Consider the following 140,552-nt stretch of genomic DNA (forward strand, 5'->3'; position numbering starts at 1 on the left):
GAGCACCGGCCACCTTCCAGCGCCTGGTGGATCAGCAACTGAGGGGGATGTAGAGTTTTGCCGTGGCGTATATTGACGACATCTGCGTCTTCAGCCAGACCTGGGAGGACCACGTGTCCCAGGTTAAACATGTGCTGGACCAACTCCGAGAGGCTGGGCTAACCGTAAAGGCTGAGAAGTGCAAGGTGGGGATGGCTGAAGTATCTTACCTGGGCCATTGGGTGGGGAACGGCTGCCTAAAGCCGGAACCAGCCAAGGTGGAGGTGATCAGAGACTGGCCCGCTCCCCAAACCAAGAAGCAGGTCCAGGCCTTTATTGGGATGGCAAGGTACTATTGTTGAGTCTGAACTCTTTATGAGTTTAAACTTAACCCAGACTTGATGTCTCTATCTGAAACTTTTAATCAAAGCTTTGACCTGCGAACTACTCATGACACCCCCCCTCCCAATAAGTAGCCATCTCTTCCTTTGTCTTTTTCTAATTTACATTTTAACCTGTTTTATCCTGTAGAATCTTGATTGATTATGCATGACCATTATGATCTGTTAATCACTTTGTTTACTTCTGTGTATAAACATTGATGCTCACCCCTAATAAACTTGCCACACTTACTCCAAAGCTTGGCTCTTAAGCTAAGGATGGTGTGAGCCCGTTGATCAACGAATTGTTGTCTGGTCTCTGACAGATCTCTGAGCCTTATACCAACTCCGCACAAACTCGGGTGCTGGAGAGGTGAGTAGGACTTGCTTTTTACCTAACAATTTGGGGGCTTGTCCGGGATTCCTTCTGGTGCGGTGCCTCTGTCCAGTGGTCAGACCACTCATATACGAATTGGTAGGCGCCACGGGAGATTTCTCCCAGCCAATTCAATATTGAGGGGTCGTGTACTGGACAGCAGGATAAACGCCAGTTGGAGGGCTCCTGTCAGACACCATGGGTCAAGGGACTAGCGTGCCTCTTGAGAGTCCGCTGGGGATTGTAAATAAGTTATGGAATGAAGGGAAACTCCCAGTACAGACAGGAATGTCTAGGAGGAAGTTGTACACACTGTGTGTAAGGAATTGGACTGGGTATACCGCGGTATTGGCCGACTCGGAGATGAGGTGGCCTTCGTATGGCTCTTTCGAACAGGCTGCCTTAAGAGGAGTAAGGAGCCAGATCGAAAAAGACCATCCGGGACAGTTATGTTACTGGTTTTGTTGGGACACAGCAGCAGAGCTGTGGAAATCTTTAAAGATTATGGCAGTCAGGTATTCTTCCGAGAGTGAACCCCCTCCATGTTATTTCGATGAAGGGTGTAAACCACGGCGTGTTTTAACTCGTCAGTTGGTCCCCACTGCACCTGCCCCTATTCCTCAGCGAGGGGACTCTCTCCAGGGCGCAGAGGGGAATCTGCAGGACTCCAAATTGGAATCTCTGCAGGGTGATAAGGAGGAAATGGAGGAGCACACCCCGGGAGGAGTAGTTACTAGGCAAAAGATCAAGCAGATGCAGCAGGGTGCACACCCCTCCTGAGGATAGTCAAGAGGCTGCCCTGCCAAAACTTTTGTGAGTAGAGAAAGGCCTTGACAGGTGCACGACCAACCTTTGGTGAACAATAATGGTGAGATACAACATACCAATATTGTGGAATATAAAGGATGGCTAGAATGGGACTTGAAAGAATGGGGACGGTTGTCAGGGTCCTTTGGGGAAAATCCCCGAAAGATCATTGAACTTTTAGAAAGATTGTTTTTAAGTCATAATCCTACTTATACGGATGTAGATCAGTTGTTAAGCAGAGTTTTGACCGGAGAGGAACGTAGTAGATTGTGGATGGCAGAAAGGACATGGGGGGATAGCAATGTGGTTAATACCACTTGGATGGATAGGCGGGATCAAGCCGCTGGCTGGAATCCCCTAGACTGGAATCAGCCAAGGCTGAATCAGCTGCGGATAGATCGAGAGCGATTGTTAGAGAGACTCAAAGAAATGGCTCGCCGCTCGCCTAATCAGGCTAAGTTCATGCAGATTCGGCAGGAATCTGATGAGCCACCCAGAAAGTTCTGGTCGAGGCTATTGGAGGGGGCCCGAATGTTCACTCAGATGGATCCTGAGAGAGAAGCAGACCACCCTACTCTTATTTCGTTTTTTGTGAATCAGTCAGTAACCCCTGTAAGGGATTATTTCTTACAGTTTCGCCCTGGTTGGGGAGGTGAGTCAGTCACTTCAGTGTTGGATGTAGCTGATTTTGCATGGGAGAAAGGAAGGGAAAGCAGCAGAAAGAAAGAGAAAAAGGAAGAATATAAGTTGATGGCTTTAGCTTTTCGCGGTGGTATTCGAGGCAGAAGCCGTGGCCGTGGCAGGGGATCTCAGGGTGCTCGGGGGAGAGGGTCCTGGCAACCCCAGCCACCAGGAAATTGTTTTCAGTGCGGACAACCCGGTCACTTTAAACGTGAATGCCCCTGGGGACGCCCAGAGGGTCCGGTCGCATCCGCAGATACTTACACCAGGGACGAATACACTCCTGCACCACCAGCCCAGCCCGTTCCTCAGGCCTGGATCAACTACGGGCAACAGCAGCAGCTGCAGCGAACTCAGCCTTCTCAATGACGGTACCCCGGGGGCGAAGGCAAACAATGTGATGGTCTTATTTCCTTAATGTCTTTAGCCGGCTCTTTCCTCACTTTCTCCTCCCAGCAAAGAGCCTCATCTAACCCTTTCAGTCCAGGGACTGCCTGTCTGTTTCCTCATTGATACTGGAGCTACTTTCTCTCTTTTAAATCATGCCCCCTCTCCCTGGCTATCCTCTGAGGTTAAAACTGCAACTGGGGTGGAAGGCAATCCACAGTCTCTGGGACTCACTTTGCCTCTAAATGTTATTTATGCTGATAAATGTTTTTCTCACCGTTTTCTTTTTTCCCCAGCTTGTCCGATCCCTTTGATGGGCCGGGATTTACTCTGTAAGCTTGAGGCTACTTTAACCTGCACTCCTGAAGGGGTAGGATTATTGATGACAGTGTTAGGAGATTCGGCCCCAGCTCAGGGTAATTGGGAAACCCCCCCCTCTCTCTCCCCTGACCTCACTGACTTGCCTTCAACCCTCTGGGGAATTTCTGACACTGATGTTGGCCTGCTCCTTTCAGCAGAGCCAGTAAGGATTCAAGTGAAGCCCTCCTTAGACCCCCCGTCAGTCCCCCAATACCCCCTTCTTTCACCAGGATCGGCCCAGCACCTGGCCTGGCCCAGACCCCCCTTCCTCAGCGCCAGCAGCTGCCCATTGTGGGGAGTGGAGCGGCCCGGGGGTGGGGGCCTCTCAAGCCCCCCCCCGGGGAGCAGGGCCGGGCACTGGGGGGCAGGGGCTGCAATGGGGGGAGGTGGGTTGGAGAGATGTCGGGGGGTGAAGCTGGGACTCAGGGGAATGGGGCAGGCTGCAGGGAGGAAGTGGGGGCCACCGGAGGGGAGCTGGGGGGCTGGGAAGCTGCGGGGGGGGGACACAGCCGGGGGGGATAGTGGTGACACCGCAGGGGGGGCTGCTCAAGAGGCAGTGGGCTGGGGGGCAGGGCGGGAGCTCGGACAGGGGTGGGGGGTCAGGCTATTGCGGGTCTCCCTGTGACTGGCACCAGACTGCAGGGAACCCCCCGGCCGGCAGCCCCCCTGCTGGGGGGTCTGGTCAGTGCAGACACCCCCCCCGCTGCACCCTGCTGGGGGCTCTGGTCACTGAAGCCCCCCCCCCGATGCACCCTGCTGGGGGGTCTGGTCACTGCAGCCCCCCCCCCGCTGAACCCTGCTGGGGGGTCTGGTCACTGCAGCCCCCCCCGATGCACCCTGCTGGGTGGACACCTGACCGGCACAGCCCCCTGCAGCCCAGAACTCCTGAGCTCAAGCGATCCACCAGCCTCAGCCTCCCCAGGCGCTGGGAATCACAGACACCAGCCACAGAGCCCAGCTTGTTTTGCTGTCTGGCAGCTCGAACTTTAAACTCTGCTTGTGAGCTCTGTGCCTTGGCCAGACGGGGACAGCCTGGAACTGGGAAATGCTCCTGCTCCCCTTGCCCCCGTCTCATGTCGAGCTGCAGGCGCCGCTGTCCTCTGATGTAAGATCCCGGATGTTTCAGTGCCCCCCATCCCCTGTCCAGGAGCCCAGGTGTCCGGGTACCTCTGCCCCCCATACAGAATCCTGGATGTGTGGGTGTCCATCCCTCTGCAGAGGATACCGGAGCGTGGATGCCCTTGTCCCCCCCTACAACATCCTGAGTGTGTGGGGGCCACTCTCCCCCCCTAGAAGATCTCAGGTGCGTGGGTGGGTGCCCCTGTTCGCCCTTACAGCATCCCTGGTGCACGGGGGCCTCCCTCCGTCCCAACTCAGGGGCCCCAGGGTGTGGGCGCTCCCATCCCCCGATACAGGCTGGGGCGGGGGAGGGGTATAACTGGGTCTCCCTGTCCTGCCCATGCGGTGCTACAGCAGCTGTTCACAGGGGCAGCAACCTCACTGTCAACCTGCAGCTTTAACCTGCTCCAGGGGTGACCCATGCGGGTCGGGAGTGAGGGGCACCAGCAGAGCTGAGAGTCTGCAGGTCAGGACTGGGATAGCAGGGGCTGCGGGTCGGGAGTGAGGGGCACCGTCAGAGCTGGTTGACGCCTAAGGGGCTGCGGGTCGGGAGTGAGGGGCACCAGCAGAGCTCTGGGTGTGGAGATCAGGATTGGGATAGCAGGGGCTGCGGGTCAGGAGTGAGGGGCACCACTAGAGCTGGGGGGAACCCAGGGGGCTGCGGGTCGGGAGTGAGGGGCACCGGTAGAGCTGAAGGAAGCCCAGGGGTCTGTGGGTCAGGAGTGAGGGGCACCAGCAGAGCTGTGAGTCTGGAGGTCAGGACTGGGATAGTAGGGGCTGCGGGTCGGGAGTGAGGGGCACCGGCAGCACAGTGACTGGGGAGCTCTGCGGGAAGCCCAGTCGCTGCAAGTCGGGAGTGAGGGGCACCAGCAGAGCTGTGGATCTGGAGATCAGGATTGGGATAGGAGGGGCTGCGAGTTGGGAGTGAGGGGCACCGGCAGAGCAGGAAGGAGACCAGGGGGCTGCGGGTCGGGAGTGAGGGGCACCGTCAGAGCTGTGAGTCTGGAGGTCAGGACTGGAATGGCAGGGGCTGCGGGTCGGGAGTGAGGGGCACCGTCAGAGATGGAGGGAGCGCAGGGCGCTGCGGGTCGGGAGTGAGGGGCACCAGCAGAGCTGAGAGTCTGGAGGTCAGGACTGGGATAGCAGGGGCTGCGTGTCGGGAGTGAGGGGCACCGGCAGAACTGGTGGACGCCTAAGGGCCTGCGGGTCGGGAGTGAGGGGCACCAGCAGAGCTGTGGGTGTGGAGATCAGGATTGGGATAGGAGGGGCTGCGGGTCGGGAGTGAGGGGCACCAGCAGAGCTGTGGGTGTGGAGGTCAGGACTGGGATAGCAGGGGCTGCGGGTCGGGAGTGAGGGGCACCGGCAGAGCTGTGGGTGTGGAGATCAGGATTGGGATAGGAGGGGCTGCGGGTCGGGAGTGAGGGGCATGTGAAAGTAGAATGAATTATATTGTAAAAATAAGAATGGATTAAAGAAATGTTGTATGTACCTTTAAGCAGAAATAAGAAATGTTGAAATACAGGTGCCAGGAAAAGAAACATTAGGTATAAACAATGGTGCTAATGGCAAAACATTAACAGAAGATGGGTAGTAATTAGTAAGGAAATAAAATATGCATGCCTAGCCCAGGTAAACTTATCTGATTGTTAGTCTTTAAGGTGCCACAAGTACTCCTGTTTTTTTTTTTGCGGATACAGACTAACACGGCTGCTACTCTGAAACTTATCTGATTCTGCTCCCTTTGTTATCTTGTTAAGTTCTCATCCTTTTATCTGTATAAATAAGATAGTTTGTGTCTTGCATGGGGCTCACATTATCTGGGTATTATTAGCAGAAGCGCTGTGCTAATAAAACAGAGTGGTCTGACAAACTGTGAGTCCTGAGTCTAACTTTGACAGGCACCAGCAGAGCTGTGGGTGTGGAGATCAGGACTGGGATAGGAGGGGCTGCGGGTCGGGAGTGAGGGGCACCGGTAGCACAGTGACTGGGGAGCTCCGCGGGAAGCCCAGTCGCTGCAGGTCGGGAGTGAGGGGCACCAGCAGAACTGTGGGTCTGGAGCAGGGGCGGCTCTAGGCACCAGCAAAACAAGCTGGTGCCTAGGGCGGCAAAATCTAGGGGGCGTCCCCTGCGGCCGTGGGGGGCGGAAGGCTGGTCCAGCGGACCTGCCGCAGTCATGCCTGCGGGAGGTCCCCAGAGCCCCGGGAGGACAGGACCTGCCGCAGGCATGACTGCGGAGGGGGCGCTCGTCCCGCGGCTCGGCTGGACCTCCCGCAGGCATGACTGCGGCAGCTCAAGCGGAGCCACCGGACCCGCGAGCCACCCGCAGCTGCAGGAGGTCCAGCCGAGCCACGCGGGACCAGCGGTCCCTCCGCAGTCATGCCCGCGGGAGGTCCGCTGCTCCCGCGGCTCCGGGCGCCTCCCGCGCATGACTGCTTGGGGCGGCCAAAAACGTAGAGCCGCCCCTGGTCTGGAGATCAGGATTGGGATAGCAGGGGCTGCGGGTCGGGAGTGAGGGGCACCGTCAGTGCTGGGGGGAACCAAGGGGCTGCGGGTCGGGAGTGAGGGGCACCAGCAGAGCTGTGGGGCTGGAGGTCAGCACTGGGATACTATCCAGCCTGATGGTAAGCGATGCCCAGCTGTGCCCATGGCCAGTACGTCCTGCTCCACCCACAGCCGGGCTGGGAGCCAGGACTCCTGGTTCTTCTCCCCAGCTGTGGCAGGGCAGTGCAGGCTAGTGGTTAGAGTGGGGGTTGGGAGCCAGGGTATCTGGGTCCCACCGCTGGCTCTGGGAAGGGAGTTGGGGCCAGTCGTGGTGCCCCCCCCCGGGCTTGAAGTGGTTTCCATCCTGTGCAGGGTTTACAGGTTTGTTCACTGGCTCTCAGCACCTCCCACTATACAAATTGTCCCAGTGCCGCTGGGTCTAGTGGTTAGAGCCGGGGAGGCCGGGAGCCAGGCAGGGCGGTGGGTATAAGGGGCCCGGGGAGGCACCTGGCCTGTGCTCCACCCAGAGGCCCTGCTCCCACTCGTCCTCTCCCCCGCAAGGCCCCATCCTCACTTCGCCCTTCCCCAAGCTCCATCCGGCCACATGGGGCCGTGGGGGGAGAGGCCGGGGGTGCAAACGGCAGAGAGGCAGGCGGGGGCTTGGGGTGGGGCGAAGAGGCACAAGTGGCAGGGCCTCGGGGTAAGAGGCGTGAGAGGTGGGCGGGGGTCAGGGAGTGGAACAAAGGGGTCCTGAGGGGCGGGTGGGCGGGGCTGAAGGGGCGTGTGGCCGGGGTGGATGGGGCGTGTGGGCGGGGCTTTGGCAGGAGGAGGCTGAGTGGCAGCAGGCCTTGGGGCAGGGCCACAGTCCGGGCCCGCCCAGCCTCCCAAGTGGAGGAGTCCCAAGCTGCCCATGGAGCCAGGACTCCTGGGTTCTATTCCTGGCTCTCCCACAGACTCCCAATCTGAGCTGGTGCAGCCCATCTCGCCCTCCCTGGTGCCTCAGTTTCCCCCATGTGAGACGGGTCCCAGTGTGAACGGCTGCAGCGCCGTGGAGAATCTCGTCCCTTCTCCTGGCGGCTCCTTGGGAGCCCTGGGGAAGCAGCCAACTGCTGCAGCCCCTGGCTCCCGTCTGGGCAGCCCGGGGTGGGGTGGGATCTGGGCAATGGGAAGAAGGAATCCCCCCTTCCCCCACCCCACCCCGGGGACATGGGGGGAGGCTGGTGCTGCGGGGGCAGGGAGTCCTGCAGCCCTCGCAGGGGAGAAGGGGCAGGTTCCCGGCTTGGCTGCTGATGGGGGCGGGGTGGGGGGCACTGCTGGACTGGGGGCTCCTCCCAGCGGGGTGGAGATGGAGCACGGCCTGCGGGGCGCGGCCGTCTCCCCTGGATGGGGGAGGGTGACACTGGCCAAATTGTGAGAGCCCCTGTCCCCCCCCCAGACAAGGGAGGGGCTTCTCAGCCTTGCCGGCTCGTCTCTCTTTCACCAGGATCTGCCCAGCACCTGGCCTGGCCCAGACCCCTTCCTCAGCGCCAGCAGCTTCCCATTGTGGGGAGTGGAGCGGCCGGGGTGGGGGCCTCTCAAGCCCGCCGGGAGCAGGGCCGGGGCACTGGGGGCAGAGGCTGCGATGGGGAGGTGGGTTGGAGAGATGTCGGGGTGAAGCTGGGACTCAGGGGAATGGGGCAGGCTGCAGGGAGGAAGTGTGGGGCCACCGGAGGGGAGCTGGGGGCTGGGAAGCTGCGGGGACACAGACGGGGGTAGTGGTGACACCGCAGGGGGGGCTGCTCAAGAGGCAGTGGGCTGGGGGGGCAGGGCGGGAGCTCGGACAGGGGTGCGGGGGTCAGGCTATTGCGGGTCTCCCTGTGACTGGCACCAGGCTGCAGGGAACCCCCGGCCGGCAGCGCCACTGCTGGGGGGTCTGGTCAGTGCAGCCCCGCGGCACACTGCTGGGGGCTCTGATCTCTGCAGCCCCCCCCCCCGATGCACCCTGCTGGGGGCTCTGGTCACTGCAGCCCCCCCCCCACTGCACCCTGCTGGGGGCTCTGGTCACTGCAGCCCCCAACCTCACACTGGACCGGGGCGGGGAAGGTTTCTTCTCGCGCTCCCATTGGTCAGGGCTCTGCCTCCTCTTCCTATTGGCTGTCTCGGAGAGGCGGAGTTTCGAGAGGGCGTCACGTGGCCTTGAAGCGTTCGCGAGGTGGCTCCTGATCAGCCCACACCCCCCCCCGAGGTCCCCTCCCACCCTGCCGCCCCTGCCCCTCCCTGCCCCGCCCCCAACCCCCGAGCTCCTCCCCACTGCCGCCCATCCCCTCTCTGCCCCGCCCCAAACACCCCCGAGCTCCCCTCCCCAGTGCCGCCCCTCCCCTCTCTGCCCCGCCCCCAACCCCGAGCTCCCCTCCCCACTGCCGCCCATCCCCTCCCTGCCCCGCCCCCAACCCCGAGCTCCCTCCCCAGTGCCGCCCCTCCCTCTCTGCCCCGCCCCAACCCCCGAGCTCCCCTCCCACAATGCCGCCCCTCCCCTCTCTGCCCCGCCCCCAACCCCCAGCTCCCCCTCCCCAGTGCCGCCCATCCCCTCTGCTCCCGCCCCAAACACCCCCGAGCTCCCCTCCCCAGTGCCGCCCATCCCCTCTCTGCCCCCGCCCCAACACCCCCGAGCTCCTCGATGCCGCCCATCCCCTCTTCTGCTCCCGCACTCAAACACCCCAGCTCCCCTCCCCAGTGCCGCCCATCCCCGTCTCTGCCCCTGCCCCAAACACCCCCGAGCTCCCCTCCGCAGTGCCGCCCATCCCCTCTCTGCCCCCGCCCCTAACACCCCCAGCTCCCCTCCCCAGTGCCGCCCATCCCCTCTTCTGCCCCCACCCCAAACACCCCCGAGCTCCCTCCCCAGTGCCGCCCATCTCCTCTCTGCCCCGCCCCAACACCCCAGCTCCCCTCCCCACTGCCGCCCATACCCCTCTCTGCCCCGCCCCCAACCCCCTCCCCAGTGCCGCCCATCCCCTCTGCCCCGCCCCCAACACCCCCAGGCTCCCCCTCCCCAGTGCCGCCCATCCCCTCTCTGACCCCGCCCCAAACACCCCCAGCTCCCCCTCCCCAGTGCCGCCCATCCCCGTCTCTGCCCCGTCCCCTAACACCCCCAAGCTCCCCTCCCCAGTGCCGCCCATCCCCCTCTTCTGCCCCCGCCCCAAACACACCCCGACACTGCTCCTGGTTTTGGAAGGGGAACAGGAGAAAGGACAAAAGAAGCAAGAGACGAAGAGAAAGGAGGGAGGGATGGATGGAGGAAAAGGTGAAACAAAAAGAACAAACCCTAATGTCCTCAGTGATTTTAAGGGAAAAAATCCCAGGTACGGAATAAAATTCTGCCTCCTTAAGCTCGTGTTTTCCATGCCTAGAATTCAACTGTCACCAGATGGATCAGACTGAACAGGTTTCAAACCTCGAGGAGGCTCTTACCTTCTAAACAGGGACGGCTGTTTTCTAGTAAAATCAGGAAAAGGGAAGGAGAAAACTCAAAAGAGGTTCCTCCTGGCGCTCACGTCCGTGAACCCGAATACTCTCTCAGTCCTCAAAGAGAGACCTGGAGAAGGAGACTTGCTGAAGCAAAGCCACAGGGGTCTCTGAGGTTTCCCTGGCCCCTCGCCCCTGTCCTGCCTGGCTGATGTCAGCATCTCTCTGTGAGGTCACCACCTCCCCACCACCTTTGACCAATAGTCTGAGGTCCTGCAAAAGGCCTTTGTGATGTCACTGCCACACCCCTCCCTTGCTGTGCTAATGTCCTGCCCCTGGCCAGGCACTTTGGAGGTTTGAGCTACTCCCTGTGGATCACCCCACTCAAGGAGCGTTCGTTCTAGGAAGCAAGCCGGCTAGACAGGCCAAGCTGTTCTGAAGGAGGCAACTCAAACATTTTCTCCCTGCTTCCCTTGGCAACGTCTGACTGGGAAAAAAAATTCCCCAAACTGAAAAACCAGTACTAATCTGTTTGGGGACTTTGGTTTGAAAGTATTATTGTTATTATTCTCTTCTGAATCAGTTCAGTTGAGTCTTTGTCCTCCTCAGCTCTTAACACCCAAACTTTCAGTAACTCTATTATCAGTGCCTGCGAGTGTAATTTAAACCATAGGTTCATCTAGCTCTGAATCTTGTCTTCTGACAGTAGCCAATACCAGGTGCTCCAAAAGCCAGTCTTTAAGGTACCACCGGGAGTTGAACCCAGGATCTCTTGTTTACAAAACAGGTGCTTTAACCAGCCAAGCCATGGTACCTGCTGTTACTTAAAGCAGCGTGTTTGCTCACACCTGACTCTCTGCCAATCCCCACTGGGCCCTTACAAGTGTTGCTCGTGTTTGGCTTCTGTAAAGCAGAGGAGCAGGTGAAGTTTTGCTCCCAAGGTGTGTGTGCGATTCTTTGGACAGGTCTACACTATGAAATTAGGTTGGTGTAATTACATTACTTAGGCTGGCAATGCAGTTCTATCAACCTAATCCCGGTGTAGATAGCAGCTCAGCTGTCAGAACTTTCTGGAGCTATGAAAGGAGAGAGGTCCGGCCTCTGTAGCAGGAATGCAGGGCAGGCGAGTTCATGGTGGGATACTGGTGGAGACCGGTTATGGTGATATAATGACCAGCAGCATTTACACTGACAATTTGGCACAAAGCTCTAGGCCTCTTGTCGAGGTGGTTTTATTTTGTCGCCAGACGTGGCATTGCAGTGTGTGCACCAGCCAAAAGCTGCTGACCGAGGGAGCATAGTGTGTTTTTCACACAGCTGAGCAATATAATGATGCTGAAATAACTTTGTAGTGCAGACCTGGCCAAAGATTCACACACACACACAGCTTGCAAGGAAAACCTCACCTGCTCCTCTGCTTTGCAGAATCCAACACAAGCAAAGCTTTTCAGGCCCCAGTGGGGATGGCAGGGAGTCAGGTGTGGGCAGAGAGTGTCCCTGAGCCACAGGCAGGCACCATGGCTTAGCTGGCTAAAGCACCTGTCTTGTAAACAAGAGATCCTGGGTTCAACTCCAAGTGGTGCCTTGTTGAGTACCTCTTGGAGCACCTGGTATTGGCAGCTGTCAGAGAACTAAATGGGCCTTTGGTCCAGCCCAGTATGGCTGTTTCAATTACACTCACAGGCACTGATAACGGAATTACTGAGAGTTAAGAGCTGATAGGTCAGTGGTCCAGCCTGTCACAGCTGACCCCCCTCCCTCTGGGACAGGGGCAGGTCTGGGCTCTCACACTAAATGCTCATTGTGGCTGCCAGAACCTGTGGGCAGCTCGTTTACTTTGCACTGAGGGTTGAGTCCTGCTTCATGCACCGTGTGTGAGAATGAAAATCCTAAACCGCCCTTTGAAATAACAGATGCAGCAGGATGTGTTATTGTCCCTGCCCCAAAGCACACAGACCAATGGAGAAATGCTGTCAAGTCCAGGGTAATACTCCACTGCCAGTTTATCTTTTTTGCTTGCTAAACTCCCTTCCAACCTTGAGGGCTCCCAGCGCCCAATATTGAGCTTGAGCTGAGATGTCTACAGTGCAAATTTACCACCCCATGGCCCTAGCCTGGGAGCCTGCACTGGCACAGGAAAGCCATGAGTGTTTCATTGCAGTATGGACATAGCCCCAACCCACTCAGCTTTGGAACCCATGTCCCCTGCCTAGCAAGTGCTATTGAACTGAGGATGAGTCCCTCAATCAGGGTCTGCCAAGCCCAGTTGTGCTGCCCTTGGTTCACACAACAAGGATAACAACCCTTTATTTCTCCTGCCCCTATAACATGGAGACTCGGAATCCAACACCAGCCACAAGTGATCATTTCGGCAACCCAACATATTTCCAACATACTGTAAAATCCACATGCAGACTCATACACGAAACCTTGCAAGAAAATCTTCCTGAGGGCGTCTGAAGCACCTGCTGCTGGAGGGAAGGAGGGAGCCGTGGGTTGGGATTGAGGAGCAGCGTGAGGAGGGGGGGCCTGTGGATTGGGATTGAGGGGCACTGGGAATAGGAGGGGGCTGTGGGTTGGTTCTGAGGGGCACTGGGAATAGGAGGGGGCTGTGGGCTGGGACAGAGGAGAAGGGTGAAGAGGAGCAGGCTCTGGTTGGGAGTGAGGAGCAGTGAGCATAGGAGGGACTGAGGGTTGGGACTGAGGGGCACTGGGAAAAGAGGGGACATGGGTTTAGGCTGAAGAGCATCTTCATTTGAGGATCCAGCAGGACGGGGAAGGCAGCAGGTGATTCTAATTCCTTAGGGATATTCTGTGTGTGTGTGTGCAGGGGAGGAACATGCTATATGCCCAGAGGCCTTTATTTCTCCAGCCTGTGAGGACAGAGGGGCTGTCAGGAAGTTGCCCCTTCAAACCCACACACAAAAAGGCCCTTCTGAGGAAAGAGAAAATCCTGAAGAGAAAAAGTAACATCAAAGAGGACATGGGAAAGACAGTGTAAGATCTTGGTGAGTAGTTTATCACCTGACCAGGGACTTGAACCCTGGACCTTCAGATTAAAAGTCTGATGCTCTACTAACTGAAAGCAGCAAAGAGTCCTGTGGCACCTTATAAACTAACAGATGTTTTGAAGTATGAGCTTTCCTGGGTGAATACCCACTTCAGCTAGCCAGGCTCATGAAGAAAAAGAGCAAGTTGGTGCATTGGAGAAACTAGTAAAGAAAACAAGAGCGGGAAACAATAGGGGAAACCTGCTGCTCTCTCTGGCCCGGTCAACACTGTGAGTTTATATCAAATTTAGCAGCGTTAAAGGGCATTAACCCTGCACCCGTCCACACAATGAAGCCCTTTATATCGATATAAAGGGCTCTTAATACCAATATCTGTACTCCTCCCCGACGAGGGGAGTAGCGCTGAAATCGGTATTGCCATGTCGGAGTAGGGTTAGTGTGGCCGCACTGATGGTATTGGCCTCCAGGCCATCCCACAGTGCACCATTGTGACTGCTCTGGACAGCAATCTGAACTCGGATGCACTGTAAAATCGGAATAATCCCGTAGTGTAGACATACCCTGTGATTAACAACATTGGTGGCTAATTGAAAGGCTGATGGTTGAAACCCAAGTGAAGATGGAGGTGGTTTTTTTTAGTCATGAGGGTTTTTTTTAGTGATGAGAATCCAGTACATTTTAACAGGCAGAAAAATCTCTTCAACGCTGGTCTAACCTCAGTAGGCAAGCATAAGTGACACTTTTGCCAGATCCATTGGTGGTATAGTGGTGAGCATAGCTACCTTCCAAGCTAGTTGACCTGGGTTCAATTCCCAGCTAATGCAATGATGTGATGTTTTCTCTGCTGGGAAGTGATTTAATTTCAGTCACATTGTATCAGTTTATCAATGGAATGAGAGAATCCATGTGCTGCAGGTCATTCAACACACAATGGAGGAAGAAAGGGGCAGGACTATACAATGAGCTGTTGGAGTTATCCTGGTATTACAATGTTTGGTTTATTTTTTAAAAAACTTCCTTTACTTCCATCTCCCTTTTAGACTCAGAGGCTTTAAGGTCAGAAGGGACCAGTGTGATCATCTAGTCCGACCTGCTGCACCTTGCAGGCCAAAAGACATACCCCCATATACCCCCATGACATCTATATAGGCAAGTCAGTGATCTTAAGGATTTTGAAGGACAGGTTCTGCCTTAGAGAGTTCCTTTTCGAGTCCCAGACCATAGGGGTTTTAAAAATGGGGTTTGATTAAACTTTATATACACATGTAGACACCACAGCTTGCACACACACCAACATAGCTTCTCCCAGTGACATAGCTACCACCTCTTGGGGAGATGGGTTAACTACACGGACAGGACAGCTCTCTCCTCCACTTTGAGCAGCTTCATTATTTATGAATAGGTGGGAAATAACCTCCGGAATGGACAGGAACCAATCTATCAAATATTGCTGTGTCTGCATTCAATATGGGTAACTGGTCATATTGGGCTGGATTAGTAGGAGCGTTGCCAGCAGATCGAGGGAAGTGATTATTCCCCTCTATTCAACACTGGTGAGGCCACATCTGGAGCATTGCATCCAGTTCTCTTTCCCCCCCCCCCAGAAACAAATTGGAGAGAGTCTAGGGGAGGGCAACAAACATGATTAGGGGGCAGGGGACTTACAAGGAGAGGCTGAGGGCAGGGCCACCCAGAAGGGGGGCAGGGGGAGCAATTTGCTCCAGACCCTGCAGGGCCCCCATGAGGATACAGGATTCTATAATATTGCAACTTTTTTTATGGAAGGGGCCCCTGAAATTGTTTTGCCCCAGGCCCCCTGAATCCTGTGGGCGGCCCCTGCCCAGATCGTGGTGCTGTCCCCCCACTCCACCCCCTTCCCTCGTTGTCCTCCCTCCGAGGCCCCACCTGTGCTCTGCCCTCACTCCCATTTGGCCACTTCCCACCCCTGCTCTTTGGCTGAGGCCTGCTGGTCCCCCTTCCGCTCGCTCCTCTCCTCCCCCAGGGCCTCCTCGCGCCTCTCCACCCCCTACCCCAAGGTCTGCCTGCTGCCCCACCTCTCTGCCCCTCCCTGAGACTCACCCTGTCCATCGCCCACCCCTCTCTGCCCCTCCCCTGAGACCCCCTGCCCACCCCTCTCTGCCCCTCTCCTGAGACCCACCCTGTCCATCGCCCACCCCTCTCTGCCCCCTCCCCTGAGACCCCCTGCCCACCCCTCTCTGCCCCTCCCTGAGACCCACCCTGCCCATCACCCACACCTCTGCCCCCTCCTGAGACCAGCCCTGCCCATCGCCCACACCTCTCTGCCCCTCCCCTGAGACCCCCGCTACCCATTGCCCACACCTCTCTGCCCCCTCCCTGAGACCTGCCCTGCCCATCGCCCCCACCTCTCTGCCCTCCCCTGAGACTCACCCTGCCCATCGCCCATACCTCTCTGAGTCCTCCCCTGAGACCCCGCCCATCGCCCACACCTCTCTGCCCCCTCCCCTGAGACCTGCTCTGCCCACCCCTCTCTGAGCCCTCCCGAGACCCACCGTGCCCACCTCTCTCTGCCCCTCCCCTGACTCACCCTGCCCATTGCCCACACCTCTCTGCCACCTCCCCTTAGACCTGCCCTGCCCATCGCCCACACCTCTCTGTGCCCTCCCCTGAGACCTGACCTGCCCACACCTCTCTGCCCCCTCCCCTGAGACTCACCCTGCCCACAGCTCTCTTAGCCCTCCCCTGAGAACTGCCCTGCTCAGCACCCACACCTCTCTGCCCCTCCCCTGCCCTGCCCACCTCTCGAACCTCTCTTCCCCTCCCCAGAGACCCACCCAGTCCACCACTTTCTTTGGTGATCAGTTGTTATTCCATGAAACACCCATGATGGAATAAAAATCTGAGTTTACTCCAGGGTGAGGAAAGAAAGGAGTCACCAACCCCTGGCAAAGCTCAGTGCCCCAGAGAAACCTGCCCCCTGCTATCGCAATCACTGATGTACTGGGGATATGACGAGAAAGGGACTGTCTGAATGATCAAGGCAGGAAATGGACAACAATCTACAGCAATGTCATTAGCCACAAACACACTCTCCTCATGCTCCCGCCAGAAGGGAAAGGAGCAGGAATTTTTGCTGTTCAGCCATGGACACACTTACACAAGGGCACAGCAGTGTGGGTCTAGTGGAAGCTGGTCTGAAGAAACAACTGGAATTGATCACTCAATGGAAACAGAACTAGAGTGTAGTGAGAACTCAACATCAAGCAAGTAGTTGTGGCCGAGTGGTTAAGGCAATGGACTAGAAATCCATTGGGGTCTCCCTGCGCAGGTTCAAATCCTGCCAACTACGGAGCAAGTTGTGGTTCTTTAGTTTCAGTGGAGCTGGGTCTTGTCTCACTTTTAAGCTAGGCCTATACTAAAGGAAAATGTGGCTTTAGTTAAGGTGTTTTAATTGAACAACTGTTGCACGTCCACCCTATGTCACCAGAGCACATCCATGCTAGCATCTCTTGGATTGCCACAGAGAGCAGTGCACTGTGGGTAGCTATCCCACTGTGCAACTGGCTGCAGGGTTGTCATAAACAGATAGTTAAGGGTTAAGGTCTCTTTTACCTGTAAAGGGTTAACAAGCTCAGTAACCTGACGGACACCTGACCAGAGGACCAATCAAGCGACAAGATAATTTCAAATCTCTGTGGAGGGAAGTCTTTGTGTTCTTTGTTGGGTTTTGTTCTCTCTTTGGATCTAAGAGGGGCCAGATGTATATCCAGGCTCTCCAAGCTTCCTGAAGTATTTTCTTCTATTCAGTATAGTGAGTATTAGAAAGGCGGATTAGTCTTATAATTAATTTCTGTATTTGCAAATGTGTGTTTGCTGGAGAAATCTCTTTATTTCTGTTTGCTGTTACTTTTAATTATTCTGAGAAGGCGGGGGGAAGACCCTCTGGTTTATAAGCTAGACCCTGTAATATTTTTCGCCCTGGTGTTACAGAGATAGTGTACTTTCTTTCTTCCTTTTAATAAAATCTTCTCTTTTTAGAATCTGATTGATTTCTTCCCTTGTTTGGAATCTCAGGGGAAGAGGAGAGGGGAAAGGGAATCTCTCTTTGTTTGATTCAAGGGGTTTGAATCAAGATGATCTCTCCCGACGGCTAAGGGAGGGGGAGGTGGGGGAATGGGCTATTTCCCTTTGTGTTAAGATCCAAGGAGTTTGGATCTGTGTTCCCCAGGGAAAATTTTGGGGGAACAGGGAGTGTGCTAGACACTGGAATTTCTAGCTGGTGGCAGCATAACCAGATCTAAACTAGGATTTAAGTTTAGAGGAGTCCATGCAGGTCCCCATCTTGTGGACGCTAAAGTTCAAAGTGGGGAATAAACCTATGACATGGTAGGCAGCGGTGGAGATTTTTTTTAGAAACCAAAACAGAGAAGTTTTTTCCTTTTTGGCTGTTTGGAAAAACAGCTTGGGGCAGAGGTATTAGGTTTTTCTAACAAAGCATGGTTAGAAAGAGATTCCCACTGAGAGTGCATTAGCAAGTTTGAGAGAGACAGGACAAACCAGTTTTTCTGGTCCTTTCTCAGCCAGCAGCCACAGCAAAAACATTTGCAAATGAAAAGTTTTGTTTTCTTTTTATTCAGTCGGGAATAGAAAGGTTAGGAAACTGTAAACCAAGCAACCTGAGCTGAAGCAACATAGTCAATTCACTGACTGCAGAGGGTGTGGCCAGCACCAGAAAGCACACAAACATGAGTACCAGTGAAACAGCTGACAAACTCGAACTGGCTAGGCTGCAAGCAGCAGAGAAAGACAAAGAACATCAGAGACAGATGGAACTAATTAATGCACAAATGGCCAGGAAGAGGCTGACCACAAGAGAGAGATGGAGAAGCAAGAGGCCGAACACAGGAGACAAATAGAGTTAAAAGAGAAAGAACTAGAAATCCAGAAGCAGGCTCTGGAATTAGAAAAGGCTAAGCAGAATGTTCCTGCCAACCCCAACAACCCTTCTCCAGGCACTGTTCCCCATCCCAGGAAATTTCCCACCTACGAGGCAGGTGATGACACTGAGGCCTTCTTGGAAAATTTTGAAAGGACCTGCCATGGGTACAACATCCCTACAGACCATACATGATAGAGCTGAGGCCACAGCTCAGTGGACCCTTAGCAGAGGTGGCAGCTGAAATGCCTAAGGAAAACATGAACAATTATAAACTGTTTCAAACAAAGGCCAGAATCAGAATGGGGCTAACACCTGAGCATGCCCGTCGGCAGTTCAGAGCCCTAAAGTGGAAACCAGATGGGTCATTCCCCAGACACGCCTACTACATTGATAAAAATTGGAATGCAGGGATATCAGGAACAAAGGTTCAAAATTTTGAAGAGCTGTCCCTTCTGATGAGAATGGAACAGTTCTTAGATGGTGTTCCTGAGGAAATAGAATGGTACATCATAGATAGGAAACCCAAAGCTATAACCGAGGCAGGGGAGATTGGAGCCAGATGGGTGGAAATAGCAGAAAAGAAAAAAGCTACTATCAAGGGGAGTGAATATAACCAGGGGGCACCCAAGACCCCAGCTACAACCCAAGGAAAGCCCCAGACTACCCATGGTCCCACCTCACCAGTCTCCAGCAACCCACCTCGGCCCAGTGACCCGTCAGCCGGGCGATGTTTTAAATGTAATGAACTGGGAGATATAAAGGCCAACTGCCCCAAGAACCCCAGTCGAGTACAGTCCATTACACCATCATCACACCAAGGATCCCCAGGCCCAGATATCTCTCAAATACCCCCGGAGCACAGGGAAACCTTGAGAGTGGGTGGGAAGAAGGTTACCGCGTGGAGAGACACCGGGGCACACGTGTCAGTTATCCACCAGTCCTTAGTGGACCCGAAATTCATCAACCCAGAGGTCCAAATCACAATTTCTCCATTCATATCAAAATCTGTAACCTTACCTACAGCTCAATTGCCTGTCCAGTACAAGGGCTGGTCAGGAAAGTGGTCTATGACAATTATCCCATCCCCATGCTAGTGGGGCAAGACTTGGCCAACCATGTGAAGCTGGCCAAGATGGGGGGAGTGATCACCCGCAGCCAGGCCAAACAAGCTTCCACTCCCAGCCCTGTTCCTGAGCCGTCCACCAGGGCCCTGTCTGTGTTACCAGAGACCCAGACAGAGGTGGTGGAACCGGATCCCATGCCACCTACTGAAACCGCCATAGTGCATCCAGCCCCAGAACCGGAACTGGAAGAGCAACCAGCGGCAGAACCATTGCCAGCACTGATGCCAGTGCTTCCAAACCTGTTTCCAACCTCATCGCCAGAGGGCGCCAGCAGGCCTGAAATGGCAGAAGCAGCAGACAACCCTACCCAAGATATTTCTCCAGCAAACACACATTTGCAAATACAGAAATTAATTATAAGACTAATCCGCCTTTCTAATACTCACTATACTGAATAGAAGAGAATACTTCAGGAAGCTTGGAGAGCCTGGATATACGTCTGGCCCCTCTTAGATCCAAAGAGAGAACAACCCCCAAACAAAGAACACAAACAAAGACTTCCCTCCACAGTGATTTGAAATTATCTTGTCCCTTGATTGGTCCTCTGGTCAGGTGTCCGTCAGGTTACTGAGCTTGTTAACTCTTTACAGGTAAAAGAGACCTTAACCCTTAACTATCTGTTTATGACACTAGCAAAGGCCAGTTCCTGGACCCTTGGTCCAGACATCCTCATTCACATCAGGCTGGGGTGACCAGATGTCAAAGATGAAATATCGGGATGTGGGGGGCGGAGCCAAAACAAAAAAAGCCGGAGGCTCCCCCGCACCACCAGGCGGCAGTGGCACAGCCCCGTCTCCACCCAACTCTCGGCTCTGACCCCCGATACACCCCCAGCTCCCCCATTCCCTCGCTCCTGGGCCCAGCCTGGGCTCCGAGCTCTGCAGCCGAGCTGTGCTCCAGGTCCCTCCTGCAGCTCCCGGGCAAGGGGAGAACCAGGCAGCCGGGCCCGGGCCCTCCCGGCAGGAGCGTGTCTGCCCCATGTGTGTCTCCGCCCCTCACCCACCTGGGTCCTGCCCGCTCCGCACTGCCCCCAGCCCCACTGCGCTGCCCCGCAGGCTCCAGGGATGGAGCAGCCTCCATGCTGTGCTCCCGGCCATGGCCATGGCCCGTGTGCAAACCTGGGAGGGAGGAGGATGCCACCTGCTTGGGGAAGAGGCAGGGCCAGGGCGAGGATTTGGGGAGGGATCCGATGGGGCAGTGAGGGGGTGGGGCTGGGGGCAGGGCCAGGGTGGGGATTTGGGGAGGGATCCAATGGGGGAAGGAGGGGGCGGAGTCGAGGGGCGACTGTCCCTCCGGGCTCTGCCTGTGTGCCGGAGCAGAGGACCAAATTGTTTGTTCGTCCAGCGTCCCGACCAAACATCGGTCGGGACGCGGGATAAACAAGCAAATATTAGGACAGTCCCAATAAAATCGGGACGTCTGGTCACCCTACATCAGGCTTCAAGTTGAGAATCATTTCCCCTTCCCGCTCTGTGGGAGGGGAGACTTTTAAACGCGCTCTCTGTACGACTGCACACGGCTAAGCAAAGAGAACAAACCCCCAATCCCCCTTGTGCTTTGGGAGCCAGGTTTGCGGTGGGAATTCTGTAGTTCAGATGACTTCACGCCTGGGCATTGTGATTCTTTACCAGTTTCTCTGGCATTGGGGGCAGTTTTGTTCTCACAGCTGTGATGGCTGAGTGGTTAAGATGCTGGAGTTGAAATCCAATAGGATTCACCTGCACAGGTTTGAATCCTGCTAACAGCAAGGCCTGTGTTTTAGCCAGTCCCTCACCCGGGCAATACCTCTGTACAACCCCCTGAGACACTCTCAATTCTCTCCCCACCGCAAGTTCTGCTCCATTCATAGAGATCCCTGGGACGCCCCCTCACACTGTGTCCCTGAGGGGTCAGGCAAACTCTCAGCGCCTGAAGCCTCTGCCACTCACCTAGTGCCCCATAGATCAGCCATAGCCCTGGTTCTGCTCCTCTCTCTAGCGTGTGAAAGGAGCTGAGTCAGCGACTCCATGGGAGCTATGGGGCTGCAGAACCAACAGAGAAAAAATAGGTGCTCAGCACCCACTGGCAGCCAGCTCCCCCGACCCCACTACAGGCCTTGCTGACAAGCTCCTCCTCTTCCCCTTCAGCGCCTCCCACCTGCCAGTGATCAGCTGTTCAGTGGGGTGCAGGAGGCACTGGGCGGGGAGGGGGAGGAGCAGAGACAGAAAGAGGTGGGGGATGGAGAGGAATGGGGCAGGAAGGTGCAGGGTGGGAAGAGATGGGACAGGGGTGGGGGCTTGGGGGAAGGGGTGGCGTGGGGGCAGGGCCTGGGGAGGAAATGGGGGAAGCACTGACTATCACAGTGACAATACAACTGACCAGCATTGCGGGGGAGATTGAGGGAGATCCACGCTCACCCAGTCTCTTCTCTCCCCCACGGTGAGCCAGACACTGCTCTCTCCTGGCTCTCACTCTAGCAGCTGGACGCCAAGGAGCCATTTCCCCACAGGAAGTGCATCGAGTGCCCCTGTGGTGCTGGGGGGCTGGCGCTGCTGCTGCCTGTGGGGCTGGCAGGGGGGCTGATGTCTGCACAGACTCTCAGCTGCCAGGCCGGAGGGGGCACTTGGGACCTTACCAGACTGGCTCAGTGAAGACGGGGGGTTGACAGAGCAATACAGATGCTCTCCAGAGCACGGAGCAGCAGCCGCCCATGCAGCCAGGCAATGAGCATTTCCCACAGCCTGGAGCCGAGGGGGAGGCGGCAGCTGCTGTTCCAGCTCCTCGGGGACAGGCCCTGTCAGCCAACAGCCACTTCTTACTCCCCACAGCTCAGGGTGTCGGGTTCCTCCGGTGGGGGTGTGGAGCAGCCGTTCGTTTTCCTGTCCTTTTTCTGTGCAACTGCTGACAAAAACATCCCAGACAGAGAAGCAACAGGCCAAAACACTTCCATGCATCTGCCAAAGTAGCTCAGTTGGGAGAGCATTAGACTGAAGATCTAAAGGTCCCTGGTTCAATCCCAGGCTTTGGCAGGCTCTGTCATCCTTTTTGTGCAGTGGTGGCTTGTTTTGTGGGAGCACAGCAGTGCCTGCACCCAAGGTGAGCCCCTGAGCTTGGGCTCTGCAGTAGGAAAACATAGAATGGGCTTCTGCCCCTAGTTGGCCCACCTGACCTTTAACAAGGAGAGATGGGAGCTGTCTTTCCCAACATGGCAGGAAGAGAGCAAGGCAGGGTGACCCTCAGGAATGATGCCAGAGGGCTGCTGGGCAGTGACAGGCAGGGATTGGGGATGGAAGCTCCTCTGCGCAGCTGAGCAAGGGCAGTACCAGGGAAGGGGCATCTGTAAAAGTGACCCAGCAACACCTCTCCTCCTCTGGACACCTAGAGCAGAGGCAGCTGGGAAGGGAAGGCTTAAAAGCCACAGAGCAACTGAGGTCACGGCTAGAGGACAGCAGGACCATGCCTATGTGTGGCCTTCAGACAGGCACAAAAACTCCCAGCCAGGCTGCTCCCTGCCATGCCAAACACCCACTTTCTTTGGCAAGTCAGGAAGGGCAAAGCCTAGACTGGAAGCACCTGGGGCTCATGTCCCAGCCTTTGTGACGCCCAACCCCCAACTCCTTCCCGGGGCTCTAGCTGAAGCCGGAGCATTGGCTGGAGCAGCCAAGAAGAGGTTCCAGTCCTGCAAGGAGCAGGACATTCAGCACAACAGTAAAATTGCAGAAACACAACCACCAAAGGATTTAAACCCTCAATTTTCTGATCCACACTCAGAAGCCTTATCCATTAGGCCACATGGAAACATGAGAAAAACCTCTCCAAGCACTTCTTTGGAAAAGGCGACATTGTGTTTCTCAGGTCATCTGCTGAGGGGGGCTGAGACTCTCTGGGCACAAGAAGTCGAGTTCCCAGTGACACGTGAGACTTAATTCTATGGGTCTAGGTGAAGGGTTTTGGCAGGGAGGCTCAGGCATGGGGGATTGGGGTGCAGCGGACGGACCGGCTGTCTAGGTGTGGAGATTCAGTTGCACTGAGGCACAGGAGGGAGGAGGAGGAGGAATCCTGCTGACAGGCAGTGGCTGTGAAGAAATAGAGGAGGGGTTCCTGGAACTTTTTTTGCCTTTCTTTTGCCTGCCTGCTCGCTCTTGTGCTGAACTGTGAAGATATTGTTCAACAAGCCCAGGTAGCTCAGCTGGTAGTACATCAGGCTCTTAATCTGAGGGTCCGGGGTTCAAACCCCTGTCTGGGCGCTCAGCTTTTAAGTTGCCTTGTGTGCCAGGAGCCAAATGATTCCTGGTGCTGTCCACCAGCCACGTGCGGATTCCCAGAAGCTGTGGCCATTTCCTGGAAAGGTTCCTTTCCTCAGGAATCAGGAGAGAGGCCACATCCACAGGAGCAGGCCTAGAACAGGCAGTCTCTGGCTGCCAGGAAGGGCTGTGGGGCCAGGTGCTGAGAAAGCCCAGAGGGGGAGCAGCAGAGATGGGGGAAGAGAGACAGAGAAGCAATGAGGACAGAGCACAAGTGTACAGGGGGTTCAGGTCTGGCTATTGTGGGGAACTTCCCTGGTTTATACATGACCCTGGTGCAATTGGCTGGTGGAAGGATCTGAGTCCCCACCCCCCTACCCAGAGGCTGCCTGACCCCAAGGAGGCTCTTTCTACTCTCCTGTGTGGCAGAGACCTCGTAACCCCAACAAGGCTGGGCCCAGGAATCCTGGGGGGTTTGATGACCCCCAATCTTGTCATGATCACTTGAACAGGGCTACAGTGTCCCCACTCTGGGCACTTCCCTGACCCACTCCTCATTGCATGTGCTTCAAGCGAACACCATTTATTACCCAGCAATCAATGTAAAACATAAGGGAAGATGGGAAAGGAAAACACGTCACCCTGTTCTGTGGCGCAGGGAGATCACAACCAGCGTCTCTGGAGGGTCAGGGCAGGTCACAGTCTCTCCCTCACATGTCCCAGGCCTCCTCCCCAGGCCCTGGCTGTGCTGCAGGGACACCACGGGCTGGACACTTGCTCTGGCAGTGGCCACGTGCTCTAGGTGACAGGCCCCTTGTTCCCAGTGTCAGCCCCCATGTAGGGGATATGATTCCCCCACCCCCAAAAGTCTGGCCTGCAAGATCTCTTGACGGGTGGCATCTCCTTGCACTGGGCCTTCTGCCCAGGGTCCCCCTCGCTCTCCCACGCTGCTCACTGCACCCACCTCCAGCCCCAGTGCTGCTGCGGCTCTGCCTCCAGCTCCCTGGGCTGCTCCTCTGGCTCCGCTTGCTGCAGCTCTTCTCCCAGCACAGATCTGCTCCCTGGGCAGCTTCTACAGCTCGTGCTGCTGCGGCTCGGCTCGCAGCACAGATCTGCTCTGGTTCTCCCTGGCTGGTGCAGCTCTGCTCCCCGGCTCTTCTCCGGGCTCCTGCTCTCTCCTTAGCTCTGCCCCACTCTGGCCCAGGCAGTTCCAGCTCCCACGGAGGATGGGACCCCCTGGCCTGGTGACTCCCTCATTACACTGCTTGGCCTGTCAGTCCGGCTAACATGGAGCTTTGGCCTCTCCCCATTGCCCCTGGGGACTGTCAGTCTCAGGGTCCTGATTTCCCATTGGCCCTTCCCCCTTCTATTGGTGCTGGGAACTAGCCCACCCCACACACACACACACTAAGTTTTAGTAAGGGGCCAACAGTCCCTTACACAAGCCAGCTCCGTGAGGGTCACTGATGTGCAGAGAAGGCAATATGAGCTGGTCCCATGGTGTAAAGGGCAGTACTCAGGACTCTGAATCCTGCAATCTGAGTTCAAATCTCAGTGGGACCTTGTGGTGAAGCCCTGGAGCTCCCAGTGCTCAACTTTCCTGTCTCCAGCTGTGCAAGAGCCAGTCTCCCCCCTCCAGCTGGGTGACTCACCCACTGGAGCCAGGTCTTGGGTTGTGATGGCCACAATGGGTTGGGGCTCTAGAACATGTTACCCTGATGCCTGTGGTTTGACCAGGTGGTTGGGGTTCTTGCTGCTTCACATGAGGCCCACAAGTTTGGCCATTTCACTTGCAGCGACACGTTACCTCTTGCCCACATGGCATTTAAAGGAAGGAGGGCCAGGGCCAGGCTTCATAGTCAGGGCTAGGCAGGAGGGAGGCAGAGTCCCAGGCTGGAGCCCAACACACTTCTCCTCCTCTGGGCACCTGGAGCAGAGGCGGCTGGTGCTGACAGCTCCAAGGGAAGGCTTAAAAGCTACAGAGCAAATGAGGGCAGGGCCAGAGGAGGAGAGGACCATGGCCAGCAGACAGCCACAAAGACACCCGGCCAGCCTGCTCCCTGCCCAGGGGTGGCAAAGGGATAGACAGGTGGGGTGCATGGATAGAAGAGGCAGCGAGCCTAAAATCTCGCTGCCTCTTCTATCCATGTGGGGTCTAGTAGTCAGAGCAGGGGAGGGGGGTTGGTGGTCAGAATTCCTGGGTTCTATCTCCAGCCCTGGGAGGGGAGTGGGGGCCAGTGGTTAGAGTGTGTGTCGGGGGGAGAGCAAATATTGGGACAGTCCCGATAAAATCAGGATGTCTGGTCACCCTACGTCAGGCTTCAAGTTAAGAATCATTTCCCCTTCCCGCTCTGTGGGAGGGGAGACTTTTAAACGCGCTCTCTGTGCGACTGCACATGGATAAGCAAAGAGAACAAACCCCCAATCCCCCCTGTGCTTTGGGAGCCAGGTTTGTGGTGGGAATCCTGTAGTTCAGATGACTTCACGCCTGGGCATTGGGATTCTTTACCAGTTTCTCTGGCATTGGGGCAGTTTTGTGTTTGCAGCTGTGATGGCCGAGTGGTTAAGGCGTTGGAGTTGAAATCCAATAGGGTTCCCCTACGCAGGTTCAAACCCTGCTCTCAGTAAGGCCTGTGTTTTAGCCAGTCTCTCACCCGGGCAACACCTCTGTACAACCCCCTGAGACACTCTCAATTCTCTCCACACCCCAAGTAAATTCTGTTCTGCTCCTTTCATCGAGATGCCTGGGATACCACCTCACACTGTGTTGTTGAGGGGTTGGGCAAATTCTCAGCACCTGAAGCCTCTGCCACTCACCTGGTGCCCCATAGATCAGCCATAGCCCTGGTTCTGCTCCTCTCTCTAGGGTGTGAAAGGAGCCAAGTCAGCGACTACATGGGAGCTACGGGGCTGCAGAACCAACAGAGAGAAAAAAAGGTGCTCAGTGCCCACTGGCAGCCAGCTCCCCCCCACCCACTACAGGCCTTGCTGACAAGCTCCTCACACTTGCCAGTGATCAGCTGTTCAGTGGGGTGCAGGAGGCGCTGGGGGGCGAGGGGAAGGAGCAGGGAGAGTGGGAGAGGGAGAGGAATGGGGCAGGAAGGTGCAGGGCGGGAAGAGATGGGACAGGGGTGGGGGCTTGGGGGAAGGGGTGGCGGGGGGGGCAGGGCCGGGGGAGGAAAGGGGGGATTTGTCCCATACCCTGGATCCCTCTAGGGCCGGCCCTGAAGGGAAGCACCGACTATCACAGTGACAATACAACTGACCAGCCTTGCGGGGGAGGCTGAGGGAGATCCGCACTCACCAGGTCTCTTCTCTCCCCCATGGTGAGCCAGACACTGCTCTCTCCTGGCTCTCACTCTAGCAGCTGGACGCCAAGGAGCTATTTCCCCACAGGAAGTGCATCGAGTGCCCCTGTGGTGCTGGGGGGGGCTGGCGCTGCTTCTGCCTGTGGGGCTGGCAGGGGGGCTGATGTCTGCACAGACTCTCAGCTGCCAGGCCGGAGGGGGCACTTGGGACCTTACCAGACTGGCTCAGTGAAGACGGGGGGTTGACAGAGCAATACAGACGCTCTCCAGAGCACGGAGCAGCAGCCGCCCATGCAGCCAGGCAATGAGCATTTCCCACAGCCTGGAGCCGAGGGGGAGGCGGCAGCTGCTGTTCCAGCTCCTCGGGGACAGGCCCTGTCAGCCAACAGCCACTTCTTACTCCCCACAGCTAAGGGCGTCGGGTTCCTCCGGTGGGGGTGTGGAGCAGCCGTTCGTTTTCCTGTTCGCACTCCTCTGCGGTGTGAAAATCGGGGAGGGGAGGCAGAAGCCCCACTTCCCTCCCGAAATGATGCCCAGTGGGGGAAGCCAGGACAACAGGGTGGGGCGGCAAGTGGTGGCCAGACTCTCACCGCCAGGGTCTAGTCTAGCTCAGGGTCCAGCTCAACTTCCTCCCCGCGCCACTGGCCCCCAGTCCCCTTCCACCACCAGGTCAACCCGGCCACTAGGGCAGGAATGGGGTGAGGCAGCAAGTCAAGCTGAGCAAGGCAGGCAAAAGCGAGTCTTGTCTTCATGGGCCGCTCCCAATGACGTCCTTTTTGTGTGCAACTGCTGCAAAAACCTCCCAGGCAGAGAAGCAACAGGCCAAAATACTGCTATACAGCTGCCAAAGTAGCTTAGTTGGGAGAGCGTTAGACTGAAGATCTAAAGGTTCCTGCTTCAATCCCAGGCTTTGACAGGTTCTTTCATTCTCTTTGTACAGGGGGGCAGCTTGTTCTCTGGCAGCCCAGTGGTATTTGCACCCAACGTGAGCAGAGCTGCTGTGGGACAAAGCAATTTTGGGGGCCCCTTCCATTAAAAAAAGTTGCAATGTATTCTCATGGGGCCCCTGTGGGGCCTGGAACAAACTTCCCCACTTGCCTCCCCTCTGGGTGGCACTGAAAGCGTGTCTCTGATCTTGGGCTCTGCAGTAGGAAAACATAGAATGGGCTTCTGCCCCTAGTTGGCCCACCTGACCTTTAACAAGGAGAGATGTGAGCTGTCTTTCCCAACATGGCAGGAAGAGAGCGAGGCAGGGGGACCCTCAGGAATGGTGCCAGAGGGGCTGCTGAGCAGTGACAGGCAGGGATTGGGGATGAAAACTCCTCTGCACAGCTGAGCGAGGGCAGTACCAGGGAAGGGGCATCTGTGAAAGTGGCCATGTGCAAGGTGGCAGGGATTTGGGGGCCCAGGAGGAGGCACTTGATGTTCAGTGTCTTGGAGCAGCTGGACTTAGCCATGGTGGGTGTTCAGGAAATGCACATTAACAACTCTAGGGTAGCTCAATAGGCAGAGGGTGATTGGAGGAAGGGCCTCCTGGCCAGGGAAGAACGATGGGGCTGGAGTCTTGTTTTTCACATTCGCAGTGCAAGTACAGAAGGTGGTGGAGCTCCAACCAGGGAGGGCATTGCTGGTGGGCTTTGTGCTCTGTGGCACTGGTTACTGCTATATTAGTGTGTATGGTCCCCAGTTAAGGCATGAGAGGGAAGATCAAAGGCTCCCTTCCTCTGGACTGCATGATGTTTGGTGTTGGGGGGGGCAGATTTTAATTATGTCAGCCGGCCTGAGCACCGCTGGTCCCGTTTTCCCAACCATCAGAGGAAACATTTTTACAATGAGCACTACCTGGCGCAGGTCTGTAGTGAGGTCGGCTTAGAGGAGCTCACTCCAGCCACAGAGGGGGTTCACCTTTCTGCGGGGACAGACCAGGACTCGCACTGACCGGATTTATGCTCAGCTTTTGTGTCTTTAGCATGTTGCTTCTCAGATTCTTTCTTGGCCTGACTTGTTACACTTTGGCACTTAACAGGCCAGAGTTTGTGCACCTTCCTATTATCCTCACTAGGATCTGATTTACAAATTTTGAGGAATGACTTTTTGCCTCTAATGGCCTCCATTACTCTGCCGTTTACCTAGAGTGGTGTTCTGCTGGTCCTCCTATTGTCGTTTCTGATTTAGGGCAAACGTTTCATCTGAGCCTCTAATTGCAGTGTTTTTAAACGGTCTGCATGCTGCTTGCAGGCACCTAACAGTTGTGACAGCAGCTCCTTTTAATTCCATTCTAACCATCTGTACTTATGCCGATAGGTCGACTTTAGGTCTTTAACTTTGAGCGGTAGCTGAGAAAATGGTAAATCGGGCAGAAACCCATTTGACAAACCTCTTCATTTACTTGTTATTTCCTGACTTAGTCATTCATTGCCTTTTCCTTATTTCCTGGGTGAGGCGGCGGCCTGCCAGGGAGCTCCCCGGCACCTCTGGCTGCCTGGGCTGAAGGCAAGAGGCAGGCCTGGGGGTGGTGAGGGCCTCCTGTCCCGGAATGAGGCTGCAGTGCTTCCTGGTCCCCTTTTCCCACCACCCCGGCAGGCGGCTGCTGCGGGAGAACACGAGGGAGGCTCTCGGGGCGCTAGGCAGCGCTGTGTGTGTGGCTGTCAGGGGAAAGAGCCGAGGCTCCCGACTCGACCTGCCATTGACTCGCGTGGCTCTGCGCGCCGTCAGACGGGGCGGGGCGGGCCAGGCTGCGGACGTGACTCAGGCTTGGGCCGCATGGCCGCGCTTTCCTGACGAGGCATGAGGCAGGCCAAGAGCTTTGCACAGCCTACAGGGAAGTGGGAGGGAGGCGTCTTTGAGCCGGCATGTCTCCTCCGCTTCTCCCTTGCCGCTTGGGCGGAGGCGGGAAGGGAGCGAAATGTTCCCGGCTGAAGGTTTTGCGCTCGGCCTTGAGGATTAAACCTGAGGCTCTGGCATGGCTGCTGGGAGATGCGCTTTTGCAGCGCGGCCCCGACACTCTTGTAGGCAGCAGGTGAATCCACTGTGTCCAGGAGGGAGCCTTCAACGTGGCAAAAGGGGGACATCACGGCTCCCAGCAGACCTTGAGGAGCCCACAAGGAGCCTTCAGTGGCAGCCCTGGGGGAGCATAACCCCCCCTCCTTTCCATTAACAGCTGCACTCACTGACCCATGATACCAGAGAGACACCTACCAGCAGCTGGTTTGCCAGGGCCGCTGCCCAGCACCCTGCAGTGCTTCCTGCCAGTGCCAGAGCTGACCAGGCACTAGCCTGGAGCCAGGGCCGCTAGGCGCTGCTGAAGAAAAGCCAGCAGAGGGACACAGTGGAAGCGTCCTGTGCCCATCACACAGAGGTTGATTAATCAAAACCCTCTTCTGCCAGCACCAGGCCTCCTGCTTCTTACACTGGGCCTGCAAGCGAGGGGGCGGCTGGCACGGTGCCAAGAGTCTAACCTGTGAGGCAGGAGGCGGCTGACGCCCGCAGCCTGCTGGGGAGCTCCCAGAAGCTTTAAGGGACAGAGACTCCTCAATGCCCTTAGTAACAAGGGTTTGAGGGTCACCGAGGCCAGTAAGGGGGTCACTGTGTCGGCCTTATAACCCTGGGTGTCAGGTCACTGTGCAGCTTTGATCTAGAGCTCGGATCCCAACAACTGACCAGCAGCCCACAGCCCTCCCCTGGGTCTGCCCCACCTGGTTACTCTTTACAGGCCGACCTTACCCCCCTTCCAGCCCCGGATTCGCCCCCTAATCATCCTACTGCCACTCAGAGCCACAGCCGTGGAGGTGCTGAAGGAGGGAGGGGTGACGCTAGGGTGGGGTTCTTCTCTAAAGATGGCTGGCAGAAAGGTGGTGCTCAGCTCTGTCAGCCACCTGCCCAGTTGCCTCGCTGCCAGGGGATGCAGACATTTCTCGAAGGCACATAAAGGGGCTATTTAGTGTTGAAGCAAATGCGAGGAATGTGCATTTATGAGAGGAAATTTCCATCTCTTCAACAGCTGTACATCAGGGCTCCAGTGGCCTAATGGATAAGGCATTGGCTTCCGAAGCCAGAGATTGTGGGTTCAAGTCCCATCTGGGGTGAAGATCTACTTCTTTCCTCTATATTGCAAGGAAAGGGCCTTATTTTCAACCAGGAAGCTGGGAGATGTTTCTTTGTTTGAGCACAAAGTCCTGGATCTTGGGAACAATCACCAAGGATATTAGAAGGCTCAGTCTGGTGACCTAATGGATGCAACCACACACCCCCATCCCAGGGCAGCCCCATCTGAGAACCAGGATCCATGGAGCAACATTCCCCTCCTGCCCTGACAGGTGGGCTGTGCAGATGATGGTGGAGGGCAGCAGGAGGGGAGGTTGCACTAGCGCTGCCTGGGCTGTATCTGCACCAAGGATAAATGGGAGGGGTCATGCAGCCTGTGCCTGACACTCCACAGTGCTACATTCACTCCAGGAACAAGTCAAATCCTGCACCAAGGGTGGTGAATTCCCATGTGAGCACACAGTGCCCCTGTGCACCACACATGCTGCACACACATCAACTACAGCAAAAGAGACACAAACTGCACACTGAGGAGACAGCTGGTTTGTTTCCAGGTTGCTTTTATTTCCAAAAGTACTGAGGTGTGATCTCTCTTCTTTGTCCATAGGCAGAAACGCAATGGAGGAGAATCTCACATCCCTGAGCTGCCAGGTGACAGTGGCAGGAAGAAAACGCACTGCAATGAAATTTAAAAAACACTCATAAATAATTTAACAATGAGAAGTAATTAAATAAAAAAAAATCCAATGGACACACATGCTGGTGGCTTGTTCCCACCCCAGAGAGCGAGGGGCAGGGAGTGTGTGAAAGGCAGGTAGTTAAGTCTGAGGGAGCATATTCATATTTCATACAAGTTAAAGAAATTATAGCAGACAGCTACAAAATACTCCATTTGGTAACATCACTACAGAATATATAAATCTACAAGCAATACAGCCATACACAGGGTGTCCACTTAATACCAGAGTTCCCACGGCCAAATAGCTGGAAGTGCCTTCACAGTCACTGCTAAACGAAACAACATTGTGCAGAACCAAGAGCAGCCCTGCTGTGCTGTTAGGAAGCCTGCAGGAGACTCAGCAAATCAATCTATGATTCTGTGCTTCTGCTTAGTAGTTACCAAGTGTGATCAATGGAAGCGGGGGGGAGGGTTGCTCCCTGTTTTGGACACCCAGCCAGCCAGTAGCTATAAAATCTCTCAGAGGCCTGGTCTACACTATGACTTTAGGTTGAATTCAGCAGCGTTACCTCGATTTAACCCTGGACCCATCCACACGACAAAGCCCTTTTTTTCAAATTAAAGGGCTCTTTAAATCGATTTCTTTACTCCACCTCCGACGAGGGGATTAGCACTGAAATCGGCCTTGCTGGGTCAAATTTAGGGTAGTGTGGACACAATTCAATGGTCTTGGCCTCCGGGAGCTATCCCAGAGTGCTCCATTGTGACCGCTCTGGACAGCATTCTCAACTCAGATGCACTGGCCAGGTAGACAGGAAAAGGGTCGCAAACTTTTTAATTTCATTTCCTGTTTGGCCAGCGTGGCGAGCTGATCAGCACAGGTGACCCTGCAGAGCTCATGAGGAGCATATCAGCATGATGTGCACATTGCCCGGCCCGTACTTTGTGAGAAGTCTATGACCATGTCTATGTCCTCATCACTCTCGTCACCGCACTGCTGTTGCCTCCTTGCCTGGTTTTGCTTTTGCAGCTTCTGGTTCTGCACTGAGAAAAGGTGTGAAACAATTGTCTGCTGTTGCTCTGATGGAGGAAGGGGCGACTGACAACATAGCTTACAGGGAATTAAAATCAACAAAAGGGGTGGCTTTGTATCAAGGAGAAACACAAACAACTGTCATACAGAATGGCCCCCTCAAGGATTGAACTCAAAACCCTGGGCTTAGCAGGCCATTGATTTCACAAAACAAATCAGGTCAATTTCTTGTTTTGATCCATCTAGCTTTTACATCTTAGGCTGGTAGCAAATGGTGCAGTATAACTGTTAGTCATCATCATCTCCTAGGTGCTTGGCAGAAGATGGGAATGACCTGGCTGAGTCACTCCTTTGTCTGCCCAGGTGCCCCAACTGATTTCACTGAGATCAGCAAAAAGAGCACCTAGGATGATTATGGCTACTAATCATAACACACACCTTCTGCTGCCAAAAGGCAATGAGCTGCTGCGGTGTAGCAATGCAGTCCCATGTCTGCCAGAATCCAGGAGACGTACGTTGATGGTGAGCTGAGCGGGCTCCATGCTTGCCGGGGTATGGCGTCTGCTCAGGTAACCCAGGAAAAAAGGTGTGAAATGATTGTCTGCTGTTGCTTTCATGGAGGGAGGGAGAGAGAGGGGGATCTGATGACATGTACCCAGAATCACCCACGACACTGTTTTTGCCCCATCAGGCATTGGGATCTCAACCCAGAATCCCAATGGCGGAGACTGCAGGAACTGTGGGGTAGCTACCCACACCTACCCAAATTGCAACGCTCCGGAAGTCGACGCTCGCCTCGGTACTGTGGACGCAGTCCACTGACTTAATGCACTTAGAGTCCTTTGTGTTGGGACACAAACAATCAACTGTATAAAAACAATTTCTAAAAAACTAACTTCTATAAATGTGACCTAATTTCATAGTGTAGATAGACCCCAAGACACTTGATCACAGCCTTGGATAGGCTAAGAGACTACTTACACTTTGGACTGGTCTACACTGGGGCAGGGGGGTGTCAATGTAAAATACACAACTTCAGCTACAGGAACAGTGTAGCTGAAGTTGATATATCTTATTTTGGATTATCTCCTGTTGTCACAGCACAGGATTGACAGCTGTGGCTCCCCCATCCACTCCACTTCCACCTCTTACCCTAGTAAAGTTTCAGAGTCAACAAAAGCACATTTGGGGATTGATTTATTACATCCAGACAAAACACAACAAACCCAAGCCCAAGCAATCAATTGTCACCCACCAACCCAGGGGATAGTGTGAATATACCCTTTGATCAAGGATCAACTGAAACATATTTGGGTATTGATTTATTATAGCTAAACAAGACACAATAAATCAAAGCCCAATGGACCAATACCCCTAAGTCAGTGGGAATATATCCTTTGATCTGAGCTCTAAAGAGCCAAGCATCAATGCTGACACCCTTGGATGTTACACAGCACCTCTGCCCCCACCACTTTTTACCTTGCCATGACGAGCTCCCGGACACGCACCAAACACCATTCACATGACTTTGAGAACTAGGTAACTCTAAGTGAGGATCACTTCACAGAAATGACGCCAATGGAGAACTTCAAAGCAAGAACTATTAAGGCACAATTCTGTTCAAAGCCAGAGAAGTCTTTCAGCCTCCTTCCTCTTGCTGGTTTCTCTACACTCCTAGTTTGCACAAACCCACCCACTGACCTGCGACTAGCAATCTCTCACTGCTAACTCTTATAGGAAAACAGGCCAAAGAAAGTGTATGCAAGCGCTATACCGCAGCCCCACTGCTCTTTTCGGTTCCTTCCCACAGAACTTTTGCTCCATACCAGTCCAGTTCCTTGCTGTTGCTTGTCTAACCGCTGAATGCATGTGCTATACCGTACCCTGAGCTGATTCCTGACTTTTGTGCTCAATACAGTTTTGCCTGTCTATGTCTTCGTGGTGCAATGGGTCAGTGCGTTCGGCTGTTAATTGAAAGGCTGGTGGTTCGAGCCCACCCAGGGACTATGATAAGCCTGTCTTGCTTCCCTGATGCCTATGGGGAGCCTCAAAAGTCCTGTTTTGCTGCCTCTTGGCCTCAGTGCTTTCAGCTGGTGGTCCGAAGAGCAGGCTGGATGCCATTCAGAAACCCATCTCCCAGCAGCCACGCCAGAGACTCAGGCTTAATTCTCAAGGCCGAGCACAGAAACTTTCAGCCGGGATCATTTCGCTCCCTTCCCGCCTCCGCCCAAGTGGCAAGGGAGAAGCGGAGGAGACAGGCCGGCTCAAAGACGCCTCCCTCCCACTTCCCTGTATGCTGTGCAAAGCTCTTGGCCTGCCTCATGCCTCGTCAGGAAAGCACGGCCATGCGGCCCAAGCCTGAGTCACGTCCGCAGCCTGGCCCGTCCCGGCTGATGGCGCGCAGTTGGGAGCCTCGGCTCTTTCCCCTGACAGCCACACACACAGCGCTGCCTGGCATCCCGAGAGCCTCCTACACCAGCAACCGCCTGCTGGTGTGGGTGGGAAAAGGGGACCAGGAAGCACTGCAGCCTCATTCCGGGACAGGAGGCCCTGGCCACGCCCAGGCCTGCCTCTTGCCTTCAGCCCAGGCAGCCAGAGGTGCCGGGGAGCTCCCTGGCAGGCCACTGCCTCAGCCACCTCATGGCCCAGGCTCTTGGTGCTCTGCTGGTCATCGCCTCACTTGAAGGCCCAGAGGGAAAAGAAACAAGCCCATGCATAGCAGAGGATGGTTTTGAGCCATCAACTTCTGGGTTATGGGCCCAGCACGCTCCTGCTGCGCCACTCTGCTGGCTTTTAACTTGCTTGCTACCCAGCTGCCACTGTCCGGATTAGTGCCTTACAAGCTCTCGCACTGGCAGGCAGCTGTGCAGGCTGCAAGGCAGCTGCCCTGTAACAGGATTTTACAGCTTATAGAGGGTAAAAGGGATCTATTTGGGGTTTGGACCCCATTGGGAGCTGGGCAGCCGGTTTAAGATCGGGTGGCGTAAGGAATACATAATCTGCAATAGCCCCGACTGGGGGTAAAGAGCTTCGGTGTGTGGAAGGGTGCAGGGTTAATTCGGTTTAACACTGCTAAATTTGGTATAAACGCATAGTGTAGAGCAGGCCTAATGGGGATCTCTGGGGAACAGACGTCATTGCTTTAAGAGCGGATTGCTTACTGTGTACATCTCTTCTGAAGCACGTCAGCACCTTCAGCTCTTGCAATGCCTCCTGCTTGTGCATAACTGTTCTGATGCATCATTCCTATGTAGCCAGTTCCAGTTTGTTAGTCCTGCCTCTATGAGTATGAGCTATGGAAGAAATATCTGATTGGCTGAAGGGGCGTTCCTCTGTTAGTTAGAGGAAGTGACTGGTGAAATTCGGGAAGACGTTTATTTGTAACAGAAGCTAACTTGGGCATTTAAAAAGTTTCTTCATACGTTAGGTGCAACAATGAGACATGCATACAGTGTGCTGTTTGTCAGTCTCGCTGTCTCTGTGATCATAGTGAGATTTGATGTATTAAATTACACACTGTAACCACTAAATATAGGCGCTTTAGACGTTAGACTAGCCGTGGGAGGTTGTTTTAACACAAAGTGATTGGTCTCCCTAACTGCAAAGATGAGTTAAAGTGCTCTTTCCTGATTGTAAAGTGAGTAAGCAGTAGTGCTTTGATGCAGTTGTTGTCTGTTATTGATGATTTTTCTTTCTTCCCTCTGGGGGTTGTAGAAGGGAAAGAACACAGACTGAGTGGTTAGTCTGTATAAACTACATTAAAAAACATTTTTTTGAAGTTGGTGTTTAACTTTTGTTTCTGATGTGTATATTTAGAGAAGGGATGTAGTGATTGTAACTAATATTATTGCTTCTGTATTGTGGGAGGATGTGGGTGTTTTTCAGCGAGTTTTGTAATAGCATGAGAGAAGAAAATGCAGTGTAAAATACAACAGTTTTTATGTAAACAGTTGCTTAGTTGAACCTCTAATTGCTTGAACTTCTAAGTCCACCTTTTTATGCAGTATCCCTCTCTTTTGTCCTCCCTCGTTCTAGTTTAAAGTTACAGGCTCATGGATATTAATTCTGCAAGTTCTCTCCACATTTTCTTCTTTTCTCCACCCTCTCCCTCGTTTCGAGTAGCCCCTATTTCTACCCCTAATGCTCTGCCAGTTCGTTGGTATGCAACTTTCTCGGAGCCTCTCTGAGCCCTTAGTACAGGCCGTAAGGCGGAAGTGGGGGAGGAGAAAATGGGACCCACAGAACCCCTGGCAGGTAAGGGGACTGGGAGAGCTTGACTTGGGAAGGAGAGAGGACTGGGGGAGAAGAGGCAAATAGGGGTGCACACAATCCCTACAGTGGTGGAGAGAATGGGGGCCCTGAAATGAAGCGAGGGGTTAAGTGGAGGTACACAGAACCCCTAGTCCTATGGAGATTGGAAGAACCTGGCATGGGGGGAAGGGAGGGTACACAAAGTACCCCGGCATGGGGGAATAGAGGGAACACAGAGTCCCTGCCATGGGGAAGTGGGAATGGGGGTGAGAACAGAGCCATTGGTGTGGGAAGAAGTGTGGGGAACTTGGTATGGGGAGAATAAGGGTGAGGAGATTCTCTGGTAAGGTCTGAGATTGGGGGAATTTCAGGGAGTCCCTAAAAAGAGTGGGATGGGAGAGGGCACATAGGGAGCTTGCGGGAGGGAATTGAGGGGTGCTGGGAGCCTCGGGGGTGGGCAATAAACTCGACCTGTACAAACTACAAAGTGTGCTCCCCCCACTGCTGTGAAGAACGTGGCCATCTGCTGACAAAAAGGCTGTTTGCAAAAGGTCCGATCCATTTTCTTTCGTGACCCCTTGTTTTTAAAAACGAGTCATTACGACGTTAATCAGGGTAGCCGGGGATTGGCAGTAGGGAGGGTGTCTTTGCAGGAGAAATGGCCGGCGCTTAGCTAGAGACGTGCTTTCCAAAGGGATTGTTGGAGGACGATTTTTACCATGTTTTCTTCCAATCCGGCACCGAATAGGCGGGATTGCTTGAATGCAGCTGCTGTCTGGCGCTGATGCCCGCTGCTTCTTCCCGCTGGAGAAGCAGGAGGGAGACAGCGTAGACTGGGGCGGGGTTTGTATTAAATGAATGAATGAAAAAGCTTTGAAATATAACTTTTTAAATTATGCTTTGGGAAGTTTATAACAGCTGGTTTTGTTTCTCAATCTATAGAATACTTAGTTTTCCTAGGCGTTGTTGTGAGGGGTTTGTTCATCAGCCTTTTTTTATTTGTTTGAGATGTGGGATTTTGAAAACCAGTTCAGAAATCAGTGGGAATTGAGTGCCCAGATCAGTTGTATGGCTTTGAAAATTCTCCTACAGGCAGCTTTAAGCCTTTGCCTTTTCCCGCTTTTCAGGAGAAAGAGACTGTAGTTAAATGCCTGTTACACCTCTACAGATGGTTACCGAACACGCTCCAGGGAGACGAACGTGTCCAGCACCTGACTCCGATGCCAGCTCTCTCTAGCTTCCATTCCAGACTAGTTGGCTGGGCTCACTAACAGTTATGGATATTTAGATCGCTATGAATTATGGGTGCTGCTGTTTCAAGGGGGGAAATCGTGGCGATAGACTTGCAAAACTCGAGACTTGCTGTCTCCTGGATACACCGTGCAGGGCGCTGGGGAATTGTGCTGAGAGCAGCAATTGAACCAAATCCCGCTGCTCGGCCTCCGCTTTGCAGCATGTAAATGGTTGCGGTTGCACTAGTACGATGTAGGGGCGCCGAGTTTCCACTATGCTGGGGGGCTGCCCCCCTCGGGCTCCTCCCAGGCCCTGCCCCCCCCTTTCCCCAAGGCCCCACTCCCGCATTCAACTCCTCTCCCTCCCCCCCTGTCAGCGGGCGGGAGGCGCTGGGGGAGCGCGAGGAGGGAAGGGGGCGGGGGCTGCTGCTGCTGGGCACTAATGACCCATCTGGTTCCCCCCCCCCCATGCTCCAGTCTCGGAGCAGCCAGAGGCGGCGCCTGCCCCCGGTCACGTGACACGCGGAGTCTCTAGTGCCGGGAACCGGAGGGAACCAGCTGCAGCCCCGGGCGGGCAGAGCTGCGCCGGGCCGGGCTCCGCCTGCGGGGAAACGGGCGCGGCGCCGGCACGTGGCAGAGCAGAGCCGGTGAGAGGCGGGGCCGGTTCGGGCAGTAACAGCAGGAGGGTTTGATTGGTCGGTAGGAGCTCCGCATGCTAATCAGGAGGCGTGTTTCTGTAAATAGCGACATAAACCTCTTCTAATGGCCAGTGGGCTAAAGCTGCCTCGAGTGTGCTTCATGGCATGGGGACCTGGCTTTAGATTAGTGTCCTTTAGTTCGCTGGGGGTGAAACCCGGTGTATGAAAAGACTCACCGTGGGGTAAAGCGTGTGCGTATTAGCCTGGGTTTGTAGCCGGGGGGCTTTGAAACTGTAATTTTAGGGATCATTTCTATAGTTTGTAAGTAGGAAATGATGGTTGAACGCGTCTGATTTCGCTAAGCAGAAGAGGAATTACCATGTTTCTTCTAAGCGCGAAACGAGCAGCGTGTGTTGTTTTAATGTAGCTGCTGTTTACTATTGATAAACATTCCCGCTTTTTTTCGCGAGCCGTGAGGGAGAAAACGGGGACTGAGTGAGTGGAACTTACCAAGCAAGCTTAAAAATATGTTTTGGTATTTGTTACATTAATCTATTTATAGTTTTTGCTGATAAGTCTGTTAAATGACAAAACTTAATTTGTTTTGGTAGGATTTGGAAAAGAAGTAAATTTAGTGTGAACATGGTGTTTTAAAGGTTTCTAGTTCGGTACTTACTGAAAATTTTTTAAAATTCCTTTGTGCTGTTCCATCTCTTTTTCTCTTGTAATCTATTTCAGAATTTAGGTGGGTTCCTGTGTCTGCACGTTCTCTTCCTTTTCCACTTTCTTCTCTGCTTTTCTTTTCTTCCCTTCCCATTTTTCTGGAAGCCCCTATTTTTACTCCTACTGCTCTGGCAGGGGATATGCAGTTTTCTCTTGGCCCCAAGCCCATCAGACAATCCACACAGGATCTGAGAGTTGCTGTCTGCTGGCCGTATAGTGGGTAGAGGGTGGAATGGGGAGAAAAGCGGCTCACACAGAGCCCCTGCCATTGGGGAGAATGGGGGACCTTGCTATGGGTGGAATCAAACACACAGAACCCCCTGCCATGGAGAAAGACTGGGGAACCCTGGAATGGGTAGAGGAGACAATGAAGGGCATGGGGGGGAGGGGTTTACATGAGGGATTTGCATATGTCAACATCTCCCATGCCCCACTGGGTGTTTTCCTTCCCATCTTATTTCTTCTCTTTTCTGTTACTCTCTTTTTTTCTGTCTGAGGTAAATTAAAAATCCACACCCCAGAGAGACGTAGCTGAGCTGACCTAAACCCTCCTACAGTAACTCCTCACTCAAAGTCGGCCTGGTTAACGTTTCGTTATGTTGCTGATCAATTAGGGAAAATGTTTATTTAAAGTTGTGTAATGCTCCCTTCTGTTGGGGACTTTAACCCCAACAGCGAAATTCGTTGTCTGATTCCAGAGAGACAGGCAACACCAGCAAGGTCCGATTAAAAGCCATTTATTGACAAGTGCACGCATCAATAAAGGGCAGCTTGTTTTTAGTGAGAACCAGCCAGCACTTTACAGCTTAGTATTAGCCTATATAGACAGTTTTATTACATTATACATTACTTACTTGAGCAAAACCCACCCCCCTTTGTTTAACAACTTAAAACTAGACACTTTTAATATACACACATGCCTAGACTTTATGTTTACAACTTTAGATTATTAATTATATTTTAACAACACCCAAAAGTTAGAAATACAGGGGAGTTTTAAACAAACCTATAACTTAACCAAAGAGTTAGAATTTGAACCGTGGGATGCTAGAGTTTTTTATTAGTTCTTCAAACACTGTCCTTAGCACAGCTAATGGTATGCCAGGAATGCAATCCCTGGCTTATTTTAGGCTTATCTCACGTTTTCCAGGGCTCTGTAAAACAATGCTGCTTTTTAGTACTTTTTCACTTTGGGATTACCCAGAAACCTCTGTTAGCCTGACTTCAGTCAGGTTGGCATAACTGGCTTTGTGCTACATTTTTATTTAGGCCTAACACTTCTAATGTTGTTTGGCAGCTGCCTGCTTTGTCTACTGCTTGCAGGAAGAGCAGCCCGTTGCAGCTAGCTGAGGGGGGCTTGGGACCAGGATGGACCGGCAGCCCCCTATCAGCTCCCCACTCCCTTAACTTCCCTGTGCTGCAGCTGTCTCCAGTTCAGCTGTGCCCCTCCCCCCACTGCCATGTGCTGCTCCTGCCCTCTGCCTTGGAGCTGCTCCCCCAGACTCCTGTTTGCTGTGCCGGGGGGAGGGAAGGAAGAGGGGGGGCTAATGTCAGGGTGCCCCCTACCTCCTGCTCCTGTACCCCACTTACCCCATCTTCCATAGAGCAGGGCTCAGGAGGGAGACAGCTTGCAGCAGCTGGGGTCTCAGCAAGCTGATCTAATTAACAAGGCAGTGTACTTAAGGGAAATGTGCATATCTCCCTCCATTCCTGCTGCCTTGCAGAGTGAGAGAGTTAACCCTTGAGGGCTCAGCCAATTGCTAGTTCATCATTTAGCAGCAAGGGAAATATCCCACCTTCTGACTCCTCTACCTCAACCAAGCTTCACAATCATCATCACTGTGTATCAGTATTAAATTGTTTGTTTAAAACTTATACTCTTTTGTCTGGTGAAAAAAAATTCCCTGGAACCTAACCTAATAGTCTGGTTTCTTTCATAATCTGAAGTGGATTAAGCATCTAAATCCTTCTACTCCTCTCTCCTCCCCCTCAAATGTGAAGGGGAACAGCCTCAACCTTTTGTCTTATTCTGCTTTGTAGGAGAAAGATGCTCTATGTAAATAGTCATGATCCATGCAGGTTAATTCTTATGCTGAATGGCGGGTAGGAGAGGGTATAAATCATTGGAGACTCTTGCCCCACTCCCTGTGTGGCCTGTGTTTTTCTTTGTTTTAAAATGAGACTGTCTAGTTTTTATGTAAATATATTTGGGGGGTTTCACTCATATTTATATTGCTATGAATTTCATGTGCTCTTGTCTCACAGCAGACAGGGGGGAAAAGCCTGTGGCAATGGACTTTGCAAAATTATAGACTAGTGATTCTCAACCTGTGGCCCAATCAACAGCTGCGGCCGATGTGGCATCCTCAGGGCCATACAGGTAGAATATAGTGTGTGGATTCTGCTCACGTAACACAGAGAAAGTTGCCTATGCAGCTCACAATAGTAAATAGGGTCAGACCAGAAGATATCTTCTTTCCAAGTGGGAATTGTGCAGGGAGAAACAACAGACCTAGTGCAGCTGTGTTGCCACTGTCTACTAGCACTGAAATGGTTCACAATGCCTTGGTTCAAGCGGCACCAGTTCTAAAAGTAAGGGTGATTTAGTGCTGTGGTTCTCAAACAGGGGTATCCAATGGTTTTCCAGGGGGTACATCAACTCATCTAGATATTTGCCTAGTTTTACAACAGGCTACATAGAAAGCACTAGCAAATTCATAACAAATTAAAATTCATACATTGATTTGTTTCTACTGTTCTCTATAATATACACTGAAATGTAAGTACAATACTTATATTCAAGTGATTTATTTTTATAAATATTGCATCTGATTATGTAAGCCAGTAGTTTTTAAGTGAGGTAAAACTTGGGGGTATGCAAGAGAAATCAGACTCCTGAAAGGGGTACAGGTGTCTCGAAAGGTTGAGAGCCACTGATTTAGTGCAGGTACCACCGGTAACATAGAACCCTGCAAAAACTTCTAGTGCAGATGAATTTGAGAGCAAGCCAGAGAGAAACAGCTGCGGAGCATGCTAGAAAGGGCTGACCTGTCCGCATTGTCTGTGCCTGACAGGCGGTCATGTGGTACGGAGGAGCCTGTGAGAGGTATCCCAAAGCAAGAGGGTTTGATTAGTTGCTAGGAGCTCCACATGCTAATCAGGAGGTGTGTGTCTGTAAATAGCGACATAAACATCTTCTAATGGACAGTGTTCTAAAGCTGTCTCAATTGTGCTTAATGAAATGGGAACCTGGTTTTAGATTTTTGGTCTTTAATTCTCTGGGGGTGAAACCTGTTGTATGAAAACATTCACCGTGGGAAGAAAGCTTGCGCACATTAGCCTGGGTGTGTAGCCGAGCACAGGTTTGTTAAGACTGTACTTTCAGGGATCATTTCTATAGTTTGTAACTAGAGAAGTATGGTTGAAAGTGTCTGACCTTGCTAACCACGATGAGGAGTTAAAGTGTTCTCTTCTGAGCATGAAGTGAGTGGATAGTGGTGCTTTAATGCATCTGCTATCTGCTATTGATGAGTGTTCTTGTGTTCCTTTTGGGAAATTGAGAGGAAAAAAAACACAGACTGAGTGGTTAGTCCTTATAAAACAAGTTTAAAAATAAATGTTTTGGGTTTTTTTTCTGTTATCTGAATTTATTTAAAGCTTTTGTGCAGTTCTGTTTAGTAGCAAGTCTTAATTTGATTTGGTAGAATTTGGAAAAAAAGTAAAGGTAGTGTGAAAATGGTATTTTAAAGGTTTCTAATTCAGTACTTACTGAAAGTTTTTTTTAAATTTCTTTATGCTGCTCTCTCTCTTTTTTTCTTGTAATCTATTTAAGAATTTAGGTAGGGTCCTGTGTCTGCACGTTCTCTTCCTTTTCCACTTGCTTCTCCGCTTCTCTCTTCTTCCCTTCCCATTTTTCAGGAAGCCCCTATTTTTTACTTCTCCTGCTCTGGCAGGGGGTATGCAGTTTGCTCTTGGCCCCAAGCCCATCAGACAATCCACACAGGATCTGAGAGTAGCTGTCTCTTGGCCGTATAGTGGGTAGAGGGTTCTAAAGCTGTCTCAGGGTATGTCTACACTATGGGATTATTCCGATTTTACAGAAACCGGTTTTTGGAAACAGATTATATAAAGTCAAGTGAACGTGGCCACACTAAACACATTAATTTGGCAGTGTGCGTCCATGTACCGAGGCTAGTATCAATTTCCGGAGCATTGCACTGTGGGTAGCTATCCCATAATTCCTGCAGTCTCCCCTGCCCATTGGAATTCTGGGTTGAGATACCAGTGCATGATGGGGCAAAAACAGTGTCGTGGGTGATTCTGAGTAAATGTCGTCAGTCAATCCTCCCTCCGTGAAATCAACGGCAGACAATCATTTTGCGCCCTTTTCCCTGGATTGCCTGGGCAGACGCCATAGCACGGCAATCATGGAGCCCGTTCAGCCTTTTTTCACCGTCACTGTATGTCTACTGGATGGTGCTGACAGACATGGTACTGCAGTGCTACACAGTAGTATCCCCTTGCCTTTTGCAAATTAGCAAAGATAGTTGCCAGCCACAGTGTACTGTCTGCTGCTTTGCAAATTGACAATGACAGTTACAAGTTATACTGTACTATCAGCTGCTGTCATGGGTGCTCTTGGCCAGCCTCAGTGAGATCAGCTGGGGGTGCATGGACAAAAATGGGAATGACTCCCCAGGTCATTCCCTTCTTTAAGTTTTGTCTAATGGAAAGTCAGTCCTGTCTAGACTATCAGGAAAGCCAATTAAAGACCCAGACAGGTAAATGGTGGCTCCAGGTCAGAGCCCCAGACATCCAGCAGAAATGATGAGCTGCATGCCATTCTAGGGGGTGCCCCTGCAACAACCCCACCCATTGCTTCTCTTCTCTCCCACCTCTCCTGGTCTACCGTTTGTGACGGAGCGGTTCTGGCGGGACCCAACTGAGAGTGCCAAATCAGGACCAATTGCTTAAACAGGGCAGTTACAGCCCTAGGCTGGGGTTTTTCCACCTCTAAGGCAAACCAAACCAGCCAGACAAAAAGGACTTTGGTCTTACCCCACTGGCTAACCACAAGTCACACAAGCAATTTCCTTAGACACTCCAGTCTCCCAGCATCACCACCAGTGCACTCGTCCTGGGGATGAATGGTTATGAAAACCAACACCCCAATAAAAGAAAAAGGTTCTCTCGATCCCAAAAGACCAAGCCCCAGACCCAGGTCAATATACACATCAGATCTTACCCACAAATCACGCTGTTGCCAATCCTTTAGAATCTAGAATCTAAAGGTTTATTTACAAAGGGAAAAAGGTAGAGAAGAGAGGTAGAATTGGTTAAATGGAATCAATCACATACAGTAATGGCAAAGTTCTTAGTTCAGGCTTGCAGCAATGCTGGAGTAAACTGCAGGTTCAAATCAAGTCTCTGGAACATCCCCTGCTGGGATGGGTCAACAGTCCTTCGTGCAGAGCTTCAGTTTGTAGCAAAGTCCTTCCAGAGGTTAGAAGCAGGATTGAAGACAAGATGGAGATGAGGCATTAGCCTTATATAGACTTTTCCAGGTGTAAGAATCCCTTTGTCTTCACTGTGGAAATTTACAGCAAAATGGAGCCTGGAGTCACATGGGCCAGTCCCTGCATACTTTGCTGAGTCACAAGGCGTGTCTGCCTTCTCTCCATGGGTTCATTGTGTAGCCGATGGCCCTTAATGGGCCATCAAGCCAGCTATGCAGGGCTGACATCAGCTTGTCTGGGACACTTCCCAGAGGCAGAGCATAAAACAAAATATAGACATTACAGAGCCAATACTTATAACTTCAACTACAAAATGATACACAGACATACAGACAGCATAATCATAACCAGCAACCCAGAACCTGGTCTTAGACACCTTATATGACCCCCTTTACTTAGGATTTGGTGCCACTACAGGACCTTGGTTGCAACCCATGTTCTATATGGTCCCCATTTATATCAATAACGTCACACCGTTATCCCCCATTTGTGTGATGAAGTAATAAAGAATGCATGAATTTGAAACAACACTGACTTTATTGCCTCTGCAAGTAGAGCTCAAAGGGGGGAAGGGAGGGCAGTCTCCAGCTACTATGATATTCCAGGCAGGACTGAATCTCCAGGAGACAAAGCTTAAAGAAGAGAATGACCTGGGAGTCATTCCCATTTTTGCCCAGGCACCCCCGGCCGACCTCACCGAGGCCAGCCAGGAGCACTCACGGGACGACGATGACAGATACCAGTCCTACTGTACCGTCTGCCGTCCAGAAGGGAAGGGGATGCTGCTGCACCGCGTCTGCCAGCAGCGTCCAGTAGACATACGTTGACATTGAAAAAAGGTGAGAAACAATTTTTTTCCATTTGCTTTTGGGTGGGGGGGGGGGGGCGACATATACCCAGAACCACCCGCGACAATATTTTTGACCCTTCAGGCTTTGGGAACTCAGCCAAGAATTCAAATGGTTTTCGGAGAGTGCGGGAAGTGTGGGACAGCTACAGACATCAGTCGCCCCTCCCTCCATGAGCATACATTTCATTCTTTGGCTTTCTGGTACGCTTGTCTCAGCTCCTTAAGTTTCAGCACTGTGTTGAGTCCCTGTTGTGGCTTCTGTCTATCATGGCCTTGGAGATTTTTTCAAATGCTTTGGCATTTTGTCTTTTGTAACGGAGTTCTGATAGAACAGATTCATCTCCCCATACAGAGATCAGCTTCAGTATCTCCCATACGGTCCATGCTGGAGCTCATATTGATTCTGGGACTGCATGCTCACCTGTGCTGATCAGCGCTCCATGCTGGGCAAACAGGAAATGAAATTCAAAAGTAAATTCCAGTAAACCTGGCCAATGCATCTGAGTTCAGATTGCTGTCCAGAGCGGTCACAATGGTGCACTGTGGGATGGCGCCTGGAGGCCAATACCATTGAATTGTGGCCACACTAACCCTAATCCGACATGGCAATACCGATTTCAGTGCTACTCCCCTCGTCGGGGAGGAGTACAGATACCGGTATTAAGAGCCCTTTATATCGATATAAAGGGCTTCGTTGTGTGGATTGGTGCGATTTAACGCTGCTAAATTTGATATAAACTCATAGTGTTTACTGGGCCAGAGAGAGCAGCAGGTTTCCACTGTTATTTACCGCTCTTGTTTTCTTGACTAGTTTCTCCTCTGCACCAACTTGGTGTTGTTCTTTGTTAGCCTGGCTAGCTCAGTTGGCAGAGCATCAGACTTTTAATCTGAGGGTCCAGGGTTCAAGTCCCTGGTCAGGTGATAAACTACTCACCAAGATTGTAAACTGTCTTTCTCAGGTCCTCTTTGATGTTACTTTTTCTCTGCAGGATTTTCCCTTTCCTCAGAAGGCCCTTTTGGGGGGGGGGGGGGGGTTTGAAGGGGCAACTTCCTGACAGCCCCTCTGTCCTTGCAGCCTGGAGGAATAAAGGCCTCTGGGCATAGAGCATGTTCCTTTCCTGCACACACACACACACACACACACATACAAACACACAGAATATCCCTAAGGAATTAGAATCACCTGCTGCCTTCCCCTGTCCTGCTGGATCCCCAAATGAAGATGCTCTTCAGCCCAAACCCATGTCCCCTCTTTTCCCAGTGCCCCTCAGACCCAACCCTCAGTCCCTCCTATGCTCACTGCTCCTCACTCCCAACCAGAGCCTGCTCCTCTTCACCCTTCTCCTCTGTCCCAACCCACAGCCCCCTCCTATTCCCAGTGCCCCTCAATCCCAACCCACAGGTCCTCCCTCCTCATGCTGCTCCTCAATCCCAACCCACAGCTCCCTCCTTCCCTCCAGCAGCAGGTGCTTCAGGCCCCCTCAGGAACATTTTCTTGCAAGGTTTCGTGTATGAGTCTGCATGTGGATTTTACAGTGTGTTGGAAATAGGTTGGGTTGCTTGCCAAAATGATCACTTTTGTCTGGTGTTGGATTCCCAGTCTCCATGTTACAGGAGCAGGAGAAATAAAGGGTTGTTATCCTTGTTGTGTGAATCGAGGTTGTGTGAATCTGCTACTGTGCTTGGCAGACCCCGATTGAGGGACTCACCCTCAATTCAATAGCACTTGCTAGGCAGGGGACAGGGGTTCCAAAGTCAAGTGGGCTAGGGTCTGGGTTTCAACACTAAAATTTAGCAAAAAGAACAGGAGTACTTGTGGTAACTTAAAGACTAACAAATTTATTTTAGCATAAGCTTTTGTGAACTACAGTTCACTTCTTTGGATGCATAGAATGGAACATACAGACAGGAGATATTTATACATACAGAGAACATGAAAAGGTGGAAGTATGCATACCAACAGGAAAAGTCTAATCAATTGAGATGAGCTATCATCAGCAGGAGGAAAAAAAACTTTTTGAAGTGATAATAAGATGGCCCGTAGAAGGTGTGAGGAGAACTTAACATAGGGAAATAGATTCAATTAGTGTAATGACCCAACCATTCCCAGTCTCTGTTTAGGCCAGTGTTAATTGTATCTAATTTGCATATTAATTCAAGTTCAGCAGTTTCTCTTTGGAGTCTGTTTTTGAAGTTTTTTTGTTGCAAAACCGCCACCTTCAAGTCTGTCACTGAGTGGTTAGAGAGGTTGAAGTGTTCTCCCACTGGTTTTTTAATGTTATGATTCCTGATGTCAGATTTGTGTCCATTTATTCTTTTGCATAGAGACTATCCGGTTTGGCCAATGTACATGGCAGAGGGGCATTGCTGGCACATGATGGCATATATCACGTTGGTAGATGTGCAGGTGTACGAGCCCGATGGCGTGTCTGATGTGATTAGGTCCTATGAGAAACACCCACTGAAGGTCCCCAGCATGCAGGGTGGCTGCTGATGCTCTGTGGCCAACATCACAAGATGGTAGGAAAGCAGGGCCAGCCCCCATGGTGGGGCCTCTGACCGTTCCCACTCAAGGTGCTCACTTTTGCAGTGGGGCAGGAGATTTAACCCCAAGAGGCTTTTCCGAGCTGGCGAGAAGCAGAGAAACACCCAGGCTCCGACGACGCTATGTAGCAAGTACACTCCAGCACAGGGACAGGCGCACATGCTAGCCCGGCAGCCGCCCATTTTCTTTGGCAAGTCAGGAAGGGCAAAGGCGAGACTGAAGCACCTGGGGCTCATGCCCCAGCCTTTGTGACGCCCACCCCCCAACTCCTTCCCGGGGCTCTAGCTGAAGCCAGAGCATTGGCCTGAGTGGCCAAGAAGAGGTTCCAGCCCTGAAGGGAGCAGGACGTTCAGCACAACAGTGAAACTGCAGAAACACAACCACCAAGGGACTCGAAACCTCAGTCTTCTGATCCACACTCAGACACCTTATCCATTAGGCCACATGGTAACATGAGAAAAACCCCTCCAAGCCCTTCTTTGGAAAAGATGGACATTGTGTTTCTCAGGTCATCTGCTGAGGGGGGCCGAGACTCTCTGGGCACAAGAAGTCAAGTTCCCAGCGACACGTGAGACTTAATTCTCTGGAGCCAGGTGCAGGGCTTTGGCAGGGAGGCTGAAGCCTGCGGGATTGGGGTGCAGCGGAGGGACTGGCTGTCTAGGTGTGGAGATTTAGTCGCACTGAGGCACAGGAGGGAGGAGGAGGAGGAATCCTGCTGACAGGCAGTGGCTGTGCAGAAAAAGAAGAGGGGTTCTGGGGACTTTTTTTGCCTCTCATTTGCCGGCCTCCTCGCTCTTGTGCTGAACAGTGAAGGTGATCTCAACAAGCCCAGGTAGCTCAGTTGGTAGAGCATCAGGCTCTTAATCTGAGGGTCCAGGGTTCAAGCCCCTGTTTGGGTGCTCAGCTTTTAAGTTGCCTTGTGTGCCAGGAGCCAAATGATTCCTGGTGCTGTCCACCAGCCACATGCAGATTCCCAGAAGCCGTGGCCATTTCCTGGAAAGGTTCCTTTCCTCAGGAATCAGGAGAGAGGCCACATCCACAGGAGCAGGCCTAGAACACAGTGTCTCTGGCTGGCAGGAAGTGCTGTGGGGCCAGGTGCTGAGAAAGCCCAGAGGGGGAGCAGCAGAGATGGGGGAAGAGAGACAGAGAAGCAATGAGGACAGAGCACAAGTGTACAGGGGGTTCAGGTCTGGCTATTGTGTGGAACTTCCCTGGTTTATACATGACCCTGGTGCAATTGGCGGGAGAAAGGATCTGAGTCCCCACCCCCTTACCCAGAGGCTGCCTGACCCCAAGGACACTCTTTCTACTCTCCTGTGTGGCAGAGACCTCGTAACCCCAACAAGGCTGGGCCCAGGAATCCTGGGGGCTTTGATGACCCCCAGTCTTGTCATGATCACTTGAACAGGGCTACAGTGTCTCCACTCTGGGCACTTCCCTGACCCACTCCTCATTGCATGTGCTTCAAGCAAACACCATTTATTACCCAGCAATCAATGTAAAACACAAGGAAAGATGGGAAAGGAAAACACGTCACCCTGTTCTGTGGCGCAGGGAGATCACAACCAGCGTCTCTGGAGGGTCAGGGCAGGTCACAGTCTCTCCCTCACATGTCCCAGGCCTCCTCCCCAGGCCCTGGCTGTGCTGCAGGGACACCACGGGCTGGACACTTGCTCTGGCAGTGGCCACGTGCTCTAGGTGACAGGTCCCTTGTTCCCAGTGTCAGCCCCCATGTAGGGATATGATCCCCACCCCAAAAGTCTGGCCTGCAAGATCTCTTGACGGGTGGCATCTGCTTTCACTGGGGCTTCTGCCCAGGGTCCCCCTCGCTGTCCCACTCTGCTCACTGCACCCACCTCCAGCCCCAGTGCTGCTGCGGCTCTGCCTCCAGCTCCCTGGGCTGCTCCTCTGGCTCCGCTTGCTGCAGCTCTTCTCCCAGCACAGATCTGCTCCCTGGGCAGCTTCTACAGCTCGTGCTGCTGCGGCTCAGCTCCCAGCACAGATCTGCTCTGGTTCTCCCCGGCTGGTGCAGCTCTGCTCCCCGGCTCTTCTCGGGCTCCTGCTCTCTCCTTAGCTCCGCCCCACTCTGGCCCAGGCAGTTCCAGCTCCCACGGAGGATGGGACCCCCTGGCCTGTTGACTCCCTCATTACACTGCCTGGCCTGTCAGTGCGGCTAACTTGGAGCTTTGGCCTCTCCCCATTGCCCCTGGGGACTGTCAGTCTCAGGGTCCTGATTTCCCATTGGCCCTTCCCCTTCTATTGCTGCTGGGAACTAGCCAACCAAAACCCCACTAAGTTTTAGTAAGGGGCCAACAGTCCCCTACTCGAGCCAGTCCCGTGAGGGTCACCGATGTGCAGAGAAAGCAGCACAAGCTGGTACCATGGTGTAACGGGCAGCACTCAGGACTCTGAATCCTGCAGTCTGAGTCCAAATCTCAGTGGGACCTTGTGGTAAAGACCTGAGCTCCCAGTGCTCAACTTCCTGTCTCCAGTTGTGCAAGAGCCAATCTTTCCTCCTGCTGGGTGACTCACACCTCCTAGAGCCAGGTCTCTGGCTGGGGTGGCCACAATGGGTTGGAGCTCTAGAACTTGCTACCCTGGTGGTTGGGATTCTTGCTGCTTCACCTGATGCCCATGAGTTTGGCCCTGGTGCTTCCTGCCACACTTTTCCTCTGGCCCACATGGCGCTTGAAGAAAGGAGGGTCAGGGCCGGGATTGATAGTCAGGGCTTGGCAGGAGGGAGGAAGATTCCCAGGCTGGAGCCCCACACACCTTCCTTCCTCCTCTGGGCACCTAGAGCAGAGGCGGCCCAGCTCTGTCTGCTGGACACCTCGGCAGAGTAGGTGAGTTCATGTAAATACAGTCTGGTCCCAAAGCCTCCCCCAACCCTGGCTCGTCACTAGCTGTCAAGGGAGAGCTCATTCACACCTTGCTTCCAAATCATCATTTGAAATTCTGAGGTTGGCCAACATTGCCGAAGCCAATGCACCGACATTGTCAGCAAACACAACAGCTGGGGGAGGAAACCCGGCTTTGTCCAGACTTTTCAAACCTATTTTACTTTCTCAGGTACAAGTATTTTTCATACGTTGGATCTGCTTTTAAAGTGTGTGTTAACGTTGCAATTTCCATTCAAATTTGCAACCAGTGACAACATTGGCAGCGCTGCATGTAACTACCTGACCACTAGGGGGGTGTTGGGGAAATTCGGGGAAGGGGTGCACAGCCCCCTGGCTGGGGGGCGTATAGGGAATGCCGGTTTCACTGAATTGAGTCTCCTACTGCAGCACCTCAGTAGGTCACATCAGAGAGGAGCTGCAGTGTCTAGGCAGTGGGATGCCTGTGCCTTTAAGAGCCCAGCCCTGGGAAGCCCATGCTGAGAGGTGCTGCCTGTGGGAGGGGAAATAGAAAAGCCCCTCTGCTCCCCCCTGCATCTTTGCAAACACTGGAGTCTCAGCCCCCCGAACTGTTACCCCTCTGCCCCTGCCTGTGCCGGGGTTTAACCCTCTGGCAGCGCCTCCCCCTGGGCTGAACTCCGGCTCCTTCCCCCGTCCCTGACTTTGCCCTTCAGCCCCTCTCCTAACTCTGCCTCCAGCTGCTTGACCCCGACCAGTCAATTTCCACCCCTGCTCGGACCCTGGCCACCCTCCTCTGATTTGCCCCTTTAATTCCTGTAAAAAGTAGGGGGGGCTGGGTCCCATTCTCTGGGGGTGGGAACGGGGCACCTGGCCCCTGCCTGCCCAATGCTCAAAGTGCCTCCCACGATCTTGCGGATGTTTGCTGAGTGCTGCAGGGTCACCTGCAGGGAGAGAGACACGCGGTTAGGAGGTGATGCAGCCAAGGGTGCCTCACCCAACACTGAGATGCAGCCACCTCTGGGGTGAGTTACACAAGTCAGCAAATGAATTTGGAACAGGAAACGCACTGAAAGGACCGAGGCAGCTTCAGGAGGTGGAGAAAACCAGAAAAAGCAGGAGCCCTAGATCCCAGCCCTGCCCCTCCCCCCCTCTACCTCCGAACTTACACGCCCCGCCCACAATTTAGGGGAGAACCCAGGAGTCCTGGTCCCCAGCCTTGCCCACCCCCATATTTCGATATGGCTCCATCCACAGCTGCCCCCCCAATTCCAGGGCAGTGCCATGGGGCACACCGGGGCCTTCCTGTTTGCACAGGACAGGTGACGCCAGTGCCCCAGGATGGGGAGAGCTGATGCTAAGGGAGAAGAAGGCAGCAGACACCTCCACGACAGACAAAGAAGTGCTAGGGGGCGCCGTGCTGCAAGGAGTGAGGGGGGTTGGCAGGGAATGGGAGGATCTCCCCTCACAGCGGGTGCATCTGTCTCCCCCACAATTCCTCCCCAGCCCTACCCCGGCCCAGGCTAATCCCGGCCCAGCTACCAGGGTTACATTTGGCCTGGATTCCCCAGCTGCTGCGGGAGGGACGTGGGGCTGGGGAGCATGAGCCTCTACTCCCCTTCCCCGACATAGTTGCATGGGAACTGACCAAAGGAGCCTGCAGCACTGCTGCCTAGAGGAAACTGAAGCACCAGCCCGTGACAGGCCTTGACGACAGATCACCAACAGATGGCAGGGTAGACGTCATTCTGACCCTGCTTCAAGTAGATTGTGGCAAAGATTCAAAAACAATGAACGTTAAAACTCACCAAATATGGGTCAATCCATCCTCATCGTGGTGTCCGCTCATTATATTCCACACCCCAACGTAGCCCTCAGATGGACAACATACCCTCCTAACTCAGTGTCTGTACATTAAACTTTTACCCCCAGTCAGGGCTACTGCAGATTACGTATTCCTTACGCCACCTGATCTTAAACCAAACTTCGCACCCCTTGGGTAAGCCATACGTTGTTCCCTGAGCACCAGAAACTTCTACGCCTAAACGCTGTGCCATACACTTTTTTTTATCTTTGAGCATCATCTTAATAAAATGTTGATATATGTTCGAGATCCCGGCTCCTGTTCCTTTGCAAGGCGTGTGCGTTTGCTCCGGGTTTTAGTCTGCTAATACAGCGGCGGGGCAGGGATCGTGCCAGACGCGCTTGCCTGCTGCAGACACGGATCCAAGGTTGAAACTCGTCCCCCCACAAGCTGAAGGCTTAACTGAAAACAGTTTAAGAAGTGCTCCCGTCTCTGGCACTCAGCTACCCAGCTCCCAATGGGGTCCAAACCCCAAACAGATCCCTTTTACCCTGCAGAAGCTTTAAAATCAGCAGCCTGCGCATCTGCCTGCCAGAGCAAGAGCGTATAAGGCACTAATCCGGATAGCAGCAGCTGGGTGGCAAGCAGCACCAAGCACTAGCAGAGTGGCGCAGCGGGAGCGTGCTGGGCCCATAACCCAGAGGTTGATGGGTCAAAGCCATCTTCCGCTAGGCATGTGCTTGTTTCTTTTCCCTCTGGGCCTTCAAGCGAGCCGGTGACCAGCAGAGCACCAAGAGCCTAGGCCATGAGGCAAGAGGTGGCTGAGGCGAAGCGGCCTGCCAGGGAGCTCCCCGGCACCTCTGGCTGCCTGGGCTGAAGGCAAGAGGCAGGCCTGGGCGTGGCGAGGGCCTCCTGTCCCGGAATGAGGCTGCAGTGCTTCCTGGTCCCCTTTTCCCACCCACCCCGGCAGGCGGCTGCTGCGGGAGAACACGAGGGAGGCTCTGGGGGCGCTAGGCAGCGCTGTGTGTGTGGCTGTCAGGGGAAAGAGCCGAGGCCCCCGACTCGACCTGCCATTGACTCGCGTGGCTCTGCGCGGCCGTCAGCCGGGGCGGGCCAGGCCGCGGATGTGACTCAGGCTTGGGCCGCATGGCCGTGCTTTCCTGACGAGGCATGAGGCAGGCCAAGAGCTTTGCACAGCGTACAGGGAAGTGGGAGGGAGGCGTCTTTGAGCCGGCCTGTCTCCTCCGCTTCTCCCTTGCCGCTTGGGCGGAGGCGGGAAGGGAGCGAAATGTTCCCGGCTGAAAGTTTTTGTGCTCGGCCTTGAGGATTAAGCCTGAGCCTCCGGCACGGCTGCTGGCAGATGGGTTTCTGAATAACATCCAGCCTGCTCTTTGGACCACCAGCTGAAAGCACTGAGGCCAAGAGGCAGCAAAATGGGACCTTTGAGGCTCCCCCTAGCCCTCGAGGAAGTAGCACAGGCTTAGCGCCATCCCTGGGTGGGCTTAAACCACCATTCTTTCAGTTAACAGCCAAACGCGCTGATCCATTGTGCCACAGAGACACAGATGGGTGAGGCTGTATTGAGCACAAAAGCCGGGAATCAGCTCAGGGTACGGTATAGCACACGCATGCAGTGGTTAGCCAAGCAACAGCAAGGAACTGGACTGGTATGGAGCGAAAGTTCTGTGGGAAGGAACCGAAAAGAGCACCGGGGCTGTGGTACAGCGCTCGCATACACTTTCTTTGGTCCGTTTTGCTGGAAGAGTTAACAGTGAGAGACTGCTAGTCACAGGTCAGTGGGTGGGTTTGTGCAAAGTAGGAGTGTACAGGGAACTGTCTTTGAACAGAAGGAAGGAGAGGAACCAGCGAGAGGAGGGAGGCTGAAAGACTTCTCTCTCTTTGAACAGCATTCTGTGTTAATGGTTCTTGCTTTGAATTCTTCAATTGGAGTCATTTCAGGGAAGTGATCCTCACTTAGTTACCTAATTTTCAAAGTCATGTGAATGGGGTTTGGTGCATGTCTGGGAGCTCATCATGGCGAGGTAGAAAGCAGTGGGGAAATAAGGAAATAAGGAAAAGGCGATGAATGACTAAGTCAGGAAATAACAAGGAAATGAAGAGGTTTGTCGAATGGGTTTCTGCCCGATTTAACATCTTCTCAGCTACTGCTCAAAGTTAAAGACCTAAAGTCGACCTATCGGCATAAGTACAGATGGTTGGATGGGAATTAAAAGGAGCTGCTGTCACAAGTGTTAGGTGCCTGCAAGCAGCATGCAGAGCATTTAAAACCACCGCAGTTAGAGGCTCAGATGAAACGTTTGCCCTAAATCAGAAACGACAATAGGAGGACCAGCAGAACGCCACTCTAGGTAAACGTCAGAGTAATGGAGGCCGTTAGAGGCAAAAAGTCATTCCTTAAAATTTGGAAATCAGATCCTAGTGAGGATAATAGGGAGGTGCACAAACTCTGGCCTGTTAAGTGTCAAAGTGTTACAAGTCGGGCCAAGAAAGAATCTGAGAAGCAACACGCTAAAGACACAAAAGCTAAGCATAAATCCGGTCAGTGCGAGTCCTGGTCTGTCCCTGCAGAAAGGTGAACCCCCTCTGTGGCTGGAGTGAGTTCCTCTAAGCCGACCTCACTACAGACCTGTGCCAGGTAGTGCTCATTGTAAAAATGTTTCCTCTGAAGGTTGGGAAAACAGGACCAGCGGTGCTCAGGCCAGCTGACACAATTAAAATCCCCCCCAACACCAAACATCATGGAGTCCAGAGGAAGGGAGCCTTTGATCTTCCCTCTCATGCCTTAACTGGGGACCATACACACTAATATAGCAGTAATCAGTGCCACAGAGCACAAAGCCACCAGCAATGCCCTCCCTGGTCTAAGCTCCACCACCTTCTGTACTAGCACCGTGAATGTGAAGAACAAGACTCCAGCCCCATCATTCTTCCCTGGCCAGGAGGCCTTTCCTCCAATCACCCTCTGCCTATTGAGCTACCCTAGAGTTGTTAATGTGCATTTCCTGAACACCCACCATGGCCAAGTCCAGCTGCTCCAAGGCACTGAACAGCAAGCACCTCCTCCTGGGCCCCAAATCCCTGCCACCTTCCACATGGCCACTTTCACAGATGCCCCTTCCCTGGTACTGCCCTTGCTCAACTGCGCAGAGGAGTTTTCATCCCCAATGCCTGCCTGCCACTGCCCAGCAGCCCTCTGGCACCATTCCTGAGGGCCACCACGTTCGGAAAGACAGCTCTCATCTCTCAGGGGCCCCATGAGAATACAGTATTGCAACTTTTTTAATGGAAAGGGCCCCCAAAATTGCTTTGCCCTAGGCCAGCTCTGCTCACCTTGAGTACAGGCACCGCTGTGCTTCCAGAGAACAAGCTGCCAAAGGACTTGCCAAAGGCTGGGGTTAAACCAGGGACCTTTAGATCTTCAGTCTAACACTCTCCCAACTGAGCTACTTTGGCAGCTGCTTAAAAGTGTTTTGGCCTGCTGCTTCTCTGCTCAGGATGTTTTTGCAGCAGTTGAAAAGCAGGTAGGCAAGCAGGGCCAGCCCCCGAGTGGGGCCTCTGACCGTTCCCACTCAAGGGGCTCCTTTTGGCAGTGGGGCACGAGATATTTCCCACAAGAGGCTCCTACGCTGCCTCATCCCCCAAGACCCCTCCTCCCGCTCACTGCTCTCCGTCCCCTCCCACCCTCACTCGCCTTTATGGTCATTAGAAAGTGGCAAGGCAGAGCCCTCCCATTTTTAAAAGCCCTGGGGTGTTGTTCCCCCCTGTTCAGGCACCCCTGGGGCCCTGCACTTCACACAGCTCTCCCTGATTTCAGCTGTTAGTGAGGGAGCCTCCCTGCTAGCGCAGACTGGGCAGTTCCTTGCAGGAGAGACACTGTCCCAAAGCAGGACTAATGCTTAGAGCTGGTTCTCAGTGATTTCAGACCTGTTGGGCTGCAGCAAGACTCTCCATTGAGTCTTAACCAGCTCTGCTATTACACAGGGAAGAACAAAAGGGTGAAATGGGGCCTGGAAGCCTTAAGAAGAATCCACCCCACCAAGTACAACACTTGTCGCTACCTGCTCTCAGCTCCACTGAGAATGTTTTGGGGTCACGCCTTGGCTTTATCAGCCTAGGGGGGTTTCAGAAAATACTATCCAGCAGGTGCTCCAGTGGCGCAATTAGTTAGCGCACAGTACTTATAGGGCAGTGCTGAAAGGAGCTATGCTGAGGTTGTGAGTTCAAATCTCACCTGGAGCAGTGGTTTTCATTAACCACATGGCATCACCCCCTCATTTGGCCCTGTGGAATGTAGAATTCCAGCCCTGGGACACTGAGGAGGGGAGGAGTGGGAAATGCCCCCTTCAATTATTACCTCCTCTCCAGAGTGCAGGTGAGAATCTACAATCCTTTCTCCTCCCTCAGCCCTGTGCCAGGATCCCTCAAGCAGAGCCTGGAGTCCTGCCCCTGGTGTCTGTACTATTGACAAAGACTAAGTGACAAAGACAAAACACTCAAATCCCGCCTGGTGCGGGGAGCCAGGTTTGCTCTTCAAATTCTGTCGTTGGTACATTTCCAGGCCTGGGAATGTCCCCCAACAGCATTTAATGGGAAGCTGCCTGCAGAACAGTTACACTGCACAGAGCTCCTGTGGAGGAGGGGTGGGAATTAGTAACATTTTGAGGATAGTTTGGGAAATGAGCCTTTGCTGACAAGGTTTGTCTCTGTTCATATTTCACCTTCAGGTGTTATGTTGAGGGATCTTTAGTATATTTTTGTGAGGTTAATAACTATCGCCTCAACTTTATTTACTCAACTTAAAAATTGGTCACTTGATTTTTGCATCTCCCTGTGAAAATACAACTGACACGTGTGGCTTTCTACACAGGGTCATGATGTTAAAGTTGGGGAATTCAGTCTCTACTTCTGGCCGGGGGGGTGTTGCTTTTTTACAGCTGCCTCACGGCCAGGCACACCGGGCTGTTAGCTGCACCCACGGTCCTTGCCAGGGGCCCCTGCTGAACCCTGGGCAGCTGCACTGCAGTGCTGGGGTGACTCTGCAGGTGGAGAAGCTGCTGTGGAGCAATGTAGAGCAGGTGCAGGAAGGAGATGGGGTCACTATTCACATTCTGAGCTGCACAATTTTCCAAATTTGGGAATAGATTCATCGATTCATAGACTTAAGGTCAGAAGGGACCATTATGATCATCTAGTCTGACCTCCTGCGCAATGCAGGCCACAGAATCTCACCCACCCACTCCTGTAACAAACCCCTAACCTATGTCTGAGTTATCGAAGTCCTCAAATCGTGGTTTAAAGACTTCAACGTGCAGGGAATCCTCCAGCAAGTGACCCGTGCCCCATGCTGCAGAGGAAGGCGAATGTCGGAGAACAATTCTAAGGGGAAGGTGAATGCAGAGCTATGACATTGGAGATGCCCAGACCTCCAATGGGGGCAGCGTGGAAATTAATAATGGGAAGATCATTTGCAAAATTAGTCATCACTGACAAGCTTTGTCTCTGTTCCTATTTCACGCTGTGGTGTTAGTTAGAGGAATCAGTACAGATTTTTACTATATTAATTAAACACTTAATTTTATTTAACCAAGACAAAAACTTAGTGTCACTTATTTTTGTCTGTCCTAGCAAGAATGAATTGAATTTTGTGACTTTCTGGAAAGTGCAGCGAGATTAAATGCGGGGAATTCAGTCTCTGTGTTTGTGAGCTGATGTTTTCCTCTCACAGGTCAGTGCCTGCATTGAAATACCAAAAGGGATCTAAGGGCTGGTGTACGCTGGGCACTTCACTGGCAGAGCGATGTCTCTCAGGGTATGAAACCCCCCGTCCACCCATAGAGTTACAGTGACCTAAGCCCTGGTTAGATAGTGCTAAAGAAAAGGAAGAATTGTTCTGTCAATGCAGCTATTACAGGGATGGGAAAACCTCTCCACTGATTGTCTACTCCAGAGTGCTATAGCAGGTGCCACAGCAGCATTTTAAGTGCAGACAGAGTGAAACTAGATTTAGCTCCAGTTTGCACTGTGAATGCTCAGGCACTAAAACTAGAGTAATCATAACAACAGTGCAGAGCTTGCGTAGTTGGCAGGATTTGAACCTGCGCGGGGCAACCCCAATGGATTTCTAGTCCATCGCCTTAACCACTCAGCCACAACTACTTGATGTATAATTGCTTTACTACACGATAATTCAGTTCTCACTGAATTGTCTCTTCAAATTGTTTGCTCAGACCAGCTTCCCCATCACATTCATGGCTGTGCATCAGTGTAAGTGTGTCCTTGGGTGAACAGCGAGAATTCCTGCCCATTTCCCTTCCGGCTGGAGCAGGATGAGTGTGTTTGTGTTAATGACATTGCTGTAGATTGTTGTTCATTCCCCACTCTGACAATTCAGACAGTCCCTTTCCTAGTCAAATCTCCAGCACATCATTCCAATATCAGGTGGCAGGATTTCTCTGGGGCACTGAAATTTTTCAGGGGGCTGTTGCATGAACTGAGCCTTGCATTCCACCCTTGATGTTTCATGGACTAACAACAGCAGCAGAAAGAAAGAGCCGAGCCAATATCTCCCTGGCAGGGATGCAGGTGCCACGTCCCCTCTGTCTGACCATCGCATTGCAGGAGAGAAGATTTCACTGAAATCGAATGCCCTGGCTCAGACCAGAGACACAGGGAGGTTTTGCTGTTCATGGATCTGTGCAAAGGAAATTGTGTCTCTGTGGGAAATGGAGGCAGGAAATGAAACACCCAATGCCCTAAGGAATGTGGGTGAAGGACTCGGGCTGAGCAATGATTTAACAGGGGTTTGTTTCAATTTATTGGCCTGATTAAAACTATGGCTAAAAGCCCCCTGTAACAGGGGCTGCGGGACAGGACAGGCAGTTCTGCGCATAGTGTTCAGAGCTGCCCCGTATCTGCCCTTTCTCTGCCCCGCCCCTGCTCCCAGAATGCACCAGGCCCTGGACTGAACTCTTCCCCTGTGGGCCAAGCTGGTTTCGTTTGCTGTGATCCTGTTGGCTTGGCAGGGGGGGAAGTGACAGTCCCACCCCAGAGCCAACGCCCCCCTGTCACCCAGCCCCCTGACCCCCAGCAGGGCAGGTCAGCCAGGAGCTGGGCCCTGCCAGGCACTCAGGGGCGTCTCCCCTGCAGCTGGGGGCTCTCCCCAGCGTGGTCTGTGGGAGCTCGCGCACTAACGGGGCAGCGGCAGCAGCCACGTGGTGGGTTGGGCTGGTGACCCGGGTCCATCTCCTGGGGTTGGCTGGGTTCATGCTCAGGCGACTGGCCCCAGCCACCGGCCGAGCCCCACGGCCACGCTGCTGCTGTTACCGCACTAGCCCCTCACGCCCCCATTCCCTCACTGAAGCCAGGAGAAGCTTTGCAGGGAGGAGGTGGGAAGGGTTTGACCCCAATATCCCAGAGCTGATTCTCCCCACAAAGGGGTGTGTGGATGTGGTGGGTGCCGTGTGCAGCGCCCTGTGCCCATGAGGAGGGGACCGGAGCTCTGCCGGCAGGAAGATTTATCCTGCAGGAGCCCTGCCTCCCTCCCCCAGGGGTTCCCCTGGAGCAGAGAAGCTTTGAATCCTCGCCGGAGACTAGAGACGCCCGAGCAGCACGAGCTGCCTGGCAGAGGTTCTGGATCAGGGCCTCACGGGCACATTGGGTTCATTCCCTCAGGGCTGCCCTGCCCAGTGCCAGGGCTGCTCTCACTCCCCAGCACAGAGGGGGCTGCAGGCTCTTTGCCAAGCTGGGTCTCAGCTCAAGGCAGATTTAACACTAGCAGGGGGCCCAGGTATGTGCTGGTGCCGCTCAGGGAGGGAATCTGGGCCAAAGACTGATTAGAAATTGGGTAACACTGAAGTGGAACTAGAAAGACCCTTGATGGGACGTGGCGGGTAGGTAGCCCCCATTGTGTACCGTGCCCTCGCCGAGAAGTCTCTGGGAGTGTGGGTTCTTCCTGATGCGCCACCAACACGACTCGTTGGTCCTGATGTCGGCTGCTCCTTTCTTGATACTGACAAGCTAGTTGTGGGCGTTTCCCACTCACCCCATAGCTCCGGGATGCACAGACAGCAACACGGGTGAGGAAGAAACGAACTCCACTCTCAGGTTTCAAGATCCTTGAGATCACTGACTTGCCAATGTAATTGTCAGGGGGTATAGCTCAGTGGTAGAGTGTTTGACTGCAGATCAAACGGGCCTTGGTTCAAATCCAAGTACTCCCTTAAAAGCCTGGCCCTTCAACAAAAAGTAATTGCATATCCATTTCCATTATGTTCAGGAGCTCCACTGACTAGGGATGAATGGAAACACTCAACATTTTCCTGTGCAAATGCATAAAAATCTAGCAAATATGTCCCCCAGCTGAAATCAGTTCCAATCCTCTAAGAGTCTAGTTTATGTTTTCATCAATGAAACAAAGGCACATGAAGACACATTTGCAGGTCCTTGGCCTCCATGGGCTACAATGTGCAGAAGAAAAAGAACCACATCCACTTGGGAGGCATGGACTAGTCTGTATTACATTTGGTAAGTAAGTTGCCATTGGGACTGAAAATTCTACTGGAGGTGGACAGGAGCCTGTTGAAAAAATAAAATAACCAAGATTTACCAAACTCCCTGTTACACATTCAGTCCTCTCTTTTTTCTATTTTATTAACCTGGGAGCAAGTTACCAGTGACCCAGGGCTGGGGTGGAAGTAGGTGCACGGGGGGGGAGGACCCCCGGGGTGGGGCTGCTGGGGGTGTGGGGGGGGGGGAGCACTGGTTGGGGGGAAGGGGAGAGTCGAGAGCTGGGGCAGCACAGGGTGTGTGTGGGGGAGAGCCCAGGGCTGGGTTGGCAGGGGAGTGAAAGTGGTGGGAGGCCCAGAGCTGGGGAGGCAAGGGGTGCAGGTGTAGGGAGGGGAGAACCCAGGGCTCGGGCAGCAGGGGGATGGGAGGGCAGACAAATTTTTTTTTTGCTTGGGGAGGCAAAAAACCTAGAGCCAGCCCTGTCTCCACATACCGTAAGGTAGGTAGGAGCGGATCATTATTATCCCTACTTGAAAGAGCGAGAAGCTCAGGCTGAGACAGGAGAATTGACTTGTCTTAGGTCACACGGCCAGCCAGTGGCAGAGCTGGGAATAGGACCCAAGACCCCTGATTTTCAAACTAACCATTGGATCTTGAATTTCATCCATTGAATGACCTGAATAAAGTGCTCTCAGATGAGCTCCAGACCAACAGTGCACAGTAATTATTCAGCAAGTATTTGAGGAGAACTGCAATGTTAGAGAGAATCATGAACTGCTCAGAGACCATTAATGCAGAGAAGCAGCAAAATTCAAACATATGACTGGTTATGACTTATTTCCTTGGTCTTAAAAGAGAACAACAAGGACCTGAGTCTCCTCCCTGTCAATAACCCCCTGCTCAGCCAATCAGGGTAGAGGCTGAGGACGGGAGGCTGAGGGTTCTCAGCAGGGAGCCCAAAGGATGGTTCAGGTCACTGGTGGGGATCACTGCCCGAGCACTATTTCAGCCCCCCAGTTTTGGTGGACCTCCCACAGTGGGAGCTGCCAAACACTCCCCCGCAACACATACACACACCCCGTTCTTGGTGTTGGGAGGGAAACAGGTGAAAGGACAAAAGAAGCAAGAGAAGAGAAAGGAGGAAGGGATGGAGGAAAAGATGAAACACAAAGGATAAACCCTAATGTCTCCAGTAATTCTAGGGGACAAAATCCCTGGTGCGGAATAAAATTCTGCCTCCTTAAGCTCGTGTTTTCCATGCTTAGATTTCATCACCAGATGGATCAGACTGAACAGGTTTCAAACCTCAAGGAGGCTCTTAGCTTCTAAACAGGGACGGCTGGTCTCTAGTAAACTCCCTAAAAGGGAAGGAGAAAAGTCGAAAGAGGTTCCTCCTGGCGCTCAAGTACGTGAACCCGAATACTCCCTCAGTCCTCAAAGAGAGACCTGGAGAAGGAGACTTGCTGAAGCAAAGCCACAGGGGTCTCTGAGGTTTCCCTGGCCCCTCGCTCCTGTCCTGCCTGGCTGATGTCAGCATCTCTCTGTGAGGTCACCACCTCCCCACCACCTTTGACCAACAGTCTTTGTGCAAAAGGCCTTTGTGATGTCACTGCCACACCCCTCCCTTCCTGTGCTAATGTCCTGCCCCTGGCCAGGCACTTTGGGGGTTTGAGCTACTCCCTGTAGATCACCCCACTCAAGGAGCGTTCGTTCTAGGAAGCAAGCCGGCTAGACAGGAAAACATCAGATGCTGCTCCCAATGCTACACTCAGTTTTTCAGAAATTAATTGACTTTATGGCCAGAAGAGACCATTAGAGCATCTAATCTGACCCCCTGCATATCACAGGCCTCCTGTATGACACAAGAGCTACTTTTGGGGCAAACATATTCCAGAAAGGCATCTAGTCTTTATCAAATGACATCAGGAGATGGAGAATCCACCACTTTCCTTGGTAGCTTGTTCCTGTGGTGAATCATCCTCGCTGTTGAATATTTGTGCCTTAGTTGTAATATGAATTTGTCTCTTTTCACCGTCCAGCCATTGGGGCTTGTTATGCCTTTCTCTGCTTTAATACCCAATCTTTTCTCTCGATTAAGGCCCTTCTACACCCCCCAGAGCCCAGACCCCACAGCCGGGGCCCCAGACACCCCCACAGCCCCAGCCAGGGTCCTGCCAGATCTTCCCTGGCCCCCAGTCCCCAGAGCCCTGGCCAGGGCCCCAGACACCCCAGAGCCCCACCAGCCCCAGGGAGAGCTGGGCACTGGGGAAGGGGAGAGAAAATGGGGCACAATCGGGGGCAGGGAACTTCTCAGGGGTTGGGGAGGGGGTCACCCTGGGGCTGCTCGTGGCTCTAGGGAGAAAGGGGCAGGGCGGGGCGGGGTCCCCACGGGGGCAGCGGTAAATCCGAGGATCTCAGCCCCCTTTCTCTCCCCGCTCCTCGGGGTCACTGGCTCCCGGCCATGTCCGGGCTGCACCGACACTTCCCCCCCCCGCCCCTTTCCCACGGAGTGGCCGGGCCCGGGGGGGTTAATGAAGGTCTCTCTCGCCGCGATCTGCGCATGCCCAGAGCCCCAGCGGCACAAACCCTTCTCCGGCTCCCTCGCCAACGTCACTTCCGCTCCAGGGAGAGTCCGGAACTACATCTCCCAGCCTGCCCCGGGGCCGCGTCCGCCCTCCCCAGCCCGGGTAAGGGAGGGGTCAGCAGCTGGAACTGCGCATGCTCCGTACGAGCCCCGCTGGGGGCGGGAGAACAAAGCTGCTGCTGCCGCCTCCGTGTGAGCCGGTGAGTGAGAGACCCCGGGGGGGGGGGCGGGCACGTGACTCTGCCCCGGGGAACCTGGGAGAAGCCTCGGAGCCGCCTCGGCCCCGGGAGCCGCAGCAGGATCCGCCCCCCCCCATCCGCTGGGATGCGGGGGGAGAAGCCGGAGTTGTGGGGGGGGGCGGGGAGTCTCTCCGGTTCTGCCCCGTTTCTCTCGGGGTCTCGCTCGGGCTGTAACATCCGGGGTGATTCGCCCCCCCCCGATCCGCTCGCTCGGCTCCCCGTCCCCCCCCCCCCGGTCTCTCCACGAGTCTCCAATGTCCATTTAAATCTCTCCCATGGGGTCCCCCGTTTTACCTGCAGCGATTTGTCCTTGTCCGGGTGGGAACTTGTTGCCCCGGGTCAGTCCCCCGCACGTGGCTGCCCCGGGCGGGGGGGGGGTGCGATGCCGGTTCTCTGCCAGGGCGGGGGCGGGAGGGCACGTGTCCCCCGTGGGGGCTGCCCGGACCCTGGTTTCCCAGTTACTGCCCCCAACTACCACCTGCCCATCCCCCACTGCTGCCCCCTTCCCTCCTCCAGGGACCTGCCAGCTCCCCCCCCCCCCTTTGCCCTCTTAAAGCAGCTCCTCACAGGGCTCCCTGCTGCCCGTGGGAATGGTGGGGGGAGCCATCACTTTGTGTATATGTATTGGACTGTAATATAAAATCCAGTCCAACAGTCCTGCTTTTCCCTCTAGCTATTTAGCAGTAATATAAAATCCCCTCAGATCTCGACGGTGTTCATAGACTATCAGGGTTGGAAGGGACCTCAGGAGGTATCTAGTCCAACCCCCTGCTCAAAGCAAGAACAATCCCCAGATTTTTACCCCAATTCCCTAAATGGCCCCCTCAAGGATTGAGCTCACAACCCCGGGTTTAGCAGGGCAGTGCTCCAACCACTGAGCTATGCCTCCCCCTTCTCATGTTATCACTTGCGTAGTTTCTGATATGTAGTCTCTGCAAATCTAAAAATTATCCTAAGCCCCACTTTTTCTCTAATTGTCTATTTCTAAATGACTATGGCCTGAGATTTTTCCCTGTCTCTTTTTAATTATAAAATACTAAGAAAATCTCAGATTTACACCTTTTCTCAGATTCCTGAACATGGATATAAAATATTGGCAAATGTTGCCCATTTTCTCTCTATTCAGTTATCAGATATTGATGTGAAACACTCAGATTTTACCTCGTATCAACAACTGATATAAAATCCCTCTGATTTTCCACTTTCCTCTCTAAATGTATTTAATACCCATCAAATCCAGAGGCCTCCCCCTGTTTGGGGGATCAGTGGTTCCCAGCTGGTAACAGGAGAGTTGGCTGGACCCCTGTCTTTTCTCCAGCTGGCACTGGGTGAGGAGGTCACTCTGAGTGCAGCGTGGGTCCAGAAGTGTCCCAAAGCCCATGACAAATGGTCTCTGGGAGGGGTTGCTTCCCGCAGTGCGAAGATGTAGCTAGTGACAGGGCATGGACCTTTCTTGCCCTCCAGGCCTTCCATTCTCCTGTTAAAGCAGCACCGCCCAGGGATCCCTCTGCCCGGGTGACTGGCCAGCAGGAGGCAGTGATAACTTTCTATCCACTTAGCAGACACAGTGAGGTAACTGTTGCTAGGGTAGGGGATGGGGTGTCTGTGTGGGGAGATTGCAGCTGGAGCTGAAGGGGCATTGTGGGAGGGGGAGGCCTCTGGGTGACTGGGCAGAGGGTTCTGGAGGTTTGGGGTGGGGGGGGTTCTGATGTGCCCAGCCCTGAGGCTGTGGGTCCTGGAGGTGGGTAGCACTGGGGACTTGTTGGTGCAGAACAGTGAGGGTGGGCGTCTCTTGGGGAGGCGGGGCTGGGGGCTGGAGGGAGCCTGGTGCTGTGCCAGGGGCTCAGTCATGCCCAATGCACAGAGCTGGGTGGGGGAGTGCCAGGAGCTAGGTCGGGATGCCAGGCAAGCAGAGGGAGGGGTCCCATTGTAAAGCATCAGGGGGTCCCAGGCAAACGGCCTGGCAGGTCCTGCTGGAGGGCAGGTGGGGTCCTAGGCAGGCAGTAGGGGAATCCTGGGCAGGCAGTGAGGGACTGAATTCCCAGTGAGGGGTCCTCTGGGGGGGGTGTCCCTGGTTGTTGGGGGCTCTTGGTGGGGGGAACCTTTAGGATTCCCAGCCTGCCAGTGATGGTCTGGTGGGGGTTCTCTGGCCAGTGGGGTGCTGAGGGGTATCTGGAGTCCCTGTTTAGGGATTTTGGGGGTTGGGTCCCAGGGAATATCTGGTGGGACTCTGGCTGCGGGGTCTGGGCTCTGGGTACTGGGGGTGTCTGGGGGGCCCTGGATGGAGGCTCTGGGGGCTGCTACTAACCATGCTCCTTCTCTCTGATCAGCTTGTGCCAGAATCCTGACTCCAAGCACATCCCAGCATTCCCCAGCCAGGCCCAGTCACCATGATAACTTTCTAGCCACTTATCAAACATCTTGAAAGTCCAGGACCTTCCAGTTCCATTGGGAAAATTTGTGCCCCGAGTCCTTACACTAGATCTTGGGGGTGCGGCAGGTGGGAAGGGGGCTAGAAATGCCACACGATGGTCTCTTCCACAACATTCTGGACTCATTCATTCTGAAATCTGGTTTCATTGAGACCATTGTTAATCCAGAGTCACTGCATGGAAAGACAAGGAGTGACTCCAGATGGACAGTGGGGCAAATGAGATCAGCAGTTCTCCCTGTGAGGAGGGGCTCTCATTAGCTGCTCTCCCCAGAGAGCTAAAGGACGGAAGCTGCTCAAACGCTCTGTCCCTCTCTGCCCAGGATATTGGGGTTCAGCTTCCTGGGTCAGACGCTGCAGCCTCCATTGTGATCTGGGAGACCAGGCTTAGCAGCTGCTGCTCCCCCAGCGGGGCTCTGTGCTGGGATGTGACCTTAACTAAAGCTGCTTCTCTGCCTAGCCCAGGGGATGACTTTCTCCAGCTGGTCCTAGCCCCTTGGGGCAGCCCTGGGCCCTGTTAATACAAATTCTACCACAGACTCCAGGTAACTGAAAGTCCTCTGAGAAAGTGCTGGGGACTGGCAAGAAAGTGACTCTACACAAACAGCCTCTCCTCCCATTAGCAATTGCCAGGAGCAAATCCAGCCGTGGGAGAGCAAAGCCCCCAGGAATGGGACTGTCCCAGCCAGAGGGGGAGGGAGAGTGGACAGGGGAAGGAGAGACTGAAAGGGGCAGTGGGAGAAATGAGTGGGGGGGAGAGATTTCCAGCTCTCTAGTCCACCCAGACACATGTATTGCAGCATCCCTGGGCAGAACCACTTTCCAGTGATCAAGAAAAGGCTCAGACAGAGGAAAAGCTGGTTCTTGACTCCATATTCCCCCTGCCGGGGGGTCAGTGTCCGAGGGAATCCCCCACAGTGACTCCTTGGGTTCTGCTCTTTTCTAGCCTTGTGTTCAGAGACTTTGTTATCCGATTGGGGGAGGGAGAAGGGAGGTTAAAAATCTCTCTGTGGGCTTAGCCTGGCAGGAGGGCCCAGGTCTACACTGTAATACAGAGATTGAGCATTTTCCCAGGATGGCAGAATCTAGGATGTCTGTCTGCAGGGAAAGGGCCTGGGGGAATCATCCTGTGACATTAACTAAAGCCTGTTCTGTAACCCCCACAACTGCCCTTCTCACCCTCCCAGGCTGCAGAATGACGTCCATGTTTCACTCCAGCTCATCCCATCCTGCCATGGGACAGGGGAGAGAAATGGCTGCAGAGGAGCCTGTTCAGGTAGGGATTATCGGGGGGTTGCTGGTGGGTTCCTGCAGGAGGGAGAGGGACACCAAATACACCGGAGATGGGAAGATTTGCACAGTCTGGTTTGGAGCCGGGCAGGAAATGCACAAGGTGGGGAAGGGAGGAGGACAGCTTGTGACATTCCTGCTGGGGGGAGTTTAATGAATGGCCCAGATTCTAGGAACAGACCCATGAGATTAGGAGGTGGAAATACCCTAATTTGTGAAACAGAAAATAACCCTCCTACCTGGGGCTAGGAAAACTGACCAGACTCCCAGTGCTGGAGCCTGACCTGACTAGCCAGTGGCTGCTGTGAGATATGAAGGGGGCACCCACTAGTGAGGTTTAGGGGAGATTCCCCTCCCTTCATATCCAGCTCCTCACAATGGGGAGGGTGTTGGGCTTCATACCAGGGAGCTCTCCCTGGTCCCTGCTAGGGGCTCCCTCTCCTCTATCAGTCTGTGGCTAGTAGGAGTGTGATGGATCTGCTGGGAGAGAAAAGGGACTCTCTATTCGTCCCCTTAACCTGGTGTTTCCAGGATGCTCTGAGTGGGGTGGAGGTGGGACTCTGACTGTGATACACCCAAAGCTTGCATTTGATTGGCTTCTCTCCCCCACAAATAGTGGGGCTCTGAGTGGGGCAGCAGGTACTGAGTGTTGGACTCTTGCTCTTTCAGATGCCAGTGACCTTCGAGGAGGTGGCTGTGTATTTCACCAGGGAAGAGTGGGCTCTGCTGGACCCTGCTCAGAGAGCCCTCTACAGAGACGTCATGCAGGAGAACTATGAGAATGTGACCTTGCTGGGTAAGGATTCCTGTCCCCTCAGTTCTTGGAAGGGGAAATGAAGAGAAAAGGTTCACGCCAGCCCCACAATGCCATCTCTGCTCTGTCCTGTCTCTGCATCACCCCAGTATGCCAGTGACCCACACACTGCCACAGACCCTCCCCTGCTTCAGAACAGTTTGGGAACAGAGCACAGGAGCAGTGTCACACAGTGTCAAATATCTCCTGTTTGCACAAGTAAACTTCTTTGAGATGGGGCGACCACATCTGCACGCAGTGTTATGCTCCTACAAAGCACATGGGATCTTTGTAGAGGAAGGTAAATACACCGCATTTATTGAGAATACAACAGTTAGCATATGCTTTTTAGTCACCCACCCGTGATGTTCATAGTTACCAGTCTCTTGTAGCTCGCGTCAATCTAATGGCCAGTTAGATTGAGCATGAGTGTGGGGCTGGGCTCTTGTCGGTCACGATCCAGTGCTCCTGGAGTGTGGCAAGACAAACCCAAAGTCCCATGGCCAAGCACCCTGGTTCTTATAGGCTTTTTTCCTTTGTTGAACTCTATGGATTTTGCTGTATCAGTTAGTGATCGGTTACTTCTTAACTGGTGTAAACATTCCAGTGCACCTCCGAGAGGGTCAGCCTGTCCTTTGTTCTGATTTAATCAATTGTCCTCAGGGGTGCCAGCCTTTACCTCAGGGTCATCAATCTGCCCTTCGTTATGGATGCGCGTCGATGATTCTTTGATGTCCTTTAAGTCTCTTGACTCCTTCTTCCTTGACTCTGGCTGTAACAATGGCCTTTACACCTTCTCTTTTCCTGATGCATACATCCTCATTCACACAGACCACTGAGAATACAAACAGTAGTGTTTTATATCGAGCAAAAAGGCATTGCAAATGAAACCTTGCCTTCAATGTTTCTCTAATCTACTTAACATAGACACAATAGTGAATCCTGTCTCTTACTTACTAAACCTTAAAACAAAGAAATGTAGATTTAACTAGAGTGCCTAATTTGTAATACATAGAGGAAACCATAGTAGACAGTGTAACTTATCCTAAAACAAAAGGTGACCATAATCAGTCAGAAGGATTGTTCTGGTCTGTCATTCCTTTCTGCTATTCAAACAGGGTGGCTGACAGGATGAAATCAAATCATACATTAATTCTCCCAGTACATTATAAAATCCAGCTCCTACAGCCGTATTCGAGATGTGGGCGTACCATAGATTTATATAGAGGCAATATGATATTTTCTGTCTTTTCTATCCCTTGCTTAATGATTCCCAGCATTCCATTCGCTTTTTGACTGCTGCTGCTGCACATTGAGTGGATGTTTTCAGAGAACTATCCATGACTCCAAGATCTCTCTCTTGAGTGGAAACAGCTAATTTAGACCTCATCATTTTATATGTCTAGTTGGGATTATGTTTTCCAATGGGCTGCACTATGTGCTATCCTGACATCTAGTACTGCTGAGATCCTGCATTCAGTACTATCCCTGCCCTTCCTGTTCCCTTTCTCCACTGAACCCCACCAGCCCATGCTTCCTGTTCCCAGCTTCCCCAGGACTCTCTCATTGTCTCTGGACCTCTCCGTCAGCAAGAAGCAGAGCCAGGGAGACTTGCCCTCTCTCTGGAGTCTTGGATTTCTGGGACATGGATTTACTTTCTCTGTGTTTTGGGAGCCTCTTTGAAATTGAGTATCTGTGACGTTAACCACAGTGCAACCTGGAGTGTTGAACAGCTGTGTCCCCTCAGTTTCCCAAGCTGGGGTGACTTTTACACTGTTTTACTGTGAGAGCAGCCGCTCCTGGGCAGTTAACACACAGTCTCCAGCATGTAACTTGCTCCCAGCTACACAGTATTGAGTGCTGCTAGTCAGCAACTCATGAGTTACAGTGCAGCATAGAAAACCCCCAGAAAAGTCTCTGTTCCCAGACTTCCCCCAGAAATATGAATCTTTCCCTGTCCAGCACACCACTGAACAAGGCAAGCTCATAGGAAGTCTGTCATTTCATCAGTGGAAACTGACATGCACCAGCCTTGTTATCCCATGTAGATGAGGGGACTCATCCCTGCAGCACCCCCTGCTGGTGACTTCTGGGAATTAGCTCATTCCAGCTCCAGCGCACCCTCTGCAGGCTGGTGATCCGCCTGTCCTCTGGCCCCCCATGTCCCTCCCTGGATCTGGTGCCCCTTTTACCTGGGGTGCTGCCCTCTGGCAGTAACCCCTCAGTCTTGGGGTCTCCCCTCCCCAGGGAACTCCCACCCACTATTCCCACCTCGGCTCAGTATAAGGCCAGTCATCGTCTAGCCCCACACCCTGGGGCAGGCTGCAGTATCAGCCACTCATCACTGGTAAGGAGGGTTTGGACCTGCTGCCTTTGCCTACCGCTGGGCTGCCCTCTGCAACCCCCCAGTACCTATTGCCTTCTGCTAGGCCGCAGCCTGGGGCTTTCCAGGCTGGAGCTCCCCAGCTCCTCTGCCTTTCCCCAGCCCTGCTCCACTCAGGTACCCTGTGTCCAGCTCCCTGCAGCCAGGCCCATCTCCCTCTGCAAACAGAGAGAGACTCTATCTGCCCCTGGCTTCTCTGCCTTTATAGGCCAGCTGAGTCTGTTTGGGGCGTGGCCCCAGCTGCAGCCACTTCCCCCAAGCAGCCCAGCCTAAAAGCTGCTTTCTCCAGCCACAGCCCCCTCCCAGGGCTGTTTTTAACCCTTCAGAGCAGGAGCGGACGTCCACCCCGCTACATCCCAAATGCAGTTTCCAACACACTTTAATCCAAACACGCTAGTTGGATAAAACAATAAAACAAGATTGTTAATTACCAAAAAAAAAGATTTTAAGTGACTACAGGTAACAAGTCATAAAAGTCAGAATTGTTTACAAAAGAAATGCAGATAAACCACAAATAAATGTGTTAGTCTCTAAGGTGCCACAAGTACTCCTGTTCTTTTTACAAACTAACGTGTCAGTCAGGGGTGGGTAACCACGCCCGCAGGCCACATCCGGCCCCTGAGCTCCCGGTCGGGGAGGCTCCCCCATCCCCTCTCCTCCCCTCCTCTCCCCTGTTGTCCCCTCGCCCCCGCTGTCCCCCTGCAGCCTCAACATGCCGCGCCACCAGCGCTCTGGCCCACCGCTCCTGGGCAGTGCTGCAGTGGTGGGGCTGCGAGCTCCTACTGCTCTGAGTGGCATGGTAAGGGGGCTGGTCTGCGCGCTCCTGAGGGACCCCGTGTCTAGCTGCAGCAGGCCGCGTGGCTGTGGTAAGGGGGCCAGGGCCAGGGGGTTGGATAAGGGGCAGAGAGCCCTGGGGGGCAGTCAGGGGACAGGGAGCAGGGGACGGTTGGGAGGGCGGTCAGGGGATGGGGAACAGGGGGGTTGGATAGGCGTAGGAGTCCCGGGGTCTGTCGGGGGTGGGGGTGTGGATATGGGTTCATATCCAGGACCCCACCCCCTACCCAACCCCGCTGCTACCTGTCCCTTGACTGCCCTGACCTCTATCCACCCCCCTGCCCACTGACAGACCCTTGGGACTCCCACACCTATCCAGCCCCCGTCCTCCCAGAACCTCCGCCCCATCCAACTGTCCCCTGACTGTCCCCCGGGACTCCCTGCCCCTTATCCAACGCCCCCACCTCCTTACCATGCCGCTCAAAGCAGCGTGTCTGGCAGCCACGTGGACCACGCAGAGCCAGACACACTGCCCAGCAGGAGCGCACAGCCCCGCCCCACAGGAGCGCTGCCCGCACGGTGGTGTGGCTGTGGGGGAGGGGCTAGCCTCCCCAGCCAGGAGCTCAGGCACTGGGCAGGATGGTCCTGTCGGCTGGATGTGGCCCGTGGGCCGTAATTTGCCCATCCCTGATCAAGGGCATAAACCTATTGAGTCAGCAAGACATGCAGGGGTATGTCTGTGTGCTGAGACTTCCGAGGCTTTTCCATGCCCTGTGCTGTGAAGCTTGTGTTTGGGACACAGGTAGTACAAGCCACATGGCAAAAGGAATATAAAGGGCAGCTGCATCATCTCCATTTTGTCTTCAATCCCTCTTCCTAACTCTGGAGCAACTTCTCTACAAACTGAAGCCTGGAACAAAGGACTGAAAGACCCATCGAACTTGTGGATGTGTTCCAGACGGACTTTCAAGCCAGCAGCTCAGCAATACTGCTAATAACCTGATATATAGATTTTGGAATGCATCTCACTGCTTTCCCATTTAACAACTTTTTTTGTGTCGTGTCCTGTCTTGTCTTTCCATGCTAAAGGATTGGCTGGCAGTGTGGTCTTTTGGGTAAGATCCAAACCTATAGTGATCTTGTAATGTGGCTGACCTTTTGGGGTCAGAAAAACATTTTGTATATGAGCAGAGTTTTTAAATAACCTCTCACTGTACTGGACCTAGGTGCTGATTGGGAGTCGGAGAACTGGAATGCAATAAAGGGGGCCGTGTGATTTCTTTTTTCAGCTTCTCGATAACCCGTGTGTGGGATCAGAAGCACAGTTTGTGACTGGTCAGTGAGTTTAACTTCAGTGTTAACCATCAGTTTTAGGAGCATCTGCTCTCCCTTTTTCATCCTGCCCTGACCCTGGCATTTTCAGTGTGGACTGCCCCAGGCACACCCGTCACACTAAGCACTGAGGTTAAATTAATAGAATGTTTTTTATGACAAAGTTCTGAAATCAAGTGACCTCCTTTGTTTTCTTTCATCTGAGCAGGGTTTCCAATTTCCCAACCTGATGTGATCTCCCAGCTGGAACAAGGGGAAGAGCCATGGGTCCCAGACCTCCAGGGTTCAGAGGAAAGAGAGATCCTGAGAGCTCCCTGCACAGGTGAGGCAATATTAAACCAACTCAGAATCTGTAAGTGCCTGAAGGAAACATCTGGGATGCCCTACAATGCCCTTGGAAGGTCTCTCAGTTCAATATTGTCCCTAGCAGGGGTCGTATCCTTAGGGTAAATATAGCTCATGGCTTCCTGTAGACACTAGCAGACACCAGGAAGTAGCTTCCTCCCTTCCCCCTGTGAATTTGGATGGGATGTGAAGCCTGAATTGATCCTCCTCTCTCCTGTTTGGGGAAGAACTTGGGGGAGTTCAGTTCCTGATTTTTATTTGACCTCTCTCCAGTACTTGTATTGGTTTGGCCTTCCCCTTTCCATCCCTGTTTGAGGTTTCTGTCTCTATCACAGCAGGTGACGCAAGGGTTTGTGAGAAAGAGGAGCAGAATTCTCAGCAGGAAAATGTTGAGCAAGTGGATAAACACAGAGCATTATCACAAAGATCGAAAAGGACTGTGTCCTGGAGTCATGAGCAGGAACACTCCCATGACATTCAGCACAGACCAGAAGGAGAGCAGGTAAAGCAGCCAGGGGATAAAGTGGGTAAAAGTATTTCCTGTCAGGAAACTCAGAAGGACCTCAAGGAAACCACAACACAACAGGAAATCCTCAGCAGAAAGAGAAAAATACATGCAGTGAGTTTGGGGAAAACGTATGTGATTACTCCATCCTTATAAAGCATCACAGAATCCACACAGGGAAGAGGCCCTATGAATGCACTGAGTGTGGAAAATGCTTCACTAGCAGCTCAGGCCTTTCTAAACATCAGAGAATCCACACAGGGGAGAGGCCCTATGAATGCAGTGAGTGTGGTAAATGCTTCACTAGCAGCTCAGGCCTTTATCAACATCAGAGAATCCACAAAGGGGAGAGGCCCAATGCATGCATTGAGTGTGGAAAATGCTTCACTAACAGCTCAGCCCTTTCTCAACATCAGAGAATCCACACAGGGGAGAGGCCTTATGAATGCAGTGAGTGTGGGAAAACCTTCAGTCGCAGTTCACACCTTCTTACCCATCAGAGAATCCACACAGGGAAGAGGCCCTATGAATGCAGTGAGTGTGGGAAAACCTTCAATCGCAGCTCAAACCTTCTTACCCATAAGAGAATCCACACAGGGGAGAGGCCCTATGAATGCAGTGAGTGTGGAAAATGCTTCACTCACAGATCACACCTTCTTACCCATCAGAGAATCCACACAGGGGAGAGGCCCTATGAATGCAGTGAATGTGGGGGAAAATTCAGTCGCAGCTCAGACCTTATTATACATCAGAGAATCCACACAGGGGAGAGGCCCTATGAATGCAGTGAGTGTGGAAAATGCTTCACTAACAGCTCAGCCCTTTCTCAACATCAGAGAATCCACACAGGGGAGAGGCCCTATGAATGCAGTGAGTGTGGGAAAACCTTTATTACCAGCTCAGACCTTATTAAGCATCAGAGAATACACACAGGGGAGAGGCCCTATGAATGCAGTGAGTGTGGAAAATGCTTCACTAGAAGCTCAGTCCTTTCTAAACATCAGAGAATCCACACTGGTGGGAGACCCTATAAATGCAGTGAGTGCGGGAAAACCTTCTGTGGGCACTTAGCCCATGTTAGTCATCAGAGAATCTGCAAGGGAGATCAACAACATAAACACCTCTAGGGATATCAATACTTTTTTTTTCTCTAATAATTTTCCTGATTCCCACATAGTAACTTTTAAAGCTGTTTGAACTGTTTGCAGCATGGTTATCCCTCAGTTTGGCCAGATGAGGGGCCCATTTTTGCCTTTTGCAGTTTGCCCTATTTTGAGGTGGACCCATTTGTCCTTTCTATCAACTCCATTATCCCATGAGTAATTCTAGTGTGCCCTTCCTATCAGGAACCAGGGAGCATCACGTTTATACTATTCTTCCTATTTCAAAGTTATTGTTAGTCACCAGTGATACAGATTGTATCATTGCCAGTTGTTCTCAGGTTGCTCTGGGTTGTGCTGAAGAGCAGATATAATGGGAATTTTTCAAATTATAGTTAAATGAAGAGGAGCAGGGGCAGGGAAAAAAAGTGTAATTTCAGCCTCTGTGACACTGGAAGGAGATGGGGAGACGCAGAGATTCCCTCCTTCCCCATCACTGCAGAACTGTTACCTTTTGTCTGAGCCATGCAGAGGTTATCATCATCACATTCTATCCATTCACTTCTCAAAGTGTCCTGTGAGGAACAGTTCTCAGCTGTCTGTGCTTGGAGATGATGCTTTGACTTCTTTAATCTTATCTCAGAGTCGCTCTGACTGGAGATGAAAGTGTCAAAGACCTGGAAGGGGAATTCAAATGGATCCCAAACACAGTGTGATCATTGGGAGTTTAAATCCCAGGTTCCATCTATTGGTAAAGCCACTTCTGGCAAGGTGTGAGTGGTTTTGTCCCAAATTATAGCAATGCTTGGATACTAAAAATTTTGTAAATAACATAACTGGCTATTGAGACAGTGCTGAGTGAAGTATGTTTTAATGGATCAGAGGAGAATGTGATGGGAGAATCTCTTGTCCTGATTCTGAATAATCAGATGTAACCTGCTCTGGAATTTCACTTCACACTTTCATTGCCATGTATTCTAGCTCTCTGTGATGTGGGTTTCTATCTTTCCTGAAGGCTGTTTGGTCACTCAATTGGATAGTAGTTCAGTTTGATAGGATGTAGTGCAGATTTATTGGAGAATTTAAGACAAATGACTATTTGCTAAAGTCATCATTTCTCACTTCAGCTTTGCTTTTTCCCCATCCCTGCATGATGTCATGGAGAAAGGTTGAAGTGCAGTTCTGTCAGCATTAGAGAACTCTCCAATTTACTGGATAGGCTAACAAAGAAACAGCAGTGATTTAAAATCTCTACTCAGGAATTGTGAACAACAGCAGAACCCCAACTAACTGAAGGAAGTGCATATGATCACAGTGTAGTTCAATTGTTTAAGTCAATATTGTCCCAGATGTTCTGGGGAGAAAATTCCATGCTAAGTGATTTTTGAACTAGGCACAATGCCCATATATTTGGTTCCAAAGCCTTTGTAACCCAGGCCCTACAGAAGTTCTTTCCTAGCTAATCTTATTGTATCGGAGATGCTGCCCTTCATGATGCAGATGTTGAGGAAATAGAAGTGGAGTTTTGTTGAATTTATCCTTTGTAGGTGCTAAAAATGTATATCGAATCAAATCAGTTTTGGAAATCTAATAGCTGCAGAAAAATAACTATTTTTGAATAGAAACTCCAGCTCTGGTCACTAATGAAGATTGTGATCCAGCCCTTTATCCAGTCCCTTGCCTGGAACTGTGCCACCAAATTAAAGAAAAGCTTGGCATGTTTTGGTAAGCCTCACTAACACTGCTGAGATTTGGAGAGGTTTTGTAAAGGATTCTACTTCGGAGAAGTGTAAATTTACCCTACCCAAGGCCAAGGATTTGGAAAGAGCTGGGGCTGAAAGAGTCCACACCCAGTTCTTGGTTTCCACCCCAGTAAAGGAAGCTATGGTGACCAATGACCCAAGGAAAATTGTTTGTACAACTCCATTTCCTAGTTCAGTGTCACTGATTACAGTTCCAAAGGATGCCAGGTTACTTGAGAACAATCATCCTTCACCATTTGGATCCAAAGAGAGAGTGCTTCAAGGGACATTCCTTCCCCGTGGATCCCACACTGGCTGCCTGATTGGGTAACAAGGACTTCAAGGCTGTAGAAATGAGGCAATGAATGTATCAGGCTCCAATTTCAGACTTCCGGATACTCGCATGTTGAGTTCTGATTCTATGGTTTTGTGTCTGATGCTCTGGCTACACAATAAAGCTGATGTTGGTGCAGCTGCACCAATGTAGCTGCGCTGCTGTAGCGCTGCTATTACAGACGCTTTCAGCCAATGGGAGAGATTTCTCTCATCGGACTTGATTAGTCCAACCCTCGCAAGCGGCAGTGGCTCTTTTGGCAGGAGAAGTTCTGCTGCTGATGTATAGCTATCTACACAGGGGGTTAGGGCTGTGTAACTACATTGCTCAGTGGTGTGGATTTTTCACACATCGGAGTAATATAGTTAACCGATAAATGTCTTTAGTGTAGACCAGACAGTTCTCTCTTGTGTTTTATGCATTTACATCACTTCTCCTCTATCTTCTCTCACTTTGAAAGTTTAAAAGTGTGACACGAGAGGTATTTTTCCTCATGATGCAAAGATTCCCACATAGGAGATCCCTTACACCAACACATACTGCAGAAGATCCTGAGATATCTGAACTCACAGAAGTGGTTGGGACAAACCACAGCTTGAGCCAAGGTTCAGTTGTTGGCAATGGGCATTAGAAGAAAACTAACATATATGATAAGAATTTGTGATCTTTGAATATGTTTTTGTTACCTATTAAAATGAGATTATTGGTGAAGTTATTAGTTAAAGAAGAAGAGCCTAAATGTGTGATAATCTGAAGTATTTTGGAAAACTGAAAGTTGTCTTTTTTTGTTTTGTTTTGTTAGTCGTACAGGAAATGATGGCTAATCTTGAAAAGTTAATTTGATTTAATTTACCCCCTGTAGTGTAAGGAGTTCTGGTCAAAAACCTCACTCCAAAGGTTGGGGTGGGAGAATGTGTGTGAGAGAGTGTGTATAAGAGAATATTGGCCAAGTATCGAATTTAATATTTTGTGTTTTCAAATAGAATTTTTTTGCTTAGTTTCAAAGTCAATTTCTATTCAAAGGAAAGCTACTCGAGGAGATAAGTTGTATAAGTTTTTACCCACTTAGACTGTAAGGGTCACTGTCTTCCCCACTTCTCTAATTTGCAAAGGAAAGGCCTGACATCTGTCACAGGATGTGTCCAGCAGTTAGCACAGCTGCACTCATCAACCATCAATATAAAGAAAAAGACTGAAATCCATTGCCTTTCAGGTCAATAAGCCAGCTAAAGGCTGGTCGATGTAGAAAAGCTCTGTTGGCAGAGCCACATCTCTCAGGGGTGTGAAAAGTCCTCTCCACTGAGAGAAGTAGTTAGTGACCTGAGCCCCAGTGTAGGCAGTGTTGGGTTGTCAGAAGAATATTTCCAGTGTTTGAAGTGTAGACACAGCCTTAACATCAATTCCAATTTTGACCCATCTCCCTATGTGTGAGAAAGTTACTGGTATGGAGGGCTGAGCCAGCTGTCCGCTCACCTGGTTCCTCAACTGTAGCTACAGCTCTTAGTGCTCATGAATGCAAAGACTGAGAGAAATGGAGAGTTCCAGCCATTGTCATTTTAGTATCTTATTGTTCCTCTCTCTGTTTTTTGTGCTGGCCTTTCTGTTCTATCAGGGGGTGACTGTATAGCTCAGTGCATCTGTGACAAAAGCTCATTGGTGCCAATTGGCAAAGAGGTCACTGTTCTTCACAAGCAACTCCTGTCTCAGTCCTGACAAACTCCCCACAGCTAATACACTGCTTTTATGATATTTATCCAGGAAGCATAGCAGTGAGATCTCTACTGAAAGCTTGTAAATTATTGATACTCTGAATCACTGCGAGAGGTGTGTCCAAGGCATGGTTAAGGAGTAATGTAAGTACATGGAAAATTATGCCCATATGGTATTGTTATGAAAGTGAGTCACCCCAATCATAGGTCTTGTTGGGAACGGCCCATTCAAGTGGGAGGGAATTGGCACCTGTTCCTTGCTAGCCAGTTATGTGATGTATTGCTCCATTGTCAGCCTTTGCACCAACCCAGAAAAGCCAATGGAAAACCATCAAAGACAAATTATAGACATCAAAACCTTTGGAAGTGACAAGGACAATATGAGAATGAGGAGAAAGGAATGTTCTTTCTGTGAATAAAGACAAAAGACTGATTCAGTTCATAACAGGGTGGAGAAAAACACTCTGTGTCCATTCACCAAGGAGATTCCTAATGACCAGTGGTGCTTCATGAAAGGCAGGGCCGTGGCTCCTAGGGACTAGGAATCAGTGAAATTGACTGAAGTGGGAGGTGAGACTCTACTTAGGGTACGTCTACACTACAAGACTATTTCGAATCTACTTAATTCGAATTTGTGGAATCGACCTTATGAAGTCGAATTTGTGTATCCACACTAAATACACTAATTCGACTGTCTGAGTCCACAGTAACGGGGCCAGCGTCGACTTTGGAAGCGGTGTACTGTGGGAAGCTATCCCACAGTTCCCGCACTCCCGCTGCCCATTGGAATGCTGGGTAGAGCCCCAATGCCTGCTGGGGAAAAATGTCGAGGGTGGTTTTGGGTAACTGTCATCATTGAACCGTCAATCACGCCCTCCCTCCCTCCCTGAAAGCGTCTGCGGGCAATCTGTTCATGCACTTTTCTGCTCAGTGACAGCGCGGGCGCCACAGCACTTTGAGCATGGATCCCGCTGCAGTTATGGCCGTTGTCAACTCCTCGCACCTTATCATCCACCTCTTCCACAGTCAGCTGCTGAGAAATAGGGCTACTTTTCAATGGTGCTGCGAGCACTGGTGGACCATGGGGGACGTTTTACCAACATCAACGTCGGGTGGCCAGGCAAAGTTCATGACGTGCTTGTTTTCAGGAACTCTGGTCTGTTTAGACGCCTGCAGGAAGGTAGTTTCTTCCCGGACCACAAAATAAGTCTTGGGGATTTGCAGATGCCTATAGTGATCGTCGGGGACCCAGTCTACCCGCTAATGCCCTGGCTCGTGAAGCTCTGTGCAGGCGCCTTGCACAGCGACAAGGAACTCTTAAAGTACCAGCGAGCAGTGAGCAGCGTGACCTGTGACTGTTCAGTTTCTTTACAGAGAAGCTGAACCTGCCCCTGTTTCTTTACCAAGTGACTGTTGACTAGCATCTGCAGTTACATACCCCGCCAACCCCGCTTCCCCAACTTCCAACACACGTGTAAAAATAAAATACATGTTCCACTGTAACTTTACAAAGGTTTCTTTATTGATGACTTTGCGTTACAGGGTTGAAACTGGGACACGGACTGTGCTGTGTAGGGTGTGCAGTGATGTAAAGACCGCCTGTAAACTCAAGGAATGACAGGCTCCTGCTCCCAGAGCGGTCTGCAGTGCCGGACTGGATGTTTCAACGGAGCGTGCCATCCCTCCTTTTTGGGACTCTGTGTGCGGGGGCTGTGTGGCCTTTTGGCGGGGGAGGACGGATACAGATTCCTCTGCTGCGTGGCTCTGTGTTCCAGGACAGGGACCATTGCATGAGATCTATAACCCCCTCCCCCGCGACAAAGTCACATACCCCCCCACCCACACAGAACCTGCAAACCACCTCCCATACCAACCAGGGTGCGTACTGACTGCAGTGTGTGTGTGACCTGCTGCTGATCCTGCCCCCATGTCTGTACCCTGGTAAAGGTGATTGTCCTGTCAAATTACCAACTCCCTTCCCCCCCTTCAAACACAGTCTCCTCTAAAAGAACATGACGGAAACAGTAATTAACAGAAAAGTATTTTTTATTATCAACTAGACGGGATGAAACTGGGATGGGGGCTTGGGTGAGGCGGGAAGGAAAGGACTTTTCAAAATTTAGGGTATGAGAGCTTTTGGGTACTTGAGCACTCTGCTGGGGTGCAGTGACGGTTTACACGGCCTCTGGCGCCCCTCCTTCTGGTTATTTTGGGTGAGGGGGGTATGGGACTTTGTGGCGGGGGAGGGCGGTTGCAGATACACTGCAGGGGGGCTCTGTCCTCCTGCCTCCGGTCCTGCAGAACATGCACAAGGCGCCGGAGCATGTCCGTTTGCTCTCTCATTAGTCCAAGCAGTGTTTGAGTCGCCTGCTTGTCTTCCTCACGCCACCTCTCCTCCCGTTCGCTGAGTGAGCGCTGGTACAGAGAGAGGGTCCGCGTCGTCTCGGGAGCACCCCATAAGTTCAGCGAACATCTCGTCCCGTGTCTTTTTATTTCGCCGCCTAATCTTTGCCAGTCTCTGTGAGGGGGATGCTGTGGCGGGTCTGGAGACAGTCCAAGCTGTGTGATGGGAAAAGGGAGTGAATTCCTTGCCAAGATAAATTTTTGCGAAGAATGAACACAGTCTAATCTGTCTCTGTGAATTCTGGGTTGAGATCCCAGTGCCTGATGGGGCAAAAACCATTTTCGCGGGTGGTTCTGGGTAAATGTCGTCAGTCATCCCTTCCTCCGGGAAAGCTACAGCAGACAATCATTTCAAGCCCGTTTTCCCTGGATTGCCCTGGCAGTCGCCACAGCGTGGAAACCATGGAGCCTGTTTTGCCTTTTGTGCCTGTCACCGTATGTGTACTAGATGCCGCTGACAGAGGCGGTTCAGCAGCGCTACACAGCAGCATGCTTTTGCTTTTGCATGACAGCAGAGATGGTTACCAGCCATATTGTACCATCTACCACACCATAAATTGGTAATAAGATGGGCATGGTTAGCAGTCCTTTTGCACTGCACCATTTGCTGCTGTCATAAGTGCCCCTGGTTGCTCTTAGCCAGGGGCGCAAAAGCCAAAATTCGGACTGACTCCCTGAGTCAATCCCTCCTTTTTGGTATCTAAAAATAGAATCAGTCCTGCCTAGCATATGGGCAAGTGTACTAGAGAACCACTGTATCAGAGAACCAGAGAGCACAGCTGCTCTGTGTCAGATCCTGCATAGATTATGAGCCGAATGCTATTCACAGGGGGTGCTCCTGCAACAACCCCACCTGTTCATTCCATTCTTCCGCAGCCTTCCTGGGCTACCATAGCATTGTCCCCCCACTTGTGTGATGAAGTAATAAAGAATGTAGGAATAAGACACAGTGACTTGTTAGTGAGAAATGAGTGGAAGGCAGCCTCCAGCTGCTATGATAGTCCAGATAGGACATTAAGGAGTGTGGAGAAGAGGAGCCCAGCATCCTGCTGCTAGTCCAGGGGCAATTGAATCTTTTCTTTACACATGAAGGCTTGGGGGCTGATGAAGCTCAGCCCCCTGTTGCTATGATGACGATGGTTATCAGCCATACTGCACCATCTACCACGAAAAATTAGGACCAGGCGCCTTTGATTGACCTTACCGATGCTAGTCGGCATGGTTACCAGTCCTTTTGCACTGCCCCATGTGCCAATAGGCTGATGATGAGGACGGATACCAGTCATTTTGTACCATCAGCCATCCATAGCGTGGGGGGAGCAAGGATGTTGGTGTTGAGTGCTGCACCATCGCGTCTATCTGCAGCATTCAGTAAAGATAGGGTGACATGTAAAAGAGTCAAGAGAGGATTGTTTTCCCTTTCACTTCTGGGGGTGGTTGGGGGGCTGCGTAAATTGCCGAGCTATGCCCTGACCCACCGCGGACACTGTTTTTGACCCTAGAAGCATTTGGAGCTCAGCCAAGAATGCAAATGCTTTTCGGAGACTGCAGGAACTGTGGGATACCTTGCGTCCTCAGTCCCCCCTCCCTCCATGAGCGTCCATTTGATTCTTTGGCTTTCCGTTACGCTCGTCACGCAGCAGCGTGCTGAGTCTCTGCTATGCCGTCTGGCCGGAGATTTTTTAAAAATACTTTGGACCAGGCGTAACATTACAGTAATTCCCCTAATTACATGCAGGAGTCTCCGAGTGAGATCACCCTGAGGACGGTCACTGAAGGAGATAGAGAGCGCATGCTGCTTGAAAGCCAGCACAAACCAGGGCCCTACGCAGCCGTGCTCGGGGAGGCAATGCTCCCTGAGTACCTCATGAAAGCCTGGCACGGAAAAGTGTGCTACCACGGAGCACCCAATAAGGCAGCTCTCCCCAGGAACCTCCTGCGGAGGCTTTTCGATTACCTCCAGGAGAGGTTCGTGGAGATCTCCCAGGAGGATTTCTGTTCTATCCCCATATATAGAGAGACCTCCTTTTCACATACATCAGATTCCTGTTATAGTAAGAATAAAAGTTTACATGGTTAAAGCACTTACCGACTGCTCCTTCCCCTGATTCAGGATCCGGGTTAATGGCCGGGGAGGGTTGGTAGGGGATCTCCGTGACGGTGATGAAGAGATCCTGGCTGTCGGGGAAACCAGCGTTGTAAGCGCTGTCGCCTGCCTCGTCCTCCACAAACCCTTCCTCATCTTCCCCGTCCGTGAACATCGCCGAGGAACTGGCCGTTGACACTGTCCCATCGTCAGAGTCCATGGCCGCTGGTGGGGCAGTGGTGGCAGGCTCCGTAGCGTCCGTTTGCCGCTTTGATTTTTTGGTAGCCTTGTCTGGGGTCCTTGATTTTCACGCGGCGCTGCATGGCATCCCGGCTGTATCCTCTGTCTCTCATGGCTTTGGAGACCTTCTCGTAGGTCTTTGCATTCCGTTTTTTGGAGCGCAGCTCCGAAAGCACAGACTCCTCGCCCCACACACTGATCAGATCCAAGAGTTCCCGGTCAGTCTATGCTGGGTCCCTCTTTCTATTCAGAGATTACATGAACTCCTCTGCTGGAGAGCTCTGCATCGCTGCCGGTGCTGCTGAGCTCGCCCCGATGTCCAACCACGAAATGAGATTCTAACTGTCCAGACAGGAAAAGGAATTCAAATTTTCCCGGGACTTTTCCTGTGTGGCTGGTCAGAGCATCCAAGCTCGGACTGCTGTCCAGAGCGTCAACAGAGTGGTGCAGTGTGGGATAGCTCCCGGAGCTAGTAAGTTCGATTTGCATCCACACCTAGCCTAATTCGAGATACCCATGTCGAATTTAGCGCTACTCCCCTCGTCGGGGTGGAGTACCGAATTCAAACTAAAGAGCCCTCTAGGTCGAATTAAACGGCTTCCTAGTGTGGACGGTTGAGCGGTTAATTTGAATTAACGCTGCTAAATTCGATTTAAAGTCCTAGTGTAGACCAGGCCTTAGATAGGAAAGGTAACTATTAAAAAGTGTAGGTTGCATTTTCTGATTTTGTTTAGTTGGTAACAGTTGGTTTCCAGCACTCACATTTGTTTGTTTAAATCTCTATCGGTTGTTAAATAAATTTCTGCTTGTTTGATAACTATACTCAAGTGCGGTGTGAGATACAGTAGCAGTGGTCCACAGTAAAACTAGTAACCTGGAATATACCATTGCTTTGGGAAGAGAGAATCTGGGATTTCTCTGAGTATCTGGTGATCCGGGCTGGACCCCGGGTGGGGGACACATTGAAGGAAGTCAGGGGTTAGGGTGGCTGCTGTAGCTCAGAGGAGGGGCCTTGAGTGCCTGATGGGCTGGGTGAGTTTGGTCACTAACATCCAGCTACCAAATGCAAAACTCCCTCTTCCTAGTGGAAGGTGGCATCAAGGAAACTCACAGCCCTCAGCTCCCTGAGAAGGGTCACAATATGTCTCTATGTTGATTCACCTGTCAAATTCACACAGGGAAAGCTCCCTATAGCATAAAACTCTGCCGTATGAAATCATGGAACATGTGCTCTTCACTCTGTGAAAGCATGTAAAGAATCCAAGCGCTGGAGGACAGGGTTTGGGTCCAGAGTGACCTAGACAAATTGGAGGATTGGGCCAAAAGAAATCTGAGGAGGTTCAACAAGGAGAAGTGCAGAGTCCTGCACTTAGGAAGGAAGAATCCCCTGCACTGTTACAGCCTGGGGACCGACTGGCTAAGCAGCAGTTCTTCAGAAAAGGACCTGGGGATTACACTGGATGAGAAGCTGGATATGAGTCAACAGCACCCTTGTTGCCAAGAAGGCTAACAGCAGATTGGGCTGCGTTAGTAGAAGCATTGCCAGCAGCTTGAGGGAAGTGTGTTCATTTCAAACCTGCAGCTTATTCATTTCATGTGGTGACCCCTCCTAGTTCTTGTGTTATGAGAAGGAGTAAATAATACTCCCTTCCTTGGTCCTTTAGAAGATATTATGTGACCTCCTCCCCCTTGTTGTATCCATGTTGGTCCCAGGACATGAGAGACAACACCGCAAACAACAAGGTTCAAAGTCAATGCACATGGGAGAAGCATCTTGTGTTTCATTCCTTATGTCCTAGTCCCATCGTGTGGCCATTTCCTTTTCTTCCTTTCTGTCAAAAGCTTTGGTGTTTTGCACAGAAACATCATTTCCCCAGGAGAGCCCCAGGAGTGAGGGCTGCATTCCTGTACCAAACAGTCACTAGAAGGGGGCAGACAAAGGCCTTTAGGATGAGGCATCCGTCACTGTCAAAAAATCATCTCCCTCCTGTGGTTCCGCGGGCAGCAGGAGCAGCCGCAGCTCGGTGGCCCCTGGCAGCAGCACTCCTGGGGTGGCCGGAGCAGCAGCAGGCCCCCTGGGGCTCCCCCCTCTGGGGCAGCAGCTGGAGTGGCAGCAGGGTGGCAGGGCTTCTCCCCTGGTAGCTGGTGCTCATTATCCATCAAATAAATCAAAATATTTCCACCTGCAAGTGGATTTAGCCCAGGACCCTCAGAGTCACCAGCTCTTACACCCCCCACTGAGCTCTCTGGTCAGGTGTCCTAGCGCCGGAAGCCTCCTGTTTAGATCCTAAAATAGCATTTTTGTACCGGGGGGCTGAAATTTTGGACTGGACATTGTAGCTCCACCGTTATTTTATTGAATTGCTTCAAAACAGCAAGTCAAGAAAGTCTCCTAAGTGCCAGGCTCTCTGCCATGGAAACAGCTGCCCCTGCTCTCCAGGAGTCTGTGCGTTCCACCCAACAAAGCACAAACCTCTGAACTGAAGGGGGGTCAGACAGTGACGGTAACACAAATCTTCTGACTATTAACCCAAAGTCCCTTCCTTTCTTTAACCCAGGACGTGCCACTCAACTGTTAGCCATGGTGTTATCTTCATCTTAAAATACCTCTCAGGACATTGAACAGAGGAAGTGAAACCGCCTCCCCAAATGGCTCCCTGTTGAGGCGTTGTACCGTACCTGCCCCTGGAGACTGCTTGGTTTTATATCCTTAGAGCTTTTTCTCTTCAAACCCCTTATTCTAATCTCTGGGCCAACCTCCACATTTCAGAGTTTAGAATTTACTCTCATCACCCTGGTATGGCACTTTCCATGTGAATTAGACAAAGTGAGTGGGGGAAGCTCCATGGCTAATGAAAACTGATGCTTTGGGTGAGGCCTGAACTCATAACCCCAGCAGTGCGCCTCCCTCACTAGCCAGGTGTGCCCCTGTAGGTGCTTCATAGACAAGCTTGGGAAGTAGGGTAGTTACTTGTGTCTGTGATTAACCACTTTGGTGACCTAATTCAGAGGCTGATGGTTCAAACCCAGGTGAAGATAAAGGTAGGTTTTTTTTAGTGATGAGACTCCAGTACATTTTAATAGGCAGTAAAACGCCTCAATTCTGGTCCAGCCTCATTGGGCAAGCATAAGTGGTATTTTTGCCAGATGCATTGGTGGTACAGTGGTGAGCATAGCTGCCTTCCAAGCAGTTGACCTGGATTTGATTCCCAGCCAATGCAGTGATGTGATGTTTTCTCTGCTGGGAATGGGTTTAATTTCAGTCACATTGTATCAGTTTAGCAATGGAAGGAGAGAATCAATGTCCTGCAGATCATTAAACACCCAGTGGAGGAAGAAAGGGGCGGGACTATACAATGAGCGGATGGAGTCATCCTGGTATTACAATGTTTGGTTTATTTATTTTTTTTCCCTTTACTTCCCTCTCCCTTTTAGACTCAGAGCCTTTATGGTCAGAAGGGACCAGTGTGATCATCTAGTCCGATCTGCTGCACCTTGCAGGCCAAAAGACCCACCCACCCACTCCTGTAATAGACCCGGGATGGGAGGCAGCTCTGTGCACTGCCCCTACCCCAGGCAGCACATGGAGGCCCTCTGCTCCCCTCCCCCCATGGGTGTGCAGAGATGTGCCAGCAGCACTGAGGTGGCTCCCTGCCCACTCTGCCTCCGTCCCTCCGTGCCACTCCCAGAAATGGCCGGCATGTCCCAGCATCCCCTGGGGCGGGGGGAGTGTCTCCATGCACTGCCCTTGCCCCGAGTACCAACTCCGCAGCTCCCATTGGCCAGGAACTGCAGCCAATGGGAGCTCTGGGGGCAGCGCCTGCAGGCAGCGGCGCACAGAGACTCCCTGGCCCTGCTCACCTAGGAGCTGCTGCCAGAGGGTTGTGTGTACCGGTCACTTTTGGAGCTGCAGTGCCCGGGGTAAGCGCCACCCTTCCTGCACCCCAAGCCCCTCCCCCAGCGCAGAGCCAGCACCATGCACCCAAATTTCCTCCCAGAGCTTTGCTTGTCTTCCTTTCACCCAGAACCATCCTTCTCCTGGGCTGCAAGTAGCCACCCCTGGGAAGCCAAGAGGCAGGCACAAGATTCTGCCTCCCAGCAGCCAACTGCACCTCCCCAGGCTTTGCAGAACGACTGGTGGCGCTCTACTAACCCCACTTAGCCGCACTGAGGCGCTTAGCTTCTGCCCTGCCTTCCTCAGCTCGACTTTCCTCTTTTGCCCCATCCCTGCCTCACTCCCTCCTTTGGCAAGTCACACAAAGGAGGCAGCAGGAAGAGCTGGCCGCCATAGGCCAACCTCCAAGGGCAGAGGAGACCAAGCCACAAGGCTTCAAAAGGTGCCTGGCCCAGATCCTCTAGCTTTCCCCTGCTGATGCCAAGGCTTTTTCTCAGCTCATTTCACCACCCTCTGCCATGCAGGGGTTGGGGTTATCGCAGGTGTTACCCGAAATTGGGCCAGCTAGTCAGCGTAGGGAGAACTAATGACCCACCAGAGTTTGGCAGAAAGCAGCACGTTTATTATATTGATAGCTAAGCTCAAAAGAAGGGGTGCGGGGGGTGTCACACTCACACTCCCAGGACAGGCACAGCAGTGGAGATGTCAGGATTCTGCAAGGTAAGTGTCCCACTTCGCAACTATGGGCGGAGCGATGAAGGAAAGTCTCCCTGAGGCACAATGAAATACAACGCAGAGAACCACTGGCCAGGCGGTCCGGGCAAAGGGCATTCACTGGAGGTACAAGCTTGTGAGTGCTCTCCTGAGCACATGGCCCCTCCCCCTTTTAAGGGCCTGCACCTCATGGCCTGCGACCAGAGATGACTTGGCTGCATCTGGTTGGTCACACTCCACCTTGGGCAGTGTCCATGCTCTGGGTGTGTGATCGCTGCCTAATTAGAGTCCCAGACACCTTGTCTACCTGGGAGCTCTTCTGCTCTTCAACCAGCCCATTCATCCCAGGAGCATTCCAGGGGGGAACGGGAGGGGAAAAGCCACTTCACAGGCATTCAGAGAGGGAGAGGAGACAAAAGTGGGAGCAGGGGAAGTATAACAGACCTTCTGAGCGTTGAAATCACTGCTGCTCCTACAACAGTAGGAGCTGGGAAAATTAAGCCCACATGTTTCTGCCTAGTTTTGAACCAGGGACCTTTTGCGTGTTAAGCAAACGTGATAACCACTACACTACAGAAACTCTGTCTCAGTACATTGCTCCTCCCTTCATAAGACCATAAGAATGGCCATACTGGGTCAGACCAAAGGTCCATCCAACCCCGCATCCTATCTGCCAGCAGTGGCCAATGCCAGGTGCCCCAGAGGGACTGAACCTAACAGGTAATGAGCAAGTGATCTCTCTCCTGACATCCATCTCCACCCTCTAACAAACAGAGGCTAGGGACACCATTCCTTACCCATCCTGGCTAATAGCCATTCATGGACTTAACCTCCATTCATTTATCTGCAAAAAGAACAAGGAGTACTTGTGGCACCTTAGAAACTAACAAATTTATTTGAGCATAAGCTTTCCTGGGCTAAAACCAACTTCATTGGATGCATGCAGCGGAAAATACAGCAGGAAGATATAGATTATCTATCTATATATCTACATATATACATACACACACACACACACACACACACACAGAAGATGAAAAATTGGGTGTTGCCATACACTATAACGAGAGTGATCAGTTAAGGTGAGCTATTATCAGCAGGAGAAAGAACCCTTTTGTAGTGGCTTTCATGGCCTTTGAGAAAGCAAGACAGAGCCTTGGAAGACCCAGCAGGGTTTGTGGCACAGGAATTGTTCTCAGATTCCACTGAGACTTCAACTCAGATTGCAGGATTCAAAGTCCTGAGTGCTGGCCCTTACACCATGGGACCAGCACAGCACCTGTTGATTACTGTAGACTTCCAGCAGGGAGGACTCTGTGGGCAGGTGCGGCTCTAGGCATTTTGCCGCCCCAAGCATGGCAGGCAGGTTGCCTTCGGCAGCTTGCCTGCGGGAGGTCCGCCGAAGTCGCAGGACCAGCGGCCCCCTTGACAGGCATGCCGCCGAAGGCAGCCTGCCTGCCGCCCTCACTGCAACCGGCAGAGCACCCCCCGTGGCTTGCTGTCCTAAGCACGCGCTTGGCATGCTGGGGCCTGGAGCCGCCCCTGTCTGTGGGGACAATTTTTTCTGGCAGGGAGGACTCAGTGGGAACATGCCTCTCTGGCCAGCCTTGCATTTGCTCAAAAAGTCAGCACCCAGCACTTTGCTGCAGGCCCAGAGTCCTTTCTTCCTCCAGACTGTGAGGCCAGTGGATAGGTGAGGCAGTAGCACCTTCAGTCCCAGGCAGTAAAGGGCCCTTCCTGGGAAAGGCCATGTCCTGAAAAGGAAAAACTAAAGTCAAGGAGAGTCCTTCTGAAACTCTTTGGGGATGTCACAGGGGGAAAGTGTTTCTTTGCCTGACCAGGGACTTGAACTCTGGACCCTCAGATTAAAAGTCTGATGTTCTGCCAACTGAGCTAGCCACGCTCACATTTCAAAAGAGGAAATGTCGTGCAGAAGAGAAACTAATCATGAAAATGAGGGCAGGAAACTATACAGAAAACCTGCTACTCTCACTCTCTTAGCAGTCCTAGCCCCAGCCTGCTCCTCCATCCAATGCCCTGAGGCCTTATTCTTTTTTTCATTAAACATCAAATCCAGGAGAAAACACAGTTATACAAAGCAAAACAAAATCACAAACAGAAATGTCACTGGAAATACAAAAATAAAAAAGGAAAATGCAATTCCCATCACTTTATCATGTCTGGGCCATTCCTGTATCGAGAGCACCCGCTAAGGTCCCTGTGTGCTTACGAGAAACCTGGAGGAACTCATACCACAGCCTGAACATGAAACTCAACTGCTCCCAGGTGCCGCAGTAAAACCCTTTCCCTGCTGTGACGTTGCACTCCATAGGATTTTATGAATATATGCTAATGAGTGTGAATATAAAGTGACTGGACTATGCTTCATGCAAAAGGTCTCTTGTAAGGTATCATTACAAAGCTTATAATCTACGGTGTGTGTTCATCCTATTTGTATGTGTCATAGGTTTCCCCCCCCACTTGGAACTGTTGGGCTCCAATGTGGGGACCCGCATCTATTCCCCCAGCCTAAGATCCTAGGGTAGGTCTCCTTGTCACTGCCACCACCTCGGTCAATTTACGTGGGCCGGGACACCCCTGTTTTCCCTGGGGAAACACAGATCAACTCACAGAGGGAGAAGCCTCTCCTTCCCCCCCCCTCCCTTCTCTGCCCAGAGATAAGCCTGTCTCACCACCAAGAGAGTGTCTCTTAGCTCCCCCCACCCCCCCCCCCGTATCCACAGTAGAAGGGACTTAATCAAATCTTTATAGAAGAATTTATTAAAAGAAAAACAAGAAAATACAGAATCTCTATGAGCCCAAGCTGGACACTCATAGGGTACAACCTTGCTAAGTTCTGGAGAGAATCCTCTCTCCTTCTCAGTACAACAGTACAGGCAGAATTAAGAATAATCAATAACAAACTCACAGAATTGCAAACATAGGATTATTAGATGAGGACACAAAGTACCTTTCTAATACTCACTATCTTGACTAGAAGAAATTAGTTCAGAAAGGTGGAAACTGGTAGAAGACTTGATTAAAGCATCTGGACTCTTGTAATTCCAAACGGCTAAGAACAACACACACACAAACAGAGGGAAAAAGTTCCCTCCTAGGAATTTCAAATTCTCTTCCCTGATTGGTCCTCAGGTCAGGTGCCCACCAGGTACTATGTTTTAACCCTTTACTAACTATTCATGACAGTATGAACCGATCATTCTTGGATCTGAAACTAGAAATATGAACTATAACTCTGAGGTCCTGTTGTAATGATGCAAAGTGTGGGCCATTTACAGTGGTTTGCACTCTTGATGGCTCCCATTAACCAGGACAATTGACTGGCGATGGCTCTGTCCTGCACCATCCCTGAGTTAGGCCAGGAAGAATGAAGGCTTGGGGGGGTCTCACGGGACATGTGACCATGTCACCTGGTACAGGAATCCATCTTAAACCTGGGGCTTTTCCCCAGGAGAGAGACACAAAATTCCTGCCTTGTACCAAAGCTGTATAAGGGGGTGGAACTGAACAAACATGGCTGCAGTCATGAGACATCCCCCAGCTACCACCTGAGCTGGAACAAGGACTATACCAGGAGAAAAGATTGGGCCCAGACTAGAAATAAGTCTAGTCTTTGCCTCTCAGTCTGTGCAGATGGGACCTTTCCCTCCAGTGCTGGAGGATTCTCCCTTCTCATCTACCCTTGTCCCAAGCAGCACAGCAGGTGGGAATCTTAAATGTACAGAGGAGACTTAGGAGCAGAACCCCCCCTCTCTGACCTTCCATGCAGTTGGCTCTTATCCATCACTGAACAGGATTGAAATTCCTGCAGGGAGACTGCTGGGCCACATCCCCTCTGGGCAGGAGCAAAGCAGCAGGGTGAAAAGAAATTGGAGATGCTGCAGATTGAACCCAGGGCCTCATACATGCAAAGCATGTGCTCTACCACTGAGCTATATCCCCAGATGGGCCATATGTCCTATAGGTTACACTCAGAGCCCTCCTGTTTCCAGAGCACCTAGTGGCCTAAAAGCAGCATGAGGGACACATTCCCTGCTCTGAGGCCAAACCTGCTGTCCTGGAGGTTGCCGGTTCTTAGGGGTCACTTTGCAGCAGAGCCAGATTCGATGTGTGGGGCAGAGAGAGTGGGTGCCCTGGACTCAGGGTGCAGAGATACACTCAGCCCTCTCCCCTGCATTGGGTGGGGGGTGCTGCCACCCCCTGCTGGAAGGTAATGTGTCGGGGGGGGGGCACTGTGAGTCGCTCAACACCTGCCCCTGGTGGCAGAAGTGCTGTGGGGAGCTCCAGGTGTTTCTAGGATCTGCTCTTTCTACCTGCCTGTGAAGTCCAGCTTTCCCCAGCACATTCACTGCGGTGCAATGGGGTCACTGTTTACATGGCTGAGCAGCAAAGAATCACTCCCAGTTTCCCTTCTATCTGCGGCAGGATTAGCCTGTGTCAGTGGTTAATGAGGTGGCTCTTCTTGTAAATTGTTATTCATTCCCCACCTTGACAATTCACAAAGTCCCTTTCCCATGCAGATTCCCAGCACCTCAGTGATCCTGGTAGCAGGAGTTGGGGCCTGAGACTTTCAGGGTCCTTTTTCCCCTCCACCTGGAGTGAACTCAGCTTTTCCCCCATCCCAGCCAATCGATGAAATAACAACAGGGGCATAAAGAAAGAGGGGAGGGAACATCTCACGGCCAGGGCTGGATGTGCCCAGGGCCCCTGCTTGTCCATTGTTTCCATGGAATTTGGCCCCCTGCTTTGCACAAGGGACAGAGAAAGATCTTGCTATTCCTGTGTCTGTGCAAGGAAAATTGTGCTTCCCTAGGAAAGAGAGGCGGGAAATGGCCCCATGGTGGGACAATATCCTCAGGATTAAGACCTAAGGATTTAGGCTGAGAACTGATAGAACTGCACTTATCTGGGATTTAACAAATTATCTTCCATGGAGCAGGGCCAGATCCAGTGTTTTTGCCCCCCCCAGTGGAAAAAAAAATAAAAAAGCTGCAGCTCTACCTCTGCTGCAGTTGGCCTCAAGTCCTTCCCTCTGAGAGGGATGAATTGCTGCTGAAGCCTCCCCCTTTCATTGACCGCCCCACTGTGCTGGGGCCTGGAGCCGGCCCTGCCATGGAGACACTGGGAAGATGGGAGAATCAGGAAAAAAAAAAGTGGATTTATTTACATTGCAAGTGAAGAAAAGCTGAAGCAGTTTTGGTTTAAAGTCACTTTTCCCTGACTGGGAATTGAACCCAGGCCGTGGCAGTGAAAGTGCCAAATCCTAACCACTAGACCACCAGAGAGGTGATGATGGTGTTTTTCTTCTCACTTATGTTACACTTTCTTAGGCTACTTTCTAGCCAATTTCTGAAGCTGCTCCATTGTCCATTCCCTAAGGGGCTAAGAGCAGAGAACCCCTGTACTCAGGGTCACAATCTCAGCCCAACCCAAGCCACTGAAAAAAACTCAAATCATGCTTCAGCTTCCTCCAGCAGGATCACAGAGCAACACAAAGAAAACCCAGCAGGAACAATCCTCCTCTGCCTTCATTTACCCCATTGCAACCCTCTCAGCAGCCGACTCTTGCGGGAAGGACACTGAGCTGATAGGAGCCCTGACATAGAGACCAAGGGAGGGGTGTTGCTCCCCCTGGGTGTGAGCTGATCATATTCTGACTCCGTGTAACGGGGCTCTGAGCTTTGCCATCTTGTGAGTTCTGTGTCCTCAACAAGCAACCACAGTGCTGACCCCTCCAGATCCTTCTGCTGGGAGCATGGGGATTACACAACAGCTGCCAGCCCTTTTTTCCTTTCCTTGTCCTCCTCGGCTTCCCCAGACCTTCCCCACAAATGGTTCTATCAGGCGCTGGAGGGATCTAAGGACCTGCAGGTTTCCCGAACCCACCTCTTAAGGAAAACAGTGATTCCCTTCTCTGACATTCCTGGCCCTGGGCTTCTTTTGAGTTTTTCCCCAGGGGGCCTGATTCCTTGTGAAAATGTGTGTGTGGCACCAGCTTGTTTGCCCCGTCTCTGGGAGCTGAGAAACTTTTTCAGACTCTCCCCCACTAGATGAGTCCAACAGCACCTCCCCTTGGTGGGAGAATCCTAAATTCCACCCTTTCACCCTGGTTACTCTGACCAGCTGATGGCGACAGCATGCTATATCAACCCCAGCTCTCTGGTCTAAAAAGCAGCATTTAACCAGCCTTGTGACACCGGTTTGCTCACTGGAGACATAACGAACCAGGAAAGAAAGCAAATGTCAGACAGGGAACCTCAGCTCACAAATAAACACCCTCAGGCTCCTTCTACACTGCGACTATTCGAATCTCCACCATATCATTGCAATAGCAGGGGTCAGGATTTCTCTGGGACACTGAAATGTTTCAGGGGATTGGTGCGTGAGCTCAGCCTTGCATTCCATCCCTGATGTTTCATGGACTAACAACAGCAGCAGCAGAAAGAAAGAGCGGAGCCAATATCTCACTGTCAGAGGTGAAGGTGGCCATGTCCCCTCTGTCTGACCATCGCCATTGCAGGAGAGAAGGTTTCAATACAATTGAATGCACTGGCTCAGACAAGAGACACAGGGAGGTTTTGCTGTTCATGGATCTGTGCAAAGGAAATTGTGTCTCTGTGTGAAATTTAGGCGGGAAATGAAACGTCCGCATGGTGGCCCAATGCCCTAAGGAATGTGGGTGATGGACTCTGGCTGAGAAATGATTTAACAGGAATTTGTATCAATGTATTGCCCTGATTAAAATCTATGGCTGTAAGGTGCCACTGTTGTTAGTACTTGAACCTGCATGGAGACACCCGAGTGGGTGTCAAGTCCATTACCTTAACGAGGCGTAGTTGAATATTTTGTCAAGATCCAAATTTCTTGGTCAAGGTCTAGTCAATGTCTAGATGCCAGAGAAAATAATACACTGATGATAATAAGAAGAATATAGAAAGATTTTGCAGTCACTATAGGCATAACTATGATGATTGTTTCGTGTTTCACTCTTTATATCTGGCACCACCACTGCCTTTCCCTTTAGTCTTGTAGTTTACCAAGGGTAAAACTAAACATCTCTTCAGGTACAAGGGAGTGTTTGTGTTCATTCCTGTTAGCTACACAGTGGTTCGATGTAGCTGCTTTCAATCCTCCGGCTCTGCCCTGATAAGTAACATTTCAGGGTGTTACTGAACTGAAGGAGGGAGATCATTTTTTGGCAGCTTACGCTGCCTCTTAAAGGTGTTTGTCTGGCTGGCAGCCCTGGTTCCCAGGACTCTCCTGAGGGAAGAAAGTTTCTGTGCAAAATACCAAAACTTTTAACAGAGAGGAGGGAAAGGCGATGGCCACATGATAGGGCCAGTATGTACCACAACATGGTTCTTTTATGTGGGATGACTCTGAACACTGACTGATCTCCACTCCCTTGTGTTTGAAGAGATGTTTAGTTGTGCACTTAGGAACCTATAAGGCTGAAGCAATTTTATGGATGGTGACACTAGGATTAAAGGGTTATTTAATGTTGTAGAAATTGTTAAAAACACTGAGCTTCAACTGGAACTGCCTGTTATTAAAGGCTGGTTTCCCCACGTCAGTTCCATAAGCTCTACTAGAAACACCCTGGTCCTCTCCTGCCTCGGTGGGAACTGCAGGGAATCGTCCCCTGCTGCCCTTGGCTCCAGGCTGGTTTTTCTGGGGAGGGGACGTGGAATTGATTTGTTCGCTGTTGAGAAGGGAGCCGGGCCAATTCTCAGGGAACGAGAACTCCCAGCATCTTCCCAGCCCAGCCCAGGCTGCTGCCCTGTCCCAGCCTCTGTTCCCCTGGGGGCCCTCCGTGTTTGACTCTAGAGCAGGCCGGGAGCAGCAGCTGAGGCAGAGGACAGCCTGGGCCGGCCAGATAAGAAGGAGTTTAGCAAGCAAAAAAGGTAAAATGGCAGTGGAGTATTACCTAGGACTCGACGGCATTTCTCCATTGGTCTCTCTGCTTGGGGGCAGGGACAATAACACGTCCTGCTGCATTCGATATTTCAAAGGGAGGTTTAGGATTTTCATTCTCACACACGGTGCACAAAGCAGGACTCAACCTTTGCTGTAAACTGAACAAGCTGCTCACAGATTCTGGCAGCCACAATGAGCATTTGGGTGAGAGCTCAGACCTGCCCCTGTCCCAGAGAGGGGAGAGGGGTCATCTGTGTGGGGACTGGACCACTGACCGACCAGCTCCTAACTCCCAAACATTCAGTAACTGTTATCAGTGCCTGTGAGTGTTATTTAAACCATAAGAAAAACCACACTGGGCTAGACCAAAGGCCCATCTAGCTCTGAATCTTGTCTTCTGACAGTAGCCAAGAGCAGGTGCCCCAACAGCCACTCAACAAGGCACCACTGGGAGTTGAACCCAGGATTTCCTGTTTATGAAATAGAGCCTTTCAGGCAGCTAAACCATGGTGCCTGTGAGTAACTATAGCACACTGTCTGCCCACACCTGACTCCCTGCCATTGCCACCAGGGCCTGACAAGCTTTGCTTGTGTTTGGATTCTGCAAAGCAGAGGAGCAGGTGAGGTTTTCCTTGCAAGCTGTGTGTGAGTGAATCTTTGGCCAGGTCTGCACTACAAAGTTGTTTCAGCAGAATTATATTGCTCAGGTGTGTGAAAAACACACAACACTCCCTTGGTCGGTAGCTTGTGGCCGGTGTACACACTGCAATGCCACGTCTGGCGACAAAACTGCCCTGTTTTGGTGACAAAATAAAACGACTTCGATGAGAGGTCTAGAGCTTTTTGCAGCAAACTTAAAGTGACAGAGTGTCAGTGTAGACGCTGCTGTTCATTATATCACCATAACTGGCCTCCTCCAGTATCCCACAATGCCTGCCATGAACTCGCCTGCCCTGCATTCCTGCTACAGAGCCATGGGCCCCTCCCCTTTCATCGCTCCGGGAAGTTCTGACAGCTGAGCCTGCTGCTCTGCTCCGGCAGCCAGGAGCAAATCACTGCCGTGGATGCTGCTCTCTCCCGCCCTGTGAACACAGAGCAGGCGGCGGGAGCTTCCTTACAGTGTAGGGGGGCCACTGGCATCCGAACTGTGACATGCCCATGACACCCCTTCCCTCGAGGAGGCTCTTACCTTCTAAACAGGGACTTCTGTTTTCTAGTAAAATCACTAAAAGGGAAGAAGAAAACTCGAAAGAGGTTCCTCCTGGCGCTCACGTCCGTGAACCCGAATACTCTCTCAGTCCTCAAAGAGAGACCTGGAGAAGGAGACTTGCTGAAGCAAAGCCACAGGGGTCTCTGAGGTTTCCCTGGCCCCTCGCGCCTGTCCTGCCTGGCTGATGTCAGCATCTCTCTGTGAGGTCACCACCTCCCCACCACCTTTGACCAATAGTCTGAGGGCCTGCAAAAGGCCTTTGTGATGTCACTGCCACACCCCTCCCTTGCTGTGCTAATGTCCTGCCCCTGCCCAGGCACTTTGGAGGTTTGAGCTACTCCCTGTGGATCACCCCACTCAAGGAGCGTTCGTTCTAGGCAGCAAGCCGGCTAGCCAGGAAAACATCAGACGCTGCTCCCAATGCTACACTCAGCTTTTCAGAAATTAGTCAACTTGATGGCCAGAAGAGACCATTAGAACATCTAATCTGACTCCCTGCATATCACAGGCCTCCTTTATGACACAATAGCTACTTTTGGGGCAAACACATTCCAGAAAGGCATCTAGTCTTCATTAAATGACATCAGGAGATGGAGAATCCACCACTTTCCCTAGAAGATATTTTTCTCCAGCCCTCAGAACATTTGGTGGCTCTTTGCAATTGAACGAGCTCAACCTGATTAGCTTATCAAAAGAAGATTGAAAGGCGATTTCACTGAAGTGTTGAAGGGCCTTAATGGAGAGAAAATATTGGGTATGAAAGGGCTCTTTAATCAAGCAGAGAAAGGCATAACAAGACCCAATGGCTGGAAGGTGAAAATAGACAAATTCATATTACAACTAAGGCACAAATATTCAACAGCGAGGATGATTCACGACAGGAACAAGCTCCCAAGGAAAGTGGTGGATTCTAATTCTAATTCCTTATGAATATTCTGTGTGTTTGTGTCTGCAGGGGAGGAACATGCTATATGCCCAGAGGACTTTATTCCTCCAGCCTGCAAGGACAGAGGGGATGTCAAGGAGTTGCTCCTTCAATCCCCACCACAGAAAGGCCCTTCTTAGGAAAGGCAAAATCCTGGAGAGAAAGAGTAACACTGAACAAGACTTCAGAAAGACAGATTTTTATTATCACAGTGAGAAGTTTTTCACCTGACCAGGGACTTGAACCCTGGACCTTCAGATTAAAAGTCTGATGCTCTGCAAGCTGAGCTAGCCAGGCTCACATATGAAAAGCCCAACTTGGTGTGGAGGTGAAGCTAGTCAAGAAAAAGCGAGACAGCCACAATAGGGGAAACTTGCTGCTCTCTCTCTCTTCCCAGCCCTGGCCTGGCCTGGTATTAGTGCTGGTTAAAAAGACGGGAAAATATTGGCATCTACCAGCCATTCATAGCTGTACAAGTCTCAGGCACAATACAGAGGTGCCCATCTGCAAGTGCCAAATGGTTGGATTGGCTAATGCAGCCTGTAGACGTCCAGGGCACTCTGGGATATAGAGCCAAGTGTCCATCACCATCATTATTTCAAAGGGATAATGATAATGGTAGCAAGGTTCACAACTGACTCAGCAGTTGCATACAAAGGTGCACGTTTGGCAGTTACGTTGGCTCAGGTTGGCCACCCCGGTCTAGATGTAGAAGTTACAACATTTAAACTTGAAAGAGGGGCCAATTTCCCCATCATTTCCCACCTTTACATCCAAACACGATGAAGGTAGCAGATAGAGCCAGAGCAGGTTGTCTATGGGACCAAGTATATGCAGAGTATCCGCGACAGAGGTTTGTTCAACCTGTTCTTAAAAGCCTCCGAGGACAGAGACACCACAGACGCCCTTGGGAGCCTATTCCAGAGCTTAACTACACTCAGAGTCTGACATTGGTGACGTAGGAGGCTGAGAAAAACAACACTGGTTGTCAGAAAAAAACAGCCCTCCCAGGTGCGTTAAGCAGTAGGTTCTTGTGTTTTAAACAGCCATGGCCTGGGTTCAATTCCCTCTAAAAACCAGAAGTCTTTCAATGAAAATCTCCATTCATTTTGCATTTGAAATTGAAAGGAAAAGAGGGCTTCTTGTCCTTATCAACAAGACAAAGAATGGCTTTTTTCTCAGTAAATATTTTTAAAAGGCGCTGACTCGACCTGAAGATCTCATTTCATTTGTATTTACAATGGAATGATTCTCTCTAGGATAGACAGAAATTCTTCAGCTAGACTCAGATTCCACGGGAATACGAGAAGCGATTGTGTCTAACACCTGCCTTTTTTTGGACAACAGTGATGTCCAAGTTTTCCATGGACATTTCCCTTTCAGCACCTCAGGCCCCATCCAACAATACAAGAAACTGAAACGCACAGAAAGTTTCTCACCATAGGATTCACTGACCAGGCCGGGGGAAAAGTTTTGCCATTTGAAGATGTTTGAATTCCCTCCAACTTCTCTCATACAAATGCTAAATAGTTGGTGGTGTAATGTTACAGGAGAGGTTGAAATTAGGCTATTTCGTCAGATAGAAGACAGTGATTGTGTCAGGAGTGGGATGTGAATGGAGCCTAGAGCAACAAATGACAGTGTTAGAGGGCTTATTCCGTCACCCTCTCACTTCCCTGGTCCTTCTCGCATGAACAGAGAGCAACAATACCCGAAGTCCAAAGGCGCAAACAATTTGATGTTTATTGGGGTGAACGTCCAGCAAGCAGGATTCCAGTTTCCTTCCTTAGTGTCCCCTTCTCAGCTCTGACACCACAGAGCCTTGTCTGTGTCCCTGTTTCTGTTCCCATCCCAGTTCCCATTTCCCCCTGTAGCAAAACGTGATCCCAATTCCCCCATCCCCAGTCCCTGTTCCCATCCCCCCCCCCGCCTTCCTGATTGACTGCAGACTATATAGTAAAACCTGAGTTCTGCTTAGCTATTCCTTAACCAATCATTTTACTGAAATGTAATTAACCAATCCTAATATACTGTAACGTGATTATCTAACCAATTATATTCCACCACCTTCATTGGTTTACACCCAACAAAATTAATTATACAGCAGACAGAAACAATCACAGAACCAGACAGAGACCATGCAAATAAACATACAAAACAATACAGAAGGGAGGATTTCACAACTACATCTATACAGACATAAGGGTTTTCCAGCTGTGTCTATTGATAAGTGAGTTCTTGCCAGACAGGATGCTACCAAACTAAGTTTCCCTTTCTCTGGAGGTGATGGAATATCAGGACAGGATTGTATTCCTAACAGCCCAATAGCACCTTATTTCAGTGTGACTAGTTGGGAATGTGAGGATGTGACCATACACTTCCCAGCTTATGGCTGCCTTTGCTGCTTAGCCGAAGAACCAGGCCTCAGACTGTCACAGTAAGAGAAGGCCATTACACAGACAGACAGTGATTTTTTATTCTTTCTCTTATATCTTTATAACTAGCTAAGTGATAAAAATACACCTAAATTCTTAAAGTACAGGCCTTTGCAGACAGGCCTGAATCTCTGTATCCTAACAGTCCTCGAGGTCAGGCAGCCTCTGGGTAAGGGGGTGGGGACTCAGATCCTTCCCCTGGCCAATTCCACCAGGGTCGTGTATAAACCAGGGAAGTTTGCCACAATAGCCAGACCAGATGCCCCCTTTACACTTGTGTTCTGTCCTCATTGCTTCTCTCTCTCCCTTCCCCCCATCTCTGCTGCTCCCCCTCTGGGCTTTCTCAGCACCTGGCCCCACAGCACTTCCTGGCAGCCAGAGACTGCACTTTCTACACCTGCTCCTGTGGATGTGGCCTCTCTCCTGATTGCTAAGGAAAGGAACCTTTCCAGGAAATGGCCACAGCTTCTGGGAATCCCTGTGTGGCTGTGAACAGAGTTTGGCTCCTGGCACACAAGGCAACTTAAAAGCCGAGCACCCAGACAGGGGCTTGAACCCTGGACCCTCAGATTAAGAGCCTGATGCTCTACCAACTGAGCTACCTAGGCTTGTTAGGAAACATCTTCACCGTTCAGCACAAGAGTGAGCAGGCAGGCAAAGCGGGGGCAAAAAACGTCCCAGGAACCCCTCCTCTTTTTCTGCACAGCCACTGCCTGGCAGCAGAATTCCTTCTCCTCCTCAGGGAGACTAAATCTCTGTACCTAGACAGCCGGTCCATCCGCTGCACCTCAATCCCCCATGCCCGAGCCTCCCTGCCAAAGCCCTGCACCTGGCCCCATACAATTAAGTCTCACTTGTCGCTGGGAACTTAACTTCTTGTGCCCAGAGTGTCTCAGCCCCCTCAGTAGATGACCTGAGAAACAGCAGCAGCTGCCCTGCATGCCGGTCTGTGGGTGGCCTTCAGTGGGGTTCAGCACAGCAGGGAGCAGGCTGGCCCTGTGGCTGTCTGCTGGCCACACATAATCATGGTCCTCTCCTCCTCTTGCCCTGGCCTCTGTGGCTTTTAAGCCTTCTCCTGGAGCTGTCAGCACCAGCCGCCTCTGCTCTAGGTGCCCAGAGGAGGAGAAGTGCTGGGCTCCCACCTGCCCAGCCCTGCTTCCTTCAAGCACAGTGGCAAGTGCCAGACTTGTGGGCACCAGGTGAAGCCGTGAGAATCCCAACCCTCAGGTGTCAGTTCTAGAGCCCTGACCCATCCAGCAGGAGGGGAAAAAATTGCTCTTGCAGAGCTGGAGACAGGGAAGTGGAGCAGTATGAGCTCCAGGGCTTTACCACAAGGTCCCACTGAGATTTGAACTCAGATTGCAGGATTCAGAGTCCTGAGTGCTGCCCATTACACCATGGGACCAGCTCATGCTCCCTTCTCTGGCCATCAGTGACCCTCATGGGGCCGGCTCATGTAAGGGACCGTTGGCCCCTTACTAAAGCTTAGTGGGGGTTTTGGTTGGCTAGTTCCCAGTCCCAGTAGAAGGGGAAAGGGCCAATGGGAAATCAGGACCCTGAGACTGACAGTCCCCTGGGCAATCGGGAGAGGCCAAAGCTCCAAGTTAGCCGCACTGACAGGCCAGGCAGTGTAATGAGGGAGTCACCAGGCCAGGGGGTCCCATCCTCCGTGGGAGCTGGCCCTTCCTGGGCCAGAGTGGGGCAGAGCTAAGGAGAGAGCAGGAGCCTGAGAAGAGCCAGGGAGCAGAGCTGGGCAGGTGTAGTGCCAGAAACTGCTCCTTGTAGGATTTTGCTACCTGCAGCAGTTACTGAGACCTGAGGTTGTTCTTATTTGCTGACTTGTCCTAATTGGCTAAAACTTGACAGTGGTGGGGGATGGAAGCATAAAGGCTTCATCCTCCAAACGACCCTGCCTGGTGTCCATCTGTATCTATTACCTCTTAACACCGGATTGTAAAAAAATAGAGTGAGGTCATTTAAGCATCATTTATTTTGCAGCTTCATTTACTGTGCTAACAATGTAGCATCCTGACACCGATACTTCTGCCCACGTGCCCTGTGGGTTGGATTCATTTTAGTGGGACACGGGACATGTGGAGGATAATTTAAACTCTTAATTTCCTTAGGGTTTCCCTTTAATATACTTCTCTGCTGGTGCAATTTCTGACCATTGCACGTCTATTGTATTTATTACAATAGCACAAGTAAGTCACACAAGTGACATAGTCTCAGGGCTTGGCTACACTTGCAAGTTAGAGCCCATTAAAGCAGCCCCGGATGCCCTAACTCCTGAGGTGTCCACACTCGCAAGGCACATGGAGCACCTGGGCTCTGCAGCTGGAGCTCTCCTGGTAATCCACCTCCATGAGAAGTATAAAGCTCGCTGAGCCCTGCTGAAACGCCCTGGCAGCAGTGTGGATGACGTGTTGCATCACTGCACTGTGATTGGCCTCAGGAAATGTCCCAAAATCCCCTGAAGTCAAGTGCCCACTCTGGTCATTGTTTTGAAATCGGCTGCAGGCATGCAGATATCCCCTTTCAAAGCTCTGTTTCTGACAGCCGGCTGCTTATCTGCTCTAGGACAAAGCAACCATTAGTGTGGAATGCTGCTGTTGTGAGTGTGTATGAGGGGAGGTGGGGGTCTGCTGCTGTCTGAACACACAAGACAACATGCTAACACACTCTCAGCCCCCCCAAACACACTGTCACTCCCCCCACGTACACACAACACACTCCCTGTCACACTCCACCCCCGTCCCCCATTTGAAAAGCACGTTGCAGCCACTTGCACACTGGGATAGCTAACACACTGCACTGCTCTCTGTGGCATTGCCAGAGCTGCTAATGTGGCCACTCCAGTGCGCTTGCAGCTGTCAGTGTGAACACTCGGCAGCGGTTTCCCTGCTGTGGTTTAACTCCCAGTGCTCTACATCTGCAAGTGTAGCCAAGCCCTAAATTTGCCAGACCAACCGAACTCAGTAACTGCCCTCCACCACCATGTGCAGTGAGTAGGGACACAGTGAAGCGCACACCACACTTGCTGGCTCAGCCTTGTGCATGCTGGGGTGGCCACCTCCCCGTTGATGAGACCTGGTCCCACTGTCTCCGTGGAGCTCCAGTCTGCCCTGCTGCCATCCCTGTCTGTGTTGTCTTCTCTAGCAGTTGACTGGAAGGTGAGTACTGGCCGCATGCCATGTAGCCATGTTGTCTCCAAGGGCGAAAGGAAGAATGGTGCCTTCATAGCCCACCCAATATTCCATAACATAGTTAAGGAAAATATTTCTCAATGACCTCTCAGTAAAAGATCAGAAGCAGCCAGTGTCCGCATCAGTCTACGAGCATTGGTATTTTCTTGAAATTTGTCAGACCAACCTAACTAACACCTAACACACATTTGAACCTCTTTTCACACTGTTGCTCATTCTCAAGGTGTGCTTTGTCTCCAGACAGATCCATTCTCTTTCAGAATGGCCTTGCTCTTTCACTGAGGTGTCGGAGTAAACACTTCCCTTCACTCTATTCTCAGACAAACACTAGTATTAAGTGTTTGCTACTGATGGGTCTAGAAAGCATTTTTCAAGTGGAAGATGCTATTTCTGGGGGATTGTTCCCAAGCTGCAGTACTTTGTGTTCCAACATCTCCCAGCTTCCTTGGTGAAAATAAGACCAAGGTTTCTTTACAATATACAAGAAGGAAGGAGGTTTTCACCCCAGATGGGACTTGAACCCACAAACTCTGGCTTCGGAAGCCAATGCCTTATCCATTAGGCCACTGGGGCTCTTAATTGTGCATGAAAGAGGGATGGAAATTCCCTCTCATAATTGCACATTCCTCACATTCACTCAGGAGCCAAATACTCCATTTAATGGCCTTACAGAAACGTCTGCATCCCCTGGCAGCGAGGCACCTGGGCAGGTCGCTGACAGAGCTGAGCACCACCTTTCTGCCAGCCATCTTTAGAGAAGAACCCCACCCTAGAGTCACCCCTCCCTCCTTCAGCACCTCCACGGCTGTGGCTCTGAGTGGCAGTAGGATGATTAGGGAGTGAATCCGGGGCTGGAAGTGGGGTAAGGTCGGCCTGTAAGGAGGAACCAGGTGGGACAGACCCAGGGGGAGGCTGTGGGCTGTGGGCTGCTGGTTGGTTGTTGGGATTCGAGCTCTAGATCAAAGCTGGGCAATGACCTGACACCCAGGGTTATAGGGCCAACATAGTGACCCCCTTACTGGCCTTAGTGAACCCCAAACCCTTGTTACTAAGGGCATTGAGGAGTCTCTGTCCCTTAATAACTTCTGGGAGCTCCCCAGCAGGCTGCGGGCGTCAGCCGCCTCCTGCCACACAGGTTAGACTCTTGGCGCTGTGCCAGCCGCCCCCTCGCTTGCAGGCCCAGTGTAAGAAGAAGGAGGCCTGGTGCTGGCAGAAGAGGGTTTTGATTATGGGCACAGGACACTTCCACTCAGTAGCACAGCTGGGGGGGAGCAGGGGAAACAGCTAAAATCGGGGAGGGGAGGCTGAAGCCCCACTTCCCTCCCAAAATGATTCCCATTGGGGGACACCAGGATGGAGCGGCAAGTGGTGGCCAGACTCTCACCGCCAGGGTCTAGTCTAGCTCAGGGTCCAGCTCAACCTCCTCCCCGCGCCACTGGCCTCCAGCCCCTTCCACTGCCAGATGAACCCAGGAACTCAGGCAGGAACAGGGTGAGAAAGGTAAAACTGCAGCAACAAAAGCACAAAGGGACTTGACCCCGCAAGTTCTTGATTCAAAGTCAGAAGCCTTATCTGTTAAGCCATGTGGATGCCTACTTCATGCACTTCTTTGGAAAAGGTGGACAATGTGTTTCTTGGGTCACCTATTGAGGGGGGGGCAAGATGCTGGGCACAAGAAGTCGAGTTCCCAGTGAGATGTAATTCTATGGAGCCAGGTGCAGGGCTTTGGCAGGGAGGCTCAGGCATGGGGGATTATCCTGATCTAAGCACCATTGTAGAGAACGCTTTCTCCACCTGCTCCTGTGGATGTGGCCTCTCTCCTGATTGCTAAGGAAAGGAACCTTCCCAGGAAATGGCCACAGCTTCTGGGAATCCCTGTGTGGCTGTGAACAGAACTTGGCTCCTGGCACACAAGGCAACTTAAAAGCTGAGCACCCAGACAGGGTCTAGAACCCTGAACCCTCAGATTAAGAGCCTGATGTTTTACTAATTGAGCTATCTGGGCTTGTTGGGACCATCTTCACCGTTCACCACAAGAGTGAGTAGGCAGGCAAAAGAGAAGCAAAAAAAGTCCCCAGAACCCCTCCTCTTTTTCTGCACAGCCACTGCCTGTCAGCAGGATTCCTCCTCCTCCTCCCTCCTGTGCCTCAGTGAGACTAAATCTCTGTGCCTAGACAGCCGGTCCATCCGCTGCACCTCAATCCCCCATGCCTGAGCCTCCCTGTCAAAGCCCTGCACCTGGCTCCAGAGAATTAAGTCTCACATCTCACTGGGAACTCGACTTCTTGTGCCCAGAGAGTCTCGGCCCCCCTCAGTAGCTGACCCGAGAAACACAGCGTCTGCAAAAGCAGCAAAGAGTCGTGTGGCACCTTATAGACTAACAGACGTATTGGAGCATGAGCTTTCGTGGGTGAATCCCCACTTCGTTGGAGGCGTCAGTGTCGGCCTTTCCCAAAGAAGTGCCTGGAGGGCCTTTTTCTGTGTGACCACGTGGCCTAATGGATAAGGCGTCTGACTTCGGATCAGGCGATTGAGGATTCAAGTCCCTTCGTGATTGTGCTTGTGCAGCTTTACTGTTGTGCTGAACGTCCTGCTCCCTTCAGAGCTGGAACCTCTTCTTGGCCGCTCAGGCCAATGCTCTGGCTTCAGCTAGAGCCCCAGGCAGGAGTTGGGGGTTGCGTGTCACAAAGGCTGGGGCATAAGCCCCAGGTGCTTCCAGTCTCGCCTTTGCCCTTCCTGACTTGCCAAAGAAAATGGGCGGCTGCCCGGGCTAGAGTGTGGAGCAGTTTCTCTCTTCCAAGTGTGTGCCTGTCCCTGTGCTGGAGGGTACTTGCTACATAGCCCCTTGGGAGCCTGGGTGTTTCTCTGCTTCTCGCCAGCTGGGGAAAAGCCTCTTGGGGTAAAATCTCCTGCCCCACTGCCAAAGCCAGCACCTTGAGTGGGAACGGTAAGAGGCCCCACCAGGGGGCTGGCCCTGCTTTCCTACCATCTTCTGCTGCTGGCCACAGAGCATCAGCAGCCGCCCCGCATGCTGGTCAGTGGGTGGCCTTCAGTGGGCGTTTGGCATGGCAGGGAGCAGGCTGGCTGGGTGTTTTTGTGCCTGTCTGAAGGCTGCACATAGGCATGGTCCTGCCCTCCTCTGGCCCTGCCCTCAGTTGCTCTGTGGCTTTTAAGCCTTCCCTTGGAGCCGTCAGCACCAGCCGCCTCTGCTCTAGGTGCCCAGAGGAGGAGAGGTGCTGGGCTGCAGCCTGGGAAGCCTGGCCCTGGCCCTGCTTCCTTTAAATGCCATGTGGGCAAGAGGAAGAGCTGCAGCTACAGGGACCAAAGTTGTGGGCATCAGGTGAAGCAGCAAGAAACCCAACCATCAGGTCAACCCGCAGGAATCTCTAGCCAGGCTGTTAAGTTCTAGGACCCCACCCTCTAGCGAACCAGCTGGACCAGAGACCCATCTCCAGTGGGCATCAGTGACCCAGGAGGAGGAGAAAAAAACATCCACTCTAGTTCAGCCAGGGAGAGGGTAACCAAGCACCTTGAGCTCCAAGGCTTTGCAGCAAACCACTGTACCTGCCAGAGGTCCCACTGAGATTTGACCTCAGATACCAGGATTCAAAGTCCTGAGTGCTGCCCATTACACCATGGGACCTGCTGCTGTTTTGCTTTCTAGACCCCTGTGACTCTCAGCTGGGTGGCTTCCACTCTGCACTTATTGCTTCCCACCAGCGGCTTCCTCTTGCGGGACTCTCTCTCCTCCTCCAGCAACTGTGGTCCTGCACTACCGGATCCGCGGGTCCTTCCCTGAGTCCTCCCCATCCCCCTGCTTTGTCTCCATTCCCTGCAGGCTGCAAAAATGTCAGGGGAGGCCGCCCCTCCCTTCACTCGGTGCTCCCGCTCATATCAGCCAACTGCAGCCTCATCTCCTGGAACTCGGGCAGCTGTCACTTGATCCGATCGTACAGTCACACGCTGACTGGCTCCCCTGCCTGGATGCTCTTGTGGAAATCCCACAGGCGACACTGCAGGACTTGGCACCGTTGGTTTCTTTAATGTTGTGGTGTTTCCCCAGCCGCCGGAACAAAGCCACCAACTCCTCCCTCACCGACTCCCACCAATCCCCTGGTTGCCATAGAACCCTCTGATGCTTTCCCGTTCTGCCAGCACCGCCAGGCCTTGCCCCCCTGCTCCTTTATCTTGCAGGCTCTGGATGTTCAGCTTCCAGTATCCTCTGCCCTGGGTCAGGGACAGGGGCGGCTCCAGGCACCAGCGCAGCAAGCGCGTGCCTGGGGCGGCAAGCCACGGGGGGTGGTCTGCTGGTTGCTGTGAGGGTGGCAGTCAGGCTGCATTTGGCAGCATGCTTGAAGGAGGTCCTCTGGTAATGTGGATTAGGCGGCATGCCTGCGGGAGCTCTGCCAGTCCCGCTGCTTCAACGGCAATTCAGCAGCGGGTACGATGAAGGCACGGGATCGGCAGACCTCCCGCAGGCATGCCGCCGAATCCACCTTACCAGAGGTCCTCCCGCAGGCATGCCACCGAATCCACCTTACCAGAGGACCTCCCGCAGGCATGCCGCCGAATCCGCCTTACCAGAGGACCTCCCACAGGTGTTGGGATAGATCTGTATTACATTATATACTAATGTTAGATGTGTAGAAAGTGTGACTAGAAAGGAGCAGTGTGACAGTGCTGCCTGTGGGAGCCAGCTGAGGTCACTCAATAAGGGTGAACTGCAAACAGAACGGAGCAGACAAACCCCAAATGCTGGTCATTATTCCAATACTTAGATTTACCAACCAGCACAAAACAGCTTCTGTAGCACCTCACTGGTTACTCAGAATTCCAAACAACGCAGTTCCCTTAAAGTGCCCAGCCTCAGGCCTCCGTCCAGACACACACGTCAGATATGATGATGATTCCTGAAAATCTTATCTCATCATATAAAAGAAAAGGTTCTTCCAATCCCAAAGGATCAGCCACACACCCAGGTTCAATTATAACTTAGATCTTACCCAAAATACACGCTACAGCCAATTCTTATTAACTAAGCTAAAATTTATTAAAAAAGAAAAGAGAGTGAGTGTTGGTTAAAAGATCAATATACAGACAGACTTGAATTCAATTCTTGAGGTTCAGATGCATAGCAGACGTGAGCTTGTAGTTGCCAAAAGTCCTTTTAGAAATAGTCCAGAGGTTATAGTCCAATGTCCATATTCAGGGTGGTTCCAGTCAGTGACTCGGGATCTCAATCCTTATGGCTTAAGATTTCCCCATCTTGAAACCCAAAGCAGATCTGAGATGAAGCAAGATCATGTCCCAGGCTTCTTATATATTTCCAGCAGCCTTTCAGCCTGAGAAAACAACAGGCTTAACTTCTTCTCCCAAACATCCTGGCAATTAGCACAGGGTAATTTACCCATTAAACAGTTCCGATCCAGGTTAGCACAACCTTCAAAGAGACACAGAGACAATAATACTATTTTACTCAAGTATCATCATAAATGTTAATATTCCTTTTTTTGATCTTTGAATTAAAACTACAGCAATAGACAAGACTTGTTTGCTGACATCACAAGCCCTGAGCAAACATCTCCCCTTCTACCTCTAACAATGCAGACTTGCATTTCAAAGCTCTATTCATTTACAGAGTTCTTAAGGTTCACCCATGGGTCAGGTCAGTGGGTGAGGTGAGTTAATTAACACTTTCTGGCCCTGTCACCTTTCAATGAAATACTATATTACACTCATAACGTCAGGGGAGGTCAGGACTGGGATGGCAGGGGCTGCAGATCAGGAGTGAGGGGCACTGTCAGAACTGGAGGGAGCGCAGGGGGCTGCAGGTAGGGAGTGAGGGGCACCAGCAGAGCTGTGAGTCTGGAGGTCAGGACTGGGATGGCAGGGGCTGCGGGTCGGGAGTGCGGGCACCGTCAGAGCTGGAGGGAGCGCAGGGGGCTGCGGGTCGGGAGTGAGGGGCACCAGCAGAGCTGTGAATCTAGAGGTCAGGACTGGGATAGCAGGGGCTGCGGGTCAGGAGTGAGGGGCACCGTCAGAGCTGGAGGGAGCACAGGGGGCTGCGGGTCGGGAGTGAGGGGCACCGTCAGAGCTGGAGGGAGCGCAGGGGGCTGCAGGTCGGGAGTGAGGGGCACCAGCAGAGCTGTGAATCTAGAGGTCAGGACTGGGATAGCAGGGGCTGCGGGTCGGGAGTGAGGGGCACCACTAGAGCAGGGGGGAACCCAGGGGGCTGCAGGTCGGGAGTGAGGGGCACCATCAGAGCTGTGAGTCTGGAGGTCAGGACTGGATAGCAGGGGCTGCGGGTCGGGAATGAGGGGCACCACTAGAGCTGGGGGGAGCGCAGGGGGCTGCAGGTCGGGAGTGAGGGGCACCAGCAGAGCTGTGAGTCTGGAGGTCAGGACTGGGATAGCAGGGGCTGCGGGTTGGGAGTGAGGGGCACCAGCAGAGCTGTGAGTCTGGAGGTCAGGACTGGGATAGCAGGAGCTACGGGTCGGGAGTGAGGGGTGTCACGGAGTCCCTGGGCGATGCTCTGGAACTGCTCCCCACAAAGCCACGCAGGACTCTGGGGAGCCTCCTCTCCCTTGGAGCAGACTGTCTTCAGGGGAAAAAGCTCACACGGCTTCACCTCCTGGGTCTCTCCTTGGAGCATTCAGCATCCTCTGCCCCTCCGTGCACTTCCCACAGCGAGTCCGCCCAGGTGGGGTCCTGGGGGGGCCAGAGGGTCCTGCCCCCCCACTTCACAGTCAGATTTGACTCTCAGCCAGCCAGTAACACAGAGGTGTATTTAGATGACAGGAACACAGTCCAAAATAGGTCTTGCCAGTACAGACAACAGGACACCCTTTAGTTAGGTCCATCTGGGGCCCCAGGGAGGCCACAGGCTCATTGGGAGGCCCAAGCCCCATGGGGGCTCCCCTCCATTTCCCAGCCAGAAAACTGCCAACCCCTCTCCAGCTCCTCCTCTCTGGGCTCTGTCTCCTTCCCAGGCCAGGAGGTCACCTGATCTCTTTGTTCTCCCACACCTTTAGCATCCCCCTGCAGAGGGGACGGGCCTGGCCATTAGTTGCCATGGAGACTTCGTCACATGACCCACTCTAGACGAAGTGAGGCAGAGTTTTGCCCAACGTCAGTTTGGAACAGCCCGACTGAGCCCGGCAGTTTTCTCAAAGTATCTGCTGTTGTAAACCGCATGTAGTGTGGACGTGCGAACCCCAAAGGTATCAAACATGAAAGACACATAAGGCCAATTACGGGGAGGTTTCCATGGCCAGGCCTGAGGGTTAAGCAGCTGGGCTCTAACAGCTGCCTCCTCAAAAGGAAAAGGGACCTCAGCACCCATAAAAATAACTGGTTGCAAAAATCAATCATCCTGCATCCATCACCACTTTAAATTCTGACCTCTCCTGCCCGATGTGTCTTTGTTTAGCAAACAAGTGAACTGGGGAACTCTGTGGCTGTTACCCTCTAACTCAGGAGAAGGTTACACATCTTGACTCAAGCAATTTTCCTCTTCACAGAATATTTATTTTAAAGTTTATCAAAATAAATTCCATTTGAAATAGAAATATTTACAGTCTACACTGGGGCTCTATTTTCATACATGCTATTTCTCTCCCATGTTCCCCCACTCTAATTCCTTTGGAGTGAGGTTTTACTTTTCAAGATTAGCCACCATTTCCGATATAGGAGGAGGAGCAGCGAGAGAACTAGAAGAAAACCTGAATTATATTGTAACACTGAAAGTTATCACATAATCAGCCTCTTACTTTACACTAATTAACTTCATGTTTAATTTCATTGTCGCTGGTAACAATTTATTCAAAGATTATAAAATATAAACCTATAGGGCAGTTTTCTCTTAATTCCCATTTCCACCCAGTGAGCTTTGTGTGAAGTCACATTCTGCAATAACCTAGGAGCCTTCCATTTCTGTGAGTTCATTTCACCCTGGGTCTTCTCCCAAAAGTGTGGGTAGAAGGGCTCTCATGCTAGTGGGTAGGCTGCATCATGAGAAAACCACCTGTGCTCTATTTCCACACCTTCTAATCTTTCAAAGTAGCAGGAGGTGGAGAAGTGATACAAATGCTTAAGACTTAATAGCAAAACTAAGAGACCAAACCACAGAGCCAGGACTCAGCATTCATGAATCCTGCGGTCTGAACTTGGAATCTGATACATTCCCTCATTGGCTACCATCATTTGCCCAGTATGGAAGTGCTTCTTGTCCAACAAGGCAGCCAGATTGGGACCCATAGGCATGGAATGGCTCTGAAGGAATCAGCTGTTTCTCTCTGTGCTTCATGAAACTTTGGATCCAAATGGTAAAAGACAGTTGTGCTGAATTTAATCATGGCGTCCTTTAGGAGTGACCAATGCCACTTAACTAGGGAGCAGCATTCTAAAAATAGTTTACCTGGGCCACAGGTCACCATAGCTTCCATCTCTAGGGTGAAAATAAATATCTGCAGTTTCTCCCCGAGTTCTTGTCGAATCTTTGAACTTTCTTGGAGTAATTTTACACATCTCTGGTATAGAATTCTTCACCAACCACACAACGTATCAATAGTGATAGTGAGGTACAACTCCCCCAACTATGCCCTTTCATTTCTTTAATCTGGTGGCACAGATTTAAATTAGGGACTAAATTCAGGTGTGGCTTAGAATCCTTGTAAAACACCAAAAGTCAGGTAGGTATGGAAAATAGGTCTCTTTCTGCAGCTATATCACATTCAACACGGATTTCATGAGCTGAACAGAAACATCACTTCCATTTTCCCCCCTCCCTACCTAGCTAGGAATTGCATTTCCCAAATAATAGGCAACACACACCTGATTAGGAAGGCGATATCTTCAGGAGTCACCTCCTGCAGGGCCCAGGCCACAACTGCTTTGGGGGCCAAATGCAGGGGTATCGTGCTTCGTTCCAAGCCATTTACTAGGGACTCATCTTCCCAGCCCTTTAGAAAAAATACTGACCTAACCAACTGAACAACAGGGGGATTGGGATGCTGATGGGAAATAAGGGAATCCCTCTGACTTACCCTATCTTCTTCTGTTCTTATAGCCAGTGAAATGACATTTCTCCCTATCCCTGCCCTGTTCCTGCTCTTCGTTATAGTTCAATATATTTTAAGTGAGGAAAATGGTAGGAAAAATATCTGCTCCCCAGCACAACCTGAAGCAACAGGGAATGAAACAATTTGTTCCGGGGGGGGGGGGAACTTGATGACTAACAATTGCTTTGAAATGGGGGAACAGTATAACCGTGCTGCTCAGGGTTTGTTTAGACTAGGAAAAGTGATGGAGTTTAGGTCAGGTCCAGGGGAAAGCTAATGCCAACCACTGCCCCTGGGCTGCATCCACTCTACAACTATAACTGTATTTTTACACCAAGATCACTAACTTGAGCAGCCAACACCATGTGCAGCCCTAGTGGATGTAAGGCAGAGGTAGCTTTTCCCTCAGTGTTGCTTGTTGGGAATCAAACCTGTCCCACACCTGGAGCTGATGAACATTCCTGGCTGGAGGGAGACACACTCCTACGAGTCAAAAGGAAAGGAGTTGATAGAAAAGATCACAGGACTGACCCCAAAGTGGTGTGAGCTGCAAAAGGCAGAAGCAGGCAACTCATCTAGGGGAGCTGAGAGAACACGGTGAAGATGGTGCAAAGATCACTATATTAGAATTAGCAAATGTGATTTTTTAAAAAACAAATCTTTGGCCAGCCCTAATCAAGGCATTTCTTACAGTTCTCTCTTGTGTGGATTTTCTGATGTCTAGTAAGGATTGAGCTCTGACTGAAACTTTTCCCGCACTCAGCGCATGTGTAGGGTTTCTCTCTTGTGTGGATTCTACGATGTTTGATCAGGTCAGAGCTCTGATAGAAGCTGTTCCCACACTCAGAGCATGTGTAAGGTCTCACTCCTGTGTGGATTTTCTGATGTGAGATGAGGGCTGAAGTATGAATGAAGCATTTCCCACACTCAGAGCATCCATAAGGTTTCTCACCTGTGTGGATTTCCCTATGTCTGATAAGATTTGAGCTCTGATTGAAACTTTTCCCACACTCAGCGCATGTGTAGGGTTTCTCTCCAGTGTGGGTTCTCCAATGTCTGATAAGGGTATAGCTCTGATTGAAGCTTTTCCCGCACTCAGAGCATGTGTAGGGTCTCTCTCCTCTGTGGATTATTTGATGTGTGAAAAGGTCTGAGCTCCCACTGAAGGTTTTCCCACACTCATGGCATGTGTAGCGTGTCTCTTCCAAGTTGATTCTCTCACTTGTAATAAGGTCTAAGTGGCTCCTCACGTTTTCCTCTGGCCTCTGCTGAGTCTCACAGGCTTTTGCTTTTTCTGGGAGTGCACAACTCCCGGAAACATTCCCTTTGGATCTTTCTGATAACGTCCCATGTGGTTCTACTTGCTCAGCATCTTCCTGCTGGGGTGTCTCCTCCTTATTCTCACTCACCATTCCATCACCTGATGGGAGAGAGAGAGAATCCAGACACAGGTCACTCCCTGTGCCAGAGAGAAAGGAAATATCAGAGACAGGAATCGAAAAAGAGATGAACAAACCAAGATATGTGCAGGAGACATCAAACCTATGAGGAACTGATTTTCCCCAAACCCTTCCCCAGAGGAGAGAGGAAAGGATCAGTTTTGGTCTGCATCTCACGAGAACACTCAGGGGAAATTGAGATCGGGGAGCGACCTGCTGCCAGTTGTCAGTCAGAATAGGAGGGAAGCCATGAGTGACATCTGCCTAATGATTCCACATCTGCAGGGAACAATCCTGAACTTGGAGAGTTCACAGGGTCTTTGTAGGGCATCCCAAATGTTTCCTGTGTTCACAGACAGTTTCTGAGTTGGTTTAACCAATCCCTCACCTGTGCAGGCAGCTCTCAGGAGCACTTCTTTCTCAGAGCCCTGGTGGTCTGGGACCCACGGCTCTTCCCCTCGTTCCAACTGTTGTACTTAAAGTACAGCACAGGATCTTTTCAGGGTGGACAAGGCAAAGTGCCACATTTCTTGGCAATACATGTATCGATTAACACTGTATCACATGCATGTGATATATATTACACTCATGCGCTCACACACACCCACAAGCACAATCCATCTTGTTGTTGTTACCAACTAGTTGCTCTCCTTAACTTCACTGGCCAGGTGAGTTAGATGGGGGAGGGGTGGAGCCGGGCTTCTGTTGATCCGGATCAATGTGCCCATGTGGGGGAAGGCTAGCTCAGTGGTTTGAGCACTGGCCTACTAAACCCAGGGTTATGATTCAATCCTTGAGGGGACCATTTGGGGATTGGTCCTGCTTTGAGCAGGGGGTTGGACTAGATGATCTCTTGAGGTCCCTTCCAACCCTATGATTCTATGTTGACAAGACCTGGGGTCCTCTACAAGACACTTCACATTTATAGCAGCTTCCTTCTCATGCAAATCTGTACCAGATTCAAAGTCTGTGGCACCTCCTTCTGGGGGTTAACTTAATGCTGCCACATTTATTTTCAAAGAGGGTGTTTTCAATAGAAGGTGCTTGCTTCTAACTCCCAAGCCCATCAATATGTCTGATGTTCTTTAATGAGCCCACTTGACAAGTTTTATTGCTCTTGAGTCTGGCTTCCATCCCCCTCCAACTGTTGCAGCTGTCTGGAGGTGCTGCCTTCCACGCCTTGCTCATTCACACCTCATTCATTCAACTGGGCACTTGATTAAAGGGGAGGGGGAGGTCTTATTCTACTCCTAGCAAAAAGATATTTTTCTTCTACCTTAACTATCCTTACGAGCTATAACATTATACCAAGACTCAATACAAAGTTTCTATATAAGGATTGGATACAAAGTTCCCATATCAAAGGACTTGACACAAAGTTGCATGAAAACAGAGGTCACACATGGGTAGCCCCAATACAAGGTTATGTGAAGAGGCATAATACAAAGTCATATGAAAGTTATGCAAAGATGCTTAATGCAGAGATTTATCTACACAGCTGGAAGCTCACATCAGGTTTGGAAACTGGAAACCTTACTCCAGGAAAAGAAAACAAGGGAGGTCAGTGCAATTTGTGGGATACTTGTCACAAAGAATAGTCCATGATTTTAACCCCAGCTCATTTTAAGCAGTAACATCCCAAGATCAGCTTCCTTGGCTTAGAGTGGCAGGAGAGTTATTATTATAAATCAGATTCATTACCTTAGTGCCTAAGGACTATCAGTGGGTCCCCATTGTGCTAGGCACAGTACAAATAAGAATAGCCCTGAAGAATTTACAATCTAAATAGACAAGACAGACACAGAATGGGGGAAGGGGTAGAACCCACTGTTAGAATATATCAGAGGGGTAGCCGTGTTAGTCTGGATTTGTAAAAGCAGCAAAGAGTCCTGTGGCACCTTATAGACTAACAGACGTATTGGAGCATGAGCTTTCGTGGGTGAATACCCACTTGGTCATACAAATGTGGCGGAAATGTGCAGGGGCAGGTATAAATATGCAGGCAAGAATCAGTCTAGAGATAATGAGGTTAGTTCAATCAGGGAGGATGGGGCCCTCTTCTAGCAGTTGAGGTGTGAACACCAAGGGAGGAGAAACTGCTTTTGTAGTTGGCTAGCCATTCACAGTCTTTGTTTAATCCTGAGCTGATGGTGTCAAATTTGCAGATGAACTGAAGCTCAGCAGTTTCTCTTTGGAGTCTGGTCCTGAAGTTTTTTTGCTGCAGGATGCCTACTTTTAAATCTGCTATTGTGTGTCCAGGGAGGTTGAAGTGTTCTCCTACAGGTTTTTGTATATTGCCATTCCTAATATCTGACTTGTGTCCATTTATCCTTTTATGTAGGGACGGTCCAGTTTGGCCGATGTACATAACAGAAGGGCATTGCTGGCATATGATGGCGTATATTACATTGGTGGACATGCAGGTGAATGAACTGGTGATGGTGTGGCTGATCTGGTTAGGTCCTGTGATGGTGTTGCTGGTGTAGATATGTGGGCAGAGTTGGCATCGAGGTTTGTTGCATGGATTGTTTCCTGAGTTAGAGTTACTATGGTGTGGTGTGTGGTTGCTGGTGACAATATGCTTAAGGTTGGCGGGTTGTCTGTGGGTGAGGATTGGCCTGCCTCCCAAGGCCTGTGAAAGCGAGGGGTCGCTGTCCAGGATGGGCTGTATATCAGTGATGATGTGTTGGAGAGGTTTGAGCTGGGGACTGTATGTGATGGCCAGTGGAGTTCTGTTGGTTTCTTTGTTGGGCTTCTCTTGCAGTAGGAGGCTTCTGGGTACACGTCTGGCCCTGTTGATCTGTTTCCTTATTGCTGCTTCTTAGCACTAATCCTGCACGCACCCTCCCCATGTCCTGCCACCCCAGAATTATTTACTCCCCCCCTTCTCCTCCTCTCACATGGCTCTGTTCTTCCTTCACCCATGGGCTCCTGAATGGCAACATTATACACTCTCCTATTAAAAGAGGAGCTCATCTGACTGTCACACAAGCCATGCATGAGTCATACACCTATTTACTCAATTTAGAATTCTACAGGAGGCATATTTTCCTCCTAAAATGAGGAAACTGCATGAAAGCTACAGTTATTAATGTAGTTATTAAGGTATCCTATAAGGATACATTAAATGCAATTTTAAAATGACTGACAGCACCAAAAAGGCACATGTCCAAAAATTATTCTAGTGGGTGGGAGATAAGGCAAAAATATGGGGGCAAGGAAACTTGTCAACACTTGTATGACAAATAAAGTTATTACTGCTCAGGTTCTTCAGAGACCCCACAGCTTCTAATAACTGAGGGGACAGGACTCCTTACCCAGCGAGGTCACAGTCTCATAGTTCTCCTGCATGACGTCTCTGTAGAGGGCTCTCTGAGTGGGGTCCAGCAGAGCCCCCTCTTCCCTGGTGAAATACACAGCCACCTCCTCGAAGGTCACCGGCCCCTGAAAGAGCAAGAGTCCAACACTCAGTACCTGCTGCCCCACTCACAGCCCCACTATTCATGGGGGAGAGGAACCAATCAAATGGAAGCTCTGAGACAGAGACAGTCGGCGGAGTCCTATCCCCACACTGCTGAGAGCAGCCAGGGGGCATCACGGTAAAAGAACAAAGAGAGACCCCTTGTCTCTGCCAGCAGATCCATCACATGGCTACGAGCCAGAGGCTGTTACAACCCCATGTAGGGAACCTAACACCCTCTCCACTGCCAGCAGCTGGATATGAGGGGCTGAGACATCTTCCCTACACCTTCCTACCTTTCCATGTCACACCAGCCTCTGGCTAGCAGGTTGAGGGTTCAGCACCAGAAGTCTGGTCAGTTTTCCCTGCCCTGCCCAGGGGGTTTGTGTCTCTATTTCCTGTTTTAAAATTAGGGAATTTTCTCCCCCAACATCCAAGCCTTTGTTCTGAGGATCAGGGCCAATGTTAAACAAGTCCCAGCAGGTTTGTCACACTCTGTCCCCCTCCCTTTCTTCACCCAGGGTATTCCCTGCCCCCTCCAGACGTAAGTCTCCTGAAGTTGCCACCTCTTCAGTATTTACAGCCCCTCTCCCTCCAGTAGGAACCCACCAGCAGCCCCCCAATAACCCCTACCTGGGCTGGCTCCACTGCAGCCATTTCTCTCCCCTGTCCCACGGGAGGATGGGATGAACCGGAGCAAGACGTGGGCGTCATTCAGCAGCCTGGCAGGGCGAGAAGGGCAGTTGTGGGGGTTTCAGAACAGGCTTTAGTTCATTTCACATCACAATTCCCCAGGCCCTTTCCTGCAGACAGACATCCGAGACTCTGCCATGCTGGGAAATGCTTGATCTCTTTATTACAGTGTAGACCTGACCCCTCCTGCCAGGGTAAATCCACAGACGTTTTTCAGCCTCTGCAGTAATAAAGTCTCTGAACAAAAGGCTAGAAAGGAGCAGAACCAAAGGGGCTGGGCAGGCTCCATAGGGGACACTGGTTCCTCCTTCCCCACCGGTGCCCCAGCCATGCCCTGTGGCTGGCAGAGAACGGCCACCCCATCTCCACCCCAGAGGGAGCTGTGTCTCAGGGCTCCCCCAAACAGCACCCAGGAACCCCATCCCTTTTGGGAATGACTCAGGGCAACAATTTCCCACCCAAACACGGACGAAGTGCTGCAGATGAAATGGGGGGTGGGGGGAAGCCCCCCCCAAATATGAGGAGAATTTAAATTGACATTTGAGAATTATGGAGAAAATTGGGGAAAAGAAGAGACTAGAGAGTCAATAATTTTAGGAAAAACGAGGAATCTCCTTGGGTTTGACAGTCCTGTGTGGTGAGTGGAGAGAAAAGGGGAGAACCAGAGAGACTTGTTACCAGTACTGGGAGGAAGTGGCACAAACAGGAGAAGGATGCAGGTATCTCCCCCCCCGACTCACACACACTCTCCCCCTGGACTTTCCCGGCTGCACAGAGACCGTTCAACCCCCCACCTGCCCCACAGCCCTTCCCCCGCCTGCCGCTCCGGCTTCTCCCTCCGCCCCCGCCAGCCACACAACGGGGAACCCCGGGCCCCAGGCTCTGTCCCCACCTGGATCCCCGCGGGGCCGGGGCAGATCCCGGCTGCAGCTGAGAACAGCGGCTCCGCTCCGGCCCCGGCGGCTCCAGCGCTGCTGGCAGCACGTGGCCACCAGAGACCAGCTGCTGAGCCCGGGTTCCCGCATCACAATGTGCCAGAGCCCCGCCCCCAGGAGGTGCCCCGCCCCCAGGCTGTGCCAGAGCCCCGCCCCCCGGAGCTGCCCCGCCCCCGGGCTGTGCCAGAGCCCCGCCCCCAGGAGCTGCCCCATGTCCCATCTCTGGGCTTTGTTCTCCTGCCTCCTTCTTCCCAGCACCCACCGCTCCCAGCTGCTCCCTTCCTGTGTCTGCAAACACCCCCCCGCACCCGGGGCGGGCTGCAGCGCTCGCTGGGGCTGTCTCCAGTGGCTGAAGTTGCCTCCATCTCTGCTTTACCTGGGGGGGGGAGAGACAAAGAGAGGAGAGGAGATGGTCCCAGGGTGTGAAAGCAGAATTAGGGGGCTGGGAAAGGACTGTTTGGAAAGGTGGGTTTTTGCGAGGGGAGGGGAGGTCAGACTTGTATTGGACCAGCTTCCGGTGGGGAGAGATAGAGAGCGAGAGAGAAGCGAAATGCAAGCTGCGCTCTTTCCCCAGCAGCAGGTGGGCCACGTGGTCTCTCTGATGGCCTGGCTGCCCGGGACGGGACCCGGCTACCACTACAAGGCAGGCAAGAGCGGCGGCCCGGGCGGGCAGGGGGAGGGGCCCGAGCGGAGGGGCGGAGCCGCGTGAGCAGGTATGCAGATCTGTGTGCGAGCAGAGCATTGTGGGAGCGGACGCAGGCTGCCAGGCAGGGCCCGACTTTGGCACCGGGAGCTCGGCGTGGAGAAGGGAGGGGCTCCGGGGGCCGCGTCGGGGCAGCTGTCGGCAGTGGGGGCCGGTGTGGGCGAGGCCGGCGGTCGGTCCGCCCCGTGTGTTATAAGTGTGGGGCGAGCGAGGGCGGGCGGCGGCCGGGCAGCAGGAACTCATACTTACTTGGCAGGGGAGATACCATGATCACGAAGGTGGTTTTCCCAGGATGAGGCTCATCCATTGCACTGCGGGTGTGCTGACCCCTGTGATTTCCCTAAAAGGAGGAAACTCAACTGCATAATTTGTGATAGTGGGGGACTGCATTTGCACTCTCCCCTGGTGATTGGTTGGGACAACAGAAAACCAAAAGTGGGTTCTTAGGCTTAGTGCACTGTAAAGCAGACTCTAAGGGCTTGGCTACACTTACAAATTTGCAAAGCACCAGTGTCGTCAAAGCACCAGCGCTGGGAACGGCTCCTAGTGCTGTAGGTTATTCCCCACAGGGAGGTGGAGTACGGACAGTGCTGGGAGAGCTTTCCCCCAGCGCTGCTGCTTGACTACACTTAGTGCTTTGAAGTGCTAAGTGTAGCCACAGCCTAAGGAAAGCAGGGTTTTTTTTCTGTACCTTTGGGAGTGCTCTCTTTCTACAGACCCTGTACTTTTGGGCACCTTTGTCATTCCTCCTCGTAAGCAAAGCTCAGCTCTGAAACATTACTCGGGCCTTATAAGGCTCTCTGTGTTCTTGGCTTTCCCTGGTCTTTTGCAGCTGATCTGCTCTCTAGTCTGCTTTTGGGGGGCTTGGACTGGTGCCTTCCTTGGCTCTATGGGGACCTGCCTGCCTGCCTGCTCTGCTTCTTTCCCTGCTTGTAGCTTCTTGCCCGGCCCTTCTTCTCGGGCTCTTCCTCCTTTGACGGGAGGACGGCCTGTCCAAAACGCCTGTCCCACCTGGTCTCCTCGTCCAACAGGCAGCTTCGCCCCCTGACCTGGGGCCGCTTTGGCTTTCGCTGTCTGTTCCTGTCTCTTGGTGGCCACCCTGTCTGTGCTACGGAGACTAGGCTGTCACAACCCCATGCTGGAGGAGGGCTTTCCGTCGCTTGAGGCCCACCCACCGCCTGCCCGAATGCCCTTTAGCTACGCTGTGGGTTAGGGCGGCGTGGCCGTGTCGCCCAGGAGCGGGTTTTCCCTTTTGCACACCTCTGACGGACGGAGCTGTTTTGACTTAACTGTTCAGCACGCACCGACCCTCGGGCCTGGGCTGCACGGGGAACGTAAATCGGCGCGGCTACATCAGTCCGCGCCTTGGTCGGAAGAATTCTTCCGTCGACCTAGCTCCCGCCTTTCGGGGAGGTGGATGGCCGGCACCAACGAGGAAAACCCTCTCCAGGACCCTTCTCCGGGAACAGTGCCCTTCCGTTTGGGGAGATTATGCTGCTTTAAAAAAGAGAAATTGTTTAACTGCCTTTCTCTGAGGCAAGGTTGACTTTGTATTGCTTCCCTCGTGGCTCCTTATAGCAGTTGTGTTCTGAAATCTTTAGGGTTTGACTTCATTTATGATGAAATCTTGCTGTAACTTTATTCTAAGTTTCAATGAGTAACTAGACCTGAGCTGTTTGGCGTGTTAGTGGAGGATTGTTTAAAAACCTGGGATTCCAGTTTCGGCTGCCTTTCCATTACATTTCCTCTGAAAGCCCACCGAAAGCCTGGCTTTTCCTGCCCTGGCTTTTCCGCTCAGGACAGGAAAACGAGAATGGAGAGGTAAGCTGTGCAGGGAACTCTTCCTCAGCTCGCACTCCACCCCCAAGGGCCTTTCGAGGTCTTCTACGGACTTCAGGTTTCATTTGATTTCCAAGGTTTATGGGCTCATTAATTAGCCATCTCTCCTAATGCAGGGATCCTACGGGTCAGACCAAAGATCGATGGCCCAAAAGAGCTAAGAAACAGAAATAAAGGTGAGAGCTAGGCGTTACATTCAGATGAGAATCCAGAATCTGACTGTGCCCTGGCATGTTCAACGCTGCCGAAAAGAAGGAGCTCGTCAGGTCCCTCTGCTAGCACCCAAATCTGGTGGCTAGTCGGTCTGCTGGGAAATAAGGAAAAGGAAAAGAATTAAAGGAGTCAGGCAATAACAAGGAAATGAAAAGATTTGTTGAACGGGTTCTGTCTGATTGACTGTCTTCCCAGCTACCCGTCCAAGTTAAAGACCTAGCCCAGTATCCTGTCTGCTGACAGCAGCCAATGCCAGGTGCCCCCTACTATACTTTTTCATACTATAGAAAAGCTTCAGCCAGTGACACCAGCTCAGGGAGCACTCTTCTGTTTTTCTCACAGCAGGCAACAGCCTTGCCAAAGCAAAGCCTTAAAAAATTGGCTACAAACTCATCAACATTCCTCTCCACGGAAATCTTTAGTAAAAGGCGAAAGATTTATACGAACTGAAGAGAAAGCAGAGTACATAGAACTCGTGGCAGAGGCGCTGCCGGGGCAACCGCCTACGCTCCCAAAAGTCAGGGTGACTACTCTCCCAGCCCGTGTCAAGGCCTTTTGGGGCTGATGTCATTTGCATGGTTACACCCACCCCGGATTGCATGATGGGAATGCTTGTCCAAACGGTCATTTCAGCTGCTGCGGGTTCCCCAGTCTCTTTGTTATTGGGGCAGGAGTAATCCAGTGTATTTTCCTGTTGATTTTGGATCAAGGACAGAGTAACTGTACCTGGCATTTGAGGCCTGAGAGCGTCACCCTCGCCTGAAAAGTACTCACCATTAAGGGGTATGGGTTCCTAACGGCAGTGCGTGGAGGGAGGTAGAAATGGATGTTTGTTGGTCTCTCGCAGGTGCTGCTGATGTCCTTTCTGCTGTCCCTGGTGTGGAAAGACAGAGGCAGAGGCGGTTTTGAATCTCTTCAAATTGTTGTGAGTGCTGCAGTTGCTCACCCTAAGCTTATGCCGTTAGATCTCTTTCACGGTGTATTTTGGCCCTGAGAGGTAAAAGGTGTTTTGTTAGGGAGTGAGGTAGCAAACGTTAGTTGCAGAGGTGGTGCATGTGCCAAAGAAGTCTTGGTCCTGCCCCCACCCCCGTTCAAGAGTCCAGTATTTGCATAAACCCACCCACTGACCTGTGACTAACAATCTCACTCTGCTAACTCTTCCAGAAAAACTTTTCTGCCAGGTTCTCATTCCAAACTATATTCCTATGAATTTAAGCTTTTAAATAGCATCAGAGTCCATCTCCTTCAGTATAACTCAATTTTTCACTTATCTGTCTAAGATTTTAAGTGTATGCTTTAACACATTTTTTGTAATAGGATAATAATTAATTCTATTTTTCAACTAAAGAGAGAAAAAAAACCATAAAATGTGCATTTAGAGAGTTCAGAAGAATCTCATGATGTTAAACACCTATATATTTTTTTTTTGAATCTGTCTTAAATTGCTATTCTTTGGAACCCATGTCCCTTGTCTAATGATTTTTATGTAGGTTCGGGTGAGTCCCGAAATCATGAACTGCTAAGTACCGTTCTACTGTTTTTGATTCATATGACCAGGATTACTACATTTTATTACTCCTGCCCTATTAAGAAAGAGTTTGGGGATCCCACAGCAGCCAAAATCACCATTTGGACAAGCACCCCCATCATGCAATGTGGGGTGGGTGTGACCATGCACATCAGCAACAAAAGGCCTTTACAACACATCACCAACAGATGGCAGGGTAGAGTTCATTCTGACCCTGCTTACATCCTCCCCCCAGCCAAGAATTGGTGATCCTGATAAATCACACTCCCTATTATACCAACTGACTGGTATTGAATGCTGATGTTATTGCTAGCAAAAGTAGCCACCCATCTCTGCCCTGTAGCATCCAGCTTAGCCCTTGTTAACACAGAAGTCAGTGGATTGTTCTCTGTCCATACCTGAAACTGAGCACTGGACAAGTAGTCTGGAAATTTCTCAGTGATGGCCCATTTCAAGGCCAAGAACTGCAGCTGGTGGATGGGATAGCGAGTTTCGCTATCAGACAGTCCTCAGCTGGCAAAGGCTACAGATTTACATTTACCTTCCACTTCCTGGTAGGAGACTGCTCCCAGACCCTCCAAACTGGCATCAGCATGCAGGATAAACAGTCTGTTGGGTCAGCAAGGACTAGGACTGGCACATAAATCAGGCAAATAATGATTTCCCATAAAGCCCTGTCACATCTCTCATCCCGCCATGTCCCCAATGGAGAGGAGAGGAGCCCCTCCCCTGTCCCAGGCCAGGCACACCAGATCTTTGGGGGGGAGGTGTCCATGTCCCAGCCTAGGTGTGCTGGAGCTGCTGGAGAGAGAAGTTCCTTCCTCAGCCCGAGCCCACCAGAGTTGATGTTTCAGTGGGGGAGAGGTATCTCTCACCTGGTTTTTAGATGCTCTGATGAGAGGGAGCAGGAGGAAGATTTTTCTTCTCCTTGCATTTCAAACCCTTCACCCTGCCCCCAGCCATTTTCTGTTCTAGCCTGATCTCTCTCTCACGTCTCCCGGGCTGTCCTTAGCCATAGGCAGCCACATGGGGCACAGCTCTCCGGGGAGCCTGGACAGATGGGAAGCAGTGGAGCAGGGCTGCTGGATCCTAGAGAGAGCTGAATGCAGCACAGTCTGAGGGAGGGGATTGGCTGCTGGGGTCTCTGGGAAGGGAAGGGGGGAGGGGTTGAGGAAGGAGCTCACCTGTGAGTGTGACTCTTTTCCCTCTAGCTGAGGTGAGGTGAGGCAGGCTCTGCGGCTCTGGAACCAGTATCCTTGTCCCCCATAACATCCATTCTTCTCCCGCCCTGCCCCATGGAGCACCCCCTCCTTTTTCCTCTGTCCCCAGGAGCATCCCTCTCTCTCTTCTCCCTCCCCTCCATCAGGGCTGGGTTGGGTGAGGTGCTGGGGGGTAGGTGGGGGGAGGCTGGCTACCTGCTGAGGAATGAAAGTGAAAGTAACTCACTTCCTCGGCCAGGATTGGAATGTCACACAGGGCTGGGCTGGGGTTAGCCAGATGTGTGAAAAATCAGGACAGGGGGTTGGGGTAGGGTGAGCAGATATCCCTATTTTATAGGGCCAGGCCCAATTTTGGGGTCTTTTTCTTATATAGGCTCCTTTTACCCCCCCACCCCCTGTCCTGATTTTTCACACTTGCTGTCTGGTCACTCTAGGTGGGGGTAATTGGTGCCTATATAAGACAAAGCCCCAAATATCGGGACTGGCCCTATAAAATCAGGACATCTGGATCTGGTCACCCTAGCTGGGGAGCGCCTCTCCCCCGGGCTGGCAGCTGCCAGTGATCCATCTCATCCGGGGGGAGCTGCACAGGGCAGGATGAGCTGCTGTGGCTCCATGGGTGACCTGTCCCTGAGATCAGATGCTGTGCTAACTTCACCATGGTCCGTAAGGCTGGTGGTAGTGCCCATTGGCGTGTGATTGGACCTGAGGGTTTGCTGCTGCTGTTGCCACTTTGCACCCCAAGAGGTGGATTTTGGGGTCTACTGCAGCTGTTGGACCAGCAGGCTTGGGGGTGAGCCAAGCATGAAAGCAGTGCTGTGTTGCCATTTAGATTGTCATTTAACAACTTAGTTTGCCAAAAATTCTTGCTAACAATCCTGAATCCAATTTCAGTATTTAAAGAAAAAAAATCAATATCTTAGCCAAAAACAGAAAATTAAGTTGTTGACAATTATTAGTGACAGGTTTGGTTTGAGGCAGGGAGTGGGCCAGTTTTCATCAGAGAAACAAAAAATGTTGACTGACTTTCCCATAGCCTGTTACTCCTGATAAGAGCCCTCCAGCAGCTGTAATATGCTCATCTCCTTACTAGCGTATAAAGCAGGGGTCGGCAACCTACGGCACACGCGCCAAAGGTGGCAGGTGAGCTGATTTTTGATGGTACGCAGCGGCAGGCTGAGCGGCTCAGCCCATCACTGCTCTGGGGTACCGGCTGCTGCCCTATTGCCAGCTGGGATACCGGCCGTCGGCCCCACTCAGCACCTGCTGCTGACCTGGGGACCCCCAAGGAACCCCAGGCTGGCAGCGGGCTGAGCAGGCCGGCTGAACCACTCAACCTGCTGTCAGCCTGGGGTTCCATTCACTCAGCCGGCAGCGGGCTGAGTGGGCTGGTGGCGGGCTGAGCAGAGCCGGTGGGGGGGTTGAGTGGCTCAGTCTGCTGCCAGTCTGGGGTGCCGGCAGCACTCAGCCTACTGCTACTCCGGGGTTCCGGCTGCCGGCCCCTTGCCAGTCAGGAGCCCAGCCGCCGGCCCCACTCTGCCTCCTGCCAGCCTGGGTGAGCAGAATCCCAGGCTGGTAGTGGGCTGAGGGGGGTTGGCGGCCAGGATCCTGGCTGGCAGGAGTTGGTGGTCAGAACCCCAGACCAGCAGCAGGCTGAGCAGGGCATGGGATCCTTGTCTAGGGTTCCAGCCACCAGTCCCGCTCAGCCCGCTGCCGGTCTGGGGTTCCATTTACTCAGCTGGCAGTGGGCTGAGCAGGACTGGTGTCCGGGACCCCAGATAATAATAGTTTATTTATATAATATAGACATAGAGAGAGACCGTCTACAAACGTTAAAGTGTATTACTGGCACGAGAAACCTTAAATTACAGTGAACTTGGCACACCACTTCTGAAAGGTTGCTGACCCCTGGTATAGACTGACCATATGTTGTACTAAGATTCTCCTGCTTTTTTTTTTTCCTGTGAGTCAGTATAGCTTTTGCCAGCCCAGAAGTTGGGCAGCCAATGTTTTACGTTTTCACAATGTTTTCTCCAACTTTCATAAAGTAAATACATAGTTACTATGAGTTAAAAAGGCCCGGGACACTTCCTTGTGAAGAATCTGTACAGCAGATCATGCTAGAACTGTGAAAATGTCAGTTTTTGATGGCACTTTAGAGGCAGTGATTTATCATGTATTTTATCATGTGAATGTGCTGCTATTGCTAATGTCTTTCCAAACAAAATAAGGCACAATAGGACTTCTGTAACATTTCTGTGCTACCTTAATCTAGATGAGATGATGCTGTGCTGACTTCATTTTGGTCACTTTGTGCTTTACCTAGCAGTAAAACTAGGGTTATATTGTCCCACTGTTTGGAAACCCAGCTTATTAAACTGATTTTGCAGCCAAAAAAGCCAGAAAGATTGCTTTTAATTAAAAACAAATCTTTGTTTCAATACCTCTTCATATAAATTTCCAATAAAATTTTGACAAATTAAAAAAATTATATTATTTGCATCATTCTGTCAAATCAGAATTTTTTCTATAGTGCCACTTCTTTAGTGCTAGTGCATCAGCATTACAGTGTGCTTCATTAAGTTAAACTGGTTTAATAACGTGAATGTGGCAAGTTTTCCAATACTGTATGCTTATATTTGTGTTGCTAAGAGCAGATCAGGCACAGGGGCACCAGTTTAATAATCTCGCCTAGGGCACCATAAATCCTAAGGACGGCCCTGCATGCCTCAATTCTCTTTTTCCTGGCCTTGTTCCAGAGCCCTCACAGCCCAATTCTCTGCCCTAACGTTGAGCCCTCTACTGCCCCCTGAACCTCTCATTCCAACCCCACCCCAAAGCCTGCACCCCCAGAGCCAGTGCTCTCATCCCCCTGCACTCCAACTCTCTGTCCCATGTAGCCTGATTTAGGGTGTACTAATAATATTAATTTGGAAAATATGATGAAAATTTAATTTATTAGCTTACATTTTATTTAATTTAATTGAGTTATAAAGTTACAATTGCATTACTGCTATTCAAAAGATACATATGGCATTATATGCAACAAAGTTTTGGTTAATATACTCACACCCTTGCTTGATAACCTGGTGGTAAGAGACACAGGACCAGCCTTGCAGTTCAGGTTTCTCAATTCTTGAGTGAAAGATGCAGTGCTTAGAAAAAGCTAATGTTACTTTGGGTTTACTTGAATAAGTTAAACTTAAAATCAAATCCTAATAAACAAAGAATAAAAACTTAGGGAAACCGAGCTTAGCCTAGTTACTTTGAAACTTAAAGTTTAAGAACAAGTACAGCCTACTGATAGTAGATAGAGAGAGAGTGGAGGAAGTAAGTCAGACTGATAGAGCGACGTGCTCTAGCGAGGTGGGTTACCTCTTTTATAGGGCACAAGCGCCTGAAATCCTTCCTCCTATGCCCAAATTTCATTCCTTACCCACAAAACGTTAGGGTACGCTTACTTCATAGGCTAGTATGTTTGTGCGTGTTGATGACATGTACATATGCACATAAGTTCCCTTGTGGTGTACGTGTTAATTCTGTGGGTACAACACTGAAAAACCCCTTATGCCATTCTCCATTGTCGATTGGTCTAGGTAAAGGTCTTAGACAAGCATGGGTACTTCTCTCTTTATTTAACAAGATAAAGGTCAATTTTCCTTTCTCTATAGCATCTCTATAGTGTAAAAGGTCACACTATAGAGATGCTAACTTTGCCTTAGCTTAACATACAGGATATGGCCTGTAGGTTCTCTTAAGTCATGTGCCCCAGCCCCCTAATCATTTTTATTGCCCTCTGCTGGACTCTCTCCAGTTTGTGCACATCCATTCTCATGTGGGTCCCAACCCCAAAAGTACTCACATTTCACCCCAATGGCTCCAAAATGTACATAGGGTGCTACCATTGTCAAGTCACTCCCGAGCTCTCCAGTGGAGCCTGCTGGCAGAGAACAAGGTGAAAATTAACCAGGACGTTGCTCAGTCAATTCCCTCTGCTCCCAGCAGGTGGTATCGGAAACCTCCAAGATCGCTCACTTCCCTTTCTCTCATCAGCTTCAGGCCCCAGGGTTACAAATGCACAAACCAGTTGAGATTCTCCCCTGGGCTCAGGGTGTGGGGCTGCTCTGAGGATGGACTTGCACATTTGGGATATTAGTGCAAAGATACAATTTCAATTTCTCATAGAGAAAACTGAGGGCATTGGGAAAAGTTTTCAACTAGCAATAATCACGCCTCGGATTAACCTCATTGGCTATGATACTGCCACTTCTTATTTAGTGAAAGGAAAGCTGCAGTGACAGCCTGGTTACTGAGATGCAAAACACTTTCCTCCTGGGAGAAACAAGAAGTTAGAATTAGAAATTTACATAGTTTGTTCCAGTGTTGGCACAGGTTTAATTTTGCTTCTGTGTAGGTTTGTTTCAGGCTGTGACTGTTTTGGTTTATTGGGTTGTTTTGTTTTTTTTAATTGGAATGGAGCTTTTAATTGACATTTGCTGGATTCGAATGGCTGACCTGCAACACCAGTTTTGACATAGTTCTGCATATTTTATACAGATTTGGCCAGTATTCAAGGATGTGATTCCTTTATGGGAGGTTTTAGTGGTCAGGCTTATTTATTTTATGTTATTTTCTCATCCTGCTGTAGCACACCTTTTTGATAAAATGTTGAAATTATTAATTTATGGCATTGTTAGTTTTTATTTTTAAAAACAAAGTTTTTCTTAATGTTTGGGTTTTAAATTAAGCATTGTTTTTTGTTTCAATTTTTCATTTAGGTTTTTGTTGTTGATGGGATCTTTAAGAACTTTGGATTTAAATAATATTTTTATCTCAAGGTTCCAAAGACTCAGACAAGGTTTTCATCTCGAGGCCAAAAGACCAAAAACATCAAGACACTTGATCATGTCCTTGGATAGACCAAGAGACTACTCACACTTGATCTGAGCTCATAGTATTAAAATTTGGACAGATTTAGATTATTAAAGTAAACCGTTTACTATTTTATTTTAATAAAGGTTGTATTGCTCCCATAAAGGGTGGGGCCAGGTGATGGGGGGCACAGCCCCCCAATTTTTTTTGTCTAGCCCATCTCAGTCCCCCGCCAAACGAGAAGAGTCTGATGCCACCCCTGCTGGTCACTGGGTGTCACTGCTGCTCCATGGGAAGCATGCTCTGTGCATTACCCAGATTGGTGGGAAACACACTCTGTGCATTACCGTGAGCGGTCCCTGGGGGTCACTGCTCCTAGAAGGCAGACACACGCTGTGCATTACGCCACCTGGCCACTGGGTGTCACTGCTGTATCAAGGGAAACACCTTCTGTGCATTACCCTCAATGACCACGAGGTGTCACTGCTGCGCCAACGGAGACACCTTCTGTGCATTACCCTGATTGGCCACTGGGTGTCACTGCTGCGCCAAGGGAGACATAAGAACGGCCAGACTGGTTCAGCCGCAAAGTCCATCTAGCCCGGTATCCTCCTGTCTTCTGCCAGGGGCCAGTGCCAGGGGCCCCAGAGGGAATGAGCAGAGCAGGGAATCATCCAGTGATCCATCCCCTGCCACCCATTCCCAGCTTCTGGCAAACAGAGGCTACAGGCACCATCCCTGCCCAGCCTGGCTAATAGCCACTGATGGACCCGTCCTCTGTTCATTTATCTAGTTCTTTTTTGAACCCTGTTATAGTCTTGGCCTTCACAACATCCTCTGGCAAGGAGTTCCACAGGTTAACTATGCAACTGCCCTGAGCTTCCCCCCACCCACCCCGGGTTGTATCTGGAAAAGAGGATGAGGATGAGAAGAGCCATGATGTGTCTGTCACTAGCTGGTGCCTCAGTTTCCTCTAGGCAGCAGTGCTGCAGGCTCCTTTGGTTAGTGTCCATGCAACTGTGTCGGGGGAAGGGGGAGTAGAGGCTCATGCCCCCCAGCCCCACACCCCTCCCCCAGCAGCTGGGGAATCCAGGCCAAATGTAACCCTGGTAGCTGGGCCGGGATTAGCCTGGGCCGGGGTAGGGCTGGGGAGGAATTGCGGGGGGGACAGATGCACCCGCTGTGAGGGGAGATCCTCCCATTCTCTGCCAACCCCCCTCACTCCTTGCAGCACGGCGCACCCTAGCATTTCTTACTCTGTCGTGGGGGTGTCTGCTGCCTGCTTCTCCCTTAGCATCATCACTCCCCACCCTGGGTCACTGGCATCACCCGTCCTGTGCAAACAGGCAGGCCCTGGTGTATCCCATGGCGCTGCCCTGCAATTGTGGGGGCAGCTGTTGGATGGAGCCATATTGAAATATGGGGGTGGGCAAGGCTGGGGACCAGGACTCCGGGGTTCTCCCATAAAATGTGGGAGGGGAGTCGGGGTTAGGGGGTAGAGTGGGGGAGGGGCAGGGCTGGGATCCAGGGCTCCTGCTTTTTCTGGTTTTCTCCACCTCCTGCAGCTGCCTCGGTCCTTTCAGTGCGTTTCCTGTTCCAAATTCATTTGCTGACTTGTGCAACCCACCCCAGAGGTGGCTGCATCTCAGTGTTGGGTGAGGCACCCTTGGCTGCATCACCCCCTAACCGCGTCTCTCTCTCCCTGCAGGTGACCCTGCAGCACTCGGCAAACATCCGCAAGATCGTGGGGGGCGCTTTGAGCATTGGGCAGGCAGGAGCCAGGATCCCAGCCCCCCCGCCCCGAGAATGGGACCCAGCCCCCCCTTACTTTTTACAGGGATTAAAGAGGGGGAAAGGGGGACAAATCAGAGGAGGGGGGTGGCCAGGGTCTGAGCAGGGGGTGGAAATTGACTGGTCGGGGGGTCAAGCAGCTGGAGGCAGAGTTAGGAGAGGGGCTGAAGGGCAAAGTCAGGGAGGGGGGAAGGAGCCGGAGTTAAGCCCAGGGGGAGGCGCTGCCAGAGGGTTAAACCCCGGCACAGGCAGGGCAGAGGGGTAACAGTTACCCCGGGGGGCTGAGACTCCAGTGTTTGCAAAAACAGGGTGTGGGGAGCAGAGGGGCTTTTCTATTTCCCCTCCCACAGGCAGCACCTCTCAGCATGGGCTTCCCAGGGCTGGGCTCTTAAAGGCACAGGCATCCCACTGCCTAGACACTGCAGCTCCTCTCTGATGTGACCTACTGAGGTGCTGCAGTAGGAGTCTCAATTCAGTGAAACTGGGCATTCCCTATACGCCCCCCAGCCAGGGGGCTGTGCACCCCCTCCCCAGAATTTCCCCAACACCCCCCACCAGTGGTCAGGTAGTTACATGCAGCGCTGCCAATGTTGTCATTGGTTGCAAATTTGAATGGAAATTGAAACATTAACACACACTTTAAAAGCAGATCCAACGTATGAAAAATACCTGTACCTGAGAAAGTAAAATAGGATTGAAAAGTCTGGACAAAGCCGGGTTGTGTTTGCTGTTGTGTTTGCTGACAATGTCGGTGCATTGGCTTCAGCAATGTTGGCCAACCTCAGAATTTCAAATGATGATTTGGAAGCAAGGTGTGAATGACTCTCCCCTGACAGCTAGTGATGAGCCAGGGTTGGGGGAGGCTTTGGGACCAGACTGTATTTACATGAACTCACCTACTCTGCCGAGGTGTCCAGCAGACAGAGCTGAGCCGCCTCTGCACTAGGTGCCCAGAGGAGGAGGGAAGGTGTGTGGGGCTCCAGCCTGGGGCTCTTCCTCCCTCCTGCCAAGCCCTGACTATCAATCCCCGCCCTGGCCCTTCTTTCTTCAAGCACCATGTGGGCCCCAGGAAAAGTGTGGCAGGAAGCACCAGGGCCAAACTTGTGGGCACCAGGTGAAGCAGCAAGAATCCCAACCATCAGGGTAGCAAGTTCTAGAGCCCCAACCCATTGTGGCCACCCCAGCCACAGACCTGGCTCTAGGAGGGATGAGTCACCCAGCAGGAGGGGAAAGATTTGCTCTTGCACAGCTGGAGACAGGGAAGTTGAGCACTGGGAGCTCCAGGGCTTTACCACAAGCCAACACAAGGTCCCACTGAGATTTGAACTCAGACTGCCAGATTCAGAGTCCTGAGTGCTGCCCATTACACCATGGGACCAGTTCATACTGCCTTCTTTGCACAGTGGTGACCCTCATGGGGCTGGTTTGTGTAAGGGGCTCTTGGCCCTTTACTAAAACTTAGTGTGTGTGTGTGTGGGGGCGGGTTTGGTTGGCTAGTTCCCAGCACCAATAGAAGGGGGAAGGGCCAATGGGAAATCAGGCCCCTGAGACTGACAGGCCCCTGGGCAATGGGGAGAGGCCAAAGCTCCAAGTTAGCCGGACTGACAGGCCAGGCAGTGTAATGAGGGAGTCACCAGGCCAGGGGGTCCCATCCTCCGTGTGAGCTGGAACTGCCTGGGGCAGAGTGGGGCGGAGCTAAGGAGAGAGCAGGAGCCCGAGAAGAGCCGGGGAGCAGAGCTGGGCAGGTGTAGTGCCAGAAACTGCTCCTTGTAGGATTTTGCTACCTGCAGCAGTTACTGAGACCTGAGGTTGTTTTTATTTGCTGACTTGTCCTAATTGGCTCAAACTTGACAGTGGTTTCTCTAGCAAAGGCCAGTCCCTGCCCCCTTGGTCCAGACGTCCTCATTCACACCAGGCTGGGGTGACCAGATGTCAAAGATGAAATATCGGGACGCGGAGGGCGGAACCAAAAAAAAAAGCCGGAGGCTCCCCCCCACACCGCCAGGTGGCAGTGGCACAGCCCCATTTCCACCCAACTCTTGGCTCCAACCCCCGATACACCCCCAGCTCCCCCATCCCCTCGCTCCTGGGCCCAGCCTGGGCTCTGAGCTCTGCAGCCGAGCCGCGCTCCAGGTCCCTCCTGCAGCTCCTGGGCAAGGGGCGAACCAGGCAGCCGGGCCCGGGCCCTCCCGGCAGGAGCGTGTCTGCCCCACGTGTGTCTCCAGCCCCCGCCCACATGGGTCCTGCCCGCTCCGCACATGGGCAGCAGGTTATATCTGTGTGCGGTGCCCGGGCTCCAGGAATATTCAGGGCCGGGTGCCCTGCTCCAGCAACAGTTGGAGCTGGGTCTCTCCCCCGGCCCTGCCTGGATCGGGCCCCGGCCCCCCCACGTCTCCCCCCGCTGCCGCGACCCTGCCTGGAGCAGGTCCCAGCCCCCACCTGCCACCCCCTCGCACGTATCCCCCCCGCCGCTCCGCATCGCGTCTCTGCCTGACAGAAAGCAGCGCGCCCCTCTCCCCTGCCTGCTCTGTGCTGCCAGAGAACTGCTGTCTGCTGCCCCAGGGTCCTAGTGCCTGCCCGCACTAATGGCGAGGCAGGCTGCCCTTACCCTGAGCTTCTCCAACACCCCAAACCCTCAGCCCCAGCCAGAGCCCTCATCCCCCCTGCACCCTAATCCTCACCCCAGCCAGAGCCCTCATCCCCTCCGTACCCTCAGCCCCAGCCAGAGCCATCATCCCCCTGCATCATAATCCTCACCCCAGCCAGAGCCCTCATCCCCTCCACACCCTAATCCTCTGCCCCAGTCAGAGCCCTCATCCCCCCAGCACCCAAATCCTCTGCCCCAGCCAGAGCCCTCATCCCGCCTGCACCCTAATCCTCTGCCCCAGCCAGAGCCCTCATCCCCTCCGTACCCTCAGCCCCAGCCAGAGCCCTCATCCCCCGGCACCATAATCCTCACCCCACCCAGAGCCCTCATCCCCGCCACCCCCAAAACCTCAACCCCAGCCAGAGCCCTCATCCCCTGCACCCTAATCCTCTGCCCCAGCCAGAGCCCTCATCCCCACCCTAATCCTTAGCCCCACCCAGAGCCCTCATCCCCCCACACCCTAATCCTCAGCCCCAGCCAGAGCCCTCATCCCCCCTGCACCCTAATCCTCATCCCCAGCCAGAGCCCTCATCCCCTCCGTACCCTCAGCCCCAGCCAGAGCCCTCATCCCCCCAGCACCCTAATCCTCACCCCAGCCAGAGCCCACATCCCCTCCCCCCCCTAATCCTCTGCCCCAGCCAGAGCCCTCATCCCCTGCACCCTAATACTCTGCCCCAGCCAGAGCCCTCATCCCCTCCGTACCCTCAGCCCCAGCCAGAGCCCTCATCCCCCTGCACCATAATCCTCACCCCAGCCAGAGCCCTCATCCCCTCCACACCCTAATCCTCATCCCCAGCCAGAGCCCTCATCCCCCCTGCACCCTAATCCTCTGCCCCAGCCAGAGCCCTCATCCGCCCGCACCCTGATCCTTAGCCCCAGCCAGAGCCCTCATCCCCCAGCACCCAAATCCTCATCCCCAGCCAGAGCCCTCATCCTCCGTACCTCAGCCCCAGCCAGAGCCCTCATCCCCTGCACCCTAATCCTCACCCCAGCCAGAGCCCTCATCCCTCCACACCCTAATCCTCTGCCCCAGCCAGAGCCCTCATCCCCTGCACCCTAATCCTCTGCCCCAGCCAGAGCCCTCATCCCCTCCGTACCTCAGCCCCAGCCAGAGCCCTCATCCCCCACACCCTAATCCTCACCCCAGCCAGAGCCCTCATCCCCCCACACCCTAATCCTCATCCCCAGCCAGAGCCCTCATCCCCTGCACCCTAATCCTCTGCCCCAGCCAGAGCCCTCATCCCCTGCACCCTAATCCTCACCCCAGCCAGAGCCCTCATCCTCCACACCCTAATCCTCTGCCCCAGCCAGAGCCCTCATCCCCTGCACCCTAATCCTCTGCCCCAGCCAGAGCCCTCATCCCCCCCACACCCTAATCCTCAGCCCCAGACAGAGCCCCCATCCCCCACACCTTAATCCTCAGCCCCAGCCAGAGCCCTCATACCCTCCATACCCTCAGCCCCAGCCAGAGCCCTCATCCCCGCACCCTAATCCTCACCCCAGCCAGAGCCCTCATCCCTCCACACCCTAATCCTCATCCCCAGACAGAGCCCTCATCCCCTGCACCCTAATCCTCTGCCCCAGCCAGTGCCCTCATCCACCCGCACCCGTATCCTCATCCCCAGCCAGAGCCCTCATCCCCACACCCTAATCCTCAGCCCCAGCCGGAGCCCTCATCCCCCCACAACCGAATACTCAGCCCCAGCCCGAGCCCTCATCCCCTGCACCCTGATCCTCTGCCCCAGCCCAGAGACCCCCACAGCATGAACCCTCATCCTCAGCCCCACAGCCCTCACCCCTGCATTCCCTCCTATCCCCAAACTCCCTCCCAGAGCATGCACCACCTCCCCCTTCCTACGCCCCCACCCCCAGACCAGAGCCTGCACCCAAACTCCGTCCCAAGGCCTGCACCCCTCACCCCCTCCTGCACACCCACCCCCTGCCCCAGCCCGGAGCCTGCACCCAGCACCCAAAATCCCTCCCAGAGCCTGCACCCCTCACCTCTTCCTATGCCCCTACCCCCAGCCCAGGACCTGCACCTCATACTTCCCCCCGAAACCCCACCCAGAGCCTTAGGGTGGGGGCAGAGTTTGGGGGGGCATGGGTTCTGGGCACCACCAAAATTTCTACAAACTTGCCACCCATGCTGCCTCGCTGATGTCAGCATCTCTCTGTGAGGTCACCACCTCCTCACCACCTTCGACCAATAGTCTGAGGTCCTGCAAAAGTCTTTGTGATGTCACTGCCACACCCCTCCCTTGCTGTGCTAATGTCCTGCCCCTGGCCAGGCACTTTGGAGGTTTGAGCTACTCCCTATGGATCACGCCATTCAAGGAGCGTTCGTTCTAGGAAGCAAGCCGGCTAGACAGGAAAACATCAGACGCTGCTCCCAATGCTACACTCAGTTTTTCAGAAATTAGTCAACTTTAGGGCCAGAAGAGACCATTAGAGCATCTAATCTGACCCCCTGCATATCACAGGCCTCCTGTATGACACAAGAGCTACTTTTGGGGCAAACACATTCCAGAAAGTCATCTAGTCTTCATTGAATGACATCAGGAGATGGTGAATCCACCACTTTCCTTGGTAACTTGTTCCTGTGGTGAATCATCCTGGCTGTTGAATATTTGTGCCTTATTTGTAATATGAATTTGTCTCTTTTCACCTTCCAGCCATTGGGTCTTGTTATGCCTTTCTCTGCTTGATTAAAGAGCCCTTTCATATCCAATATTTTCTCTCCATTAAGGCCCTTCAACACTTCAATGAAGTCACCTTTCAATCTTCTTTTGATAAGCGAAACAGATTGAGCTCATTCAATAGCTCACTAGAAGGCATTTTTCTCCAGCCCTCAGAACATTTGGTGGCTCTTTGGTCATCAGATTCCTGAACTGCAGCTGGATGTGGCTCTTGTTCTTCTGCACAGCACAGCTCCTGGAGAAGAGGGATCTGCAAATGTACATTCATATGACAGCTTTGTTTAATTGATGAAAACATAAACTAGACACTTAGAGGATTGGAACTGATTTCAGCTGATGGACAGCTTTGCTAGGTTTTTATGCATTTGGACAGCAAAATGTTGAGTTTTACATTCATATCAAGCACCCCCGTATAGTGGAGCCCCTGAACAGAATGGAGAATGGAAATGAAAATGTTTTCCTTTTTTTTGAAAAAGGAAAGAAGGTTATAAAACAACACAGGGGTTTGAACTAAGGACCACTTGACCAGCAGTCAGGCACTCTACCACTGAGCTATGCCCCCACGACAGCAAGAGTATCGAATTGTGATCTCCAGGACTTTTCAGGACGGACCCTGCTTCCTCGAGCTCCTTTGCCATTCCCAGACCACAGGAGGTTTTAAAAATGGGGTTTGATTAAACTTCTTAAATGTGGTAAACACCACAGCTTGCACACCCACTGATATAGCTTCTCCCACTGACATAGCTGCCACCTCTTGGGAAGTGGATTAACTACACCCCCAGGAAAACTCTCTCCCACCAGCACAGAGCAGTGGTTCTCAAGCTGTGGGTCAGGACCCCAAAGTGGGATGTGACCCTGTTTTAATGGGGTCACCAGGGCTGGCATTAGACTTGTTGGGGCCTGGGGCTGAAGCCAAATGTCTGAGCCCCACCACCCAGGGCTGAATCCCTCAAGCTCTGGTTTTGCCCTCCCCTCACTGGGGCAGGACTCAGGCTTTGTCTCCCCTGCCTCTGCCCAGTGTGGAGGGGCTTGGTCCCTCTTTCCAGGGCCATGTAGTAAGTTTTTTTTGGCAGAAGGAGGTTGCAGTGAAAGGAAGTTTGAGAAACCCTGGCATAGAGCCTCTGAATATGTCTAGACTTGGCTCCCTGTGGCAGATCAGACACTGAAAGTACAGCCATGGAGACACCACACACCAGCCTTGCCTAGCAGGCAAGAATCAAACCTCCACAGAAAGATGCCTGTTGTTTTTTAACCCATCTCCCTAAGCCCTCAGCCAGCACCACTTAACAAAGGGGCTTTTCTACACTATGGTTCTGGTCTCACTAAAGGGTCATTTCCAATTGTTTGCTCAGACCAGCATTAGGGAAAATGGTGCCCTTGGCAAAGCTTGTACTTTGGCACTTCCCCATTGCCCCTGGACGATCCCCACTCCCCCTTTACCGCTAGCTCCTGCACTCCCAACCCTTGCACCTCCTTCACCCCTAACTCCTGCCCCCTCCTGTGCCCCCTTTGCCCTTAACTCCCTGGGCCACCAGCCATTGCCCCTCTCCTGCAGCCCCTTCACATAGCTCCAGCGCTGGGGGCCCCGCACTTGTTCTCCCTTTCCCTGGGCTTTGGCATCACTAGCCGCTGATTAGTGAGTAGGGTTCAGTGGTCCCCAAAATGTGGGGCATGATTCCTAGGGGGAAACAGAGGAACATTGATGGAAGCACCTCAGGGCCTGAGCCAGCCCCCATGGAGGGAGCAGCGCTCAGCCCCACTCTGCCCCAGCTCTTCCCCAACCCCACCCTCAGCCTGGGCCTCTGGCTCCCAGCTCGGCCTCGACCCCCTTACCCCTGTCTGCACCCCTTTCCCCAGCAAGCAACAGCCCCACTCCCAGCCCATGTTCTCAACTGTGACTTCCGAGGGGCCACAGCCATGGCTAAGAGGTCACAGAGTGAAATGTTTGGGGACCACTGGTTTAGGGTGATGTTCTCAATCACTTCTATGAAGTCCAATAAAAGCTATTTCTCACCCACCGACCCCTCCATCAGGACGGTCTAGGTATGTTCTGCTGCCCTTCACTCATGCAGGAAGGATAATAACATTTCATTCCATTCAATCCTAAAGTGATTTGTAACCCACCACCAGCCGAAACTGGTCATTTTGGGAAAGCGGCCCCATCATGCTGCATAGCTAGGCAGAGTAGGTGTGTCTGTGCAAACACGGTCTGTTCCTGAAGTCTTTCCCCCAGCTCCTCACTGGATGTGAGGGGGGAGCTCATTCAGCCCCTGCTTCCGCTTAGTATTTCATTCATCATCATTCATGCCCGTCACCCCAACCGGGGTATGGGCCGACAACCACAGATCTCCATAGTCTTCTATCCTGGGCCATTCGCTCTAGCTGGTTCCAGGTATAGCCCATTTTTTTGCTATCAACCTGAAGGTCGCGTCGCCAGGTATTTCTTGGGCGGCCTCTTTTCCGCTTGCCTTGGGGGTTCCACTGCAGTGCCTGTCTGGTGATGTTGGTTGGCTGCTTGCGTAGTGTATGTCCTATCCAGCCCCACCTTCTCCTTCTAATTTCTTCCTCTGCTGGGAGTTGATGGGTCCTCTCCAAGAGGTGGATGTTACTGATGGTGTCTGGCCAGCGGATCTGGAGAATCCTTCTGAGGCAGCTATTAATGAAGGTCTGGATCTTCCTGGTGGTTGTTTTGGTCTCTGTCCAGCTTGCCTAGTAGGGTCAGGTTGTTGCTCCTCATCTCTGCTGCAACCTGCGCCGTCTTTCCTGACTCGTACATGGTCCTCACATTCCATGTGCCGATGGTAATCCTCCTGGTTGTAAGAAGGGTGATCGGCTTAGTGGCTTCCTCGCGGCTTTCACCACCCAGCGTCATGCATCTTCGAGTTGAAGACCCTTCTTTTTCCAGGCTAAAAGTCTCTGTTAACTCTATTGTTGGCGTTTCTGTAGCAAGCTGATTTTTACAGGGTGGAGTTGCTAGCCCCACGCCCAACCCTTCTCCTTTACACTGACTTGGGACAGGCAGATGGCCCCAAAGGACCTCTCTGGTGGAGTTGCTTAGTATTTAAAAAGGCCTTATTGTCCCTAGCTCTGCTGGCCTTAGATTTCTCCTTCTGTCCTTTTTCTAACAGCTCAGATGAGGTGGCCGAGTGGTTAAGGTGATGGACTGCTAATCCATTGTGCTCTGCATGCATGGGTTCGAATCCCATCCTCATCGGGTGCGTTTAGTTTTCACTGCTCCTTTGTAGACAACCATCACCCCCTTTGGAACAATGACAGATCAAACAATGTTGCTTCTTGCAAACAAAAACCTTCTCAGAAAGTCAGAACTCCCTTGCTTTAAATAAAATGTCTAAATCCCAGATTTCTTTAAAAAAGAAATTCTCTGGTGCTGTATTTCTTAGTTTTTATCTCAAGAGGTAACATCCTCATCTTCTCCCCCAAACACCCTGGGACCTGGCCAAATTATTAAAATACCCTCAACCCGAGCAAGGCCAGAGCAGTGAACCAGAGCTAGTGTCTAGGCCAAGCTGTTCTGAAGGAGGCAACTCAAACA

At 52.0% G+C, this 140,552-nt stretch overlaps 21 non-coding genes and 1 pseudogene across 21 annotated transcripts; 14 read left to right on the forward strand and 8 right to left on the reverse strand.

The window, feature by feature from the left end:
- Nucleotides 1–16,268: 16,268 nt before the first annotated feature.
- On the forward strand, nucleotides 16,269–16,350 carry TRNAS-AGA. Its single transcript has one exon. It is a non-coding gene; the product is annotated as a tRNA-Ser (tRNA).
- A 5,649-nt stretch (nucleotides 16,351–21,999) lies between these two features.
- Nucleotides 22,000–22,072, forward strand: TRNAF-GAA. The gene has a single exon. It is a non-coding gene; the product is annotated as a tRNA-Phe (tRNA).
- A 3,760-nt stretch (nucleotides 22,073–25,832) lies between these two features.
- On the forward strand, nucleotides 25,833–25,914 carry TRNAS-UGA. Its single transcript has one exon. It is a non-coding gene; the product is annotated as a tRNA-Ser (tRNA).
- Nucleotides 25,915–30,607: 4,693 nt separating this feature from the next.
- TRNAR-CCG lies at nucleotides 30,608–30,680 on the forward strand. The gene has a single exon. It is a non-coding gene; the product is annotated as a tRNA-Arg (tRNA).
- A 5,219-nt stretch (nucleotides 30,681–35,899) lies between these two features.
- LOC120376607 lies at nucleotides 35,900–36,091 on the forward strand (annotated as a pseudogene).
- Nucleotides 36,092–38,759: 2,668 nt separating this feature from the next.
- Nucleotides 38,760–38,967, forward strand: LOC120375928. The gene has a single exon (XR_005586862.1). It is a non-coding gene; the product is annotated as a small nucleolar RNA U3 (small nucleolar RNA).
- Nucleotides 38,968–42,564: 3,597 nt separating this feature from the next.
- On the forward strand, nucleotides 42,565–42,782 carry LOC120376575. Its single transcript, XR_005587433.1, has one exon. It is a non-coding gene; the product is annotated as a small nucleolar RNA U3 (small nucleolar RNA).
- Nucleotides 42,783–46,409: 3,627 nt separating this feature from the next.
- TRNAK-UUU lies at nucleotides 46,410–46,482 on the forward strand. The gene has a single exon. It is a non-coding gene; the product is annotated as a tRNA-Lys (tRNA).
- A 2,450-nt stretch (nucleotides 46,483–48,932) lies between these two features.
- On the forward strand, nucleotides 48,933–49,005 carry TRNAK-CUU. The gene has a single exon. It is a non-coding gene; the product is annotated as a tRNA-Lys (tRNA).
- Nucleotides 49,006–56,931: 7,926 nt separating this feature from the next.
- Nucleotides 56,932–57,025, forward strand: TRNAI-UAU. The gene is made up of 2 exons: nucleotides 56,932–56,969; nucleotides 56,990–57,025. It is a non-coding gene; the product is annotated as a tRNA-Ile (tRNA).
- Nucleotides 57,026–58,860: 1,835 nt separating this feature from the next.
- On the reverse strand, nucleotides 58,861–58,942 carry TRNAS-AGA. Its single transcript has one exon. It is a non-coding gene; the product is annotated as a tRNA-Ser (tRNA).
- A 1,991-nt stretch (nucleotides 58,943–60,933) lies between these two features.
- On the forward strand, nucleotides 60,934–61,005 carry TRNAC-GCA. The gene has a single exon. It is a non-coding gene; the product is annotated as a tRNA-Cys (tRNA).
- Nucleotides 61,006–86,730: 25,725 nt separating this feature from the next.
- Nucleotides 86,731–86,802, forward strand: TRNAG-UCC. Its single transcript has one exon. It is a non-coding gene; the product is annotated as a tRNA-Gly (tRNA).
- A 1,895-nt stretch (nucleotides 86,803–88,697) lies between these two features.
- On the reverse strand, nucleotides 88,698–88,770 carry TRNAV-AAC. The gene has a single exon. It is a non-coding gene; the product is annotated as a tRNA-Val (tRNA).
- Nucleotides 88,771–93,424: 4,654 nt separating this feature from the next.
- Nucleotides 93,425–93,496, reverse strand: TRNAE-UUC. Its single transcript has one exon. It is a non-coding gene; the product is annotated as a tRNA-Glu (tRNA).
- A 7,737-nt stretch (nucleotides 93,497–101,233) lies between these two features.
- Nucleotides 101,234–101,306, reverse strand: TRNAK-CUU. The gene has a single exon. It is a non-coding gene; the product is annotated as a tRNA-Lys (tRNA).
- A 725-nt stretch (nucleotides 101,307–102,031) lies between these two features.
- On the reverse strand, nucleotides 102,032–102,103 carry TRNAQ-CUG. The gene has a single exon. It is a non-coding gene; the product is annotated as a tRNA-Gln (tRNA).
- A 2,301-nt stretch (nucleotides 102,104–104,404) lies between these two features.
- On the reverse strand, nucleotides 104,405–104,477 carry TRNAR-CCG. The gene has a single exon. It is a non-coding gene; the product is annotated as a tRNA-Arg (tRNA).
- A 15,957-nt stretch (nucleotides 104,478–120,434) lies between these two features.
- LOC120376256 lies at nucleotides 120,435–120,596 on the forward strand. Its single transcript, XR_005587158.1, has one exon. It is a non-coding gene; the product is annotated as a U1 spliceosomal RNA (small nuclear RNA).
- A 1,999-nt stretch (nucleotides 120,597–122,595) lies between these two features.
- On the reverse strand, nucleotides 122,596–122,711 carry LOC120375997. The gene has a single exon (XR_005586924.1). It is a non-coding gene; the product is annotated as a U5 spliceosomal RNA (small nuclear RNA).
- Nucleotides 122,712–129,131: 6,420 nt separating this feature from the next.
- Nucleotides 129,132–129,271, reverse strand: LOC120375946. Its single transcript, XR_005586880.1, has one exon. It is a non-coding gene; the product is annotated as a U4 spliceosomal RNA (small nuclear RNA).
- A 10,860-nt stretch (nucleotides 129,272–140,131) lies between these two features.
- On the forward strand, nucleotides 140,132–140,213 carry TRNAS-GCU. The gene has a single exon. It is a non-coding gene; the product is annotated as a tRNA-Ser (tRNA).
- Nucleotides 140,214–140,552: the final 339 nt, after the last annotated feature.

Source organism: Mauremys reevesii, linkage group 12, assembly GCF_016161935.1.
Source record: "Mauremys reevesii isolate NIE-2019 linkage group 12, ASM1616193v1, whole genome shotgun sequence".
In the NCBI taxonomy this organism is placed as follows: domain Eukaryota; kingdom Metazoa; phylum Chordata; order Testudines; family Geoemydidae; genus Mauremys; species Mauremys reevesii.